This window comes from Filicampus tigris, chromosome 5 (assembly GCF_054856515.1).
Source record: "Filicampus tigris isolate MCC_2025a chromosome 5, RoL_Ftig_1.0, whole genome shotgun sequence".
NCBI lineage: Eukaryota > Metazoa > Chordata > Actinopteri > Syngnathiformes > Syngnathidae > Filicampus > Filicampus tigris.
In genome coordinates this window covers 4,140,683-4,280,556 of record NC_141221.1, presented here as the reverse complement: position 1 = coordinate 4,280,556, position 139,874 = coordinate 4,140,683, and the positions used below count along the sequence as shown (strand labels likewise).

At 41.7% G+C, this 139,874-nt stretch overlaps 10 protein-coding genes, 2 long non-coding RNA genes and 1 other non-coding gene across 20 annotated transcripts in view; 6 read left to right on the top strand and 7 right to left on the bottom strand.

Moving 5' to 3' along the window:
• The window catches only part of dimt1l (DIM1 dimethyladenosine transferase 1-like (S. cerevisiae)), a 3,880-nt gene extending 2,819 nt beyond the window's left edge, over positions 1–1,061 (bottom strand). The window contains exon 1 of the mRNA XM_086029719.1: positions 853–1,061. Coding sequence (XP_085885845.1) covers positions 853–910 — 58 coding nt within the window. The 5' untranslated portion in view covers positions 911–1,061. The remainder of the gene's footprint in view (positions 1–852) is intronic.
• A 35-nt stretch (positions 1,062–1,096) lies between these two features.
• Positions 1,097–4,404, bottom strand: cenph (centromere protein H). 3 transcript variants are annotated; one of them, XM_086029721.1, is made up of 11 exons: positions 3,990–4,404; positions 3,457–3,481; positions 2,786–2,893; positions 2,656–2,711; positions 2,531–2,576; positions 2,388–2,456; positions 1,942–1,998; positions 1,793–1,856; positions 1,581–1,632; positions 1,347–1,507; positions 1,097–1,256 (listed from the first exon to the last, which is right to left on the bottom strand). In XM_086029721.1, the coding sequence occupies exons 3-11, from the start codon at positions 2,881–2,883 to the stop codon at positions 1,164–1,166; spliced, it is 696 nt and encodes a 231-aa protein (XP_085885847.1). In that variant the 5' UTR covers positions 2,884–2,893; positions 3,457–3,481; positions 3,990–4,404; the 3' UTR covers positions 1,097–1,163. The 3 variants fall into 3 exon arrangements, with proteins under 3 accessions (XP_085885847.1, XP_085885846.1, XP_085885848.1); XM_086029720.1 differs by having other exon boundaries at positions 3,457–3,482; positions 4,030–4,404; XM_086029722.1 differs by lacking the exon at positions 3,990–4,404 and adding an exon at positions 3,652–3,969.
• A 623-nt stretch (positions 4,405–5,027) lies between these two features.
• Positions 5,028–19,748, top strand: LOC147146970 (junction-mediating and -regulatory protein-like). The gene is made up of 10 exons (XM_086029712.1): positions 5,028–6,354; positions 8,824–8,997; positions 10,867–11,017; positions 12,976–13,145; positions 13,214–13,379; positions 14,785–14,954; positions 15,073–15,156; positions 15,237–15,329; positions 15,403–15,940; positions 16,220–19,748. Exons 1-10 carry the CDS (start codon positions 5,551–5,553, stop codon positions 16,531–16,533), a joined length of 2,664 nt encoding a protein of 887 aa, XP_085885838.1. The 5' UTR covers positions 5,028–5,550; the 3' UTR covers positions 16,534–19,748.
• trnaq-cug (transfer RNA glutamine (anticodon CUG)) lies at positions 10,054–10,125 on the bottom strand. The gene has a single exon. It is a non-coding gene; the product is annotated as a tRNA-Gln (tRNA).
• Positions 19,749–25,435: 5,687 nt separating the features above from the next.
• On the bottom strand, positions 25,436–52,771 carry homer1b (homer scaffold protein 1b). Of its 2 annotated transcripts, XM_086031669.1 has the most exons (9): positions 52,449–52,771; positions 44,147–44,303; positions 40,096–40,227; positions 37,035–37,127; positions 33,429–33,577; positions 27,185–27,341; positions 26,873–26,983; positions 26,720–26,800; positions 25,436–26,647 (listed from the first exon to the last, which is right to left on the bottom strand). In XM_086031669.1, exons 1-9 carry the CDS (start codon positions 52,451–52,453, stop codon positions 26,456–26,458), a joined length of 1,077 nt encoding a protein of 358 aa, XP_085887795.1. In that variant the 5' UTR covers positions 52,454–52,771; the 3' UTR covers positions 25,436–26,455. The 2 variants fall into 2 exon arrangements, with proteins under 2 accessions (XP_085887795.1, XP_085887793.1); XM_086031667.1 differs by lacking the exon at positions 52,449–52,771 and having other exon boundaries at positions 44,147–44,518.
• On the top strand, positions 29,916–31,000 carry LOC147146969 (uncharacterized). Its single transcript, XR_015086934.1, has 2 exons — positions 29,916–30,076; positions 30,494–31,000. It is a non-coding gene; the product is annotated as an uncharacterized LOC147146969 (long non-coding RNA).
• Positions 52,772–56,058: 3,287 nt separating the features above from the next.
• LOC147146967 (uncharacterized) lies at positions 56,059–60,281 on the top strand. The gene is made up of 2 exons (XR_015086839.1): positions 56,059–56,489; positions 57,988–60,281. It is a non-coding gene; the product is annotated as an uncharacterized LOC147146967 (long non-coding RNA).
• Positions 60,282–61,319: 1,038 nt separating this feature from the next.
• tent2 (terminal nucleotidyltransferase 2) lies at positions 61,320–70,379 on the top strand. Of its 2 annotated transcripts, XM_086031840.1 has the most exons (15): positions 61,320–61,410; positions 61,749–61,874; positions 62,545–62,634; positions 62,712–62,952; positions 63,027–63,138; positions 63,204–63,292; positions 63,377–63,434; positions 65,203–65,269; positions 65,359–65,435; positions 65,522–65,650; positions 65,739–65,782; positions 66,411–66,547; positions 69,259–69,350; positions 69,765–69,844; positions 69,937–70,379. In XM_086031840.1, exons 2-15 carry the CDS (start codon positions 61,777–61,779, stop codon positions 70,021–70,023), a joined length of 1,401 nt encoding a protein of 466 aa, XP_085887966.1. In that variant the 5' UTR covers positions 61,320–61,410; positions 61,749–61,776; the 3' UTR covers positions 70,024–70,379. The 2 variants fall into 2 exon arrangements, 1 of the variants encoding a protein (XP_085887966.1); XR_015086957.1 differs by lacking the exons at positions 69,259–69,350; positions 69,765–69,844; positions 69,937–70,379 and adding exons at positions 66,846–66,943; positions 67,283–67,936.
• Positions 70,380–70,868: 489 nt separating this feature from the next.
• On the top strand, positions 70,869–83,220 carry cmya5 (cardiomyopathy associated 5). The gene is made up of 14 exons (XM_086030746.1): positions 70,869–71,185; positions 71,708–72,335; positions 72,447–75,014; positions 76,695–76,790; positions 76,986–77,204; positions 77,302–77,324; positions 78,324–78,448; positions 78,532–78,666; positions 80,040–80,186; positions 80,257–80,404; positions 80,987–81,120; positions 81,644–81,761; positions 82,312–82,488; positions 82,568–83,220. The coding sequence occupies exons 1-14, from the start codon at positions 71,067–71,069 to the stop codon at positions 82,815–82,817; spliced, it is 4,887 nt and encodes a 1,628-aa protein (XP_085886872.1). The 5' UTR covers positions 70,869–71,066; the 3' UTR covers positions 82,818–83,220.
• Positions 83,221–83,973: 753 nt separating this feature from the next.
• Positions 83,974–89,584, bottom strand: mtx3 (metaxin 3). Of its 2 annotated transcripts, XM_086032149.1 has the most exons (9): positions 89,470–89,584; positions 87,818–87,887; positions 87,653–87,729; positions 87,496–87,588; positions 87,236–87,418; positions 87,064–87,140; positions 85,817–85,974; positions 85,505–85,593; positions 83,974–85,337 (listed from the first exon to the last, which is right to left on the bottom strand). In XM_086032149.1, exons 1-9 carry the CDS (start codon positions 89,548–89,550, stop codon positions 85,242–85,244), a joined length of 924 nt encoding a protein of 307 aa, XP_085888275.1. In that variant the 5' UTR covers positions 89,551–89,584; the 3' UTR covers positions 83,974–85,241. The 2 variants fall into 2 exon arrangements, with proteins under 2 accessions (XP_085888275.1, XP_085888276.1); XM_086032150.1 differs by lacking the exon at positions 85,505–85,593.
• A 912-nt stretch (positions 89,585–90,496) lies between these two features.
• thbs4a (thrombospondin 4a) lies at positions 90,497–112,965 on the top strand. Its single transcript, XM_086030640.1, has 23 exons — positions 90,497–90,606; positions 101,703–101,900; positions 101,979–102,214; positions 102,294–102,396; positions 103,450–103,541; positions 104,133–104,184; positions 104,460–104,650; positions 104,720–104,857; positions 105,771–105,851; positions 105,947–106,099; positions 106,232–106,336; positions 107,028–107,135; positions 107,231–107,390; positions 108,764–108,882; positions 108,977–109,029; positions 109,800–109,884; positions 110,566–110,662; positions 110,749–110,927; positions 111,897–111,945; positions 112,024–112,220; positions 112,294–112,466; positions 112,534–112,673; positions 112,741–112,965. Exons 1-23 carry the CDS (start codon positions 90,528–90,530, stop codon positions 112,788–112,790), a joined length of 2,838 nt encoding a protein of 945 aa, XP_085886766.1. The 5' UTR covers positions 90,497–90,527; the 3' UTR covers positions 112,791–112,965.
• A 401-nt stretch (positions 112,966–113,366) lies between these two features.
• Positions 113,367–129,414, bottom strand: serinc5 (serine incorporator 5). Of its 3 annotated transcripts, none has more exons than XM_086030642.1 (12): positions 129,014–129,414; positions 121,207–121,371; positions 119,719–119,897; positions 118,333–118,415; positions 117,846–117,939; positions 117,246–117,457; positions 116,568–116,660; positions 115,954–116,080; positions 115,746–115,815; positions 115,560–115,596; positions 114,842–114,983; positions 113,367–114,681 (listed from the first exon to the last, which is right to left on the bottom strand). In XM_086030642.1, exons 1-12 carry the CDS (start codon positions 129,206–129,208, stop codon positions 114,537–114,539), a joined length of 1,542 nt encoding a protein of 513 aa, XP_085886768.1. In that variant the 5' UTR covers positions 129,209–129,414; the 3' UTR covers positions 113,367–114,536. The 3 variants fall into 3 exon arrangements, with proteins under 3 accessions (XP_085886768.1, XP_085886767.1, XP_085886769.1); XM_086030641.1 differs by having other exon boundaries at positions 114,842–114,986; positions 129,014–129,412; XM_086030643.1 differs by lacking the exon at positions 129,014–129,414 and adding an exon at positions 127,928–128,127 and having other exon boundaries at positions 114,842–114,986.
• An 873-nt stretch (positions 129,415–130,287) lies between these two features.
• On the bottom strand, positions 130,288–136,500 carry cdk7 (cyclin-dependent kinase 7). Its single transcript, XM_086031884.1, has 12 exons — positions 136,379–136,500; positions 135,277–135,336; positions 135,111–135,144; positions 134,956–135,023; positions 134,803–134,871; positions 133,915–134,025; positions 133,580–133,698; positions 132,741–132,840; positions 132,577–132,663; positions 132,356–132,505; positions 132,117–132,255; positions 130,288–130,985 (listed from the first exon to the last, which is right to left on the bottom strand). The coding sequence occupies exons 1-12, from the start codon at positions 136,442–136,444 to the stop codon at positions 130,960–130,962; spliced, it is 1,029 nt and encodes a 342-aa protein (XP_085888010.1). The 5' UTR covers positions 136,445–136,500; the 3' UTR covers positions 130,288–130,959.
• Positions 136,501–139,874: the final 3,374 nt, after the last annotated feature.

Genomic DNA, 139,874 nt, shown 5'->3' with positions numbered 1-139,874 from the left:
CTCTTTTGTACAGTCGTGTAACAATGTCATGCTTAGTTACCACTGCATTTACTGTTTTTAATTGAATTGCCTTAAATTTGAGCCTAGATGTCTTTTCCATACAAATATTTAGTGTAATTTAGGTTTGTCACTATATTTTTAGAATTTATTATTCTATCGATTAATCCATCAATTAATTGAATAAAATTGTATTTGGCATTAAAGTGTATTGTAAAACATTTTTTTTCTGTTTATGAACCAATTGTTGCTTATTTAGTAATGTTTAGTCATGAAAAAAAAAACACAAACAACTGAGCAATATCACAGGAGAGGGATTTTTGTTGTGCTCACCAGCATTATTAAAACTAATCCAGTTACTGGTTTGGTCATTGTTTTCCAAAGTAAAAGCAGATGTTTGCAAATGTGTTACTTTGATAAAATAAATGATACCGTAATCAGTCTGCTTTCATGAAGGACTACAGAAATCAGAGAACTACTGTTATGTCTCCAAGCGATTACTTATTAATATTGTTGATTAATCTGACATGATGTAGCTACATGTTTTCAAAGGGTACAATATTGTTCTAATCAATTATTATTGTTCTTACGTTCTATAAAATTGAGACCCGGGTGACAACAGTTGAGTATCACTGTTTATAATTACATTGTTTTTATAAGGGGCGGGGGTGAATATTTCCAACACAACAGTCTACTGAAGTGGTGTCACTTCATCACTCGCACAAAGCCTACGATGAATGCTGAATTATACTTTAAATTAGTCAATTTAAACAATTTGTCCACGATCGTCCCCTTAGCATTATCACTAGCATTACGAAACACGCCAACGCGAACTTCTCACATGAGGAACCATACCTTGGTTTTTAACTTCTTGGTGCTGCCTGCTTTTCTTCTCTGCTTTGACTTTCGGCATTTTGCTGAGTTTGTAGACACTACTGCTGCAGAACGCACAAATGTAAATATTCCCAAATGATTTAGTAAACACGTGTGAAGAACACACGCTCTTCTTCGCTTGCGTCGGCTCAGGTTCTTTCAGACGTGAGTCAGCCCCTGGTGGCTATACTCGGTACGACAACCACAATAACAACAGCCATGTAGATATATTTTGGTATATTTAATCTTGAGAACAAAACAGACACGTATACACAATAGACAAGTGGGTTCCTTTAGTCGGAGATGGGAAATTCCTCCAGAGTCAGGGCTATGTCTCGCAGTTGTGGATCCTCCATCCAATTGATTCTATACGCTAACAAAAGCCCCTGCGCATGAGGAAAAAAAAATGCTTATCAGACAAACTTAAAATAAGTTCACAGAAATTTAGTATTGCAGTAATTATATATATTTTTTACCCTTAATACATTCTGTGCCATGATGACCATCTTTTTTAATTCTTCCAGGTTTGTGCGGCCTTTCTCCAAGACAGCTGTGTACTTTTCCGCTTCCGGGTGCACTTTCTTTACCTTCAAGTCTTCAATCTCTTTCATTTTCTCAAGCGTGAGACGCTTCACCTCTAAACACGACACAAACATTTGAACAAAACTGTTTTGTGAAGACAATGTTTGTTGTAAATCAGATTTACTAACCAAGCCTGTTTTTCTGGAGTTCTGTGATTTCATCTTGAAGAGCTCTTGATTCCTTTAAGTACAAGAAGGAAAAATGAGAAAACATCTATTGTTATATATATATAAAAAAAAAAAATCAGAATCCAGGCTTTAGCATCAAGAAATCTTCCCATTCATAAAGCACCTTATTCTACTTTAGATGACAAAAAAAAAACAAGCTGAAAGTTGTTTACCTGCTGAACTGTTTTTATGTGCGAGCAAAGCATCATGCAGCGATCATTGATGGCTTTCAGCGCACTGAAAACAACACAACAGTGTATCAAGATGGCAAATCTTTTTCCTTTTCATAAAATAATTCAACTTTATACTTCTGTTAACTTACTCAGTCTCTGAATTATTTTCTTTCATCTTTTCTCGAATGGCATGCCACATCTGCATTCTAAAACACAGGTCAAGTCGGTGATTTGTTCAGCCGTTTGTTAGGTCAAGCTGCACAAGATAATGGCATCCAGTACAAATGACTTGGTTTGGATTAACACGGTCTCATCTAGATTAATTTCGATTGGATAAAACTGTACACGTATGATTCAACTGAAATGTATTGCATGTAAGTTCAAATGCACTTAAATAAATCTTTCAAGACAGTTCTTATAAATTAACTGTATCTTCTTTCAATCACCCTGTTGTTATTATTTCATTTCATCACATTTGTATAATCTGTGCACTTTGTACTTATTTTGCCATTTTATTCATTTAAAGTCAAACCGCCCTGTACCATGTCATTTACGACAATAATTGAGATATTGTTAGACGATATTAACGGTTTACCTGTGCAAAGCCAGTGTGCTGCTAAAATGAAGCGCCTTGATTCTTTCCAGCTCGCTGACATTGCTTGCCCTGTAAAGACAAACATCTTAATATGCATCTGTAATTTGACAATCAGACGACTGGATCACAAATCAAGCACTCACAAGCGTCCCTCTGCTTCAGCCGTAGAGCACGATCTCAGATTTTTGCCTACAGGAGAAGAGATGATGGACTACAGTTGTTCTCAGGAGAGGAATGTGTCAAAAAGGTCTGAAAATGACAGCTGTACCTCTATTAAGTTGCACTTCCATCTCAAAGCACTGGTTAAACAGCTGCTCTTTTATTCTGAAAGACGCTACAGTAAATACAATAGTAAAATATGACAGAGGATACTTGTTATGATCATGATAGAAGCGCACTTCAGAATGTCTGGTGAGGTGTCTGATAGGCCGTTGGATCCATCATTTAGGGGCAGGTCGTCTTGGTTGAGGTTTCCCGTATCGTCAGATGACTCCATTATGCCACAGCTTGGCAGGAACAAATACAAATACAAATACTTTTATTTACAGACATCCATTATTCACTTTTTTCCCCCAGATTGAGAATTCCTTCTTTGATATGAGTACCTTTGAGCCCAGCAGGGATTTTCAACTGGTGGATGCCCAAAAGTGGGTCACAGACAGTTGGTAAAAAAAAAAAAAATGCAGGGGATTCTCAATTTATGTCACTAACGACATTTGTCACTTTGAGCTTACGAATGGTGCAAGAATGGAGCTCACCGTCGAGATAATGTTTTACATTGAATTGTTTTATTTATTTTTTTCATGGCCTTTTTCAAAGCAATATTTACTGTAATTATACAACAGCATGTTTTCACAGTATAGTACAGTACAGTACAGAACTTCTGTTTTTTTTACAAATCTTTAATTGGCCTCGCCTATTGAACTTCGCTGTGCTTAACTCGTATAAAAAGTGGTTTGCGACTCAGCGATGACAGTTGAGAAAGACTGTTTCGGAGAATAAACACCTTAAAGCTTGAAATTAATACTGAAACTGTGTAGTTGAATGAAGAAGATAAAATGAAACTTACCTTGGTAAATGGAGTCCAACCAAACCTAAAAAAAAAATCAAGATGCTACAACCAACACAAACTAATAAACAGCGTTACATTACAGGAAACAATCAATTGTACGTTTTATGCTATGGTCTATTTTCAATCGCTAGCCAGTTAAAGTCGATCCCCACAAAAACAAATATTCGCGTACGTTAGTCACATCGAACATACCCGCCCGGAAGTGACATCATATATTCGTCATCACCGCCAAACAATGCCTTGTTTGAGTTGTAAAAGCCGAGCTTGCTGCCACCTGGCGTCTCGAAATAATAATTACGGACTGAACTGATTGAAGTCAACGGAAATGCGCGAGCGGCCATCTTGTGTTGCCACACGCCTAACATGCCAACTCGAATACCGTACAGTGCTTGATTAGTCCATTGCACCGCGGCGTTTCCACGTTGCTTTGTGTTTCCACAGCGAAAATGCCACAAAGTGTGGCGCACGGTTGTACCAAGTCTGGGAGAAGCTCGACATGCACATTTAATCTGTAATGCGATTATAAATGCTTCTTTTTCGAGTGTTTCGTATGCCAGCAATGGTCTGAACCAGGGTCCGTCGATGTCCTTTTCCTTGGGGTCACGGTTAGCCTTTTTCGGTGGTCTTTGAGCGGTTTCAGAATGAGTTAATTAACGAATCCTGACGTCATAATCAAACTCCAAACAATCCCCTCCATGAAATTAACTTCATAAAAAATGTCCTTGGCGACTGCAAAAGGTAGAGTAACCCAGCTGTAGTTTTTCTTTACTTTTACTTGTTGTTTACAGTAACACATACACGTCTTTACTTCGACTGCAAAGGGTTAGGTCAATAAGCGCACTAAATTGAAAGGAAGGCTGTCAGGCTTTGACGACGCTGAAGTTGTTTGGCTCTCGTCGCGCTTCCTTTTCAGTTCTGCTTTCCACCTGAAAAGACCGCAATTGCGCTTTCTGACCTGGAGATGGCAATGTTTTCCACAGTTTTGCATGGGTAAAGGACGCCGGTTGTCCCATTTCGACAAAAGAAGATAGATTTCACGCCGCCACCAGCTCTCCGACGCGACTAGAGATTGTATAAATTGTCTATAAAATTGTTATAAGTGCACCTCTGCATATCATTGTACCCTTATTAACACTAAAGAAACAAAGAAGAAATAAAACGAGATAAATTTACAACAAGGAATAATTGAATAGTTTTTTTTAATGCTAATTATCCCTGCGCACATTCTGACAATGAGAGCGCCACTGCCACCTACTATAGTGGCTGTGCAATTACACTTTTTTCTAGTACAGTATAGTAAAGAAAAAATAAAATGTCACACATGATTTAGCTTCATTAGACATAAGCAAATAAAATGCAGTTTTTTAATATTGCAAAAACTGTATTAAGAAAATACTAGAAATCATAAGAAATGCAAATGATAACAATTAATTTGCACGGTGGCAGCGAGTGTTTACCAAATGATATTTTAGGATGCATCCAAAAATTACTGCCAATATAATTATTGAATAGGAACAATTACATCCCCTCCACTAGGTGAAAAAAACTAATTCCAACAAATAAGCTAAAAGGCAAACTTATCTTGACGCATGTTCCACTTGCCCTATTTCCCACGTTTCCCACCGTCTTTGAAGGCATCATCATTTTATATCTGTGGTCTAGTGGTCAGCTGACATGTACTGTATAGGTAAACATGTCAACGTTATGGGCTCTAGGGCAACGCTAACCTCGGTAGACTGCGGCACTGGAGAGACTCTTTTTGCCTGGCGTCATTCCTTGGCGTTTTAAGGATGTATGGTGAGCACTTTTGCATCAATTTAAGGTGGGAAGGCTGAGGAACTCTGCTTTAAAGGCGGTCCGCGGTGCGCACTTGCGTGAGATGCTTCACTGCAATGCTAATGATGAAGCTAACGGACACCGGCTGCTTGACATCCAAGTGGATGGAAATGACACCGTACTATTCCCAAAACAAACGCCTAAGCGACGGATAGTCGGACGAGCTAGTCAGTTGTTGGTAAATGGTTATGACTCCGCCAGAGCCGCGGTGATGCCTTCATGCGCATAGCGGTGTAGTTTCGTTACTTTGCAGGGATGTCATTCACAATGGAGGATAATTTTGAGTCGGGCTGGGTTGCCGTTCGCCCAAATGCCTTCGAGGAGAAAGAGAAGCACAAATTCGTCTTTATCGTAGCCTGGAACGAAGTGGAAGGCAAATTTGCCATAACATGTCACAACAGGACGGCGCAAAGGAGAAGCTTCGGCGCCAGCAGCAGAGACCCTCCATCGGAGGATGGAGACAAAACAAGATGGCCCGGAAACCCCGCCGGGGAAAAAGTGTCCAGGAACCCGGGCTCAGCAGCAAGGGAGGCTGCGGCAAAAGGCCTTAAAAGCAATCTTCCTGGTTCCAAACTAAGCCCTGTTAAGATTAAAACTGTGATCAACTATGTGTCATCTCACGTCAGTTGTGATGCAGAGTCACAGCGAGAGGAGCAGCTGCCCCCTGTGGACACATTGGACCTGGAGGATGTTCTGAGCCGAGAGGACTGCAGCTGGGCAGGCCTCTTTTCCTTCCAGGACCTACGGGCGGTCCATCAGCAGCTGTGCTCGGTCAACTCCAAACTGGAGCCCTGCCTTCCCGTCTTTCCGGAAGAACCGAGCGGGATGTGGACGGTGCTGTTTGGACCGGCTGAGGTCTCTGAGACTGAGATGGATGAGCTCTGTTCTAAGTTGCAGCTCTACCTCGGCCACGCGCTTGATATATGCGGCTGGAAGATCCTCTCACAGGTTCTGTTCACAGAGAATGATGACCCAGATGAATACTACGAGAGCCTGAGCGAGCTGAGGCAGTGTGGCTACGAGGAGGCGCTTCTCCGTGAAAGTAAACACCTGCAAGAGGTGAGAGTGAGCTTCTTTTCACTCTTTCTCACGTTTCCATAGGTGCACATCTGGACAACTTTGGCGACCAGGCCAACCAAGACTTATTGTGTGCTGTCATATCGGTGATCAGGAAGTTGGGCTGAAACGATTGCATGTAGCGCAACAGACCATCAGTAATCGCTAACACAAGCTGTTGATGTTAACTAGTTTAATATAACCTATCATTACTAGTTAGAACATATTGGAATAAAAGAAAATAAAAGACACAGCCGCTGTTGCACTTTAAATCCCCTTACTGAACAAGTGTTGACAAAATAAATGTGTCTGCGCAGGCATTTAACATGCACACTGCTTAACGGTTAGCCACTTAACAGCTAGCTGCTATTTAACCCTTTCATGCAAAGCGGTCACTACAGTGGACAGCTATGTAAAAGTTGCTTTCGCCTATATTAATTAATCTAAAAACTGTATTTATATTTTAAATAATAACATTAAATCATAATTAATGCATGAAAGGGTTAAGATCACAACAGCCAACTTAACACTGTTATCTGCTGGCACCCACATCACTCACCAGGCCAGGCCCTAAATTTTATAGCCTCACACACTCACGTGAGGATGGTGACCTCAAGTGAACCACCTCCTTCTTTACTGAATTTTTTAATCAGAGATGCAAGGTAACTTTTCTAGGTGCTTTTTTTTTTGCGCTTATTCCAAATCTAGCACATCAGGTTTTCATAATAATAATATAACAATAATATAATAATGTATAGTATAGTAATATATTTAGTTATATTTATGAATTAAGGGTCAGGTTCAGCAACAGGTGGAATTTTTTTCTGAAACGTCATAGTTATAAATTACATGAATGTTAAAATCCGTATTGCGCAAAATCAATTTCCATTCGAATGGTGAAAAATTCTGCCATATGCAGGAAGTGGGTATTTGATCTACATTGATTGTTGGGCCTTGGCGGAGGTCTGTGCTCATTCTAGTTATTTCCGTAATGGGATTTGCTTGCTTCTGTCTGCCCACAATGGCACAGTGTAACTACCCGCACCCATCCATTTTCTATACCGCTTATCCTCATTAGTGTCACGGGTGAACTACAGCCTATACCAGATGAGATCAGATGGTCAGCTGCCAAGTACATGGCACATAAAGATACACAAACATTCACACTCAGACCTTTGCCCAACACGTTAACTCGGCCCTTAGATTTAATGGGCAAGAACGATTTATTAACTGCTGGTTATTCAAACAGATTGTCTATTAATACTCATTGTGAGATGGTCGATGTATATACTCAGCCGAATGCACTTTGAAACAACACAAGAAGCCCTCTGAATAAGCCAGTCAGAGGCAGTATCAGTGGATGAATTAGCCCTTAATAAAATCACATACTAACTTCTCACCGTTATAAAGTCAAATATGTCTAAAACAACAGGATATGCTCGCAACAACTGTCATTTCAAAGACAAAAAAATGGATGTGAAAAAAGATCGCTCCATCCAACTTCTATACCGCTTTTCATCAATGAGGAAAGGCGGTAGCAGTAGCAGTTCGCTTATTGGTGAGCGTCGGGGATAAGAGCCCTTTTAAAAAAAAAAAAAGCAGCTTTGACAATCTCGAAATTGCGTCATCTGAGATTGCGATTTCGCTCCCAAAACGATAAATCGTTCAGCCCTTGCAGGTGAACTGAAGCCCAGCTGACTTTGGGTGAGACGCCAATCAGTTCAAGGGCACATAAAGAGACAGACAACCATTCACACTCGTACCTATAACACGGGTTCTGTATTTGTTTTGCGGATGCGTCAAGTTCAAACACCCAGAAAAATTCTCACAAGCACAGGAGATTAGAACATGAACCCAAGACTTTGACCGTGAAGCACATGTGCTAACCTCTATTCCACCATGACGTTTCAGCTACATCATATCATTTGAAATTAAATATTTTTTTGCACCTTCTGTACAATTATACATTGTTATTATCTGCTTTCCAAACTGTGGCAGTCAAACCAGTCCAGAAAATGACACATACTATACTCTTCACGCGCACACGCGCTGTCCTATCGATCCCCTACGATGGTTGACTTATTTCAGGGCTGCATTCAGCCTGTTCAGTCTGGCAACCAAAAGTGTGACTATTGATCTTATTCTGAGCAGTAGATCACATTCAGCTGTGAGTGCCCTTTATTGTGCTGCCAGTATTTACAGTTACACAAAGCATCCTTCCTTTTAGCCAGTGGAGTGTGCGTTTCTATTGATGGATGAATAATGCAGTATTCTTTTTCACTATGCCTTTTGTGTGCTTTAACGTTATGCCAGCTTGTGACCTGACTGACTTTCCGGATTTAACAGGCACACTGTCAAATCTTTTCGGAAAGTCCCACCAAGAGTGGAAGCTCATATAGCGGAAATAATTCGACCATTTTGCATATGTTTTATCCCATCTTTGAATGGGTTTTCTTTCCTATGTGTGAGCAGCTTCTGGACAAACACAGGAGCATGGATAGCATGGTTGACTTGTTGGAGCTTTATGAGGAGGAAGACCAGGCCTACGGATGCTTGCTGGAGGCCTCCACGCAACTGTACCAGTACCTGCTGCAGCCATTCCGAGACATGAGGGAGCTAGCCATGCTGCGGCGACAGCAGATCAAGGTAACACACTTAAGCGAGCCAGGCAAGTGTTTCTACGTAACCAGCGGCATCAAAAGCATAAAAGAGGCGACTCACATCCAATAAATGCTTAACCAACACGTGTGCTGAGCTGCTCACTTCAGTGTGTTTTGAATGTGACGCACCATGTAGAGCAAATATCATTTCCCCGACACGTTTGAAAGAATATACAGGAAGAAAAGCTGCTGACTGGAAGCAAGATTGAAAGGCCCCGTTCAGTTCATATGGCGCTAACGGCACATTTATTTTTAGCTCGTCACTTCTTAATCACGGCTCTGTGCAAAGATGCAATAGATATGCGGCCGACACTTTATTAGGTGCACCAAAACTCTTTAATCGGATCCAGATCTCATATTGCTTGATAATTGTACCACATTAACATTGGAGCTGACTACCTTTGCTTGAAGGACTATGGAGAAAATTAATCAATTGATTGGTATTTGTTTTAAGTATTATTTTAATTGAAACCATTTATATCTGAATCATTATCCAATTCTATAGACGGCAAACTCATTAGGACCGAATCAACAGCGCCTGTGCTGGGTGAAGTAGTTTCACACATCAGTCAATTTTGACTCAAGTGCTTGAAGAAAGAAAATATGCCTATTATTATTATTATTGTTATTATTATTAACAATTGACACACCCCAACTGTCAGCACAATTCCTAGCCATGAATGATTTGATTTGAACGTCCCTTCCTACTTTATAACCCCAACAGCTATTAAAACGAATGCCTGTCTGGCGTTGTCAATCAACTGAGCAGAGTTAGTTTTACAAAAGGAATCGTTTTGCTCGAGCTCTTGTATGTCATCATGTTATGCAGGTGTACCTAATGATGTTTTTAAAGAGCACTTGAATGTAGAAGTGGGTTGTGAGTGGCGGTCAGTGGCTCTCCAATTACCTGCCGCCTCAGAGACGCATAAATAAATTAAGGTTTGTGTGCTCCTATAGGATTACTCTGCTCACATTCATTTCATTTTCATAAGTTACTGTATGAAAAACCTTGAAAATGGCCACCCCAAAAAAAAAAAATCCTAGGTTCCACCGAGATTTGAACTCGGATCGCTGGATTCAGAGTCCAGAGTGCTAACCATTACACCATGGAACCAACTGTGCAGTTGAAGTGGCAGGTCACTGTATTCAAAGATGTTCATGTTGCAAAGGTCGGAAAAAAAAAAAAATATTCTGCTCAGTATTGTGGGAATAAATTGCATAACCTGGCCAGCTGTCTAAGGACAAAAGGTAGACCACACCCTGGACTGGTAATCAGTTAACCTCATTTGAGAGACAAGATAGCTATTCATTCTCACATTCATACTAACACTGAGTAGAAGCTGAATCAAGATTACCGTTACACCACGAGTAACTTAAAATGTATCATTTATAATTCATTTAAAGGCCCTGTAAGTAGTAGAAAAAAAAACCATTTGTTTATTTGAATGAATGAATATAGTTTGACTGGTCATGCCACTTGTACATATTAAAATTAGAGTTTGTTCTGGCACCCAAAATCGCCGTTCCCTAATCGTGTTGACTTTGTTTTGGCAGTTGGCAAATTCTTTTGATGCACTGACTAAATGTGACACGCATGCTGGACTGTTATACTACTATTGCCTCAGCTGAGTTAAGTAGGATCAGTGAGGGATGTCACACTATCATTCAGCATTTACAGTTTTTGCTCCATGCAGTTAATCCTATTTAAATGTACCGGTATTTATTTTCAGTGGACTCCCCTTTTCACTTTAAAAAAAAAAAAAAAAAACCTGTACTTCTAGTAACCTTAACCCTTTTGGTTTATTAGTGTTGGTGTGTATTTGATAATGCACCAAGCTTAACCCTCTCTCACCAGATCTCCATGGAGAATGACTACTTGGGCCCAAGGCGCATTTATGCCCTCCAGCAGGAGGACTCTGATTGGCAGAGGAAAGCTCAAGAAGCTGTCCTTATTATCCAGGAATTCACTGTAAAATACTTTGAGACAACAGCTAGAGCACAGAAAGGTAATGTAACACTACTGCTGACGTCAAGTCGTCAGAGCAGCGGAACAACTGAATTACACGCACACGCAAGGTCTTTATAGTTAATGAGACCCAAAAAAATACTTACAATTAAAATTGAAAAGAAAGTTCACATTTACCAAATAAAACAAAAACGAAACTGATTTTAAAACACACGAAATGTAACTGAAACAACATTTTATGCTTACAAAACTAACACCAAAAAAAAAATCTATAAAATGATAGCGAAACTGAGGTTTGTTTTTGTCTTGGTCACTGGATTTAACATGACCATTAACTTTGGAGTTCATTTTTAAATGTGTTTCTTTCAGGGGCGGAGCCAGAATGTGGCTAATGGGTGGGCGTGGAAAAATCAGGGTGGGCTTGAATATTTCTCTCACTTCGCACAATCCTCACGTCCCGACACATCGTATATTCAAATAAAATGACAAACTGAATAATATGAAGTTCGGATCTTCCTTAGACATCCACAATCATGCCATTCTTAATATTCAATCATTTCTTTTTTAAATAACACAAATAATTTCATAATTTACTAAAAATGTAAAAGCATATATTTGTTCATGAATCTGACTGGGTGGGCAGTCTGTCAATGTGGGTGGGCCTGGGTGTGACTCCGCCCCTGGCTTATTTTGGTATTAGCATGGCAGTTAGCCGGAATAAGGAAGGTCAAACAGATGGCTGTGAGTTATGGTCGTTTTACGGTTTGGCGCCTAGAAGCAGCGTCATCTAGCGGCAGCCAAAATAAAAAAAGCGGTGGCTTGTAGTGTTAGTGTCTCAACTGGAATTTAAGCCACAAATCCACTAGAGAACTTAGCGACTTGGCAAACAAGGGAAGCAAAGTGAGACCATCCTAGCTTTATTGAAGACATTAGAGTTGTGATGCATCGAACTTGACTACTATACTTATTGTACAGGTACTTCAAGGTTTGTGGGCTGTTAAACAGTATGTGTATTTGAATTGTGGATGGATGTTTTTAAAATGTTTAGAAAATAAACATTTCTGTTGAGTTTTTACCACACAATACTTAGTGTAATGTTTTTTTTTTTAATCTCACACTCAAGAAATACACAAAATGTCAAATAAATAAATGATACTAAGAAAAATTAAGCGTTTTTGAAAACAAAAAAATAAAAATAATAACAACTAACAAACCCACTTTGAATACTAGTGAATACTAACATAATAAACAAAACAAAAAACGTGGGTCCCGGTGCGAGATCTTAGTCCGCCTATATTTTTAAGTTTCCCGTCTATCGTTTATCGCCTACAAAATGGGCGTCCGTCCGTCACAGGGGGAATGCTCAGCTCGGTTGTGCATGTTAGGAGGGAGGGGGGCGGGTCTTCTTTTTATGTTGTATTTTGGATGTTTTTATTGCAGAGCACTTTGCGTTGCATTTTTGTGTATGGGAAGTGCTGTATGAATAAAATTTGATTGATTGATTGATTGATAGCCCTCACACACACTTGCTCTTTGATTGACCCCTGCGTGTTTTCAACCACCAATGTGTAGTAATGAGGTAGTGCAGACAGCAGCCATGTTTTGACAGGGCTCAGCTGGAAACAAGGCCACCCAATTGATCACAAAGCAGATCGTTCGGGGATAGCTTCACAATGTCACCCTCCCCCTCGGATTGGTCAATTTATTACTCTACTGAGAAGATTATTATGTCAGCATGTTTTGCTTGTGTGTGTGGAGAAAAAAAAATCCCATTCAACGCTCTCAGATGCAAGATAAAAAGATGCTGGTGTTACACCCGATCTGAATTTTAACCAGCGTCAACCACCAACTGAAAAAAAAAAACACAGTAAAATGACCACTAGATGTCTCACTCTCGTCCTTAGCCAAATCTTATTATTATTTAATCGTATTTGTTGCTTAAAATCACTGCTAACTATTGGAGTTTGACCTTTTTTCTATTTGTTCGTACGATTACAGGAGTTTATGAGCGTATGAAGGTGGACCAGCGCAAGTTTGGTAAGGCCTCATGGACAGCGGCGGTGGAGCGCATGGAGAGAATCCGCTACTCTGTCGCCAAGGAAACCCTGCAGCTGCAAAGAGCCCGGGAGATTAGCCTGGAGCAGAGGAAACACACCCTTCGAGAGGAGGTATGCAAGGGCGCAAACATGATGTCCATAACATTTGGCCATGCATGAATCCAAGCTCCTCCCCTCAGATGCAGAGCCTGTGCAGCAGTGAGGATGCGATGACCCTGTTGGACCACATGGAGTCACAGTACTATGAGCTCCAGCTCCAACTGTACGACATCCAGGCCGAGATCCTTCAGTGTGAGGAGCTGCTTCTCACTGCTCAGCTCGACAGCATTCGAAGACAGATGACAGGTATGGCTTCGTTCCAATAGGTACGGCTGCTTTGGTGCAAAACCTGTTGTAATATGTGATATTATACATTTAGCACATAATCACAATATTCAGATCAGTTTTGGTTCTCATTGTCAGACAGACAGGTTTATACAAACCAATGCTCATGTAAAGATTATATTTCAAGGAATGATTGCTCCATACAATATTGCTAGCCTTAAAGCAGCACTGGGCAAGAAATCGACCTTAATAAAAAAATTTCTCAACTCTTCGGATGAAACATTGATTTAGAAGTAGTTGAATGGGACTTGGGGGTGTCTGTATCATTTTTACTGGCATTAAGCAACTTTGAGGAGGATGGGATCAACACTGGCACACAAAAAAAATACAAATGTCCTGAATTGCTTTACGGCATACTCACTTCCTCCTTTCGCTATAAGGACGGAAGTCGATTCGAACATCTGCGCTCTATTACTTGTGTCATGGCAGAAGCCCCAATACAAACAAAGAAACTAAAGTATTGTTTGAACAAAATCAGATTCATCACCTCATCGCTATTCGTCTTTCACACAGCCACTGAAAAAATAGAAATGCAATTCAGTCCAACTTGCAGGCCAGCAAGAGCTCAGGATTTCACGACACTACACGCTGGCGCCCATGGGAAATGGAGAAATGTGGTTGACTTTTGTCAAAACACTACCGCTTTTGTCCACATGGCGCCGCCATAATCAACAAAAACTGACATGACACAGTGTTGCTTTAACTTTGTATATATTATTTTTAATGTATTTCGAAAAAGTGCATGTTCTTGTTTCAGTAAATTACATGTGTAGATTTGGTACGTCGTGTTATAATTAGCATTAGCTGTACTTTTTCATAAAATACCGGTTTAAGGTATTGAGATTCCGTGATTTTGTTGATTTAAAAATATTCCAAACAATGTACAACGATGATGAAATATCTTACCAATAAATATTTTAAAAACTTTAAAAAGCAACTAAAGTTTAAAAGCAACAGAAGTCTTGAAAATACTTTACCAATATTTAGAACTAAAGCAATGGAATGATAAAGGATAGTAGTGAAAGGTATAAAGTTATGGAACAACCTCAACAAAGAAACAAAAGAGTCAAGGTCAATTAATGTCTTTAAAATATATCATTAAATCAAGGAATAATGAAACATAAATTTAAGATGGTTAAAAAAATAATTTAGAGACTTTTGGAAATGTATTTCCATAGAGATTCTATAGGAGAAATTTGAATGTGAAATGTAAATATTTTCCTGTAAAAAGGGCTATGAAATGTAATATTTACGCTTTACTCTCGTTTGATTATTTTTCTTTAATTGAATGAAATAATTTCAACAAATAGAGACAAAATAAAAACAATATCCTACAATGTGCCATTTGTGTATTGTGTATTTGCAGAGCACCAGAATGAAGTTGTGTACTATGACACTTTTGAAAGCGCTGATGATATAACAGAGGAGGACACTGCTGAGAAGGAAGGACTGCGCCGGCTTCAGGTCAGCGCGCGACAACTGGAAGCGCGAAGGGGACGCATCAGCGCCAAGCGCTCCTATCTGAAGAGCAAGCGGGTGTGTACATTTGCATTTTTGAGTTCCTTTTGGGCAGTCCATAACATACTATATTTTGAGATTTGGGGTGAAATGTACCTGTACGGTGCCGAATAAGTGTCCTCTCGTCCGTCTGCAGGAGATCTGCATATCGAACCACTTTAAGAAGCAGCAGCTGCGTCAAAGCACACAGAAGGACTCCGTATCTCAACAGAACTTACAGGTAGATGCTTCTTTACCTTTGAACTGCTTGCTTAAATGCATGACGCATATCTGTGTATTGCTTTACGCTGGATTTTACAGCCGAAATACGATGAGGAGGAAGATGAGAGAAACAATAGCAGAGTACGTCAAGAGAGACAGAGGACTCTTGATAGACTTCGCACCTTCAAGCAGGTACACCCGATGCCGTGAGCTGGAATCGTACCTCCTTTTTTCCCCAGCTTGATCTTCATGTCTGTGTGTCCAGCGCTACCCGGGCCAGGTGATTCTCAAGTCGGCGCGTTTGCGTGCGGCCCACGGCAGAAGGAGGGAGCGCGGCAGGATCATGCAAACGGACGGCGAGGGTGGAAGGGAGGAGCGTTCCGACGCACGAGGTGCGGACAAGCGGCCGCTGCGCCTCAGCACCAGCGTGCAGACAGACCCCGGCTCCACGCTCACCACCCAGCCCGTCACAGGCCCGGCGGCAGCGCAGTCGCTTCCTCCATTGCCCGTGCCCGCTCCCGCGGATTCCTTCTGCTCTCCTTGCTCCCTGTCGTCGCTGCTGGCTTCCCCGGCCTCACCTCCGCCTCCGCCGCCTCCTCTGCCACTCCTGCCAATACGAGAACAGGTGTCCCCCTCTGAGAGCCCGGGCGGGCAAGCGCAGAAGGCCGGGGAGCACAGTGCGTCAGAGCGCCCTCACTCGCCACTTGGCCCCTTCCATCCACGCTTCTTTGACAGCAGCCAGCTGGTGAGCGCACGCAAAAAGCTGAGGAAGACTCCAGGCTTTGAGGCCCATAGCAGACGAGGTACTGCGACCATATTTGGTGTTCACTCCACTTCTTAATATCACCACTATCTCAATTCTCTATATTTTTTTTCTTTTCTTACCCATAGATGATTAACTCATTAACTGCCAGACATTTTCAGACCCTTTGTTACCCTAACGTTTGAAAAAAAATGTGAAAAAAATATCAATCAATTCCTGGAATTGAATGGCGGGACTGTGAAAAGACATATAAGAACGTTTTTGGCAGTGAATGAGTTAAAGGAATTCAGCCCGTCTTTTCCTGACTTTCTCTACGCAGGTAGCTCCCCCATGGACGAAGTACTGGCCTCCCTGAAGAGAGGCAGCTTCCACCTGAAGAAGGTCGACCAGCGGGCCATCCCTCCCGCTGCCCAGAGTGACGACGACGATTCCAACAGCATCTTAGCTCAGATCCGCAAGGGTGTCAAACTGAGACAAGTCCCGCCTCAAGAAAGGAAAGGCCAGGAGGATACCGCCGCCTCCAGAGACCCTCTGACCAGAAGCATCTATGAGGCGCTTCGACGAATAAAGGAGGCCTCGCCGGAATCTGACTCTGATGACGACGGCCTTGGTGGGCCGGACTGGGAAAGCTAGGCTTTGAGACTCAAAACGCAACTAACTAAACACTGCTGTACCCTATTGGGATAGCATTTGACCCTGTACCCAAAAGCACTACACCACACTACACACTTATGGCGCTTTTCCATTAGCCCGGTTCCACACTTTGCTTGGACCCAAGTGATCGCTTTTCCATTTGACTTTTTGGGGGCCTGAAGCGGTGCGGTGACAATCGAACCGCTTTTCAGACCCATCTCGGAGGTGGTTCTAAAACGGCACCCATCCGGGGCCATGTCGTCACTGTCATCTGATTGGCCGAAATGGCTCGGATTCAGAAAACAGGTCAGCCGCGATTGATCGTTGGGAGCAGTTGTGATGTCATTTTCGGTCTACAGAAGACAAAATGGCCGCCCCCAGAGATGGCTAAAAACGAGTGCATTTTGCTGCTTAACTTATATTCCACGAACGCAAAATGAATCAGAATGCCGTGTTTCAACTAGTGGACCTGCTGGGAACATATTCTTGAAAAAAATATGTTTGGGTTGACTTCCGCTTTAAGTCTTAATATTAAGTATTTTATGTTAGAATCAAATTACCTAAATGAATCCTTTTTTCCCCAGGTTCAATAGTAAAAAATAATTATAATCAATCATTATATATCGATATTGACCAATATGACTTTTCAGCCATATCGCCCACACACGCCCATTTCCTGGTTTTAGATGAGCGAAACAGAGCCGCCCACTGGCCGGCGCCAAAGTCATAAAAATGCAATAGTATATACAAGAAACGGTGTTTTTTTTATAACAAGGCTGAACCATATTTCCAATTTCATATGTACAAATAGATGATTTTTTTATTTATGATTAATGGTGAATATCCGCATTCACTTGAACGAGAGGTCTCCAGCAGCAGAGCGGTGCCTCACCACTCTCCCGGCACAACGATCGTGGCGGCCGCCGGAGGGCTTCGGACGCCGCCAAATAAGGCAACGACAAGCCGTTGACCTCTGACAGGCCGAGTTCTGAATCCAGAATGAATTAGCTCTGGCAATGTCGCTCGCAAAATCATCATCACACTATTGCATCCACGGTACATATAAAATTGTAAATATGGTTCAATGCTGATGTAAAACGCAAAATGTGTGTACTGTACTGTACTGTATGTATTGTATTTTTCACTTGATGGCGGCCAGACGGCGGGCGGCTGTGTCTCACTTGTCTTAAACCCGGAAATTGATTTCTTATCCGCGAGACGTGAATGCTTCCGTGCATTTGATGAGCTGTACTTTTACACGTCGCCGCATCACGCAACGGCAATTCAAAAAACAATAACCGTGACTCGCCACTTACCCCCATCCCACCCTGCGCCTCTTGTAATGGAAAAGCAATGGAGGCCGTGCCGGTGGTGCCGGGCCAAGCTGACTGGTGTGCTGCGGGGCTGTTTGGGGCTAATGGAAAAGCGGCAATAGTGACAACAACACAAAGCGGGGAATGGGTCGTACTACAAATCACCAAATATAGATCACCCTGTTCATTTTTTTATTCACATTTTCCACGCTTCTTACACTTATTGTTCTGTGTACTGTCACACTGAAATGATGCCATATTTTTAGTTATTCACTCGTGGTTTGTAGCCATGTTTTATCCACCCACCGCACTGACCCTTAATATGGAATGAAAACCTCAAGCAGAATTCTGCCTTGCCACTAGAACAAAAAAATGTTCATGGGCACGTTTTGTAAATTGGGGTCATATGGATTATAAGAATACAAATCCCTCTGAGATCTAAAATGGGATCACATAGCCAACCATTGCTATGAGAGGTTACCATTGTCACCATCTTGAAAATGTTCTGTCTTGCGTACGTACGATGGGCGGGCGCTGCACGTGGGTGTCGCATGCAAATGATGTCGTGCAGGCAATATAGTAGCGGCACGCCGCTTGTCGAATGTGACATTGAACATAGGCAGTAAATCCTTTAGTATGTCACTCCAGAATCATCCCCCTCCCCCCCCCTGTCCTCGTCTGGCTTCATCACCCCCATGTTCCTCATCCAGCGAGGATGACCATCTGCTTCACTGCAGCATGTCGCATGATAGAGACCCTGGCGTTTCAATTTGTGGGTTAGTGCCACACGGACGGAGCAAAACGGGTTGCGCGAAGGCTTTGAAATGAACAGTAGGAGATTCCCGAGCTTTGACTACAATGTGGGAGGCTCTCCATCACTCGCTGGTGACTGGTGCTCACCTTCTCTCCTTGCTTCTTTCTCCACACACACGCGCTTGAGTAGGCACGCGCGCTCAAGTTGGAAGTCAGTTACTCGCACGGCAAGTTGTGAGCCAACGTGTGCAGAAATAGGAGTTGGCCGCGTTATGTAACTAGTTTGCTCAGAAGTGGCAGCTATATGTACAAAGACTGTGACGACATTATATGGACAAAGGTATTGGGGCACCTACTTGTTAAACCTTTCGGCATCACAGAATAGAGGCCATCTTTTCAGCTGTAACAGCCGAGGAGACTTTAGAGCCTGGGATTTATTTATTTATTTTTTTGCCCACTAACATTTGTGAGGTCAATGGTCCAGTTTTCCCAAAGTCTTCATGTCATGCTGGAACGGAAAAGGACCCTCCCCGAACAGTCCCACAAAGTTGGAAGCATATAATTATCATAAATATGTTGGGAAACTGAAGCCATACGCCTCATCCAGCCATTCACTTTCTATATTGTTTTGTCCCATTAGGGGTGTGCTGGGTTAGCTGGAACCCATCCCAGCTGTCTTTGAGCGCCCTACTGGACTGGTTATCAGTCAATCGCACAGCACATTTTGACAAGAAAAAACAAAAAAACATTCACACTCGTACTTCCCACGAGGATACCACGCTGGCCGACATACACTTTATCAATACTTGAACAGCTGTACTGTATGCATATGACTGGCTTGGAGCAAGATGACAGGAACAGATCACTTGACAATCACATTGAAAGACACAAGCATTCTAACCATCAGCAGTCTTCGATTAGCCTAACGCACTCGTGAAAAATGAATTTGACTTTGTGTCTCCCGCATTAAAGTTGTGCAGAAAGGATCCCCATCGGAGGTAATCAGGGCTCAGCTAGTCGTTACAAAACTTCTTTTTAGCACTTTAGCGTGTTGATTTAATGTATGTGTACAGTAAGTTAAGTGAGTTTCAAAGCCCTGATTATAGAGCAGTTAACTTAAACAGGAAGTCAACGCAAACATTTTTTTTTTTCAAGAATATGTTTTATGCAAGCCGACTGGTTGAAGCAGGGCATTGTGATAAATATTGCGTTTGTGCAATAAGTGTTAAATCACTTGATTTTAGCCATCTCCGGGGGCGGCCATTTTGTCTTCTGTCGACTGAAAATGACATCACAACTGCTCACAATGACCAATCACGGCTCAGATTCAGAAAACAGGTCAGCTGTGATTGGTCGTTGTGAGCAGTTGTGATGTCATTTTCAGTCGACAGAAGGCAAAATGGCCGCCCCCGGAGATGGCTAAAAACGAGTGTATTTTGCTGCTTAACTTATATTCCACAAACACAAAATTAATCAGAGTGCCGTGTTTCAACTAGTGGGCCTGCTGGCATATATTTTTCAAGAACATATTCTTGAAAAAAAATATGTTTGGGTTGACCTCCGCTTTACTATTGATCAATTGCTAAAAATGTGGCTACTAACTGAGTAGAGTGACGACAGCATGCCCTCTCAATGTTCTTCCTCATGAGAGCTTGTTGCTTATCGCCCATGCCCAGATCACCGATATACTTTCTCATTCTAAAGCTGTTTAAAGTCCTAACAAAAGTTGACACGGTCAGAATGGCAGAGAGCGGGTTTTCTGTCAACGTCAGAACAATATCTAATGCATGACGTCAAACTGCTTATGGAATCTTAACGCTAATGTACAAGCAGGATTCCATAACTTCATGTCGCATACTGTAAAACTGACCCGGATCACCAATTGTATTGTGAATGAAAAGAAACCTACATGTGCAGTTCGGCTTGTGAAGCACTTTTTCCCCTACTCTTTATCAATGTAACTTCTTTATCAATGTAATCTAACTTCAGCTAACTTTATTTACTTAGCATGTCATCGCCTCCTTTGTCCTTTCTCTTCCTCACCCTTTACAGCCAAATGTGAATTTTTTTTTATGTCGACTCGTGTGGCCTGAATATATGTCCCCCGTCTGAGATGCGTTATACCAATTTAAAGAAAAGCACTCAAAACATGAATAATCACCTGACACAGCACCATTTAAATGCTTTGACATATTGCCCCAAATCCTCCTTTTCTGCTGTTAAACTTACAAATCATTTTGTTTGTTTGATGGATTGTTTTTACAACCGTGTCCTGCATTTCAATAAAACCTTGCAATGCAAAATACATTCAGAATGCCTGTTTGACTGATTCTTCTTTTGGATTCTTCGGTTTGATTGATGCGTTTTGGAATACAAATCATTTCATGTTAGTCCACAGAGGTGCATTCTTCAGTTTCTTCCAAATCTTCACGATTTTTATTAAAGCGGAAGTCAACCCAAACATATTTTTGGCCCACTAGTTGAAACACGGCATTCTGATTCATTTTGCGTTTGTGGAATATAAGTTAAGCAGCAAAATGCACTCGTTTTTAGCCATCTCCGGAGGCGGCCATTTTGTGTTCTGTTGACTGAAAATGACAACGAATGAAAACGACCAATCACGGCTGACTGGTTTTCTGAATCTGAGCCGTGATTGGTCGATGTGAGCAGTTGTGATGTCATTTTCAGTCAACAGAAGACAAAATGGTTGCCCCCGGGGATGCCTAAAAACGAGTGGATTAACACTTATTCCACAAACGCAATATTTATCAGAATGACCCGTTTCAACTAGTGGGACTTCTGCTTTAACTCTTATTCCACAAATGTAATATTAATCAGAATGCTGTGTTTGGACTAGTGGGCCTGCATAGAACATAATACTGTAAAGAACATTTTTGGGTTGTGCTTTAAGAATAGGTCTGACCAGTCTAGAAACATCAGTATCCTGAGGTACGTCTTTAATATCATGAGTTCAAAATTACTTTAAATAGTCAAAAATATTGCCAGTCTTCTCATACCTCTAAATACAATAATGTTACCTACAATAAATACCATACATTACAAAACAAGAAAACAAAAAAAGCTTCTTATATCCACTACTGTACAAAGGCATTCGTCAGCAATTCAGAATGTTATATTAAGGTGTTCTACCTCAAAAGTTATCAATTGGGTAATGGTCTGCCTTATTCCGGTGTATTAAACTGTGCAACTAACTACTTTAAGTCGAGAATTAGCGTGTGAAAGTCCAATCTAGATGCATCCCGTGGTTAAAAAGTGCGGTCACACAGTGGAAACAAGGTGCTCAATTAATAATGTGAGTTAGAACCGTAGAAGTTGCAGCATCTTGCGTGAGGTTTAAAAAAAAAAAAAAAAATTGGGAGACAAAGGCAAAGATTTCCAGAAGAAGCCGTGGATTAATCATAATAATCAACCTGGTATATATAAGAGTATTGCACTGCTATGCATTTTCAGTTTCGATATAGACAAGAGGTTGCCATCGTTTGCTTACAAAGTCGACTCTACAGTAACACTTTTCCATGGGTTAATACACAACAATAAGTCACTGCAGGGTCTTCCATTCATTTACATGAGTACAAAGTTGTCGTATATGCTTCTCTAATTATATCACTACTATATCCAGTAGAAAAAAAAAAAAAAAAGTTCTGTGTTCACCCAGCGAAAGGCTGTGGCCAGTTTCACTGAGGGTGGAAAGTCACTTCACACACAATAAGTGGATAGAACACTCGAGAAGCCCTTCGTGATGCACCGCTTTGACCGGCAGGGCTGCCACACAGGTTAGCGGTCAACAGCAGTTCACTTCCTGTTGGTCGGGGGGGGGAGATCAGCTGCGTTGATGTGTGTGCAGTCCACTTGAAGAAAAAGTACCTGATAGAATGACATAAAAGTGTTGTACAGAGCCTGTCTGGTATTGCTCAGTGTGTGTGTGTGTGTGAGCATGTGCAAGACCGTCCAGGTCCCCAAAACGCCCTCTCTCAATGCACAAGCACACACATCGTATGTACAAATATTCGGTATGTCCGCTGGCGTGTGCCCGGAAGGCACACTTTTAAGCTGAAGGTCATAAGCTCCACACACACACGCCACACTGAGTTTGGCAGGAAGACAGCTCAGTTGCCTGCGATGGTGGAAACAGTCTGGATGCGAGTCACTCTCGTGCCCCATCCGACCCGGTCACGCGGCCTTCCGAAATTTTCCGTTTTGGCATAACAACACCGGTGGAAGGTTTACATCTTCGATCAAGCAGTGGGGATTTTACATGAAGGGCAAGTGGGGCAGTGCCTAACCAGATACAGCAGATGGCACTGAGGTGAAAGAAGCTGCATGAGACACTTACAAAGTAATGATTCAATAATGACATTTATGTATACAGCGGTGCGTTGACTCACAAGTTAACAAATGAAACTTTGAAGTCAAGGTACCACCGCATACTGTAAATAAATATATTTTTTCAAGCCTAACTTCCTAAATTTTGAGTCGCTGCTGATTCTCCAGGTCCTTTTCTGCTGCGTGGCGCATCAGAGGCCTCGTTCGCCTAGATGCCACAGTGGGTGATTCTTTTTTTTTTGGGGTGAATTCTGATTGACGAATCGTTACACAACCCCAGAATCCCAGCTGTCCTCTTGATCCATGTACACGTGGTTGTCTGAGGAAGATCTGAACTTCATATTATTCAGTTTCTCATTTTATTTGAATATACAATGTGTCGGCACAGGAGGATTGTGCTCAGTGAGAAAAATATTCAGGCCCACCCTGATTTTTTCAGGCCCACCCATTAGCCACGTTCTGGCTCTGCCACTGAATTGACGCCCCCTAAAAAGGTTTAAAATTACTTGCAGATGGCACAAGATGGCAGAAAAGTACTACAGGAAGCGCCTCAACTCACTTCAACATAGTTCCTTGGCACCAAGATGGTGCCAAAACAATATTTATTATATATATTAAATATATTAGACAGGGCTGTGGCCTGAGCAAAAACACTGTGAATAAGTGAGTTTATCAGCAAATAATTCTGGAGTGATTTAAAAAAATCAACAAATAGATGAAAACTGCGAGTCGAAAATTCAAACAAGCAGGGGAACACTTTTTTACAAGGGTTTCTGCGATTAGACAAAGAGGAATATGGCAATGCCGATGAACTAAAAAGGAACTATTAAAGGGACGCCAAGCCAAACATTTTTTTCCAGAATATGTTCTATGCAGGCCCACTAGTCTAAACATAGCATTCTGAATAATATTGGGTTGTGGAAAATGAGGAATCCACCCGTTTTCAGCTAGCTCAGGGAGCGGCCATTTTGTCACTTCTGTCATCTGAAGATGACATAGATGTTTCTCAGGGCTCAGATAATGACCAATCATAGCTCAACTTCAGAAAACAGGTGAGCCGTGATTGGTCACCTCCTGAGGTGGCTTGTGGGTGCATTTTGCTGCTTAACACTTATTCCACAAACGCAATATGAATCAGGATGCCGTATTTCAACTAGTGGGACTGCATAAATCATATTCTGAAAAAAAAAAAATCTTTGGGGTGACTTCCTCTTTAAAAACTGACAATTATCGGTACCTAAGCTAAAATGTTAACCAAAACAATGTGTGAGTTGTATTTAAGTATGAATTTTGTGTTATATTTTAATGGGGAAAAATTAATTTGAATTAGTGGACCCTACTGATGGACGAGGAGTTTTCTTGGGATGTGGTCCATCTACTGTAAAAGGTAAAGGCCCCGCCGATTTTTTTTGTCTCATATAAAAGGCCACTGCTATCATTTAGGATAAAGAAATATCGGTGGTGGATCAACTTATTGTAAAGCAGTTTGGTGCCAGGCTGACAACTCTGCGTGTCCAGACTTGTGAGTATCTGCGATGTTCTTTTGTATTTTCGTGGAATGTCTTCCTTGAATTCTCTGGTACTGTGACACATAGTTGCCTCTCTGTACAGTTGAGTCACTTTGAATCAGCGTAGCATGTGGACACTGTTTGAGGAGACCTGGCAGCTTTGACAACATTTTTTGAGCGTCTTAACAGAAATTATTTCCACATGACTTTCCACGCTTGTCCGGGGCGAATGAAGAGGGCGACGGCGCTGCTGCAAGCTGTGATGCGGTTGTAGTTCTTGGGGTCAAACAACAGATGGCACTGAGGCACAGTTGTTAAGTGGGCGTGTGGGCGTGAGCGTGTGGGCGTGAGCGTGAGCGTGTGGGCGTGAGCGTGTGGGCGTGTGGGACTGGCTTGGGGTTTGCAAAACGATCACTTCAAAAAGAAGCCATTGAAAATCTGTGTATCATTTGTTCTTTCCATTTTCAATTGGCAGTCGAAAATCATCAAATTAAACGGTGACGGATTATTTTGTTTATTTGTTTTTCACACACACAAAAGAGGTTTTTCAGAATTTAATTTGGGTTTTATTAATTGGTCATGTTTGGTCGGTGTCTCTTTTGGTAGTTGGCTGAGGTGGGCATTCCTTCAGTATTGACTGAAGATCCGTCAGTCAGTCACTAGCGGATGCCCGTTGTGCTGGTGAATGACGAATGACGGGAAACTTAACGTGGAAGTCAAACCAAAGATATTTTTTTCAAGAATATGTTCAATGCAAGCCCACTTGTTGAAACAAGGCATTCTGATAAATATTGCGTTTATGGAATAAGAATGACTCCACTCGTTTTTAGCCATCCCCGGAGGCGGCCATTTTGTCACTTCTGTCGACTGAAAATGACATCACAACTACTCAGGGCTCAGGTAACGACCAATCACGGCACAGTTTTAGAAAACAGGCGACCTGTGATTGGTCGTTACCTGAGCCCTGAGTAGTTGTGATGTCATTTTCAGTCGACAGAAATGACAAAATGGCCGCCCCCTGAGATAAATAAAAAGAGGTGGATTTTGCTGCTTAACTCATTTTCCTCAAACGTAATATTGATCAGAATGCCGTGTTTCAACTAGTGGGCCTGCTGGGAACATATTCTTGAAAAAAAAATACATTTGGGTTGATTTCTCCCTTTAAAAAAGCTGACGGACTTAGCACCGACGGGAGCTGGTCTTCGTCCGTCACTGGAAGGGGCACTAACCTCTCGGTCCCACAGACCGCAATGACCCATATTGTTTTTATTTCACCAGTCACCACGCTGTGTGTGTGTTTCTGCCATTTAAAAAAAAAAAAAAAAACTTTATTTGGTGGTGAGTCTCCTGTACTGAGCCTGCATGTGACGTAGTAAACTAGTAAATAATACATTCTCGACGCCAATTGGCTGTTGCCCAATGCGAAGCTGCCAAGAAGAAGAAGAAGATCTGATGGTCTTGAAATAGTGGCGACAAGTTCTAATTCACCAATGATGGAATCCCGGTTACACTAACGATGACGTAGTGTCGGACTGACCAATTAGAGATGTGGTCAGCTTGAAATAATGATGGACTGACGATTACAGACGGGTGGCCCGGCCGCTAGCGAATGACGAAACGTCAAAATTTGCTGACGCACCCGCCTCTGGTAATTGTACACTGTATTACGTTTGGAAACAAATACAGTATTAGAAAAGTTGTCACCAACAACATTTTTCACACTGACCAGCAGATGCCGACAGAGTGGACCTGCCCATGACAAATTCCAGTTATCCCCAATCAAAAAATATTGGCCATATTTTTGATTTGCGTAACAGAACATGGAAAGAATGAATGATACGCATCTTCAATGAGGCAAAGATGAGTCTCCTCATCCAAGCTGCAAGGGGGAAGACCGCAATCTGATTTTCAGGCCTCTCAACTTCATGGTGGCCGCGGTGCATGAGGAAGGTCGTGTGAATGGTCGTATGGCTCTGTAATGAAGACGTGTGGCAGCTCCTTTTCTTAGCTGGCCTCCTCTATGAGTCGGGCCAGTGTGTCTCTGAGCTCGGTCAGCTCAAAGATCTTGCCGTCCAGCAGCTCCAGCAGCGTTCGCAGGCTCTTCCTGAAATTCTCCTGCTCCTCCTGAGTCTCCTCCAGCCGCTGCTCGGCCCCCGCCAGCTGCTGCTCCAGCACCCGACTGCGGAGCTCCGTCTCCTTTTGGGGCAGAAGCAAATGGCACATGTGGCACGTGACGAGCGTGAATAATTCGGAGCGACGAGGGCTCACCTCGAGTTTCTGGGAGAGGGTGTCTTTCTGCTCCATGAGGTCATTCATGTTTTCCAATTCTTCTTTTAGCTTTTCCATTTCCTGGAAAACAGCAACATACATTAAAATGGTCTAAATCAGGAGTGTCAAGTGCTCTTTTGGGCAAAAACTTGCCTCTTCTTTGTCCCTCAGGGTTGCCTCCAGTTCCTCTATGGTTTGGTTGAGTTCCGTCTTCTGAGATTTGATGGCCGGGCTTTGGTTGCTCTGGCATTCGAGCTCTGTCACCTAAAAGGACAAAGTTGAGGAGTCAGGTCCATGGAGGGACATGGGCTCAATGAAATCGATCATGACCACAACCAGCCGCTCTTTGCGTCCCCCTCCCACATGTTGAGCGCTTCATTTTGCACCAAATGTATAAAAGAATTAGTTCGCTGTGCTTGAATTGTTGCATTCCTGTGGCCCCCAAACCCCCCCCCCCCCGCTTACTCGTTTGTGTAGTCTCTCGGCCTCCTCCTGGTAGGCAGCCAGTTGTTGTTTCCACTGTTTGACGTTGGCAGTCGACTCCAGCAGCGCCGCTGTTAGCTTGGCATTGTTCCCCTTTAGTGCCTCCAACTCGGCTTCCCAGTGTTTTGTCATCGCTGGGCTGCGGGGCACAATCGTGCGCGATGATCAGACACTGACTTCAACGCACCGGACAGTCAATAGCAAGCGCTACTATTTAACATCACACAGTCAAAGCTTGCAGGGGGTGTAATCTAGCGGATTTGCAGCAATCCACTTATCTATACACCAAATTTCTTCCATTCTATTGTCCATCTGCCGTCCGTTAATCCGTCCACCAGCTCGCCATACATCCACTTATCTACATCCATCAATCATACATACATCCTCCCACAGTGATCCGTCCATCAATTTAACCTACAGACCCATCTATTGCATCAGCCAAATTCTCTTCATTTAACTGTTTTAATCATACATTCATCCATCTACGTACAACTCAATTAGCCGTCGTTCGTCCGATCCGATCCAATCATCATAACCATGCATTCACCCATTCACTTACTTTTCCATCAACATTCACTTCTCCATCCATCCTGACAAAGACTGCAGTAGACACCAGACGTGGGAGTGAGTCACATACAGTATGTGCAAGTCGCAAGTAAGTCTCGAGTCGTAACCGTCAAGTCCCAAGCGAGTCCCAAGTCGCTGTGAAAAAAAAAAAATCAAGTCAAGTCGAGTCGAGTCGCCCTCCAAATTTCTGGTCTCCCTGGTCTTCGTGCATCTACCCGGAACGTTTGAGGGGGCGTGCTGTGCAGACGAACGCTGATTGGTTGGTTGAACTCGGGAGTGGGTTGTTTTGGTCGCGCGCAACTGCAACCGCCATTGAGCGACTCAGCGTTAGCGCGAGTGTAGCAGGTTTCAGTTTCACTGGCGTCAGAATTGAAGGAGGGGAAAAATTGGATCGGTGGACGGATGATGAGTCCCTCCTAAACATTTACGGGGACGAGGACATCCAACGAAACTTTGAATCGGCCACGAGGAATGATAAAGTTCATCAACTTATCGCGACGAAAGCTACCTGAGCTGAATATCAACTAGCGTCTAGACCGCTGCCACCATGTTTCATTCTGTTCTGTCTCATATACAGAATGGACGGTTAGAGCTTTTACATTTGCTCACTTACTTTTATTTCAACGGTGTGTCTCACATACGCTGTGCTTACACCTGCCTTGAGCGTGGTGCTCTATAGCGCTCTATGCTAGCAACATGCCAGTGTGTCTTATGTTTTGATGAATAGAATCTACTAACGGAGACGCCACAGTCAAAACGAACGGTTCCGACTGTTTTCACAAACAAGCCCACCCCTAGTAATGTTACTTATCCGTACCTAAATGTTCAGAATAACATTTTTTACCGGTCCCAAACTAGTGTTCATATCGCTAGCTAAACGACGGTTGGTTTAACTCTCTGTGGGTGCTGTAATAATGACGAACGAAATTGCTGTCGTTCTTGCGTCTTCATCCTGTGAGGTGCAAACCATATGTTTTTCCATCCTATTTTTGTCAACGTCACGGCCAAAATAATCCATTCATTCAAATTCAGTCATCCTCGGAGTTGTTCCGACGCTGTGGGTGTTTACGCTGCCAAATCACACTAGCAAGTGACGCTGACCGGGTTGCCAGGTTGGCGTGAATGAACAAAAAAAAAAACGATTTTTTTCTTTCTTTCTTGCTTTCCTTCCTAAAAAGGCAAACTGTGTTCAAATGCAAATTTAAAACTATAAACAGGATGACTTGTCAAGTCATGAGGTCTAAATCAAGTCGAGTCACTTAGATACCAAATCCCAAATCAAGTCAAATCATTCCTGTGTTTTTGGCAAGTAACTCACAAGTCCTAGAAATAGCAACTCGAGTCAAGTGATATGACTCGAGTCTCCCGTTTCTGCTAGACACCAAGACCGTACGCCATCTTCCTATCGAGTAGCTATCTGACAAATCGACTGTAATCTGAGATTATATCCCCAGACAGTCTGTGGCCTAATCTGATCCAGCTCCATGAGAAGATGAGAAGTACGACCAGGGAAGAAAGTGAATACGTGAATGAGCTTTATGACAGAGAGGTCCGCGTGAGAAGGAAAAGGATTTAAGGGCCACAAAAATGAAAAGCTCCGAGTTGGGCTTTGATTTAAATAATAACACTTTAACTCCACTTGACACTTGATCTGTTTTTGGAACTACATTCACTGTGGATATGATCACTGCCTGTCTTTCAAAAAGTAGTTGTTGGGTACCAACAGCGATGAGTCAGGTGACTTTGAAAAGGTCGGGTCTGTATATGCCCAATTCATGTTCAATTTCTTTTCTGTTCAACCAGCTCGTCATCACAAACACACACACTCGTATATATGAATATGCCGAAATCCACTATTTCCAATAATACCCACTCCGTGAGCAGTGAAGGAGAAAAATCCCTGATCTAATTCACTCAACACTCCTACGGCGCCTTCACTTCTTACACAACAGCCGCCCCCTCTTGGAGTGCAAGCGTGTCTGCGTGTGCGTGTGTGACGCATAGGAGGGAGACGACACGCCATCCTACACATGTGAACCGACAGACACACACACACACACACACACACACACACACACGCGCGCGCGCATGCTGCCACCAAGGCACGTCAATGTATAAACCCCACACAGGCGCTCGGTGAGCAGGAGAGCAGGCGAGACGTCAAGAAGTGAAGATGGAGACGGACGGAGAAGGCAAAAGCCAGCGACGGAGAAATCAGTGGAGAAATGTGGCAGTGATCATCAATAAATGAGTCTGACTGGAGGCTAATTTGGGCTCAGGACAACGTGGGAGGTGCGTGCATGGACGGTAAGTTAACTGTTGAGCGACATGTTGCTTCGCATTTGTTGTATTGTGCTACTTGCACTGATCAATTATTCAGTTGTGTTATTTTCTGTTTGTGCGTAACAAATCACATCTTCAAAGTAGCGGGGTTGAGGAACTGAATGCAAAAGTTTTAAGAGTTGGCTGTCCAACTTTTTGTGAACTGTTCTGCATGTAGTTGAAAGTAATGTAGGATTTCTTTTTAATCATCAGTTTGAACTTTTTGCATGGTTTGTACCCGCTGCTGCAATTCCATAACTCCCGAATAAACAATTACAGTGTCTTGGTGCTTTACTCCTCCCCAATAAATAGAAATGCCCTCGAAGGATCGACTAAATGTCTGTGATTCCGGATTTTTTTTTCTTTTTTTTCTTCTACATCACACGTGCCCTGACGTTGCAGCATCGTCAGGTTATTTCGTCCCCCTCACTGAGCACCTTCAAGAAGCAGTTTCCATGGCAGCAGCGGAGGAAGGCGCTCACAGCGCCGTGACGTTTGGCAAACGCAACGCCCCCGTTCACTCAAGACCACCGCAGGGAAAAAAAATATAAAAATGAAATAAAACTCCCCGCAGCCCTCTGACACATCAAGTGGTATAAAAGCTGTCTGTCATCCTCCGCTTGCTGCCTCTGCCCCGAGCACCCACACACAAGGGCCTACGCTCGCAAAAATCATTTGATTACACATAGTAGGCTGAGCACACACAAGCACAAAACGAGTGGCAGTTTACGCACGGAAGTTCAAAAAAAGTAAAACCCTCCAAGTGTGCGATTTGTCTCTTTTAGCTATCAATTAAACGGTGACTCTACATAAGCAACAAGGGGTCTTTCTTTCTATGTATATTCTATTTAACACATAGCAGCAATTCAATTACAAAATGTGTAGAAATAAAATATTCTTACAGTAAAATCTTTATTGTGTTTTTTTTTATAGTTCTTTACTTAGTGTGTCCTGTTATTGACCAAAGTTTGTGCAATGGATGCCAGTTTTTTTTTTTTTTTGTTAGATTTAAACCTTGTGACCTTTGCCAAGCAAAAGGAGGTTGTGACAAGAAAAAAACTAACACAATTTGAGTTATAGTGAATTCAATTTTTATATAGTCAATTGGTATCGTTAATGGTTTAGTATTGGCTATTAATGAAGAAAAAATATTATTAAAAAAAAAGTCCTGAATTATTGCAACCCTTTCTCAATGCCATCCCTCCAATTCCAGTACTGCTTATACTCATTAGTGTGGCAGGTGGGCTAGATCTTATTCCAGTTATCTTTTGGGCAAGAGGCAGAGTACACCCTGGACTGATCACCAACCAATCGCAGAGCACATACAGTATATAGACAAACCATTCACACTCACGTTCACACAAATACACAATTTAGAGTCGTCAGTTAACCGACCATCCGTGGTTCAAAATGAATAGTTGATTGGAATGCTCTAGATTATGCTACAAGTCACTAAGATCTTTTAAAATACTTGCTATATAAATTATTTTCAAACGGTATATAATGAAAAGAGTTTTTCTCTTTAATATTTAACACCTTCATTGAATCTTCCTGCTGTCAAAATAAACCAAATTAAAAAATAATAATAAATTACAATGTTGACCATATATGAGTAATTCTGGGCCCAACTAGCAAAAACGTGTGTTTCCTCTGCCATTCACACTAAAGCACATCCCACAGTAATAAATTATACTGTGTAGCCTGTGAAAGTGGTTGCTGGGCCACCAATATTTTATCTAAAATGCTCCTGGCATACTGAAAAAAAAGAATCTGTTGGATTTGCATTTAGAAAAAAAACGTTTCACCAAGATGAATATTCCACAAAATAAAATCATATACAGGTGGGTGAAACATGATTTGAATGCATGCAATCAATGTCCATACTTTTTTTTTTTTTTAAGTAAATCCAACAGTATTTTCAGCGTCACATAGTAACGACAACGACAAGGGTAGAACTCAGCAGCTGCCCTCTTTGCATATGCCTCTAAAATGAGAAAGGACAGAGGTTTGCTTGTTATGTCCATGCAGCGCTTGCAATGGCGAATTCCTGAGTGGAGTCCGTCTCCCACGCGCACAGCATTAACGCACACACACACACACACACAGACACGCACACGCACGCACACCTCACTACAGCCGCCCTCACTGCACACAGCTTCTCTGGAGCCATAAAGAATTCATGATGGAACACTGGGAATTCCAAAGCATTCACGCTTAAGAATTTAAACCCATTCGGAGACATGTGGCTAAATCCCCACCAAAGGCCTCCGACATGGATTTTCATTTGAAACGAATGAATGATAATACATTACGAGATTGATGCCTTTAATTCAGACGACTGATGAAAATTGAAAAGATAGTTACAAGATTACAGAGAAGTGGGAGAAAATGATACATTCCTCAGAACAGAGCAGCTCAGTTTTGGAAGCTTGAATTTATTAGAAGTGTTTTAGTGTGTGTGAGGGGGTGAGTGAATGCGTGTGTGAGAGAGAGGAGAGAGAGAGAGAGAGGGAGAGAGAGAGAGAGAGAGAGAGAGAGAGAGAGAGAGTGAGAGAGAGACGGTTTTTTTTCACCACCCACTCCATACATGATTTTGGATAAGTCTCATAAAACAAATCATCAACACCTTTTTGGACATAAACCTCATGATTGCACCTCAATCAAATATTTGAGATCTGATTTCAGAAAAGTGCTTATGGAGTAGGAGGGGATATAATCCACTGCTAAGAGGAACAATATAACAGTAACATGCACTGTGGAATACACACATCATTAGATTGCAGTTGCATGTAAAAATAATGCATTGAAGTTGGCTAACATACTAAGAAATACAAGTTTATCAACAAGCATGTTTTAATGTGACCAAAAATGATTTGTGAGAACCACTTTAGAGTCTTATTGGTCCAACAGCGTCAAGTTCAATCAAAACACCAAAATATCACCATGTTCAAGTCATGGAATGCATATTTATAAGCTTTTATCCTGATCTTTTTTTTTGTTTTGTTTTGTTTTTACTTGAATATTTATTGTATTGTGTACAGCAGTAGTCAGCCTTGTAATGACAGCCCTATCAGAAAGAGCAGACCCGACAAGTCTTAAACTGCTCCCTAGAGGGGAAAGACATGAGAAAGCAGTGATGAATAGAGGGAGAACAGCAACAACTTGCTGACATGGCAACAACTAACAAAAAAAAAAAAAACATTTATTGGCTCACACAAGCAATAAAAAAAAAAAAAAAAAAAAGTGGCGTGCACATTGTGTGCTTCAAAGTGACAAGACAGGAAGTAGGGCGCCTGATTCTGGTGTAACACGGCGGACGCTAGCGTGGGCGACGTACCTATGAGCGAAGGCCAGCGCATTTTGTGACGGTTCTGGTCTGGAGTCCGAGTTGGGCGTCGTGTCACAGATTTCATCTGTTCCATTGATGTTTTCCATGGGCGGAGTCACGGGGGTCAAAGGTGACGAGAGCTCCCCAGCTGGAGACTCCTTCAGGTGAAAGAAAAGTTTACAGCTTTAGTCTTTTTTTTTTCTTTTTTCCTTCACTCTGCAAGTCAGTGTTGGAGGAGCAAAAATGTAACATTTTTATTTTTCTCCGCCCGTGACTCAGAAGCTAGGCCAGGCAAGATCTGATCTGCCACTTTCAACGGTTGGATTACACTGCCTGAATCACTCTCGTGCCAAATCCAAAAGGTAAGCAAAATATTGATTAAATGTTAGCATACTTGACTGATTGCTCGGTGAAGTTTTGTTCAAAACAGCCCATTTTTTGGGAGTTGTTTTGTACAAAACTACTCATTTGTTTTTACAGAAAACAACCCAGAAAGTTAAGTCAAATTGACCCAAGTAGTAGATCGGTCCATTTTTTTTTTTACCCCAAATGGTGTTATTTTTAACCCAACTAATTTTAGAGTGTATACTTTCTGTCACCAAATTGCAGGTGCGCCGGGGATGTGTCGTAGAAAACGGCCTCGGCCCAGCGGAATGCCCAACGAGGCGTAGCGCGGTCTGCCAAATCCCTAAACCCGGGAAACTAGACTCGACCCGGCACGAAAATGAAGATACGGTAGTTTTCACGCTGAGCGCACGTGCAACTGTCCACGAAAATAGGGCCCTAAGTGTATACATTGAACTGTATTTAATGTTTAAATGCTCAACATAATTGGACTAGGTCAAGAACACCCACTTGTCTGTCACGCGCTCCAATACTTTTGCTTAGATGGAAAATGGGTGGGTTCAAACTAAAGGTGCAATCTTCTAAGTTGCGTATCAGATCCAGATGTTAGTACCTGAAAACAAAAGCTGAACTTCTGATCGTTTGTATCATATTCTTCCTTTGAAGACAAACCCAAATATTTTCAGTGTGAAAAAAAGAATGCGCCTCACTGTTCGGCTCACTGTCGCGATACTTTTGAAAGGGAGCGCATACACAATTCATGGCTACATTTCATCAAGGCTTTGCGCAACAACAGAAAAATCTAGAACAACAAACCCAATCTCCAGGGTCTTTTATTATAGGAGATGGAAAAGGGGAGAACCTCATAAATGAATCATCGTTCCCATATACATAAATAGTTCACTGGGGAAATGATGGAGGTGTGTTTGTACGCGCTTGCTCGGGTGCCTCGAACACTGATGAACTCTTTATGAGCACTTGCACGCGCTGATAGGTCGTTAAGTAGCTCATTTTAACGCTGGGAAAATTGAACAAGTGCAGCTTATCTTTATGTCCCATACAAGCAGAGAGAAATCATTTAAATGTTCCACATACATGAAACAAAGCCATTAGGACTTACGGCTGGGTGCACGGTGCGCTAACACAATGGCCTCGCTTGTGCATCCCTAATGGACAAGAAGGAAGTCAGAGATAAGAGACAGATTACGTCTCATGTTACACTTCCCGCTTCTCATTCAGATTGGTCAAGTCCGATTGGGATTTGGCTTAATGGGAGAAGCATGTCGCACTCGGCTTTATATTCCCCCCATCCTCTTCTTTTTTTTTTTTTTTTAAGGAGCAATTCCTCGAATTGGGGCTTTATTATCAACTTTTCATAAAGGGAGACTTCCTCTAGATTCACCACGAGAATGTGATGGTGGTGTGATGAGTGTCTAGCGTCCGTAATGAAGCGTCATAAGGTCCTGTGAACAGCGTTTAAACTACAGCATATATTTCTCCATTAAAACACACTCATTTCCACCCACAAACTTCTATTATGTAATATTCAATCGAAACTCCTCACATGCAGGCTACTTGTCATCCACAAGAGCTTTGTTTATTTCAGTTCATGAATATAAAGTTGCCCATTACACTGAGTTAAGAAGAGCTAAATACTCCCGGGGGACAATAGTGTTCGGGAAGTACTGTAAAAAGGCCAGCGAGCATCTTCAGCAACATCAAAATGGATGCAACACATTCATTAGAAGGCACAGGGGCCGTCCATCTCGCCGTTTTTACGGCTTTTTCTGTTCAGGGTGGCGGGTGAGCTGGAGCCTATCACGGCTTACTTTGGGCGAGGGGCGGGGTACACCCTGGACTGGTCGCCACTCAAACGCATCCGGGCACATATACAAACAGGTCAGACGACCGTTGCAACTCCCGTTCACACCTGTGGGCGATCAATCAACCTAACTTGCATGTTGTTGGAATGTGGGAGGAAGTCAGAGAACCCAAAGAAAGCCCACGCGAGCTCTGGGAAAACACGCAAACTCCACACAAAAATATCAGACCCAAGCTTTGAACCCGGAACCTTTAAATGTGAGGTAGATATATGCTCGCCACGTACTCTTCAATCTCTCATAATAGATTAGAAATAAACTGATGTACTTCTGGAGGACAACATTAAGGGCTCTGTTTTCATGAGCGGTGTAAATCCCGAAGATGAGCGCAGGCCGGCGGATCTGCAAGAGGGAGGGCTGCGCTTCCATGGGAGTGGTCACAGCTTCACTTCAATCATGGGCAATCAAAGTGGATAATTTCATTCCTCTCAAATGCAGCACACTAGTCAGTCGTGTCACCCACTAAAGTCTTGAAAATGGCGGAAGCACATCATCGCTGTGAAGTGGGCACTTGGAGACCACCCCCCACCTCTGATCGTTCACATCTGTGGCACCAAGTGGGATGATTTAAATGATATCATACAACAATTCTGAGGGTTTGATGCCCACTGCTCACATATTCATGACGTAAATACGCCGCATTAGTCCGGGCTGTCTACCCTTCAACAATGTTAGATGTCATGTGAGTACACACATAAAGACAATTGGGCTGTTTTTTTCCCAATTTTTACCTTTCCTGACCAGGAACGTCTGCCTGAGATGTGTTAAGAATGGATTTATCCCAATAATACTTATGACTATCTTAAATATTAAACATATTAAATATTTCCGACCAAAACCTTTATGTGTGAGAAAGCCGAAGTCTCAAAAATCTGGGCGCAATCGAAACATGTAGATTCACAAATGGGGTGTAAGGCGGTCTCCAATTGCCCACGTTCAAATGCGCCGCCAACCACATCATCCGCAAAGGGAGATCTTGCAGTTGCTGTATAAATGATCAAACTCATCTCTCGAAGCCCAGTGAGTCAATTCGCTTCCAGTGCCCTGCCCGTTTTATTGGGAACGAGGGGACCGCCACTTTGATTGGCCGGGAGTTGACTACTTGACATCTCACAACGGCGCAAACGCCCCCTCACGGACAATTCTATCTGTGCAAAGTCTAGGAAAACATCACGAGAAAGAAAGTTGTACCCATGCACGCAGTTAAAATATGTGAAAGTATATGCATGAAAAAAGTCATGATCAACATACATTATTTATAGGAATGATATCACAGTATAATAAACCTGGATGTTGTTATTCATCCGTCTGTTTTCTCTAGCGCGTTATATACTTGAGTACAAAGGAGGATGTTTTGTGGTTCTTATGAGCGTGTGCTGACTTAGCATACCTGTGAGGGCGAGGTGGCCATTTCCATCTTCTCTTGACTTTTCTCTTTAGCAAGCCGCGCTGCTTCTTTATATTCTGCAAACTTCTCTGCAAACTGGACATACCACAGAACATAGAACAAAAGGCCAGTCAAATTTCAAAATATGATGGTGCAGTCATCCACGTAGCCAACTTACACACACACACACACATATAAAGTATGAGATCAGCGTGTAATAGGTCAGCCATTCATAAAGCCAGGTCTAGCATAGGCGGAAACTGTCGTTGCTAATAATGTTCTGCAACTGAGTTTAAAAAGATTGCCCTCGCTGATAACATGACCCCAGAAACATGAGATAGGTCACTAGGTCACTGTAGTCAACATTTTTGTCAAATGACAAGCACACATTCACAACACAAAGCAGGCTGACATTGTTATCATCAAGGAGGTTATGTTTCCAATGTTACTTTTTGTGATAGTACACTCTAAAAAGCAGTTTGGTAAAAAAAAATGGACCTACACTAATTGGATCAAATCTACCCATTTTGGGGTTGTTTTTGCAGAGAACAACCCAAGAAGTTGGGTCAAATTGACCCAAGTAGTGGATCGGTCCATTTTCTAACCCTAAATTGTGTTCTTTTTAGTGCTGTCAAACGATTAAAATTTTGTAACTAATTAATCGCAACATTTTCCATAATTAATCGCCATTAATCGTGTTTTTCAACTACAATTTTTTACAAAGCTTGGAACCGATATTTACTTGAGTCAAATCTTGGAATAAATATGGAAAAAAAAATTAAATCTATGTTTTGATTCAAAGACTGTTCTAATATCTTTCTTTGATCCTTGAATACGATTCTTTTCCTGTAAAATACAACTGTTGAACGATACACCAAAGACGTACAACTAATAGGGTATTTGAATTTGGCTTTGCAAAGTGCGCAAATTATTTTGGATTTCTCCAACGAGCCATCGAGCAACTTTTTAAAGTAAAACTAAGTAAAAGCCCATCTTTGTGACATTGACTCGACTCTTAAGTTTGGCTGCAAAGTGAGCGGGGATCAGCTGCCACAGGAAATAATTAAACTGAGTTAACTGAGTTAATTTTTTTTAATGCGTTATGATATTTAAATTAGAAATTTAAAACTTTGACAGCCCTAGTTATTTTTAAACCAAGTGTTTTTAGAGTGTATGGGCATAAGAAGAACTCGGGATAAAATTCTAGGATTATTTTCACTTTTGTTAACACTTTTTCCTCCAATTCTCTGTGAATAATGAATGCATCGTAATGATAAATTTACTTTTCCTATAATCACAACTTGTCATTGACTTGAACTACAGGCCTGTTTTAGTCAGAAGCAGAAGAATCCAGCAAGCCTATGAAGTGCTCAGCCGAAGAAATGACGGACAGTGGTGTACAGTATAAACATTAGCCAGTAGCTACTGTGACGTGTAAACTTACAACGGATTTTTCAGAGGTTCCCATTTAAATTCAAGTCTCCAGTGGAGTAGAGGAGTGTCTGGTTTAAAACTGTAACTGACACTTCTGCTGGAGGTGCTCAAGTCTGCCATTCGTAGAAAGGCAGCCAGTAACTCAATAGCATTCCACTTTGGTGCAATAGGATAGCTCTGTTCTCACAAAAGCAAATGCAATAGTTGTCGGTGTGCGATGTGGACACATATGATTGATGTGAGGTATCAGAAGATGTACAGATCAGTGGAAAAGCTATCTTTATCTTTTTCACAGCGGACATTTTGAAATACAGCAGTAAACCAACAAGTAATGGGACGCACACATACACAATAGCAATGGCATAAATTAGGTTTCCATTCCATGTAGGTTTTAGAGAATCAAATTTATGCGATTGTTTTTGGGGTGCTTTTGCCTTGATTTTATATTTTTCCTCGATTCTGTTTTAGATCATGGTCAACTTTGGAGCTTCTAAAGTTGAAATCCTCTTTACCCCTAACAGATTATGTATCATTATACTATTATATTATTTCCAGTGTTCCAATGTTTTTTTTTTTTTTTTTTTAATCAGATCCAACTGATTGTGTACTACCTTAGAAAATAATTAGGAATACAACGCAGTGTATTGTGAAGTGAAAATGGTAAAAGTCACGTGAAACTAAATGTTGGTTGGGTAACTCCAGGTGTAAAAAAAAAAAAAGTTGAAGCGCCAATGATTATTGTCTAAGTTGATCATTCTATGAAGTCTAATAGCAGCCGCATGAACCTAAAAGTAGTCATTTATTGCTAAGATATAAACAGCTTTATTCTCTCTCTTATTTCATTGCGATCGGGCTGTGCGTCTGGTGTAAGGGGTGTGTCGCACGACACACCCATTGTATTTGAAAAGAATAGACTTGTCAAATACAGGGAGAATTATCAATTACTGCTTTACAGAGGAAGAAAACCGAGCGTAAATACTCTCCTGCAGTAAATGTCCACCTTACATTAAAATTGAGGGCCTGGCAGCTGACCAAATCACATCAGCATGTATAAAATCATGCTCTCGCATTTACGAGTGAACCATTGGATATAAATAACTTAAAGGAAATAGATGAAGGGATTTAGGGGTATTATTAAGAGCAGCTATTGAGGGAAGGCCACCGTAGTAGTACCTGATATTAATATCCAACATATACCGTGAAACAGGAAATGTCCTCGATATCATAAGCACCTTTATCTTCGCTCGGCTTGCCTGACACATAGGATGCGGCCGTACTGTTGGGTTTGCTTATGGTTCTAGTGTGTCGGAGCTTAATCATACCGCAGAGGAGACAAACCACCACCTACACACACGCACACGCATCAGCAGATATTTCACACAAATTCCGTGTCGAAAAAACATCATTAATGCAGACTGAATGTAGAATGCCAAACAGATTCGGAGAGAAAAAAAAAAAACAAAAAAAAAACTATGGCAACTAGAAAGTAGAACCTGTGGAAATGCCATCCTCTCTCAGGGACTGGTGGGTGGAGGAGAAAAGAAAATCCAGAGTGTGTTTGCGAGCGTGCGTCCGTGTGTTTGTGGGAGAGGGAAAAAGAGAGAGTGTGTGTGTTTGTTGGGGGTGCTACCTTGGACAGATGATGTTCAGTGGAGAATCCCAGGCCGTAGACAGTGTTAGCTCGACTGTCCGCCCACTGGCCAAACTTCTGCGAGGTCTTTGTGAACGTCATGTTGGGACTGATGGTGCTGTTAATTATTGCCTGCGGCACAGAGGGAACCCACTTAATAAATTCTAAATGAACTTACTACGGTGTGTTTAATGCATGCGTGTGCATGTGTGGGTCAGATGCAGAGGAAGCAATTTCAGAGGATTTCTCATTTGATTATAGGGACACCTGCACAAAATAAAGCCATCAAATAAGAGTTTTATCAAAAAGTAAAACTTTTCAAAGACAATAATGATACTGCCGTAGAGGAGGTAATTGTACACATTATTATCTTTATTACTGCGGTTCTACCTCATGTGTTTCTAATATTCTGGTTTCCTGATTCATCTTCAGAAGTTCATTTTTATTGCAGGCCATATTGTAGTTGAGGTTTCCCGCAGAGGGCCATTATGAATGTGAAACATTGTAACTGTAAAATCACCACATCGTATTTTTACATGTCGTCACTGTTGGGCAGAAGCCTCACAGGTATAAGTATGGTCAATTTAATCCATTTTTATAAGTAATAACGGTCAGTCACATGTTCTGTTAATTTTTATAGTTCTAATTAATAACCAATCTAAACACTTCAAGTGTCTTGAGAAATGTTGTAAAACTTTTTGACTCTGCAGAGGTTTTGTGGCATTATGTCGCCTCAACATTACAGGTTGTGATGTTTTGTGGACAAAAACATGTCGAACTACACTAAAAAAAACAACGGTTGGATTTACTCAATTATATTTAGTCAGGTGGTTGGACAAAGTATAATCATCTGAATCCAGATACTGGTACATTTTTTTAAGTAGACTATACATCTACTTAAAAATTGTATCTGGATCCAGATTTTATTAGGTTAGGGTTAGGGTTAGGGTTAGGGTTCGGGGTTAGGGTTAGGGTTAGGGTTATATTTTCTGCAATCACCTGATGAAATATGATTGGGTAAATTCAACCATCACTTTTTTCAGCCATACATTTAATTAAAGCCTGTTAAAAATCGATAGTTGTGATGCTTCATTGCAGATGGTTGTGCAGATTCATTTTCCCCAATTGCAATGTCTCGTGTATTTTAGATGTTTTTTAATTGTATCACTTTGCACCTCACTCATCTTTTCACCTTTTAAAATAGTGTTTGGGGAAGATGACCTAACCACTTTTGTTAGCTGTTGTTGAAGCTTTTTCTCTTGTCGGGAGCTCGGCACAAATGCAGACTATGGCTTGGCTAGAAGCGATAAAGTCTAAAACACTAACCAATGACCGTGTATTAAATATGCTTGAGTTTTAGCAAATCCCATTGAACATGATGTGTTGTGTTGACGTTGGTGCACGACATAAGGTGTAACACTAACTAATGATGCAGTGTTTAGTTAGTCAAACATAATGACATTTTGGGGGATTTCCTGTTGATGGTTAACTATTTTTTATGAAAATGTTTCTTCAACTATTGCTCAATTCATTTTATAATATATTTGTTGACAAAAACAAAAAAAAAGCTTGCAATGGTTGAATGTTATTTCATATTTGTAGTTTTGGCACGAATTTTTAGCAAAAACCATGAGGTGAAAATCATGAGCACATGATTTTCTTTAGCCAGCCACATCAAATAATGTAGCAGGTGTGTTCACTGTCCACTTACAGTACGGGCATTTACTGGATTGGTCAAAAGAAATCTTACGTACGTGTTCCTAATATTGGTTACAAAATTAAGATGGAAGAGAAAGACAAAATATTAGAAACCCCAAACAAAGCGCAATTCAAGTAAGTGTTGCAGCTGGTAAGCAGCAGTGAACGCATCATGTTGCCTTCAACCAGTGAGTCAACTTTGCCACTTAGATGTTGTCAAGTGCAACAAAAAAAAACAAATCATGAAACAACACTTAACTATCACCATAACGGAATCAAGCAGTGGAAAGTGATAAATATCTATCTAGCTATAAATATCCCCAGACGTCGCTGAGAACGCGAGACAGTGTTGAAAGGTCATGAATTATTTAGAGACTTTAAACAGTACATTTCGGTCAGTTAATGAGAATTGTTGACAGCGAAAAAAAAAAAAAAAAAAAAAAAATCATTTTAGTCTTCCATACTGTAATCCAACATCTCTAAAGAAGAGTTAATTAACAGCTGATCAATCACAGTGGTGATGTTGTGGAACATTCTGATTAACTGACATCAATAAGTCTCTGGGTTATGTTCAGCATGCATGTGTGTTACATAATCAATTCATTTGATCGGGTTAATGTGATGTGAGGTGCTGGACAAAATGATGACGTTGCGTTACCATCATCGCAGCATGTTCGCTGTGGCTTTTCTTATTTATTATAAACCTCCCGCTCAGCTCGATCAAAAACATGATCCATGGAAGTAAAATGTACATATGGACTCAACGTTGTCCTATCACGAGCACACCAGAGCCGCATTTTGAGTTGTCTGGAGGTTGAATTTGCATCAGACAGATTTTTCCACTTTGATTTTGAGAGCGATTATAAATTCATGTGTTAATGATTTGGGTTTCTATTGATTATTTGCACACAATCATGCTCTCAAGATATTCAATCATTTAGTCACTAAAAAATTTCAACTGGAATATTTCATTGTTTCGAGATATAGGAATTTGTGCATAGCTGTCAGTGTTCCTCTCGGGTTTTTTTTTTGTCATCAAATGTCGCTCAGTGATTTCGTTCCACAATCAGGATTTGGACAAGACATATGGACAATTTCTAGAGTGCAAAAATTTGGGGAAGATCATTTTCTTTGGGATGAAAGTGACAGTTATTTGACCTTGATGCACATTGTGCATTCCCTATGGGTTACTATTAAAGACACTGTAAAGCGTACATCTGCTCTTAAGTGTCCCAATTAAAACCTCATCACTGTATTATTGGCTTCACTATTGTGATTGCTCAATATTACCACGAAATTCAATTTGTTCTTTTTCTTAAAGGTTTTATTTTGAGATCTGACACTATATACAATCATAAAATCTCACTTGGTAACATTTTAAAGACTTTTGAAAGACAGATGTAAGGCACTTTAATGTCAATAATTTAAATATTCAGGGATTCGGTGCCTTTTAAGACCTTTTAAAGATTTGCTGGAACCTTTTTAAAATTAAATATTGGGATGTGTAGGCATTAAGGGGAGGTCAACCCAAACATATTTTTTCCCAGAATATGTTCTTTGTATGTCCACTGGTTGAAACAAGGCATTTTGATTAATATTATGATTGTGAAATATGAGTTCATCAAAGTTGCTCAGGGCTCAGGTAACGACCAATCACAGCTCACCTGTTTTCTGAAGCTGAGCTATGATTGGTTGTTATCCAAGCCCTGAGCAACTGTGATGTCATTTTCAGTCGACAGAAGTGACAAAATGGCCGCCCCCCGAGAGCTGTGACTGGTCGTTACCTGAGCCCTGAGCAACTTTGATGTCATGTTCACTTGACAGAAGTGACAAAATGGCCGCCCCCTGCGATAGCTAAAAACAGGTGGATTTCTTATATTCCACAAACACAATAGTAATCAGAATGCCTTGTTTCAACTAGTGAGCCTGCATATTCTGGAAAAAAATATGTTTGTGTTGTCTTCCCTTTTAAAAGTTAGCATTCGTTTTGAAGATTTAAAGCCTCATTCTGTATAGTTGCCATTTTTTAACCATTCAAATTTGGCAGGTTTGTTAACAACAATCTTCTCTGCTGGTTGTCATACTGACTCTGTATATCCCAAGCAGACAGACTTGCAGATACAGCACATGTGCAAATAGTATTTATATGCAGACACAAACACACACACACACACACGTTGAAACATGAGCTTCAAGTCTTGTGACAGTATGCTTTCACAGTGCTGAGCATTTTAAGAGCAGAAGCACCTCCTGCAAGGTTGTGTGGAAGGAGGACATCTTGATGAAAGCAAGTCAGTGATCAGCAGTTGAAGAAAGTGTCAAATACATGCTGCGGGAGAAGACTTGGGCTCACCTTGGTACCATCCAGGCTGATGATGCGGTAGACATTGCGCGTGCTGTCGTAGAAGTAGGACACGGTGACGGCGTGCTTGCTGGTGGGCAGCCAGTTCTTCTTGGTGTTGGGGTCAATTTGGAAGACGTGGGCCCGCGTGCTGTAAATGGGCTGTTCCCTGAAGGGGACGAAAAAGAAGTTATGAACTTCTTTGCGCCGCAGTACCAACGTCTCTCCAAAGCCAACGCCGGCGCCGAAACTCCTGCCGTCCACCGGAGAACCGGATCGCCCGGGCAGCCGAATAACAAGCTCGCCATCCTCCATCGTTAGGAAAAAATCAACTTTAAAGCAAAACAACTATGAATGCGCATCGTCCGGTATGTGCAGGTGCATTCTTGACTATAAATGAGCGGTCAAAGTCGGGGGTAGTTCTGCCATCATCACAACCAGCCAACTGCACCATACACTCACGGAGTGTTTGCCCTGTTTTGCAGTCAGCGGCGTCTCTCTATGCGCCGATATGGGAATGTCTGCAGCACGGAGCGAGGGTCACACGGGGGAGAAAAGAGAGCGTTTAGGGCTAAATATAGACAGTAGGCCACGCTTTACTGCCAGAGGCACACCCCACTGGACACCACTTTCCACATGGACTAACTTTTCTGCATGTGTGTGTATATAGAAACAGACCCTGTGGAACACTCTCAAAGGAAAAAGCACACCTGTCAAAGCAACACATCCTAATAGTTTGGTTAATTAATCAGAAGATTCAGACTGGCTTCATATTTATCCAACTTATATCTAAAATATATTTTAAAATACTTGTATTTTGAGAATAAGCGCATTTGTTGAATACAAAACATTAGAGAAAGTCTTCGCTGAGGAGTGGCGGTTGTTAGCGGAGGAAGACATACTTTGCAATGGACAACACTTCCTAATACGTTTTTCAATATTTACAGTTCAATGCATGCACATGTGTGGAGTTTGCATGTTCTCCCCGTGCCTGCGTGGGTTTTCTCCGGGCACTCCGGTTTCCTCCCACATTCCAAAAACATGCATGGTAAGTTGATTGGATACTCTAAATTGCCCCTAGGTGTGATTGTGAGTGCGGATGTTTGTCTCTGTGTGCCCTGCGATTGGCTGGCAACCAGTTCAGGGTGTCCCCCGCCTACTGCCCAAAGACAGCTGGGATAGGCTCCAGCACGCCCCGCGACCCTTGTGAGGAGAAGCGGTACAGATAATGGATGGATGGATGGATGCATGCACATCTGTCTCGTCGTCTTCCGGTACTTTGGCTTCACAGTTCCCAAATAATTTTTTTTTTTTTTTAAGACTCTGAATTGACCCTAGGAGCCCTATTTTCATGACCGGCGTAAATCTAGTGCAACGCGCAGTCTAAAACCAGAGCTGCAGGCGTTCTGTCTATCTGGTCGGACCGTTTATCTGTCACTGACAGACGCCCGTTTTTGCTGATGGTTGACGAACGACGGATAAAAAATTCAAATGGACGGATTAAGCATAGACGGAAACCCCTTTATTTAGTCCGCCATCCGTCTGCAGTCCATCATTAGTCTATTTATTGCGGCGAGCGTGGGGAAGAAAATAGTGAGTTGTTGTTGCTTGGGGGACAGATTTGAATGAGGGACCAGGCTGGGAAGAGGCTTCCAAAGTTTTATTTCTTTTGGTATTCTTCAGCGCTTGCTGGACATGTATGTCTTAGTTGCCGGTACACTGAGTCTACCCTGCCCTATACTGCAACGTGGATAGGCCCAGTAATTTTTTACGTATTTGGAACGATGTGCAGGACAAACATAGTCCCTCAATAATATCAAAATTTTGAGTGAGTTGATTTATGTGCAAACATTTACAAAACGAGTCATTTTATCATTTGTCACAGTCAAATGGTAATTAAATGGCAAGAGAGCGCTTTGCATGGGGGGGGATTACAGTATGTGGTTATTTTGTTGTTTGCTTCAAAGCCTTTGTTGGTGGGTTAGGATAGTGCATCATTTATAGATGCATTGAAAATGTATTATTATGTATTTTCGTTCTATCTGGTTAGGAAGTGCACAGTCCTATGCGGGACCCCCAGAGGTGCTGATGAAAAACTGGGGCCCCCTCTACGTCATTTAAATTGCCCATCCCCTGCTCTAGATTATACCTAAAGGACAGAAGCAGACCCATGTATGTACGGAACCATATTCCCTCATATTTATAAAGTGTTGCTGGTGGATTTATACCAGTGTAGCTTATATACGCGTGATCAAAGCTCTATGATGGGTTCAGCTGACATGACTTAATTCCTTACTGACCTTTGTGTGATGCCCAAAGAAGACTCTGGATTGACCCCTGCCGGTGGAGCACCACAGGGTTTTTGGACTCTCCAATTTATTCATCTGTCTCCTATGTATGTGTTGCTTCATTGTTTTTTTTTTGTTTTTTTTTTAACCACTGACATTGTGTCGACTTTTCGGGTTGAATCTACATTTATTACACACTGCTGCGCGCACACGCACGTACGCAACCAGCCAAAGCAGAGGGTGCAGGGGGAGATATTCTGAGCTGGCAGTGCTGGCAGAGCGGGGAGATAGAGAAGTGCTTACACTGCACTGAGGGGGTGATGGGGGACATCAAAGGCTCGGTGTATAAATGAATATTAAAATTCATCAGCAGTACCCCTCCTGTGTGTGATTAGCCCAGACTTGGAAAGACAGAACAACACAGAAACAGAGGGAAGTTAGTCGGGAGGAGCGTGATGGGGGGGGGGGGGGAATGGGGAGCGTATAGGAAGTGCGAGAGTGAATTTGGGCTGATTACTGCTCCTCCACAAAGCTGCTTGTGGAGTGCAAATTATCATAATCATGGACAGCAGTGCAAGTGGCGGAACTGTGAGTCATTGCAACTGTGCACACATCACACAAGCACAGCCTGTCTGTGTGATCTGTGCAATAGCTCCTTGGCAACTGGCGTCCTATCGCATTGCATAATTCGGCAAAGCTGCGGCTAATTTGGCATCGCTTGTCGCTCACTTGTGTGCGCATCAAACACTACAACATTCCCGAGCTTTGATTCGCACATGAATGCAATCGACCGGTTGGCAAAAAAAAAAAAAAGGACTACCTCCTCCTACGTTCAAACGATGGATTGATTTGTATAACATTTTTTTTTTTCCTTTTTTTTTTCCCACATTTAGCGCAAAAAAAAAAAAAATCTTCACGTGTCCTTTTGAATTAAACCGTTTTCCATTCATTTTAATCAGCAGCCTAATTACCTAATAGTTATTTCCTGGAGGTCTGTTGCAATCACAACTGACCTCATTTGGACTCATAATGACCTTTGGCGGGCGTCAGTAGCAAAATATACTCATCAGACACTTCATCGGGTACAGGCTAACCAGATCCAATACAAGCGATGCATAAAATGAAGGCTCAGTTCCCACCGGAATTACCAGAGACATCTTTTTTCAAATATGTGTTTATTATTGTGGTTGTAGTTTTCAATAGTGTAGAACTACAAAGCATCATGTGAGAGGTGTTTTTAATGTTTTGCTCTTCTCGTGTATAGATGCATTCATCAAAATAATAGATTTAGTATACAAGAAGAGGAAGTGGGAGGAGAGCGGTTGGCGTGACATAAGAGCAGGTGATGCTACGAGACTGTTAAAGGCAGTGTGCTGAAGGGAGGGAAAAAAGGATGACGTGATGAATGCAAAGGAGTAAGAGCAAATGATGCGGTCATTTTTGAGAAACGAAGGATTCCATAAACAGCTAGCGTACACTTACTGGCCACAACAATAAGCACATTTGCATTGAGATTCAATACAACAGAAAAGACTGTATAAAACTTTAGATTGAAATGAATGAACATGAACGACAGTGAAAACTGCAGTTCATCTTCTGCACCTCTATTGCAGATTTACTCAGAGTATGAGCATTCATCCTATGAACATTTTGGACATATCTCCATACCTCTGTGTTAGTTAGAGCATTTTCAAATATGGTACTTATGTAAGTGTGAATTTTAAAACACTGAAAGATATTTTGCTGATTTCTGGAGAAAATAGTACATTGTTTTTCAAAATTGTTCAGTCCTCTAACAGATGAAGTACTTCTTTTTTTTGGTTGGGACCTTAATGCGGAAGTCAACCCAAGCATATTTTTTTCAAGAATATGTTCTATGCAAGCCCACTGAAACAAAGCATTCGGATAAGTATTGCGTTTGTGGAATAAGAGTTAATCCACCCGATTTTAGCCATCTCCGGGGGCGGCCATTTTGTCACTTCTATCGACTGAAACTGACATCAGGGTTTAGGTAACGACCAATCACGGCTCAGCTTTAGAAAACAGGCGAGCTGTTACCTGAGCCCTGGGTAGTTGTGATGTCATTTTCAGTCGACAGAAATGACAAAATGGCCGCCCCCCTGAGATGGCTAAAAACGGGTGGATTTTGCTGCTTAACTCATATTCCGCAAACGCAATTTTAATCAGAATGCCGTGTTTCAACTAGTGGGCCATATTCTTGAAAAAAAAAAAAAGTTTGGGTTGACTTCCACTTTAAGGAGAGAGTTGCCTATGAGGCATGACAGAAAGACAGTAAGACACACGCACACGCATGCACACACACCTCGACAGTTGTAGCGAGAGTGACAGGTGTTTTCTCTATGATGCACTGCAGGGGCTTGTTGCACAGCTGTGAATAACTTCCTTTTGTGGAACCAAACTGCTTTCACGTGGGTCACTCCATCATGCAAAAGGCTGCATGCTATTTTTTTCTACTTCAGTGTGCCCCCTTTAACTATACAGCTGCCCCTATTTCTGAAGAGGAAAAAACAAGCATTACATAATAGTGGTCCACCCCAGGAGCGCTCATATTCCTTCGACACCTTAACCCTCACCCAGCACCCAAGAGACTTTGCTTCTTTGGCGGGCCTTTTTTTTTTTTTTTTAATCTTAATTATTAATTCCACAGAGAAACGCTTTAAAGAGAGTTGAGCTCACATTAGGCAGACTGGGGTTATTAATGAGTGCGCTTCAAGTTACTCTATGAAATGCGCTGTATAAATAAAATTGTATTGTATTGTATTTACTAAAAGAGCCTTAGATGACCTGTGCTGTACTGTGAACAGAGCGAGGGAGAAAGGGAGAGAGAGAGAGAGAGAGAGAGAAAGGGGAGAGAGAGAGAGAGAGAGAGAGAGAGAGAGAGAGAAAGAAAGAGAGAGAGGGAGAGAGAGATACAGAAAGTTCTGAAAACAGGAGATGACATTCAGGATTTAGTCGTTCTTCTGGAAAGCAACAAATATTGTCCGCCAGAGGTCACTTATTGCCCCTTTAAGGTACATGAGGGAAACTCCTCAACGCGGTGCCTTTTGCAAGATATTGTACTTGTGCTTGGCTTTGCAGTAAAAAAAAAAAAAGATTTAAAATAAAAAACTAGTGGCTCACGCTAGTGGTACGCGAACAAATCACTGCCCAACACAGTTCAGTTGTATTTAACTTTTTGGGTAAATTATATTTTCATGTAATCTTTCAAGACTGTCATGTAAGTACAATTTATATTTATTTGTATTTTACTTGGATGTTCAAAATTATGCCCTGCGATTGGCTGGAAACCAATTCAGGGTGTACCACACTTACTGCTCAAAGACAGCTTGGATGAGCGGTTTGGATAAAGGATGGGTGGGTGTTCAAATTAAAGTATTTGACTAGAATATTAAATGCACTTTTTAGGAATAAAAAGATTCCCGAAAGGCGATCCAATTCAAGGCTGGTCGAACATGCAACCGTTACAAGCAGCTTGTGATTGATCGAAAATGTTTGTCATGTTAAATTTACTCATGTTAAATTTACTCCAAAGTGTGTCACAAAAGCAAAAAAAAAAAGTGACAGAGATTTCAATTTACAAGTACTGTAGAATGCGCACACACACACACACACTACTAAATGCTACTAAATAGCATGCAAATAGTTTGTAAAGTATGTTACACTGATGATTCATTTTAAACACATTATTTTGCCATCAAAACACATTTCCATTGCTGTTGTTGGTATTGCACGTTTCAGATGTTTGAGGCATCACTAAAGAAAAACATTTTTTTGCATCAAAGTAACTGTTGTGTATAAAATATACATTTTCACAAGATACTGTATATTCGATAGCTTCTGTTTACACAGTAATACTTTTAAAAGACAGTATTCTGTGTGCCTTGAAACATCAGTCAGAATGTTCTAAATTGGCTGGCACTCAACAGGTTCTCTTTTTTTTTTTAAATGTCTGGCAGCGAAAGAGTTAATAAACAAAGTAGGAGGCAGCTGTGTATGGCAGGTTCATTGCTGACTAAATTGTCCAGAGGTGTGAATCTGATTGTGAATGATTGGCTGTCTATTCATGCGCTGTGATTGGCTAGTCCAGTCATGCTGCCCTAATGAGGACAAGCACTGTTAAAAGAAAAAAAAAAAAAAAATGGATGCATGGTAGGAGTTTTGCTGATGCTGCTAACGTCAATACTTACATGTTGTCATGACAACAAACCGTTTTTGCCATTGGTTGACATGTAAGCGTTGATGTTAACAGCCCAACAGCAAACTGTAATATCCTTGGCCTTGAACCAGGAGGTTGAAAAGCAAAATACGATTCTAATTGTGGGTCGGAGGGACTCGGAACGACACCTTTGGACACCTTCAACCCGTCTGCGCAGGTATATACCGACACGTGAGGCCTCGCCGCGCTCTCGATCGCGTTGTGGATCAACTGACTCGCTGAGTCAGTTGCATAAGAATAACTTAGTCACCAGCGTGGCAGAGCTCGGCGAGAGCTGCCGCTAGGTGGGAGACGCTTGGATGGATGGATGATGTGCTGCCCACACTGTGGGAGGTGTGAACGCGCGCCGTCGAAGCCTTCTGTGCATTATGGCTAATGCAGGAGTTTTTGGCTGAAATCGCACCATGCCTTGCACCATATTATCAACCTCCTGGCGGGTCATTAATCCCACTAAACTGTGGGAGACATCTGTTAATGAAAGCAAGGCCTGGTGGGGGTTAGGGACCACTGGGCTCAAGATGGGGCGGGTGGGAGGCAATGAAAATGAGCGCTGTTGCACACCAAGCAGGTACATCTCGCTGGTGGGCGCATGTTGTGGGAGATATTTAAGGTCGGCTACCATGGAGACAGGATGCCACTCTCAGTCACAGAAAATAGTGTTCAGCAATTGTTGCCACTCCGATTCAGGCACGTCAAGACCCGGAACAGGATGTACAGAGCGTCGCAGCAAAAGATGTTGGGGAAGAAATCATGTTGTTACTTATGCCCGTGTTCAAAACTTACATAACGGTCTATAATGTAGGCTGGGAGCACACAGCGTGATGGCAAGGCACCATTGTTACCTCCGCCAAGGAGTTTTTACGTTTGCGCGCGCAGACTACACTTTTTGGATGATTGCAACACTTGCCATTAACAACAATGATGACATGAAATTCATTATGTTTTTAAAACAAAAGGGTGGTGTTGATATTTGGCATCATATCAAATATTATTGAAGATTGAAGTTGAATGAGATGTGCCGTTTGCAAACAAAAGCTGTAATAGTAAAATACATTTCATCCAGATTGCTCGTTTGGCAGTAGTTCACCCCAACTACAGGTTTAGACAATTTTACAGTTGTACTGAATGTAAGATTAAGCCTTGGCAGATGGCTCTCTATGCACTTAAACACCCATGTATGTTTTTTCCAAGTGTACACTTACCAGCCATGACATGAAAATTTTAACAACCTAATTTAGCTACATGGCTCGAAATATATTCAGAAAACCTCTTATTCGGATGCAGTGTATGTAGTTCTACACCCCTGCAAACGATAACCACAAAGCGTCTCTAAACCAAATACCTATTGAACAGTTCCAATCAAAACCAAGCACTGAATACTTGTTTCAGCTTTGTATTGGATCTCAATGCAATGGGTAAGTTGTCAATGTCACAATCTCATTTAAATGGGATATAATCGGGGGAAACAACTTTTGGGCTTCCGTTTTGTCTTACGTTGACGAACAAACTCTCAATCAGGATCCTCAAAGTTATGTAATGAATGCAACTTTCCATGTTGGGGCCTCAAGTCTGTCTTACTAACAGACCTAATTAAAAGGAATAACATTCATTTGGACAGCAATTTATGATCAACCACACTACACTCTTACAATTACCTGAAGGTGAAGGTTTTAACATTGTTTTTTTGTTTTTTTTCTAATATACGACGCATCCATTGCCTTGAGTCTTTGCTGTGTTTTGCATGTCCATAAAGGGTAGTGTGAGCCAAGCTGTGATAACAATCACTTACCCCATTGTTGAGGATGAAACGCAAGGCGACACCTCTGGTAACAAGAAGCAAGCTCCCTCGGATAAGACGCTGCGTATATATATATATATGGTGGTGTTGTGTCCACACTGCAGCCTCCCCGGCTAGATCACCGTCGGTTGCGTCTGCAGGAATGTGATGACAAGTGATCCATCCCCCGCGGCTGGATGTCACTGCGCCGACCCACGCAGAAACGTCGCCGTGCACATGGCTCCGAATCCGAGGCTCGTCCTCCCTCCCTCCCGGGCCGGCGCTGGAGCTTGAGCTGGAGATCCGACGAGGTGCCGCGAGGCTGGGGCGTTAATGACACGATTCCGAGCTGGAGGAGGAAGAGGACGAGGCAGAGGAGGCAGAGGAGGCAGAGGAGGGTGGAGAAGCCCCGCTGCGTGGACTGGGAAAGACAAACCATAGGCAGTTGATAACACACAGCAGCATCACAGTGTCCACCCGCCTCCTTCTCCCTTCTTACCATTGGCTCACAGGCTACACCCCCACGTTTCTATGAGTGCATCATTTCTGCGCTGCTCTTGTGCGCCTAACTGCAGTCGATGTATTTTATTGATCGTGACAATGCGTGGATAAAAAAAAAACGTTACGTGTGTAAGTAAGTCGTACAGGTTTGACTGGGTTTCCACATCTGGGAGCGAATAATGATGATGCATCGTCCGCCTTGCTCCCACGGAGCCGCGTGTCACTATCCAACTTAGCACGTCACCGCACCGTCCTCCGCAGTGACGTCACTTGGTTCTCAAGAGACTCGTTTCTTTTTTGAGGCATTTGTTGACCACGTTTCTTGGCAAGTGTGGCTGCACCGGACACACAATCACAAACACCTGCACTATATAAGATTTCCAGTGGAGATCAAATACTTCGTTATTCTACTCAAGTATGTTTCGGGTAGACTACTTGACTCGGGTATTTGTTTCTCTGCCAACTTTTGACTTTTACGCCTACATTTTACTCCTCATTTTGTCGGCTTGTTACGTGTTTCAACCTCTGCAGATGATGCGACAAAAAAGGTAATAAACATAGAAAGGTTACGTCAACCGCAGTTAGATTTGGACGATAGAGATGGGGGTCTCGAAAAAACAATGACACGGAGTAACCGCAATAGGGGAGCATTAAAGAAACACTGTGTCATATGTCAGTTTTTGTTGATTATGGCGGCGCCACGTGGACAAAAGCGGTAGTGTTTTGACAAAAGTCAACCACATTTCCCATGTGCGCCAGCGCGTAGAGTCGTGAAATCATGAGCTCTCGCTGGTCTACAAGTTGGACTGAATTGCATTTCTATTTCCACTGGCTGTGTGAAAGATGAATAGCGATGAGGTAATGAATCTAATTTTGTTCAAAAAATACTTTTTTTTGTTTGTTTCTAATGAGGCTTCTGCCATGACACAAGCAATTGCGCGTAGATGTTCGAATCGACTTCCATCCTTATAGTGAAAGGAGTAAGTGAGTATGCTCTAAAGCAATTCAGGGCATTTGTATTTTTTTTTGTGTGTGTGCCAGGGTTGCTCCCATCCTCCTCAAAGTTGCTTAATGCCAGTAAAAAAAATACAGACCCCCTCCAGGGCATGACAAAGTCCTATTCAACTACTTGTAAGTCAATGATTCATCAAAAGAGTTGTGAACATTTTTTATTAAGGTCAATTTTTTTGCCCAGTGCTGCTTTAACCACTACAGCAACAGATTTAGAGAAGCAAGATATTACACATCCGTAGCATTATTTAAAGGTGCCATGCCAAATTTTGTACTTTAATAATCTTTTACATCCTTTTATCTGGTTTACAAGATGATTTGTTTTGGAAATAAACAGGATGCCCTTTTTCAAGCTATTCTCATTGGTAAAAAAAAAAAGAACTGTCCGTTTTCTCATCATTTTCAATATGTACATAAGCTGTGCTCCGATTGGGTCTGTATATTGTCTTTAATTTGATATACAAACAGTTTTCCTCTGATTGGTGTTGCAGATGTGGGGTTTTGTACCGCCTCTCTTCATTGTGTTGGCTCTGTCAGAATTCAACGGGCCAGATCAGAATTGTGCTGTGTCTGGCACGTTTCATTGAAGATGGCAACCTAAGCTTTCACAAACACGCTGCAAAACATTTTCAGGTTTTAAGCGACACAGCCACTGATACACACAGGTCGCAGACCCTCATGGGTTTGGTCGCGGGTTGTTGAAAACAATCATTTATTTTTGTGTTATGTAACATTCGTATTTCAATTGAAGTAAGAGCAGTGTCAAAATTCAAAAACAAGTTTTATATTATGCACAAATACCAAGTTTGCATGGATTAAAATGAGTTGTGTATTAGTAGGGGGAGTCTTCCGGGTGGGCGTCTTCCCCAGGCCGTGGGGTAAAATGCTTTTAAAGATTTTATATTGTGGTTTTTGGTTTATAAAAAAAAAAAAAAACTTACACTCCAAGTGTGTTTAATGAGGCATACTGTACTGCTGAATGATGCACGTATGTTGACATTAAAATTATTTATATTTTCAAATAAAATTTAAAAAAATCTTAAGGGGGAATTCTTATCCTGCTTTTCCCTAATTTGTGAGTAAAAGGTTAAGATGCGGTTCATGTGAATGGTACAAGCTGTTGTGTTTGAAATGGATATGGGTTGTTGTTGAGGTGTTATGATATTAAGTTTCCTATAGAGGGCGCCTTAGGTCAAGGTAAAAAGGGTTCATGAACGGGACAGTGTACCGCTATTGAATGGGGGTTTGAGCCAAACAAATACCGTACAGTACATATATAGGAGTCGTGTGTCGCTGTCTTCCACTATTTCACAACAACAACACTATAGTATAATTTGAGGGGGAAAGATTCACATTAAATCGAGGCTAAAAAAATGCCGTTTATACTTCATAAACACACACTGAAAAGCAAAACTAGCATGAATGGGTCCCTATAAGCTTCGCTGGCCTAACCTTGATTAGAAATTGAGTGCAACTCTGTGCACACAACACATGCATGCATTATTACACTATAATAATGCACAGTAGGGGGCGATCGAGTGATAATAATTTCTGATGATTTAATTACAACAATATCATTATTAATATACATTAATCATAAGTTTATATTCTTTTGTTCGTTCTTACTGACTTGTGATTACTGACTCGGCCATGAACGTGGCTGGCAGTCCGTTCATTTAAAGTCCCTCCCCTGCCTGACGCTGGCTGCTGATTGGTCGTTCGCGAAGATTCAAGGGTGAGTGACAGACGAGCATTTTCGATTAAAAATGCGTTGTAACTGAATTTTAATAAACAATATTAAAAAAAACAACAACAACAACAACAAACAAAATACATTTAAAGTGACCACAGGGCAATGGCACTCATCTTTAACCAAACACAGTAAATGAAAGACTCCCCGCTCCCTCCTCCGGTCAGCCCCCTCTGCCTCTTCCACGTGTTTTTAAACTTTATTAGTTGAATAAAAAAAAATTAACGGTAAAATACAATGCTGGTGGGCCTTTACCGGGGCTGCACAGATTTGCGATGAAGCTTGAGGACCCCTCGCCCCGGGGTATTAGCGCCGTGCCTACTGACTACAGACCCTGCATTTCCGTTTCCGGTCCCAGCAGATACGCGCTTGACTGAGCTCATATGGGACTTGCCGAGTTCACGAGATCGTAGTTTGCGTTCGTGATATTGCGAAACGCTTTATGGCTCGATCGCTGCCCTGGAGGTTGAACAGCAGAATGGCTTCCACCAGCATCAAACTCACTACGGTGCAAGGGTGGATTTGGGAATTGGATCCCAACAGACAGTGGTTGTGCTATGACACGTCTGGTAGAATGGTGCGGGAAGTACATTGCTCTTTATGTAGAAAGCATGAAATGCAGTTACGATCCCTGCGCAACTATAGCGCTAATTACGCCAAGGGAGTCCGCGGTTCTGCGCTCAAGAGAGATGGACTTCGGAAACATGCATCCAGCGAGCAGCACATCAAAGCACATAGCATAGAATACCCCGTCAACGACACCTGCACACAGCTTCAATCCACCACTGTCGGTAAGTTAACTTTGGAAGATGGTTTTGGATTGTTTCACTAGCAGTCGTCGATCGATAATGCCGTAGTAGAAACTGTTATTACGTTCAATCTCAACATTATATTGTCGTTTATTTTTGTTTAAATTGAATGAAGGAAAATTGATTGGATTTTTTTTGTTGTATTTTTTTTCCTGCTAAAATAACAACAGACCATGTATACATATATTCTGTTTGAAGTTGGCCTACCATGACAATATTTTATTGCGTTAATTTATTTCTACAGCCTTTCATGTTATTTTTGTTGGAATTTATAAAAGGGACAGTGTGTAAAGAATAGAGTCACTGATAGTGTAGTGGTGCACGCGCCCGAGTTGTGTGCGGGCAGTGTGGGATCGATTCCCGCTCAGGGATGGTTACTGTGTGTGTGTGTGCCCTGTTAATAGGGTTGCTTCAGGAAGGGCATCCGGCGTAAAGTGCTTTGCCAAATCGATGATGCGAATCGAGCGTGCACTTGATTCGCTGTGGCGACCCCTGAGGGGACAAGCTGAAAGGATAACAACAACAGTGTGTAAAAAATGTTGCTTTTTCATTGTTCATTGTTAAAAAAAAAATCAATTTCAGTAATATGCATAAAAAACATTCTATCACATCAACTGAGATAGGCCTATATATTTTTTATGTAATTGTAGGTGAAGTAATCGCTAATTATATTACATAGGGCGCGCCTCCCCTCAGAGGCTGCCATGTTTCGCCGCCATCTTTCTGCTCCGGATACCAGAAAGAGACAAACTTAGCGAACGGAGTTCTTCAACATCATGACTACAGCAAAGGCACTGCATTTACTTCGTCACTTGAGGGAATACTAGAAGTCGTTTGTGATGACATTTTGCTTGCACCTCTGCTGAAGAAATTGGTGGTAGGCTTGCAAAGTTTGGTCTCTCTGACGCACCGTAGTGAACGTACTTCAAAATGCACGTGCTTCGACCTTAGGTCGTTGCATTCTATGTGTTCACCACTAGATGGCACTAAATTCTTCACACTTTACCTTTAAATGTATTCAAATAACTAGAGCAGAAAATAGACCTGTTTCAAATTTTGCAGTAAATCAAACAAGAATACAACCAGACTGCCCATCCAGTGAGATTCATGAAAAGTATATATATATACTTTAAAATTTTTAGTAAATTATGAAATTATTTTAGAATTGGTGTTTTGTTGTTTTTTATTTTATTGAATATTAAGAATGGCATAATTGTGGTTGTCTAAGGGAGATCTGAACTTTGTCATTTTATTTGAATATACGCTGTGTCGGGATAGGAGCATTGTGCTCAGTGAGAGAAATATTCAGGCCCACCCTGATTTTTCCAGGTCCACCCATTAGCCACGTTCTGGCTCCACCCCCTGAATACAACAACAAAATGTTCCTGCAAGAGGAGATTTTAATATCATGTATAAATTGCTTCCAATGAATGTCATTTGCTTTAGTGCTAATTTCTGTTTTGTGTTTTTGTAATTTCAGAAAAAGGAGATAATGGACATAATGGAGTTAATGCAGATAATGGAGATGGGGATGATGTTGGTCGGAAAGAAGTTGCAAAGCTGATAGACATTGCCTACCAGGTAGCCAAGAAAGGCATCCCCTTTGCACGGTTTGAGGACATCATTGAACTTGAAGCCAGACATGGAGTTGATCTTGGAAAGAGATACCACAATTATGAAATGTGTCATGAACTTGTGTTGTGTATCAATGAGACAATGGTTGAGGACTTGAAAATAACTTTGGAAAAATCTGAATTTTTCTCTGTTCTCAGTGACGGAAGTCCAGACAGTGGTGTAGTGGAGAAGGAACTTATGTATGTTCTGTTTGTTAACAGCAGTGGTTATATTGAGTGTAGGCTTCTTAGACTGAAGAATGTTTTAGATGGCACCGCCCATGGTCTCAAATCACTGATTGAGCAAAGTGTCAGAGAGATGGGTGTTTCAGATTTGTCCAGTCATTTGGTAGGATTGGGATCAGATGGTGCAGCTGGGAATATAGGCTACAAGAAGGATTTGGTCAGACTTTTGAGAAAGGATAATGTACCTTGGCTCATAGGTACCCATTGCTTGAATCATCGGCTGGAACTTGCCATTAAAAAGGCTTTTGAGAAGACGTATATGGATGATGTGTCGGACACATTCATGTGCCTGTACTCCTTGTTCCAGGACAGCCCTAAGAGGTTGCGTCACTTGAGAACAATAGCTAAGCTTATGGACGAGAGAGTAAGAAAACCACTGAAATGTCATGGCACTAGATGGGTCCAGCATAAACTCCAAGCCTGCCAAGCTCTACTGCAGTCTTACGCCATCATGGTTACCCACATCTCATCAATGGCAACTGATCCTGCCCAGGATACTGGCAAGGCAAAAGACATCTTGAAACAACTGCTTTCTTGTAAATTCGTACTGCATGTCCTCTTCTTCTCCAAACTGTTGGAGCCAATTAGTAGAGTAGGTCTTGCCTGGCAGTCTAATACTGTCAACCTTCCGTCCGCCCTCAGTGTTCTCCAGCATTTGCAAGAGCTCTTGGAATCAGGGTCAACCTCCTTCATGGGTGAAGATCTTTCCAAGCTAATAAAGAAGTGTGAAGACTACGGCCCCACAGTCTTGGTTAACCCAGAATCAAGAGTGGTATTTCATGGTCATGAACTACAACAGGTCAACAGTGGTTTAGAATATTTTCAGAATCATGTTGAGAAATATGTGAGTGATGTTGAAAAGTGCATTTCTGATCGTTTTTCTGATCTTGATACTGGTCTCCTGAAGTGTTCAAAGTTGCTGGACACACGTCTATGGCCGATGTCAGAGGACTCCTTCACTCTCTCCTTTGGGAATGATGACATTAAGCAAGCTGTTACGTATTTCCATGAACTTATACTGAAGCATATCAGTCCTAATGGCAAGCCCGTCCAATCTTTTTCACAGACGTTTGAATCCGAGTCTGAGGCTGCTATTGTCCATCAGTCCAAGAGGCTGAAGTCATCCAGTTCTACTGAAAGTCTTGTTATTTTGGTCCTAGACATTGATTCAGAAGTTGATATTGGGTTGCATCAGCAACCTCAATCCATGAAAACGGAAGATGATCAGGGCTCTCAGTCCGACTTGGATATATTGATATCAGGCACATTGATTGAATGGGGTGAATTCAAGTGTCATGTTTTGAAGAACATGGGCCATTTTGTCAAATCGCCTGAAGACGTTTGGAGTCGACTGCATGCAATGTATGATGTAACCTATCCCAGGTTGAAACTTGTCATTCAGTGTCTCAGGGTACTACCCCTCTCTAATGCCATAGTTGAGAGGTGTTTCTCAACAGTGAACAAAACGAAGACTGACTGGAGAGCATCTCTTGGTGAACTATCCCTCGAATCCTTGGTGAGGATCAAAAAGGAAGGACCACCTCTTGCTAAGTTTGAAAACCAAGAGGCTGTCAAGATGTTTTTCTCAACCCCAAGAAGGTCTAATGGTGACAAAAAATGTTCATTTGTAGAATGGTAACCAGTCGCAGAGGTGTAGTATTATTAGTGGTGAAACAAGTATACTGTTACTTCTCTGTAATATATAATGCTAATTTAATTTATTTTTTTTATCTATTTTTGTCTTACTGTCCCAAGTGTTGTTAACTAGAACACGTGAGGTAAATGTGGACATGAGTCAGTTTAATATTCATTGTGGACATGAGTCAGTTTAATATTCATTATGGCTCCTATTTTCGAGTTGCTTGTTCTCTATGGCAAACAATGTTGATAAATAAAAACAAATACTTGTGACAAATGAATGTTTTGTTTCTTTTTATGTGAACTAAATCACAGGGACCTAAAGCAAAGGAGGGGTTTATCCTGGTTTTGACCAGGCCTAAAGGCCTGGCAGGTGGTCTATGCCCATCGTGGACCCCACAAAACCACTGCTATTCCCTCCCTTGCTTTAGGGCCCTGTCTGATGACCCTTCAAAAATGTATCCTTAAAAGGAGAACGTGGCTCCTCAAAATAAGTCATTGATTATAGCTCCTCTAAGAAAGTTATTTCAAGACTTATGCTGCAACACAAATTTGTGACAGTTTTCAATATTTTACCCAACTGAAGTGACATCAACACTTGTTACTCGTCTAGTAATTTGACAGAAAATTTATAGATGGTCTTTCACAACAGTATTAGGAGAGATCAGTGGGGTTTCCTGCTTGACCTTTGCTCCAACGCCACTCACTTGACAGGTTTGCAGTGCTTCTCAGAGGGATGTGTATAATTGCATGTAATTAAACTGCACTTTTTACTGCTAAAAGTCACTTGTTACACACTGCTGAAAATATGGTGGGAAAATTCAACAATGTGTCAGTGATGTGGATTGCTATGTGTGGCTGAAAATTCTGCTTCTGATTGTGGCTTGTTTGGGTGGCCAAAATCAGTATTTCAAAACAATGTTTTTGTCAGTCTACAAGTTTTTTATTTTATTTTATTTTGTTTGATGCAGTTTCTGGTTCTCCCAGATCCATATCATGTAACATTCAGCCTCAAATCAGTCTGATCACAGTGTTGTTGTTGTTGGGTTTTATTTTCCCTTTCAAGTGCATTTTTCGTGATTATTCACGTTGTCCGTTGGGAAATATTTAAAGTCATTTTGTGACTTCTGATATTTTGCCAGGAATTGGTTTATTTCATTAAGTTCATTAGTGCTCTGTGGTTCTGTAAATTAAGACTATCTTGCTGGCCATTCATTAAACATAATTTGGCTGCTATTGCAACGAAGAAAGAAAGTGTTTAGTTTAGTTTAACATAATTAGACGCAATCCAAGTGACATTTTTCGTAGCGACGTCGAAAAGTCGCTACGTTCCCTTTAAATTAAATGTGCTTACGTCACGATAACGCGAGATGAAACGAGCAGGAAGTGGTTTACGTTTGGAAATGGTAAGTGTGTAAGATATGTAATTTTGAATTCAATTTTAAAATAAGCGGTTTATTTGTAGGGTAACACGCTTATGGTTCTTATGCCTGAGTGGGCGACCGAGGAGTCACCGGACAGAAGTTTTAATTATTAATATTTTATTATGTTGAAGCTGTAGTTGGTAGCAGCTAGCTTACTACTGCCTTTCAGCAGGATTTCGAGTTCTGGTTATTTGGAAGCGTCATGTGTAATTTCCATCAGCTTTACAATTCACTAGTGACCTCTTTGTTATCATAACAGTTACTGTACTGTTTTCATGTACTGCTCCTTTACCTCTTGTTTCATGTATTTTCGATATCAGTGGTGCTAACGTTGAGGCTTCGCGAGGCATGTTCCCAAAGATCGCATCCACGAGGAGGCGGCCAGCCCGCAGGCCAAGGCCCCCATCCATGGATCCACACTTTAACCACCATGGAGCAGTCGACAGGTGAGCCTGACTGGGTCACAGTTTAGGAGTTGGATTGTGGGAACATGGGATATATTTTTTGCTACTGTTACACAGGTTCATGGCCAGCTCCACGACTCACAAAAAGTTAGGGATATTAAGCTTTTGGCTGAAATTTCGGGTTGAATCTGAAATGTTCGTTAATATCTTTACAGGCATATCTATGTTGACCTCTTTGAAACGTGGAAATGTCCATGCTCAATGTTTTGGTACTTTTTGCACAACTGGATTTATTAGAGTTGCATGGCACAGTTAAGAACTGGTTTATTAAAAAAGAAAGAAAAAGTAAAAACTTTGCGTTGGTCATTGACCTATATTATATATAAAACAGTGGGAAAAAAAATTGATTTTGATTTCATGGGACCTTTAAGCTCAATGGCAATTTCCCGATGAAAACATCCAGTTTTTACTGTTGATTAGGTGTCATCTTGGTCTCGTGATGAAAATGTGAACAGCTTGGTGAAGAGAGATGTTTAAATCAAACAAGGAAATTTATGAAGCAAACATGTGTCATGAATTTTGTTGCCCTTTAATTTGCATTCAGAAGTCTAGAGAATGTCAAGTTCACCTGAAAAGATTTGGTTGGTTTTTTTCCACTCCCTGTGAAAAAAAAATTGTTGAATTGCTGAACATATAGTATGTGTTTTAACAGCTCTGATGTCCCTGCACATGACAATTTGCCTTCTTATGAGTGGAACCCTTGCCCATTGCCCCCTCCTCACGCCACGAGTGAGTGGCGCAAGTATGTCAACTTATTTAAAAGATTCTTAGTGACAATTGTAGGCGTTTGGCTTTTAACATCTCACATGCTTTTTACAGGAGGAAACATGGGGACTGCGGCTCCCCAGTTGTCAAGCGCCGGCGCGGCGACGACTCATCCCTCCCCCCTTCAGGACAACCTCTCATTCGGCACCCTCCTCCCTCTTTTAATCCTGACCAATCATTGGCAGGCTCCTCAACATCATCCGCTGGTTTTGATCAACCTCATTCCCATGTGCACCCTCACGTGCCTGCGATCCCGCGTAGCTTCATGAACCCACAAGTCCATGACAACGACAGGGTACCATAAAATAACGCTGTATATTATCACGCCGCGTGTGTTTTCATGTTGTCTGCCTGTTATTGTGCCCTCAGCTAAGCTTTCAGGTGGCCAAGATGTTCGAGATGTGCCAGCAGCAGCCTTCGGATTTGTGTCGGAAAGAAACGTGCAGAAGTTTGCTGCAGCAAGACATGCGTGTCTCCAGAAGTGCGTATTAATGACTCTTTGACTCTGTTATCTTTTCATCATCACTGCTATGTTTTCCCTCACAGTGGGGCGGCTGTATATGACGGGATCCACCATGAGTGGATTAGCCTGCCGGAGCAGTGATGCCGATTTGTGTTATGTCCTCCATGAAAGTGTAATTGTTTCTTTCTTTCTCTGCCTTTTGCCGTTTGTGCCATCACAGATTTGCTCTCATAATTACATTTCTTTCCTGTTTCAGAAAAAAGCAGATCCAATTGCTGTACTCTCTTCCCTCCAAAGGATTATGAGGTCAATGAGTGAGTACAAAAATGCAGATATTAACCCATTAAGCCCTGAAGCACCTAACTAAACATCTATCTAAAGCCTAAGGTCAACTTTGGAATGAACCCCTAAAAACTGAAGTTTTCCTGGAAATTCAACACCTACAAAATAATTGATATTGCAGCCCCTGTAGCAGATAGAAACATAATTCCAAAAGAATTTTGGAGCTTGGACATGGAAATGGCTTTCACTCAGGCCTGAGTTTATTTACTGTTTCCCTCAAAAATGTAAAAATAACGTGGAAGAGATGCACGATTTTTAATAAAGTGCGGTAATTACCATCCTCTATTTTGTTACACAGCCCTTGATATCGTCATTGTCTCCAAACATATATCTTAACCATATATCACCTTCGACTCGTTCCATTGGTTCATAGTCCACAATGCGTCGTCTTTTTCACTGCCGTCACTTATTTCAGACCTCTCGCGGTCGTCTGCCATTACCGCCCGAAAAAATCCCGCACATTCTCAGATTCTCATTTCATTGGCTGAGAGACTGAGAATTTGGTTAAAAAAAGAAAATGACGTATACGCTCTCCCGGCTCTAAAGATAGAAAGACGCAACAGCGCTCCCGGCTTTAGTGGTAGAAACGTAGTTATGCACTCCCGGCCATAATGGGTTAACAGAACCATCCAACTCATTAAATACCAATTAAATTATAATTCATTTATTCATCGTTTAATCAATGGGTGTTAGTAACCTAGAATGAAGTAGTCTGGCCATAATGGAGAGAAAAAAAGTATAATTGCAAAAACAGATGAATTGACCGTGGAGACAAACAAGAACCCTTGCATGGAAGTCAGGCATGTGAGCCATTCGCTGACAGCTGTGCAATGTGGGCAGACTTTTTATATCGGCATATACTGTAGGTAATTTCCACTAAATTATATTTCCTTTAATATGAAATTAATGGCAATTTTCTTATCCTTTCTCTGTTTACTTAGAAGTCGTATTTTATGTGGAACTTTAAAATGAATAAAATATTAACGCAAAATCCACAAATATCCAGTTGCCAAATACCATTCAAAATATCTGATGTTCTCCCAGTGTTCAAGTAATGCAATAAAGTACAAAAAAGTGCTTCAAGTAACATTCAAATATGCCTGTCATTTAACCAGTAAAAGTTCTAAATTAGCCTGCTCATTCTGAAGGCCCTCCCTTACCAAGATGGTTTTGTTTTGGTCTGAACACGAGGGGCACCCTGTAAAATGAGTACATGCGTGATGTACAGAGATGTGAATAGATGAAGGGATTAGTCGTGTGGATTTCACGTAAACATATGGCGGCCATGTTAGCTCTTTGCTGAGCTGTAAATTAAGTCAACAAGAAATTATGCAAAAGTGCTTATTCTTAATACTACACTGACCCTATCTGAGCGTTGGGAACAGGTGGCACTGTTGGCAGCAGTCGGCATGACCCAACCAAACTGTGACAACTCTTAGCGGTGGATCATAAAGTTTGCCCGTCAATGAACAACCCAGCTAGCGTCAAGACCTAATGTGAAACCGGTAGTCACTATCAATCTATATAAACTAGCCACGCGGTAAACCCTAAACATTTGTCAAAAACACTTGTACCATGATCAAACAAACCCATCACTGCATGTCCCAAATACTTCTAAGTTGATATTTTTTCAACATTTAATATACTTCACAACTTCCCACACCACAAGGTGGTGCTATTTCAGAAGTGAGATCAAATGGTTTTGAAGAAAGGACTTTTTTGTGCTTTATTTCTTGCTAGATTTAGTGGAGCGTCTGCGGCTGATCAGAGCCAAAGTGCCAATCCTCAGGTTCCAGGAGAAAGGCAGGTAAGGTAGGAGCAACACCTGTCATTGACTGTGGATTTCACGTGGTGCTACAAGCTAAGATTGAGCCTTGTGTGTTGTTCTCTCGTAAGCAATCTGATGTTTGACCTGAACGTCAACAACATAGTGGGCATCCGAAACACATTCCTCCTGAAGAGTTATGCTTATGGTAATGGTTCTCTCAATTCAGAAGTCGCTTCCCTTAGTTAGAGGAAGGCTAAATGTTTCTGGTCATGTGACCCTCTGTATGTCAAGCTGAGCCCAGGATACGACCCCTCATCCTTGTTATCAAGAAGTGGGCACGGCACCATGAAATCAACGATGCCAGTCAAGGAACGCTAAGCAGCTACACGTTGGCGCTGATGGTGCTGCACTACCTCCAGAGTCAGTACACACACACACGCACACGCACGGTCCACCCATTCGAATCCTCATTCCAGGCGACTTTACAATTTCTTATTTGCCATTTCAGCCCTCGAAAAACCAGTGCTTCCTTCGCTGCAGATGGACTTTCCAGTAAGTCTCCCCACTTTTTGGCAGCGCAGTCTTGTATAGTTTAACTGTTAAGTTGCATACATTCACAAAACTCCAATCTGAAGAATCCAATATGCTTCAGAATTAATTCAAATAATCACCTTTTAGTGATTTACTTTGTTTTAGGGGACATTTGCAAAGTACAAATAGTTGGGTCTCTGGAGAGTCTGCCACTCTTAAAGTGTGAAATTAAACAAGTGTTAACTGTATTTTAATGGCAGTCGCTATGCTATCAATGTCACTGTCATAGATGAGTGAAGATGCATTGTGGTGATTGGTAATGGCCCACCTTCCATGCCTATACTATGAGCCAGTATATCATGACAAGAAATATGCTGTAAAAATGTCTACTTCTTGACCCTTTGGGTATTTATTTTACCAGAGAATGCCCCAGTCATGTAAAGACGCCTGAATCGATTAAAACGTTCTGGGGAAAAAAAAAGTCTTCTTTACTAAATGTCTTCTTTACTAAATGTTTAAAAATGCATGTGCTGTACAATTTATAAAAAAAAAAAAAAAATGCCTGTGTTGACAGGGCCAAAATAGTCATATCATTGTATATTATGATTGTAAATATGTTGTCTTGATTTTTTTTTTCCTTTGGTTTTAGGAGTGTTTTGATCCCTCTTTGGAGATTGACATGATCCCTGAGGGAGCAAAAAACATCCCACGCTACAACTCACAAAACCACTCGTCTCTGGGAACGCTGCTTCTGGGGTTTCTCAGATATTATGCGACAGAATTCAGGTGTTCAACATAACACGATTAAGGTTGCACAATTCCAGGAATTTTCAAAGTTGGAAACTTTCCATGGGAATTTATAGGAATAAAAATTAAAAAAAAAAGAAATGTACAAAATTCAAGATTTTCCCTCAACAACGAAGTTCAATGTAGTTGGGTAAAATATATCGTAGCTCAATCTTGGCTAAAACAACCAGATTTAATGCAAGTACACTCCTCAATCACATGCACACAACACTGCTTACTGCAGGGCTATAGAGGCCACGCCCCTTACATGCATTGCACTCCTCCATCACATACACAGATGATTGCTTCAACCGTGGAGGCGACACTTTTGAGCCAAAGCACAAGACTATTGAAGCCAGACAGCAGAACCTGTGGAGTATATAAACTCAAGTACCGGTATGTTTTTTTTTTTTTAATATGGAGTGTTACATCAATAATGGTATTACTGTTTAACTTGTAATAATTAAATGTATTCGTACAATAGCTAGCTAGCTAGGTGCTAAATGTAAGCTATTTTTCATTTCCTTGAGCATTAAAGAGGCTACGTTATAGCTACCTCAAATGTAATGCTGTTTCTTCTGACTCCTGCAAGATGGTTTTCTGTGACCATACAAGAATTTATAAGTCAATTGTAAAATATTTTGAAGACCCATTCCATTTGTTTAGCCAACTATTTCTGTTTATGCTGTTGCACTAGTGTTTTTAACAAGCTTTTTTTCTCATTTTAATCTACAGAAAAATGCCACGTGTGCCCTGTGATGTATGGAAGGATTTCACACAAGCTAATGCTGAAAGAAAGTCTTTTTTTTTTATTGTGGAATGATGGGAAAAATGCTATAAAAATGCACTAGCATTTTGCAAAGTGCCCCAAAAAAAATCCTCAAGGCTCAAACTATTCAGTAGACAAGAGTTCCACTCAAGGGAAAAATTTTTCTGCTGTATCATAGTCAGAAACACTCTCATCAGCTCTTGGTCCTTCTGGTGTCTGAGGATTTTTGATTTGATGGATGATCATAGCCAAAGAAATGCTCATGCAGTCTCTGCAATTGGCTCACCCTTTATGCTGCCATCCAGTGTGTACTGGAAGAGAGTGAGACCTTTGAATATTTTCCAGCCAGCATGAGGCAGATAGAGGGTACTGACCGCGAAGAAGAAATCCACATGGTGCTGCCCACTTCTCTTCTATTCAAAGCAGAAGAAACTGTTGTGGTCAAGTCATTGGCGGAGCACCGCGAATTCTGCGTGAAGACAGTGCATGCTTAAAATTTGGAATGGGGCTTTTTTTTTATTTTTATTTATTTTTTTTAAAGTATTTGCTTGGATGTAGTTTGCTTTTGTTCATTAAAATAAGTCTTCATTGTTCAAAAATGAAAACTACAGTTGAAATGGCATGTTTGTATTCGCCTTATTTTACATGGATGTTTGCTATATTTCCAATTAATTCCCATAGAAAGTTTCCAATTTAGAATATTTCCAAAATCCCCCCGTTTAACTTCTCATGGAAAAATTCCAGAAATTTTCCACCCCTTTGAAACCCTAAACATAACACATTACATCGTTGATGCTTGTGCATCACAAGCTTCTGTTTTGCTTTTCCCTGCCTGTTGTGAATTCCAGTTCCCTTGCCAACCCGCCTCTCTTTCTCCCTCTGCCTCTGTCGTCCTTCCTCTTCGCTGCTCTCGTGTTTCTGCTTGAGTGCCAGGGGCAGGTGTGACCTTTTGGCTTTACGCAGCACTAGCCTGACATCGTATGGTGTGGGCTGTTCGTAAGGCACATTGTAGACGTGCCCAAGCCTCGTTTGACTTGATTTGGGTTGAATATAAGATGTGTTGACGGTGTAGACCACCCAAACACATTTCCTTTATATGTTGAGGAGTTCTTGTTTGCACAATACTGCTGTGTCCTGGCCTTCACTTTAATAGACCCTGTGCTATGATTTAATTGCCAGGTGCGTTGTCCACCTGATTTCAAGTGCCAACTCTTCCTCCTGACGAAAGAAATAACAGGGACTGTGTTTGTTTTTTATTTTTACTATATGACTTATAGATGCCACCATTTGTTGTACCAGAAGTCATTTCCACAAAATGCAGTACACCATGTACTGAGCATATATATGCCATATGGCATTAGGTCAGGAGCAGTCTGGAGGATTACAACAAGTAATCGAAAACGAAAATGGGAATAAGTATCGTGGAAACCACACAGGTTTTATATATATATATTTTTTTTTTTTTAGAGCTAAAAGGACTTCTCTTGAATGCCTTTACCTTTGCCCGGTGCCCTTGCGTGAATAAACACCCTTGTGTTATGAAATGGGCTATATAAATAAAATTGTATTGGATTGGTCACTAATTGCAGAAATAGTATGCCAAATACATACTAATTATATTATACTATTGGTATTGTTGTTGTTTTTTTCCCCCCCGTACTTTTCCAATACACTATTGTCATGGGCAAAGGCCGTTAGAGAAGTTTTTCATGCTTAACGATGATTCATCATCATTCACTGATGTCAGTGTAGAAAATAAACATTCTTGTCACCAATGTTTTCTTATTGTCAATAATATAAAGAAATGTTGATCCATGAAATGTCTGAAGTGCTTTGCATATGACATGTCATTTCTAACTCTAAACCAAAATCTCCCCCTAAAACATTGAGAATATTGCTTCCAATTGCAACTGTTTAATGTTTGAACTTTTCTGTAATGCAGCTGGAAGAAGAACGTGATTTCTGTTCGAGATGGCAAAGCTTTGCCCAGGCACAATCATCCAAAGTGGAAAGACAAACTGATATGTGTGGAAGGTAAGCATGTCATCAATGGTACCACCGCAATGCATTTATGGGAAAACAATTCTCATAATAATGTCATTTTTTCTGAAAATCTATGGAAAAATAATTTCAAAATGTAGCCATCCACAGGGGATTAGAGTATTTAGGTGTACAGTACAATTCCGTGCACTGCTGAGTGTCATTCTGTTTCTGCAATGCATATTTTGGAATTGTCTCCAGACCGTCTAGTTACCTTAAAGTAATGAGGAAAGTCCAAATGTCAATGAAAATAATTGGTCGAAATGTACAACTTTTGTGTATTATTGTTGGTTCAAGGCTTCAGTCATCAATCTAATGAGGGTCACTTTACAAAAAAAACAACACTTCTCACTGTTCTCAATGCAAATATTTCTGGATGCGACTTTATTTCCTGGTATTCTCTTTCAGAGCCGTTTGAGAGGAAAAATGTTGCACGGGCAGTCCACATGCATGCCAAATTTGATTACATTAAATCTCAATTTTTTGAGGTATGCAGGATCTTTTTTTTAAAGATATTTTTTTATTTTAATTCAACAGTAATCATTGTTCCTCATTTTCCATGTGTCATCTGTTTGCGCAGTCATGGCTAATGCTACGGAGAGAGATGGACCTAAACTCCATTCTTCCTGTACAAGAGATCATTGATGAGGAAACATCCTGGAAATAAGGAGTCTTTCACTCGCCTTTCCCAAGGCGACACTGCTTCCCTATTACACAAAATATCCCTGTCCGCTGCAGCTTTATCCGATTTGCTTATACTTGTTATAAAGACTTTAGTGTGATTTTTGTATTCCTCTTGTCACATACCCAAGTGTCAATCTTTTGTATTCTTTTTTTTATTTTAAGAAATTAAATCTAGAGAGTCCATAAAGTGACGGAAGAAAAAAAAACAGTTCCTTCTAAAAAAAAAAAAAAAAAAACATTGGTATGCAAATTTGTGCAAGGGACCACAAAGGTTTTTTTTTTGTTGCTGTTTTTTCTTCCATGCCACCACGTGGGCTCTGAATAAATCATCTATATGAATTTATTGTCAAGTATGCTGCATTTTCAACTGATAAATGGCAACAGGTCTCTAACCCACTGCTCTACAAAGATCCAATCTAGATTGGAAATGGTCAAATTAACCTGATTTGATTTGCAGCATCCAACTGTATCCCCCCTACACACACAGAATTTGTTTAAATCAAATGAGACAAAGGTGTTTTATAGATCAAGCAGTTTTGTGAAGCTTTCAAACTCTTAAGGGGGAACATGACAAGTGTGTGTATGAGTGGCCCTCTTAAGCATTGCCAAGAACAGCAGGGGAGACGAGGGAGTACTGTTTCAGCACATGGCCTATATTTAACTTAGCAAAGGGGATTTTGATCTTAAAGTTGCATGACTCCCATTGCAAAACATCAGTACAGATTGATGTCCAAGGGTATGTTTGCCTACATAACCAATAACATTTTGTAAGAATGTAGTTCACGCATTCAAATCTTTGCACCTGACTCGATACCCAGTGAGATTGAGTGCTTTCCTTCCACATGCAATCTCTGCACACACCTCTTCATTCCCCACTGAGTCTATTTCCGTCCCGAGCTGAGTCAGATGGACCCCTCCCAACTTAGAATGACACGAACGGAACAAACCGACGCTCCTGGACTCAAGAGTAGATGAAAACAACAAGAAGCTCTTAAAGGGGGAAAAAAATACACTGAAGTACAAGGAATGATGGAGGAATGTGAAAGTTTGGACTCTGAGATGACGGAGCTGAAGGAGTTCCAGTTTGAGGCTTCAGATGTCATCAGCCACGACGATGAGGATGAGGTGGAGGAGTTACAAAACAGGTGCTTACACTCAACTAGATCGAATACAAACATGAATAACCTATAGATGAAATTTGCAAATTACTTGGTGACTAATTGTGTGCTGTTTGATTTTTTTTCACAATTTCCTTATTGTTAAAATTCAGTGGCTGGAGAGCATTATCCAGGTTGCATGAGGCGGAACTCCCGGTATTTAAGTAGTAAAATAAAATCTATTGTCCAGCTATAATATGAGCATGCAAGGAATGTATGCACTGATGGCAGCCCCACTCTGCCAATGCATTCTTACATTTATGCTTTTCATGCCGGGTGCTACACATATCCTTGCTCGCACTAAAGAAACCGATGTCGTTTTCGAAGACCTTCTCCTCTGACATGAATGATGTTTTGGAGTCGTTGAACATTTTATTCGGAACTTTTTCATTGCATCACTCTCAGTGGTCAGGGGTGGTCTTTTGGCAAATGTTGCTAAACCGAGTTTTACCTCTTCCATTGCACAGCACAAACATCTCCTCTCAAAAGCTACTACTTTTCCCTTTCCAGTCTACGGGAGGTTGTCCAGGACCAGTCTGTCAAACCCAGACTCCAGTGCCTGATGGTGGATCCATCATTCTCCATGGTGACTGTCCAGAGCGAGGACAGTGGTATTGTTTGGGAGACGGCCTCCAGTCGCTGTTCTACTCCTTGGGCCTCTGAGAGCAGCTCCATCTCTGAAGCCTGCGGCATGGAAGGGTCTGGAACCGCCGGGAAAGTTACCATCATCTTTGATGAGGACAAAGTAGTCCGTAGAAGAACAAGGTCGGGGAGGAGCAGCAGATTGAGGGACAGGCTAAACAGATCAAGGTCAGCCTCAGCTCTGGGAGTGGAGAGACCCGAGATGGCAGAGGTGTCGCTACCAAATGTCAAAGAGCAGCAGAACGGAACAGAGACACATTTGGAAGAATACAAAAACAAAGATCAGCAGTTGTTTAGTTTGATTTCAGAGGGGTATGAGATTCTTAATATCAGGGTACCATCCAAACTCCCCACAGTGGATGAAGAAGAGAGCACAGAACTAAAGGACAACTTGTCTTATCTTGACCGAACCTCTAAGATCAGATCTCGAATTCACCTCGAGACCGCACAGGGCCATGGCTCGCCGCAGGATGTGGAAATGCTAGAATGCAATAAGGTATTTATCAACACATATGATAATTACACTTTTTCATTTGTCCAGTTAAATTTTTATTTTTGGTGGTTCTTATCCTCTGAATTAATTTAATGATTTGTGATCAATCAACAGCCCTCAAAGGATGACACTGGGCCTTCAGTGGACACTGAAGTGAGACACACATCCATTCAGGAAGATGGCTCCAAAGTCATTGACTACTTTGAGAAGTTTACCCTGGTGGATGAGGTGGTTCCTGGACAAAAAGCTCACGACCTTCAAAAGGAGGTGGAAGAACCTGCGAAGGAATGCAAAGTGGAATTGATGCCTGCAAAGTTAGTCAAAGACAGCCCGTCAGAGTCAGAGGACTCGTTTGTCTTTGTGACAGACATTGAGATGGTTGGGGAACACCTGGATGAGGTCTTCTATGGAGAAAGCGCTCCTGTAAATGCAATTCAGCAAAAAGTGGACGAGGGGGTAGAAAAATCAAGACTGAGAAGAGAGAGCCAGAGATCCGTGAAAGAGAGCGGCTCAGTATTGTTCGGAAGTGAAGAAACCACCCTCACACCTATTTATATCTCCCCTGGACCTCCTAAGATCATTGACCCCATTCTGCTGGAAGAACCCACCGCTATGTCCTTCATGTACTCTGATCTGTATGAGGATGCTGTTGGTGAGAGGAGAAAAAGCGACGAGGAATACTCAGAGGCAGAGAGTGTGACATCTGAAAAATCATTCAAGAAATGTTTGTCGGATTCAGAGGAGGCAGACGGGTACCTGGAAAAGTTCATTTTGAAAGATGACACCCCCACAGTGGACCTTCCAGTTGACTCGGTGGAGGACAAGAAGGAAAAGAGGATGTTGTGGTCACAGAGTAAGTTTGAAATGACGGGATGTCTAACGAGAGCTGTGGAAGAGGAAGAAGACGACATCAGGACGGGGGACACAAAACAGGCAGTTAACACCAAAGTAGTAGAAGATTCAGCCACATCAAATTCTGAAGTGCAAGTTCCAGAAATGGAAAGAGTAGCGTTGTACCACTCTGAGGATAGTGAAGAGCGGGCTGTTACTGTGGATTCAATTCATGAGGACAGACCGCAGAAGGAAACGGTGCAATCTCAAGATGGAACTCCTGAGGGCTTTGCTGACGGACCTCAAACGTTTAACAGCTTAAAAGTAGAGGCAACAGATGAGCGCCAAACAAATGAACAAGTTAATTATCAAAGTATGAGTACAACCCAAGAGCAAACACATTCAGTGCAGGAAAAAGAACGTGAGCCACCTACTATTGCTGAGGTTCCTCAAACTAACATCAACCGTCAACAACAAGACACAGTAAGGGAAGCCCGTGAGAAGCCCGCAGCTGAGACTAAGATAGTGGCAGCTGTTGATCAGGACATCCAGGACGAGATCCCGGCAATAGAGGGAGAGAAGAAATGTTCGGTTGAAATTGAGACACAAGAAGAGAAGTTGCCATGTAAGAAAGGGGAGCTTGATCGTGAACAACCAGCAGCGGTTGAGATCTTCACTGACTGTGAGCCCGTGGTGCACGCAGTTGTGAAGGTCACCGAGAAGACAGCTGATGAAAAAGTGACGCAGACTAAGGTTCAGATTGATCTTCAGGAGGTAACAAGTATTCCTGAAACAGAAACCAGAGTGGATGTGTTGCCGCACAATGTTGCCGTAGATGAGTCGGCACATTTTGTACCCGATCAGGAGTTGGAGGTAAAGACCAAAATAGAAGAACAAGAGACAGATTCAGGTCAGACACAGCAGGAAATGATTGAACATACGATCCAGACACCTTCAAAAGGCAACAAGGCTGACAGCCAAAAGACTGAAATGGACGATAACTTGATTGTCTTTGTCCCCAAAGGCCAAGCTGTGGAGATGGACATAAACATGAGTCCATGCTCAGAGAAGATTACAAAAAGTAATACAGTGACTCTATCTGATCTCGACACCGAATATGAACATCTCACTACATCTGATCCTGACACCATGGAAACAATACCGACGCCTCAGCTGGAAGAAGAACCAGTTGGACATTTGGAAAAGTTGAACAGCATGCACACACCTGCCCCTTCAGTGGAAAAGGCAGGGACGGAAGAGACAAGGACAGAGAGCGACAAAGATGAAGGCCTTTTCTCACCTCTGAGGAGCTTTTCCCCACAGGACGATTTATCTCTGCCGCATGAGGAGGACCTGCAACCAGATACTGCAGATGAACAAGAAAAGAGAGAAATTGTCCCAGAAAGTGACCATATGAATGCCTACACAGGCCTGGAGATCGGTCCTTACAGAGAGACCGAGGAGGGAAAGAAAGCTCAACATCCGCCACCTGAAGATGTTCCCGAGGTGGCAAGTGATGATTACGAGATGATTGATGAACGGGACACCAGAGAGCTAGTAGAACCTGAAGTACGGGGAGATGTGGAGGAACCAGTACCAGTGTCTGTTGGGAAGACTGAGGTGGAGGAAGAGAAGAGGGATGTGTTTGGAGACAAAGATCTCATTGAGGCTGATTATGACATTATTGATGCTGAGGAGCAGCGGCAGGCCCAATTGGCTGCTGAGCTTCAGGGGATGGATTGGTTCTGTCTCACGTGTCAATGTTTGCTGTCTAAGGACGACTGTGATTCTGGGGACCATGATGATGGCCACCAGGTGCTTGAAGTGGACCAAGCCTTTGAGGACATCCGGGTAAGAAATCGTGGATAAAGTGCATGTAATCATTTGACAATTTTTAGGCAATTTTACTGTTGCTTTGTCGGGATTCCCTAATGATGAGTGTGCTCGTCCAGAATACCTCACTGTATTGATCAAAGTGTTGGGTAACATGGCATCACACATACCGTAAGTGAAAAGGGAAGAAAATATGGAGCTGCCCCCACTTTGAGAGCGTCCACTTTTTGGGCAAGACTTTGTACAATGTGTTGTTTGTGTTTGTGAGAATGCTGTCCGTTCATCTGGACACAATTTCTGTTCTGGTTATTCCAAATGTGGTTGATGGGGTTTGCTGCCAGGACTCTCAAGTTCTTGCTTGCCAAACTCATTCGAGCATGCCTTTATGGACACTGGAACAGAAAAGGGTGTGTGTTCCTCAAACTATTCTCACAAAATTAGAAGCCTAAATGTTTTGGTAGTAATGTTAAGTTTCGGGGGATCGATGAAGAGGTTTAGTCCCTGATTGACATATAATAAAAATACAGTAGACCTTAGTAGATATACTGTATTTATTAACTGTATATCAAAGGTTGACCATTACCAACTATGATTACTACATCATCCACGTAGTGTGTATATACCTACAAGAAAAAAAAAATACTATTACTGTTGTGTCTTTCACAACTTAATAACAGAGAGATTTCGTTTTCACAACAGAAATCACAAGGCGAATAACTACGCCTGGAAAAGTAGGTCCAAATACTACAATTACCAACACCACAATGTGACTATATTTAATTGAAATGTTCTGTTTTATGCTAATGGTGAGCTACATTTTGCTGTCTGATCTTGTTTGATACCATCATTACAATACAATGCTACCTGAAACAATGATACACTACCCTATTTTAAGCGATGTGATCCAATGCAAAGATGCACTATGCTACAGATTTCTATACTATACTGTACCATGTGTCACTACGCTACAGTGTCCTGTGCTGTGGTAGTCAATGACTTAGCAAAATGATGCTATGCTATACAATGATGCACTTAGCAACAGTATGCTATGCCATTTACACTCACGGCTCTCTTGTGCTTAGCTCGAAAGCAAACATTAAATAGCCATACATTTACAAGTGTCTGATTTTGTAGTTTATGTATAATGGGGATTAGCGAAACATTTGTCTTTCAGAGTTATGTTTTTTACTGAAAATCCTCATTTTCAGTAGCCACAAACATGAGCGGGTAGATAGACTGCCCTCGACATTATGATACGATGTGCATTCTTACTGCATAAAGGTTCATTTGTCCTTGTGTTGACTATTTGGGGTCATGGTGACATGAAGTTCTTAAGTGCGTTGTGAACTTTTCCACCCATGCAGGCAGCTGGCAGAATGCACGCATTCACATTGAACTGTTGTGATGTAATACTCTGCTTTGATCGCTGGCAAAGTGACGCCATCAAGTGGGCACCGATATGTGATCTGTTGACACGGGCGGGGCCAACAGACGGTCAAACGGTGTTTTTAATAGTGTCTTTTTACCTCCAATGACTCAATCAGTATGACATCTGCACATCCACTAACAACCAAGGGACTTTTTCTTGGCCAAATAACCGTGGAAAGAAAGCCATTTCCATATGCATGGAAATGAATGACTGAACATAAGTGTGACTCAAAGTGTGACTACGTGTTGAATGTCTGCCATATGTAACAGGAGCGACTGAGCGACTGGATCTCCGAGCTGCAGGGGAGGTCTGAGAACATCGAGGACCTGGTGTCTGAGCTGGAATTGGCCTACCACTCTGTGGAGGTATATACAGTATGTGAATATACTGCATGCCATCAGTGGGCAAAGTATGGCGTCCACAATAGGGGCCGCTTTGTTCTCTAATCCAGACCACCGTCCTGTCTGTGGCACGAGTTTAGCCAGCTCGGTTCGGTTAGAATAATGGTGTTTGCCGCTCGTGAGCTCGTATTGGCACGTGTGCGCTGCTCTGTCATCCAGCACCAGTGCGTTGAGAGCGAGGCAGCGATGCAGGCACAGAATGACGAGACGATGGCGTTGGTAATGGAGCAGTACAACGACATGTCCGTCAACATGGAGGAGGAGAAGAAGGCCAAGCTGGAGCAACTCTACGACCAGATTGTCTGCTTCCAGGAGAGCATCGACTCGGCCAAGGCCACCTTGGAGACCACGGCCAGAGAAGCTGAGACGGACGCTCGGGTAGATCCTCCGAAGGCTTCCGACTTTATCACTATTTACTTGCAATTTCCTATATTACTGATGTTTTCAACGTATCATCCATGTGTTTTCCCTTCAGACCCCCGAGGACATTCATGCAAGGTAGTATTCCTTCAATGTGATGCATATAGGAGTGTATTGTCCTCGAAAACACACTTGGCTGGCCACAATATTAGGGACATCGGCATAACATAAGAGCCAATGTAAGAGCTCAACTATCAAGTGCTCTTATCTCCAACACATCATCGGATAATCATTTTGCCCAATATATAAGCAAATGCATCTCGATAAAATATAGAATCCTGTGGATTTATATCAGGTGTTCAATTTCAAAAAGTGAAACAAGTATTCTTTAGATTCATTAAAACACTCAGTGAAATGATTACTTTTTTTTATCATGTTGATAACACTGGTCAACGGTAAATTTTAATCAGAGATAGCTTAATGTGTCCCTAAACATAGTTTGAATGCTGATTTAAAAAATAAATGGCTTTCCTTTTTTTTCCCTAGCATATCAGGTTTTGGAGATATTTTCAATTTTTTGTTTTTTAAGTTTGACCTGTAAAAGCTTGCCGAATACGGATTTGATCATGCTTTTGTAATTTATATTTATGACGTTTCAGGAAAAAAAAAATTAGAGCAGATCAGTGCATAAAAAATAAGTTTACTCGCCTTGCTGATATAAAATTGTGCTGACCATTTTAATTGTACTGTAGTTCATAGCTAATGAAAGCACAATTCACAATCTGAAGAAATTAGATTACATGTACATACAAAATGAAATTATTTTTTGAAATAAAAATAAATTAAAATAAAAAAACAAATAAATTAGGTATTAATTGGCCTTCTGAAAAGTATTTCCCATGTTTAATAATTTCACTTGAATTAAACTTCAAAAGTGAATGAACCTTTCTATGTTATTCTAATTTAGACGCACAAATGTGTCAGTAACATCGAATATTTGAAACACGCAGTATGATTCAATAAAGTTCTTAACCACACCACAACGTCAACCACAATAATAAAAACGTGCACAGATATAGTCTAGATCTTATTGTTCATTTCTCATTCAAGAAAAAGATCCAATTGTTGTGTGGTCAGGCTTAAGACAGCTTTGGAATCGACCATGTCCCTGGAATTGGGCTCCAAGGGATTGCTGGTGTTCGAGGATTACGCCAAAGGCAACGCCTCCAGCCCCCATCTTGCCCAACGAAAGGGAATTCCAGGTGTGCAGATGCATGTTGCGCACTGCACTGAGTCAACTTGGGTGGCGCCAGTGATTTTTTTTGTGTCCTGCTGTGCGCCACAGTCCCTCAGAGGCCCACGCTGGAGCGCCAGGAGGCAGGATCGGCTACCAGTGCCAGTGTCACCGTTTACTGGAGGGTCAACCCCGGGGACATCATTGACTGCTTCCAGGTCTACTGCATGGAGGAGCCACAAGGAGGTAGATATTATATGGAGCCACTTTGCTCAACTGGCCGCCCATTATTGTACACTAATGGAATATACAGTACGAGTACAGTACATTTGTACATTTGTTGACATTGCGCTATGAAAGGCCCTCTTGTAAGGCAGTGTCCTCACAAACTGGCATTTTAAACACAATTCGCTATTTCTAATGAAGTTTGGCGAAATCTTCATTGCAAACCAAACTGCACTGTAAAAAACAAACAAACTACAAAACAAGGACATTACTACTGTAAGAGATCTGCAAAGAGTTTAGGTGAAAACCTCATTAAGGGTAAATACTGATTCTATCCATAATTCTGTATTTAGTGTAGTCCACTTGGGGGTCCCGCATTATTGTGTTTGTCACAGTTCAACATGGGCCAAAAATGACATCTCTTTCTTATTTATGTATGTGTTTATTTGCAAAATACCATATCAATATGATCATATGACCCCAAAACAGGAAATGATTGTATGGGTGAGATGAGATCAAAAATCTCACTTTATCCTGTATTGTATTGCGCATACTGTACATATTACAAAAATAAATGATATGCCTTGTTGGTATACAATGAAAGTAAAGGAATTAAGAATTATATTAAACTTGGTTCATCAGATCTGTCCTGAGTTTCAATTTGAATTTGACTGAGATGTATGCAGCGTCATTCAAAAGAAACACTTTTATTTGATCTTGCCGCAGGCGGATCCATGAATATTGGCAAGTGGACACAAATGTCATCTTTTTGCTTCTAAACACCATCACAATGACTGTGAAATGAAATGAACAAGATGTGCTTTAACTGCGGACTTTCATCTTTAATGTGAGGGTATTTATAACCCAGTGCAGGTGAATGGTGGAGAAATTGCGGTACGACACTTTGCATATCTCCCACTTTTTAATGAAAAGTAATGGGACTAATAAACAATATAAAGCAAACTTTGACTTTTAAATTCTTGGTTGCAAAAAGATTTCTTTTTACCCCTGGTGTTTTTTTGTTTTTTTTCCCTTGCCCCCCGCCCTGTGGGGTTAAAATCGGTCCGTCGTTAATATCAGTCAAGTGTGGGCCTGTGAAGCCCTTTGAGACTCTTTTGTGATCAATACATTTCGTTTGACACGATCATATCGTCAGTTACAGCCTGTAAGTGTGGAAGGCATAAGCATCCCCGGATGCTGGATTTCATCCCTGGTGATGCTCTGCTAGGCCCTGACTTCTTCAGGGGCCATTTCCCCTTCAGTTTTTCTTCAGTTACGATATACGTACATACTGTATGTATCATTAGTTGGAGGAGGCCCAGAATAAAATACATGATGGTTGTCTCCAAGCATGCGGTTCTAGTACAATATAACTGGAGTTGTGTTGTCCACAGCTGTGTCCGAGGAGTACCGCGTGACCGTGAAGGAGAGTTATTGCGTCCTGGAAGAGCTGGAGCCTGATAAGTCTTACAAAGTGTGGGTGATGGCCGTCAACTACACAGGCTGCTCCCTGCCCAGCGAGAGGCTCGTCTTCACCACTGGTCGGTGCGCACCTTGACGCAATAAGTTGGCTCCGAAGCGGACCTTAAATATGAGGAGGACTTTTTACAGCTCCGTCAGTGCCAGTGATGGATAGCGAGCGCTGCACCGTCACGTGGGACTCGGCCACGCTTAGATGGAGCCCAGCAAAACAGAGTCGTGGACAGAGTTACATCCTGGAATACTGCCGCCAGTACGAGCTGGAAGGAGACGGGCTTAGGTGGGCCGTGTTAAAGATTTCAGACCAGATATTTACCAAATGACAAAGTCTTTAAGAGGGAGTCAACCCAAATCTCTTCTGGGGGGGGGGGGGGGGTCGTCCATTTTGTCTTCTGTCGACCGAAAATGACATCACAACTGCTCACAACGACCAATCACGACTGACCTGTTTTCTGAATCTGAGCCGTGACAGAAGACAAAATGGCCGCCCCCGGAGATGGCTAAAAACAAGTGGATTAACACTTATTCCACAAACGCAATATTTATCAGAATGCCTTGTTTCAACTCGCGGGCTTGCCTAGAACATATTCTTGGAAAAAAAAAAAAATGTTTGCGTTGACTTCCACTTTGAGACCCCATCATGATTTCATTTGTTGAGCAATATCTTCCCAAAATGGAATGAAACTCTTAATCAATATAATTGCTTATGGCTCTCTCTCTGCCGCTTTTGTCAAAAAGAGTGCTGCGAAAAGGTCAATAAAAGCGACAAAGCTTGTGGCGGCCGAAGGTTTTTTTGCACAGTACTGTTAAGTGTATGCGTGCACATACTCTTATTCATATTGTGTCTTTGCTCTTCTTCTAGATCAATCGCGGGTATAAAAAGCTGCGAACAAGGAGTTCTGCTGCAGCCCAATGAGAATTATCTGTTTTACATCAAAGCGGTGAATGAAGCTGGAGCCAGTGAACAAAGCGAGGCTGCTCTCATTTCAACCAAAGGTTCCAAAACATGTCCTTGTACTTTGCACATGTGGCACATTGCACTAGGTCTGAACAATTTTGAAAAATGATCTGATTATGATCCCCCGCTTCCCCAACACCCTCAATATATACAAGAACTCTGGGCAAAATTTCAGGGGTCACGTTTGATTTTTAAAACGGACAGCCAAGTTGTTCGTAGTTGTGGTTAAAAAAAAAAAATATATTTTTGTTATTATTTATATTTGAATGTTTGAAATGAACCAATTTAAAACACATCTGAATAGATTTATGTCACCAATTTTAGGAAAGAAAATGCTGAATGAATGCAACGAATATTAGAGGACTTTTAATTACAAGAACAATAATAATTACAAATCAGATTTGTATAAGCGCTTTCCATCCATTATGGATTAAAGAACATAGGGGGAGGCCCGTATATGACCATATGGTACTTTCCATTAGCCCTGTGCAAGTGTACCTAAAGAGGTGTCCTAACAGTGTATTTCATTTTTTTTAAATGTAACTATTTGACTGTTTTCAGGAACTAGGTTTCACCTGCTGAAAGCTTCGTCTCATCCTGCTCTGGAGCTGTCAGAAGACCAAACCACAGTTTACCTCTCCCATGATGCTCATAAACACCTATCATCCACAGAAAAACAGTAAGTATTGCATTTATGTTGAAGTTTAAAGTAAAAAAGGTGTTAAATTTGGACTTCAACCTACTGTATGTTTTTCTGAAAAGATGCTCAAAATTGTCCTACACAAACCATCATGTCTTATACAAGACAAAAGCACATTTCGTTAGGCTTTATCTCAGTCACCATCTTAAAGATTAACAGCATGAGCATGTTACGCTTTTACAGTTGTTTTTTTTTCCCTCCAGTGATGGAAATGGTAAAGTATGACAACCAAAGAAATGAACTCATCTGAATGCTCAGCACAATATGAGCTAAATAATTAACCGAATCTCAATTCCATACACAATTCATCATTTATTGACAAAATAACTCAATCAAAAAAGGCCCCAAAGGAAGGCCAATAAAGACATGTTTGCATGTGTTTGGTGTTGAAAATATCAGTAACCTCTGACCACATTCTTCCCTGAAGAGTCGAAGCTTTCACTTTGCCATCGTTTTCTTCTGTTTTCACTTCCTGCCCGTTTGTCCATATAGACAACATCCATGCATGCGTTGTATTTTCTATTTTCAGGGCCCCATCCATCCTAGGTGAGCTATTACCAGCGAGGGGCCAACACTACTGGGAGACCTCGGTGTCAGGATGTGCATCTTACAGGCTTGGAGTAGCGTATAGCTTAGCTCGAAGAAAGTGCTCACTGGGGGAAAACAAGCTTTCATGGTGTTTACAGTGCATCCCGTCACCATCTGGGTAGGTTGGAATTCCAACATCTGTCCTTATTGTAGACCGAAATTGTCTTAAGAGTCTGTTCGTGGTTGGGTTCGTGTAGTTGCAGGTACCAGATGCTCCACGGCGCCACTCAGTCCAGCGTCTTTGTGATAGACTCGCCCGAGCGGGTGGGCACGCTCCTGGACTATCAGCGGGGTCGATTGCACTTCTACAATGCCCTAACGGGCCAGTCGTTGGGGTCTTTCAAGCACAACTTTACCGGGCCGTGCCACCCTGTTCTGGCTCTGGACACGCCGGGTCGACTGGAGGTGGCTATGGCGCCGGAGGTGCCAGAGTTTGCCCATGGTTGAAGGGGTTGTTGATCACGATGACGTTCGCTGTCGTGCTGTTAAAGTCAAAATGCCGTACACTCGCGGGACTTGGTTGAATCCATCCTCCTTGTAAAAATGTTATAAAATTGTAAATATGAAATATCTAGATGACAAATTAAGCAGGATATGAGAAGCAACTGGACTGAGATGACGTTGTTTTCTTGTTTGCTGTAAACTTTAAACAGCATGTAAGTTTTGTACTGTTTTTTTTAAATTGTCCATTTTCCTCCAACTTCATGACAAACCTTAACTTCTAATGTTAGAAAACGATTCATTTAAATCCTCTTTTCGTCCTAGTTCAATCTACCAATTAATTGTACTGCAGCACTTTGTTTCTTAATGTGAATATGCCTGTTTTTGTATGAAGATTTTTGTAAACAGACGCGATTGTGTGTGTTTTTGTTTCTGTGTTGTTTCCATTCTCTTTTCTTTCTTTATTGGAAACAGATATTGTTGAGACGAATGAACATGATTATTTTTTTCTATTTGCTCAGCTTGAGTTTTGATTCAGTCCACATTACCAAGTTTCATCAGTAGATGGCCCCAGTATATACAGTAGTGGAATTTTAGTGCCTATCAATACTAGATTAATTCTGCTTTGTCATGCAAAGCAGCCACGTCCCCTTGCGCTACTCAGCTATACGTATGGCACCAAAACAAGGCTGACGTCAGTAAACTCAAAAGGGATCCCACCATAGGCCATTTGGATACCTCAAATATAATTTGACAAGTAGCATTTAACGTGCTTGGTTGTAATTGGCGGGAGCAGGGAACATACACTTCTTGTTGTTTTGGGTAATGCTTTGTTCACACACTCGCTAAATAAGCAAGCCAAGACTCGGCGGGAGTCTCTCATGTCCGCAATAACCGGAACACTGTCTGATGTTGGCCTGGCATCATTTCCTCTCAATTAGTCTCGCTTGTTTTCCATAGCCAAAGGCCATGCGCAAACAAAGCGCATTCTATGCTCCAAACAAGTAAACAGACTAGCTCACTATCAAAGGTACGTCGAGCCAAAGCTAACCATGGTTTAATCTGGCCACCACTCCGTTGGAAGCAGATCTTAGTTTGTAATGAGTGAAATCAAAGTTTGCCATGCAAAACAGGAAGTGATTATATTTTTTAAAAAAAAACACATTGTTATTGTTCTTTATTCATCTTTCATTTGAAGCTGTTACCCTTCGCTCAAAGTGCATTAGCAAAAATTGCAGATGTCATTTTGGACCAACGAAAATGAAGGAAACAATGAAGGCACGCGAGCAAGTGTAAGAGTACAATGGTGATCATTTTTCTAATTGTTAAATATCGATACACAAAGGCTGAAACACAGACGATGGTACCGCATGAATTTGATAATGCAATCCAATGCTCTCGATAAACATTACAAAAATAAAGACAAGGAGAAAAACACAATTCAAAGGCAACCAACAATTGACACATTTAAAATTTGGATTTGAGCTCAAAAAGAATGTCAGTTACATAATGCAGGAACAGCGATGATTGACATCAAAACATGTAGCACAAATGTTAGCGCCACTGCTTCACAGCAAGAAGGTCCCTGGTTAGATTCCAGCATGGACACTCTTAACTGACTTTTGTGTCCTTTCAGTGCGGAGTTTTGTCTTCTGGCCCGGACACAAGGATGGGTTCAATGCACAAAACACGCTTCCCCGTATGTATAATGTACAACAAATAAAGTACCTATACACGTAGACAGGTTTTGGATCATCATACTAGGCAAAAAGTATGGATGAAACCCACACGGCACCTCCGTCCCATCCATGTTACAGTAGTAGGTTTATACAGCGTCTAAGGCCTTTTCATCCCCACAGTGAACCAAGCAAACAAGCGGCCGAGCCCTGTACGAGCAAATTGCATTCGTTTCATTTTTACCTTCTATTTACAATTGTACAAGCATCACAAAATTGGTTTGCATGCATAAAGGACAGGAAATGTCCCCTGCCCCCCAGACACCCCCCGGTCGAAAAGCCTTCGTGAAATGACAGTTGTAGGGTCAAACAAATTCATTCCATTTCCCTTATGGAAAAATAAAATGCAAAAGCAGCACCACTTAAACTGCAGGACTTTTTCTTTTCCTTTTGCCTTTCATTTTCACGTTGCATTTTTTCCCATGTAGTGCCAGTTCATTATTCCATTCCATTATTAACCTCCATCATGCGTGCAGTTTTTTTTTTTTTTTTAAGACCTGATGTCAGACTTTCTTCTCTTTCTCATTAACATCGTTGAAAGACATTATCACTGCTAGCAAATTGGCTTTTTCGTTTTTTATAGACGCGGTCAGTTTACACCGTGGTTAACTTTGACGACGGTCAGTAAGTCTCATCTACAATGTGGTCTTCCCTCCGTCCATAAGGCAGGATCATGGGCAAGGTGGGGGAGGGGTTAGGCAGGTGATGAGCTCTTTTCCATGACCGGACTGGGTTTGGGGTGCGGCCGGTGAGGTTTGTGCTGAGGGCTGCTGCGAAGGTTGTCATCCATCTGGGAGCAAAAACGCAATATGCGGACATTTTCATGCTCCAACTCCTGCACTGGATATCACTCGATTACGGTACTAAGGTGTACCTAATGTTGTTGCCGGTGTGCATCTTTAAAGTGCTGTGACAATTGACAGCCATGCAAAGAAGAGAAAAGAAAAGCAGAAGCACCTTTTCTATCAAGTTGGACTCTTTGTTTACAAGCTGAGTTAGTTTTTGGAGGTTGGCATCCATTGTTTCCTCAACAAATGGGGGAAGACCTGGAAAAAAAAGGGACACCCGTGGAAAAAGAACAGAGCTGGACAAGCTTTAGTGGAACAGGAAAAAAAAAAAGAGTTAACCCCGAAAAAGCCATCACGCACGAAGTAAAATAAATGAGTCAGAAATGGCCGAGGATGTTAGTTGTTCCGTGCTTAAAAGATATATTTGTACTTGTTGATACTGAGTGGGACTTTTTCTCTCGTGTCTGTGTGCTCAACTTACACGGGTGGGGAGAGCTGAAGTAGTCTGCCAGAATGTTGTCGCAGAAGTGTGTGAGGTTGTCCAGCTTTCTGAGGTGGCTCTGCAGGGGGCTGTTAGGGAGGTGCGCCTTGTGGAGAGGAGCCACAAACCCAAACACGAAAGCATCCAGGCTGGTGGGCCTAAAAATCACAAGTTACAAATACACTCATGTGCATTGCAGAAAAGTGAGAAACTCCATTTTACTACAAACCAAACCGTCCAGCAGCGTCAATACGGTTTGCCATGACATACAAAAAATAATCAAAATAAAATAAAAAAAATCAAACAGTAGTAGGGGTTTGCGAACGGTCTTGTCTGACTCTTTAAAAAATGAAAGTCTGCCCTCTAGTGGACATCCACTTCACTGACGAGGGGGAAAAATAACACTGAAAGCTATGATCCCCAAGTGAAAGACGTTGGTCCTCCTAAAATAACATTGCCTTATTTTGCAATGATTATTTTTATTGCGAAATAACGCAATAAAATGTGAAAACGTGCAACAAAACCCAATATTATTGCATTATTACGCAATCTTAAATATTCTCGTGATGTCCCCTGGCTTGCTCCGCGTTATCATCGTCATCATCATCTTCTTCATCTTCACATCGGACAGTAGTTGCTGGCAGCTAACAAGCTGTCTTAACAGATGAAAACAATTCAATCCGCTCATGATACTCCCAGCCGGTAAGTGGATGTGCATAGGAAATTAGCCAGATAATGAGCTTGAAATAATGTCATGCACATTTTTTTTTTTTTTTTGGGCGGACTGACGGAATGTAAAGACGAAAGCGCTTTAATAAAAGGATGAGGACGGACGGGGTCGGAGGATGATAATTTTTAGGAATATGGACGCGGATGGAGGACGGACCGGCAAAAAAGGGTCAAATGCCCAGCTCTGCCTATCGTGATACGTTGAGTGTGATACGATTCAAAGATGGTTTGATTTTCACTTGGAATAATTTGATTCGGTGCGATGCACTTGGGATTACGATTAGATTCGATCTGCTCACCCAAGTTCACCTCCAAGTTGCCCTCTTGGAGGTGCAGCTCATGAACGAGCCTAAACTCCCGCGGATCCCGCCACGTCTGATCCGGACAAACCCATACCCTCTTTTGAGCTGCTGCTCGGCTCTTGCCTTCCTCGCTTTTTTATTAAAAGCGGAGCTACGGCTTTGAAACTGTGACGGATGCATTGTGTTGTTGAAGCTGCATCCTACTTTTATACGTACAAGTTGCCAAAGAAGTAGTTTGCTGCTCCCAGCCTGTAGGAGAGAAGATTCAGGCACTCCTTGGCGTCACTGTACAGCTGACAGTGAGAAAAGAACAGTGACGACAAGACCAATGTATTAATTTATTGACTGATTGATTGATTTTTAGCCAATTTTAGCCACCTGTGTTTACCTTTCCTTCCACCTCGGTGAGTCTGCATAACGGCGCCTCCCCTTTGGTCAGCAGGATGCGGGAGCGGACACTGTTGGCATGACGACTGGGCACGAGGAAATTAAGGGGGAACGGCGAACGGGAGGCGAACCACGGCCGTGTCAGATTAGCGTAGTTGTCTGCATCCAACCAGAAAGTGTGCAACTATGATGTGAAGGGCAAAGAATCAGTCGTCACATTATACTTTGATCAGTGAATGGATTTCTGAGGGGTCTTGATACCAATGCAGGTTGCAGTTTCTCCTCGAGGAGAGCAATGTATGCCATGGTGTCAGCTCCTTGCCGGGCGCTCAGCTCGTAGTCTGCATTAAACCTCTGGAAACAACACAAAGGGGGTCAGGTTCACATAGTTTAGCACGCACAAGGCATACACTAATACCTGCTTTCTCAGGAAGTTGAGAATCTGTGAGGGTTCTTTCACTGAAGTGTCACCACACACCAGCTCGGGCACTGTTGCTGTTAAAACGAGGGGCAGGGGGGGGAGATATCTGGCACTTTTCAAACCTTCAACACAAACCCTGGTAATAATTCTGCCTCTACCCACCTGTCAGAGTTTTCCAAGTCCAGTCTATTGGAGAAATGTTCACTTTGGCCCCAGAAAACTTGGCATATGCCTGAAAGAAAAAAACAACAACGGCTGAGTTAACAAAGATGGTGGGACAAGTCAGCCACGCAAGAACTGGGCAAAGATTTTGGCTAAAGCCCCCACATACGTTTCTATGACGATAAAGGGGGCATTTGTCAATCTTATCATCAGGACTCAAGATGGTGATCCTTTGCAAATTTCTCATGACCATGACTACATGAACACCAGCTTTTCTGCATTCATTTTGGCAGCAGAAAGACTCCATAACACTTTGCTTGTTAGCCACATGTGCACATGTAACCAATAGTTAAATCAAATAGTTAAATACTTCTTTAAAATACTACAGTACCTTTATTTGTTTATTTATTTATTTATTTATTTATTTGTTTGTTTCTTCATACGCAGATTCAGTTCTGCCCAAGACTCCATCTTATTAAAATATCCTTGTTTGATTGGAATTTAATGATTATCACGAAAAGAGCGTTAACGTATGGTACTAGCAATTTAATAAGGCAACTTTCAGCAGACATAATGCAACAAATGAATGTAATACGGTAAACTGGAGTGAAATCAGCAAACATCAGTTCGAACTACACTAATCAGTCTGTTTAATCTGCTGATTTTTATGCATGTTATGGTAGAGCATAACGTTTAATTATTACACTAATTACATCCATCCATCCATCCATTATCTGTACCGCTTCTCCTCACAAGGGTCGCGGGGCGTGCTGGAGCCTATCCCAGCTGTCTTTGGGCAGTAGGCGGGGGACACCCTGAACTGGTTGCCAGCCAATCGCAGGGCACACAGAGACAAACATCCGCACTCACAATCACACCTAGGGGCAATTTAGAGTATCCAATCAACTTACCATGCATGTTTTTGGAATGTGGGAGGAAACCGGAGTGCCCGGAGAAAACCCACGCAGGCACGGGGAGAACATGCAAACTCCACACAGGGAGGCCGGAGCCGGGATCGAACCCGCGACCTCTGAACTGTGAGGCGGACGTGCTAACCAGTCGACCACCGTGCCGCCCACTAATTACATCAATACGTTAAAATTTAAATAAATAAATATTATATGCTTATATAAATTCGTATAGCATTAATATCACAGGTCTAAATGCTGGCTAAAATCCGAGAAGAACTAGTTGTGGCAAATATGTGAAGGCGGGCAGGAAGGAGTCACCTTGTTGAGAAAAGACCTCATTTACAACAAGTCAACTACAACAGGAAAGGTGCTTAACAGGTTTACATTACATTTAAGTCTACTGTTGATCGCAAACAAACACTGACAGATGTAACTTTTACCAATTTTACTCTGTACTGACCTTGAAGAAACACATTTTGTTCGACATGACTGACAAACGGCCACAAAGCTCAACGAAGAATAATAACATTCACTCATATTAACATGTTCCATTTGTGCATACTTGTCATGACTTGTTTATTAACAACGCTCTGGTCTATGCCGCAGATAACAAGCGCAGCGGACCGACCAGGTTAGCATAGAAGCTAACCGGAGAGGAGGCAGCAAAGGAGCAAAATAGGGCAACGGGGGAAAAGTGACGCACGTAACGACCTTGTTCATGCAAACAAATGTGAAAGTTACCAGGACGACGAGCGACTCGTTGTGGACCGACGGTAGACCCCAGTCGCCCCCCCAGCATCGCAGCTCCATGGCAGCTGCCATGTTTGCTCCGAGGAAGGAGGTCGCTGACGTCACGTTGGAGCCATAACGTCAGCGCTAGCCTGGCTGACGTCACTTTCCTGTAACCACCTATCCAGATGTGGAACGCTCTCTTTCACCACATTATTTTTTTTCCTGACGACTTAATATTAGAATTCTACAGAAATCTGTACTTTCTTCACTTTGAATCAAGTGCCTCTTATTATTTGTATGCAGCCAGCTGGGCAAAAATTGATGGAATATACCGCACTGTTTTTGCTAAATACAGATGTTCAACACCTGAATATGAATTTATGCACACTGGATCGCGATAATTTATCAGACACAAATTTTGAAAACAATTTTAAAATTAGCCCATTTAATTTTTTTTAAGATACCACAACGCGGTTGTCAGAAGTGTCAACTGATATTTTCCGATGAGTACCAGACATCAGCTGCAATAACAACGTTTGCAGGATTAAAAATTCATTCAGTTTCTTGACAAAACTGAGCCAGAGGATTACAGCTGTTGCTATTCCAAAGCCCCACATAAAATCCAAATAATTTATTTCATTCAAATGTGTCCCATGCTCAAAATTTCTACTTCCATTTAAAAACGACATTACCGAAAAAAAACTATATCCATAATAAACACATACATAGCAGACCTAAACCCATATACTGTAATTCAATAAACATACTTGCCACACAATGCATTCAGGTTACCCTCATTTTCTAATTCACTCTACCTTTCACTTCCCGCTTTATCTTTTACATTATTTTCTTCCTTTCTTTTTTTATTGGTGCATGAGTTGCTGCCACTTTTTTTGCAACATATGAGGGCGGGTACTCCCCTCTGCTTTTAAAGCTGCGCCTGTGGCCAAATAGCCACCTCACCTCTGCTGAGAATTTGCCTCAACATCTGGGTGCTCGACTCTTGTCCAGCACAGGCGATTCAAACTTTTCAGTTCCAAGAGCAGATCCTCTTCTGACTGGAGACCATGATTGTGTGGCCTGGAGCCTTGGCTCTGTCTCTGGTGCTACATCAGCTGTTGATCACTGCTACAGCGCAAGGCATTGGTGAGTTCTGGCTACCTCACTCTCTTTTCGAAAACAACAACTGCAGGATTGTTGTTTTGATGCATTTTAACCCTACAGAGGGTGGCCCTTTCTTGGTGTAAGGAACCCTAGTTGGTGCATGCCTCACTATTATTATTATGATGATATATGATATGAAGTATGTAAACAATGGAATGGTATGGTTTCAATTTGTTATGTTTTGGAAAAAAAAACCTTTGTCTTTTAGAGGACTTTGATGGGCTGAAATTGTGAATTTTCAAGTGATCAAACAAGCCCACTGAAAGGTTTAATTTCAACCAAACTTTAGGAGGGGTAGGTCATACCCGAAAAGGGTAACCGTTATGCTTTTGTGTTGACCAGGATCAATTATTAGTACATAAAATATTTTAATAGGATGCGAACCTTTCACTGAATGCTCCAAAATCCTGTTTTGATGATTGCTGCTTTAAATGGGAAGTCAATCCCCCAATTTTTTTTACAAGAATTCGTTCTATGCGCCGCCACGAGTCAAAACACGGCATTCTGATTAATGTTGCATTTGTGGAATGAGTCAAGCAGTAAAATTCACACGTTTTTGTCCATGCAAGGGGGCGGCCATTTTGCCACTTGCTGTCCACTGAAAATGACATCACAGTTGCTCAGGGCTCAGGTAACGACCAATCACGGCTCACCTGTTTGGTAAAGCTGAGTCATGATTGGTAGTTACCTGAGCCCTGAGTAGTTGTGATGTCATTTTCAGGCAACATAAGGTGGCAAAATGGCCGCCCCCTGAGATGGACAAAAATGGGTGGATTTTACTGTTACATAACATTGTAAAGATTTTTGGAGGATTGACTTCCCCTTTAAGTTGTTTTTAGAAGCTTTTGAGGTTGGAGAAGTAACGTTGAATAGGAGAGACTTGATTGGTAAAGCAGCTCTTACCTTGCATCTGAAAAAGTGCCTGTGCAAAAAAAAAAAAAAAAAACTGATTTGCCTGGAAACAAGACTGCATTTTTTCCACATCATTTTCCTGTCACTTCATGTTATTCTCGAGTTGCGCAAATGGCTGCATGCATGTGAATGTGAAACGAGTGGGTTGGCTCCAGTGGAAAGAGTGTGCGCCGCTGCTTCGGCAGCTCCTGTCCGTCACTCTATAAAAGACAGCAGGCCACAAACACAAGCGGTTGCTCACACATTCACGTAGGTCGCATGCACAAACGTGGGCACCCTGTCACACTTCATAAAGTCAGTCCATAGTACACTGGCAACTAGCATCATTTGGATGTAGACCTTCCACGAGGAAAAAAAAAAAATCTTTCTAGGAAGCCAAATTTAGGGAAAAGTAAGCCTGGAGGACAGAGTAGGGCATGCAATTAAAAATGAGAATTAATCTTTTTTTTTTTTTTATTATTATTTGTTGAATATTTAAAATGCACAATCGCCCACACCATTGGTCTGTCCCATCCCTCCACTTAAAAAATCAAACGTGGTCCTTCAACACAAAGGTTTGCCCATCCCTGCCACACAGTCGCACAAAATTTGGTGTTCAAAACTCATTCTTGCAAGATATTTTTCGGAGACACTGATTACGGGAATAAAAATGCTGTAAGACATTAGTATTGTGCAAGCCTACTCAGCATATTTCACAACAGCTCATTATGTATCAAAGGATTCTCTCGGCGTATACTTTGTATTTTCTTGGCTTTTTGTGGTTTTGTGAAATCCTTCCAAAGGGTGTGTTGTAAATGTAGACTCACATGGGTCAGGGTTTCAAAGTAGGGTTAGGGTTTCCAACTAGGGTCTCCAACTATAATTAGGGTTTCAAACTAGGGTTAGGGTTACCAACTAGGGTTTAAAACAAGGGTTAGGGTTTCAAACTAGGGTTAGGGTTTCCAACTAGGGTTTCAAACTAGGGTTAGGGTTTCAACGTAGGGTTTAAAACTAGGGTTAGGGTTTCATACTAGGGTTAGGGTTGCCAATTAGGGTTTCAAACTAGGGTTAGGGTTACCAACTAGGGTTTCAAACTAGGGTTAGGGTTTCAAGCTAGGGTTTCAAACTAGGGTTAGGGTTACCAACTAGGGTTTTAAACAAGGGTTAGGGTTTCAAACTAGGGTTAGGGTTTCCAATTAGGGTTTCAAAGTCGGTTTAGAGTTTCCAACTAGGGTTTCAAACTAGGGTTAGGGTTACCAACTAGGATTTTAAACAAGGGTTAGGGTTTCAAACTAGGGTTAGGGTTTCCAACTAGGGTTTCAAACTAGGGTTAGGGTTTCAACGTAGGGTTTAAAACTAGGGTTAGGGTTTCATACTAGGGTTAGGGTTGCCAACTAGGGTTTCAAACTAGGGTTAGGGTTACCAACTAGGGTTTCAAACTAGGGTTAGGGTTTCAAGCTAGGGTTTCAAACTAGGGTTAGGGTTATCAACTAGGGTTTTAAACAAGGGTTAGGGTTTCAAACTAGGGTTTCAAACTAGGGTTAGGGTTTCCAACTAGGGTTTCAAACTAGGGTTAGGGTTTCAACGTACGGTTTAAAACTAGTGTTAGGGTTTCATACTAGGGTTAGGGTTGCCAACTAGGGTTTCAAACTAGGGTTAGGGTTACCAACTAGGGTTTCAAACTAGGGTTAGGGTTTCAAGCTAGGGTTTCAAACTAGGGTTAGGGTTACCAACTAGGGTTTTAAACAAGGGTTAGGGTTTCAAACTAGGGTTTCAAACTAGGGTTAGGGTTTCCAACTAGGGTTTCAAACTAGGGTTAGGGTTTCAACGTACGGTTTAAAACTAGGGTTAGGGTTTCATACTAGGGTTAGGGTTGCCAACTAGGGTTTCAAACTAGGGTTAGGGTTACCAACTAGGGTTTCAAACTAGGTTTAGGGTTTCAAGCTAGCGTTTCAAACTAGGGTTAGGGTTACCGACTAGGGTTTTAAACAAGGGTTAGGGTTTCAAACTAGGGTTAGGGTTTCCAATTAGGGTTTCAAACTAGGGTTAGGGTTTCAAGCTAGGGTTTCAAACTAGGGTTAGGGTTACCAACTAGGGTTTTAAACAAGGGTTAGGGTTTCAAACTAGGGTTTCAAACTAGGGTTAGGGTTACCAACTAGGGTTTTAAACAAGGGTTAGGGTTTCAAACTAGGGTTTCAAACTAGGGTTAGGGTTTCAAGCTAGGGTTTCAAACTAGGGTTAGGGTTTCCAACTAGGGTTTCAAACTAGGGTTAGGGTTTCAACGTAGGGTTTAAAACTAGGGTTAGGGTTTCATACTAGGGTTAGGGTTGCCAACTAGGGTTTCAAACTAGGGTTAGGGTTACCAACTAGGGTTTCAAACTAGGGTTAGGGTTACCGACTAGGGTTTTAAACAAGGGTTAGGGTTTCAAACTAGGGTTAGGGTTTCCAATTAGGGTTTCAAACTAGGGTTAGGGTTTCAAGCTAGGGTTTCAAACTAGGGTTAGGGTTACCAACTAGGGTTTTAAACAAGGGTTAGGGTTTCAAACTAGGGTTTCAAACTAGGGTTAGGGTTACCAACTAGGGTTTTAAACAAGGGTTAGGGTTTCAAACTAGGGTTTCAAACTAGGGTTAGGGTTTCAAGCTAGGGTTTCAAACTAGGGTTAGGGTTTCCAACTAGGGTTTCAAACTAGGGTTAGGGTTTCAACGTACGGTTTAAAACTAGGGTTAGGGTTTCATACTAGGGTTAGGGTTGCCAACTAGGGTTTCAAACTAGGGTTAGGGTTACCAACTAGGGTTTCAAACTAGGGTTAGGGTTACCGACTAGGGTTTTAAACAAGGGTTAGGGTTTCAAACTAGGGTTAGGGTTTCCAATTAGGGTTTCAAACTAGGGTTAGGGTTTCAAGCTAGGGTTTCAAACTAGGGTTAGGGTTACCAACTAGGGTTTTAAACAAGGGTTAGGGTTTCAAACTAGGGTTTCAAACTAGGGTTAGGGTTACCAACTAGGGTTTTAAACAAGGGTTAGGGTTTCAAACTAGGGTTTCAAACTAGGGTTAGGGTTTCAAGCTAGGGTTTCAAACTAGGGTTAGGGTTTCCAACTAGGGTTTCAAACTAGGGTTAGGGTTTCAACGTAGGGTTTAAAACTAGGGTTAGGGTTTCATACTAGGGTTAGGGTTGCCAACTAGGGTTTCAAACTAGGGTTAGGGTTACCAACTAGGGTTTCAAACTAGGGTTAGGGTTTCAAGCTAGGGTTTCAAACTAGGGTTAGGGTTACCAACTAGGGTTTTAAACAAGGGTTAGGGTTTCAAACTAGGGTTTCAAACTAGGGTTAGGGTTTCCAACTAGGGTTTCAAACTAGGGTTAGGGTTTCAACGTACGGTTTAAAACTAGGGTTAGGGTTTCATACTAGGGTTAGGGTTGCCAACTAGGGTTTCAAACTAGGGTTAGGGTTACCAACTAGGGTTTCAAACTAGGGTTAGGGTTTCAAGATAGCGTTTCAAACTAGGGTTAGGGTTACCGACTAGGGTTTTAAACAAGGGTTAGGGTTTCAAACTAGGGTTAGGGTTTCCAATTAGGGTTTCAAACTAGGGTTAGGGTTTCAAGCTAGGGTTTCAAACTAGGGTTAGGGTTACCAACTAGGGTTTTAAACAAGGGTTAGGGTTTCAAACTAGGGTTTCAAACTAGGGTTAGGGTAACCAACTAGGGTTTTAAACAAGGGTTAGGGTTTCAAACTAGGGTTTCAAACTAGGGTTAGGGTTACCAACTAGGGTTTTAAACAAGGGTTAGGGTTTCAAACTAGGGTTTCAAACCAGGGTTAGGGTTTCAAGCTAGGGTTTCAAACTAGGGTTAGGGTTTCCAACTAGGGTTTCAAACTAGGGTTAGGGTTTCAACGTAGGGTTTAAAACTAGGGTTAGGGTTTCATACTAGGGTTAGGGTTGCCAATTAGGGTTTCAAACTAGGGTTAGGGTTACCAACTAGGGTTTCAAACTAGGGTTAGAGTTTCAAGCTAGGGTTTCAAACTAGTGTTAGGGTTACCAACTAGGGTTTTAAACAAGGGTAAGGGTTTCAAACTAGGGTTAGGGTTTCCAACTAGGGTTTCAAACTAGGGTTAGGGTTTCAACGTAGGGTTTAAAACTAGGGTTAGGGTTTCATACTAGGGTTAGGGTTGCCAACTAGGGTTTCAAACTAGGGTTAGGGTTACCAACTAGGGTTTCAAACTAGGGTTAGGGTTTCAAGCTAGTGTTTCAAACTAGGGTTAGGGTTACCGACTAGGGTTTTAAACAAGGGTTAGGGTTTCAAACTAGGGTTAGGGTTTCCAATTAGGGTTTCAAACTAGGGTTAGGGTTTCAAGCTAGGGTTTCAAACTAGGGTTAGGGTTACCAACTAGGGTTTTAAACAAGGGTTAGGGTTTCAAACTAGGGTTAGGGTTTCCAACTAGGGTTTCAAACTAGGGTTAGGGTTTCAACGTAGGGTTTAAAACTAGGGTTAGGGTTTCATACTAGGGTTAGGGTTGCCAATTAGGGTTTCAAACTAGGGTTAGGGTTACCAACTAGGGTTTCAAACTAGGGTTAGGGTTTCAAGCTAGGGTTTCAAACTAGGGTTAGGGTTACCAACTAGGGTTTTAAACAAGGGTTAGGGTTTCAAACTAGGGTTAGGGTTTCCAATTAGGGTTTCAAAGTCGGTTTAGAGTTTCCAACTAGGGTTTCAAACTAGGGTTAGGGTTACCAACTAGGATTTTAAACAAGGGTTAGGGTTTCAAACTAGGGTTAGGGTTTCCAACTAGGGTTTCAAACTAGGGTTAGGGTTTCAACGTAGGGTTTAAAACTAGGGTTAGGGTTTCATACTAGGGTTAGGGTTGCCAACTAGGGTTTCAAACTAGGGTTAGGGTTACCAACTAGGGTTTCAAACTAGGGTTAGGGTTTCAAGCTAGGGTTTCAAACTAGGGTTAGGGTTACCAACTAGGGTTTCAAACTAGGGTTAGGGTTTCAAGCTAGGGTTTCAAACTAGGGTTAGGGTTATCAACTAGGGTTTTAAACAAGGGTTAGGGTTTCAAACTAGGGTTTCAAACTAGGGTTAGGGTTTCCAACTAGGGTTTCAAACTAGGGTTAGGGTTTCAACGTACGGTTTAAAACTAGTGTTAGGGTTTCATACTAGGGTTAGGGTTGCCAACTAGGGTTTCAAACTAGGGTTAGGGTTACCAACTAGGGTTTCAAACTAGGGTTAGGGTTTCAAGCTAGGGTTTCAAACTAGGGTTAGGGTTACCAACTAGGGTTTTAAACAAGGGTTAGGGTTTCAAACTAGGGTTTCAAACTAGGGTTAGGGTTTCCAACTAGGGTTTCAAACTAGGGTTAGGGTTTCAACGTACGGTTTAAAACTAGGGTTAGGGTTTCATACTAGGGTTAGGGTTGCCAACTAGGGTTTCAAACTAGGGTTAGGGTTACCAACTAGGGTTTCAAACTAGGGTTAGGGTTTCAAGATAGCGTTTCAAACTAGGGTTAGGGTTACCGACTAGGGTTTTAAACAAGGGTTAGGGTTTCAAACTAGGGTTAGGGTTTCCAATTAGGGTTTCAAACTAGGGTTAGGGTTTCAAGCTAGGGTTTCAAACTAGGGTTAGGGTTACCAACTAGGGTTTTAAACAAGGGTTAGGGTTTCAAACTAGGGTTTCAAACTAGGGTTAGGGTTACCAACTAGGGTTTTAAACAAGGGTTAGGGTTTCAAACTAGGGTTTCAAACTAGGGTTAGGGTTACCAACTAGGGTTTTAAACAAGGGTTAGGGTTTCAAACTAGGGTTTCAAACCAGGGTTAGGGTTTCAAGCTAGGGTTTCAAACTAGGGTTAGGGTTTCCAACTAGGGTTTCAAACTAGGGTTAGGGTTTCAACGTAGGGTTTAAAACTAGGGTTAGGGTTTCATACTAGGGTTAGGGTTGCCAATTAGGGTTTCAAACTAGGGTTAGGGTTACCAACTAGGGTTTCAAACTAGGGTTAGGGTTTCAAGCTAGGGTTTCAAACTAGGGTTAGGGTTACCAACTAGGGTTTTAAACAAGGGTAAGGGTTTCAAACTAGGGTTAGGGTTTCCAACTAGGGTTTCAAACTAGGGTTAGAGTTTCAACGTAGGGTTTAAAACTAGGGTTAGGGTTTCATACTAGGGTTAGGGTTGCCAACTAGGGTTTCAAACTAGGGTTAGGGTTACCAACTAGGGTTTCAAACTAGGGTTAGGGTTACCAACTAGGGTTTCAAACTAGGGTTAGGGTTTCAAGCTAGTGTTTCAAACTAGGGTTAGGGTTACCGACTAGGGTTTTAAACAAGGGTTAGGGTTTCAAACTAGGGTTAGGGTTTCCAATTAGGGTTTCAAACTAGGGTTAGGGTTTCAAGCTAGGGTTTCAAACTAGGGTTAGGGTTACCAACTAGGGTTTTAAACAAGGGTTAGGGTTTCAAACTAGGGTTTCAAACTAGGGTTAGGGTTTCAAGCTAGGGTTTCAAACCAGGGTTAGGGTTTCCAACTAGGGTTTAAAACTAGGGTTAGGGTTTCAACGTAGGGTTTAAAACTAGGGTTAGGGTTTCATACTAGGGTTAGGGTTGCCAACTAGGGTTTCAAACTAGGGTTAGGGTTACCAACTAGGGTTTCAAACTAGGGTTAGGGTTTCAAGCTAGCGTTTCAAACTAGGGTTAGGGTTACCAACTAGGGTTTTAAACAAGGGTTAGGGTTTCAAACTAGGGTTAGGGTTTCCAATTAGGGTTTAAAACTAGGGTTAGGGTTTCAAGCTAGGGTTTCAAACTAGGGTTAGGGTTACCAACTAGGGTTTTAAACAAGGGTTAGGGTTTCAAACTAGGGTTAGGGTTTCCAACTAGGGTTTCAAACTAGGGTTAGGGTTTCAATGTAGGGTTTAAAACTAGGTTAAGGGTTTCATACTAGGGTTAGGGTTGCCAACTAGGGTTTCAAACTAGGGTTAGGGTTATCAACTAGGGTTTTAAACAAGGGTTAGGGTTTCAAACTAGGGTTTCAAACTAGGGTTAGGGTTTCCAACTAGGGTTTCAAACTAGGGTTAGGGTTTCAACGTACGGTTTAAAACTAGGGTTAGGGTTTCATACTAGGGTTAGGGTTGCCAACTAGGGTTTCAAACTAGGGTTAGGGTTACCAACTAGGGTTTCAAACTAGGGTTAGGGTTTCAAGCTAGCGTTTCAAACTAGGGTTAGGGTTACCGACTAGGGTTTTAAACAAGGGTTAGGGTTTCAAACTAGGGTTAGGGTTTCCAATTAGGGTTTCAAACTAGGGTTAGGGATTCAAGCTAGGGTTTCAAACTAGGGTTAGGGTTACCAACTAGGGTTTTAAACAAGGGTTAGGGTTTCAAACTAGGGTTTCAAACTAGAGTTAGGGTTACCAACTAGGGTTTTAAACAAGGGTTAGGGTTTCAAACTAGGGTTTCAAACTAGGGTTAGGGTTTCAAGCTAGGGTTTCAAACTAGGGTTAGGGTTTCAAGCTAGGGTTTCAAACTAGGGTTAGGGTTTCCAACTAGGGTTTCAAACTAGGGTTAGGGTTTCAACGTAGGGTTTAAAACTAGGGTTAGGGTTTCATACTAGGGTTAGGGTTGCCAACTAGGGTTTCAAACTAGGGTTAGGGTTACCAACTAGGGTTTTAAACAAGGGTTAGCGTTTCAAACTAGGGTTTCAAACCAGGGTTAGGGTTTCAAGCTAGGGTTTCAAACTAGGGTTAGGGTTTCCAACTAGGGTTTCAAACTAGGGTTAGGGTTTCAACGTAGGGTTTAAAACTAGGGTTAGGGTTTCATACTAGGGTTAGGGTTGCCAACTAGGGTTTCAAACTAGGGTTAGGGTTACCAACTAGGGTTTCAAACTAGGGTTAGGGTTTCAAGCTAGTGTTTCAAACTAGGGTTAGGGTTACCCACTAGGGTTTTAAACAAGGGTTAGGGTTTCAAACTAGGGTTAGGGTTTCCAATTAGGGTTTCAAACTAGGGTTAGGGTTTCAAGCTAGGGTTTCAAACTAGGGTTAGGGTTTCAAGCTAGGGTTTCAAACCAGGGTTAGGGTTTCCAACTAGGGTTTCAAACTAGGGTTAGGGTTTCAACGTAGGGTTTAAAACTAGGGTTAGGGTTTCATACTAGGGTTAGGGTTGCCAACTAGCGTTTCAAACTAGGGTTAGGGTTACCAACTAGGGTTTCAAACTAGGGTTAGGGTTTCAAGCTAGCGTTTCAAACTAGGGTTAGGGTTACCAACTAGTGTTTTAAACAAGGGTTAGGGTTTCAAACTAGGGTTAGGGTTTCCATTTAGGGTTTAAAACTAGGGTTAGGGTTTCAAGCTAGGGTTTCAAACTAGGGTTAGGGTTACCAACTAGGGTTTTAAACAAGGGTTAGGGTTTCAAACTAGGGTTAGGGTTTCCAATTAGGGTTTAAAACTAGGGTTAGGGTTTCAAGCTAGGGTTTCAAACTAGGGTTAGGGTTACCAACTAGGGTTTTAAACAAGGGTTAGGGTTTCAAACTAGGGTTAGGGTTTTCAACTAGGGTTTCAAACTAGGGTTAGGGTTTCAACATAGGGTTTAAAACTAGGGTTAGGGTTTCATACTAGGGTTAGGGTTGCCAGCTAGGGTTTCAAACTAGGGCTAGGGTTACCATCTAGGGTTTTAAACAAGGGTTAGGGTTTCAAACTAGGGTTAGGGTTTCCAACTAAGGTTTCAAACTAGGGCTAGGGTTTCAACGTAGGGTTTAAAACTAGGGTTAGGGTTTCATACTAGGGTTAGGGTTGCCAACTAGGGTTTTAAACTAGGGTTAGGGTTACCAACTAGGGTATAAAACTAGGGTTAGGGTTTCAAGCTAGGGTTTCAAACTAGGGTTAGGGTTACCAACTAGGGTTTTAAACAAGGGTTAGGGTTTCAAACTAGGGTTAAGGTTTCCAATTAGGGTTTCAAAGTCGGTTTAGAGTTTCCAACTAGGGTTTCAAAGTAGGTTTAGGGCTTCCAACTAGTGTTTCAAACTAGGGTTAGGGTTTCAAAGTAGGGTTAGGGTTTCCAACTAGGGTTACAAACTTGGGTTAGGGTTTCCAACTAGGGTTTTAAACTAGGTTTAAGGTTTCAACGTATGATTTCAAAGTTGGGTTAGGGTTGTCACCTAGAGTTTCAAACTAGGGTTAGGCTTACCAACTAGGGTTTCAAACTAGATTTAGGGTTTGCAACTAGGGTTTCAAACTAGAGTTAGGGTTTCAAATTAGGGTTTCAAAGTAGGGATAGGGTTTCAAACTAGGGTTTCAAACTAGGGTTAGGGTTACCAACTAGGGTTTCAAACTTGGAGGTTTTCAAACTTGGTGGTTTCTCCCTTCAGTCTCCTGTTCAGGAGGTGAAATGCATACTCTATTAGGTGCTAGTGTTGTTTTGGATCATTGTCTTGTTGCATGATGAAGCTTCTTCGGATTCATTTGGATGTATTTTTCTTGAAATTGCCAGACGAAAATGATTTTGGAGACCTTAGAATTCATTCTGCTGATACCATACGAGTTACATCGTCAGTAAAGAATATAGTGAGCCCGTTCCAGAAGCAGCCATTCAAGCCCATGCCATGACATTACCTCCACCATGCTTCACAGATGAGCCTCTGTGTTTTGGATCATAAGCAGATACTTTCTTTCTCCATATTTTGGCCTTTCCATCACTTTGGTAGAGGTTAATGCTGGTCTCATTACTCCGTACACCTTTTGCGTCTCATCGCTCTGCTTCTTTGCAAAATCCCTTCCAATTGTTTTTACTGATGACTGATTTGAATCTTGTGGCATGGCCTGTATATATCTTCTGTCCAAGTCTTCTTCAAACAGTGAAACCCAAAGCCAAAGACAGGCACTATCTAATATTAAAACAACTAGAAACACCAACTAGTCACATGTTTTTATACTAGTATGGTTCTACTATACTGCCAACCCAATACAATGCAATACATATTTAACATCTGTACATCTGTACAGCCGTCTCTGGGAGTGAATGAGAATATAGAAATGTTTCTTTCTGTACATTTTATAAAGTGGTTATGATGGTGACCATTTGAGATCAAACCGAATGATTTCTATTTCCGTTATGTCCAAAGGGGAAAAAAATGTGACCAAGTCCCGCAAGTTGGCCAACATCGTGAAATGGATCATGTTGGCCCTTTAGAGGTTCCTCTTATTTTAGTTTGAACAGGTTGGCTTTTCTATTTTAGTGTATGACCTTCTGGTGTCGCCAGACTGCCTGCCAGACTTGCTCCAAGGAAGCTTAAAGAATAAAGGGCGGGATGAGGCCTTCTTGCTGTCCTCCTTCAAACTCCAAACCAAGGCCCCCACATCCCTTTACAGCATCATTAACCCCAAGGACAACAGCAAGTACCTGGAGCTCAATGTGCAGGCCAAACTGAGCAAAGGTGAGAGAGAATCATGCGCTGACTTCATCTCCAGCAGCTGACACCGATGCTCTCTTCCAACATGCTCTCCGCCTCAAGTCACCCTGCGCTACCAGAAGACCGATGGCCGATACGGCACAACCAGTTTTAACCACGCTTCCCTGGCCGACGGCAATGACCACCATGTGCTGCTGCATGCCAGCGGTCTGCAACGCGGCCCCCCTCGCCTCAACATCTATGTGGACTGCAGGCTGGCGCACACTCTGGATGACCTGCCAGCTGCATTTGGCTCCATCCCTCGCGGACGGAACTCAGTCGCACTTAGGATGCTCCAGGTACAAGAAATGAACATTTACATTCATTGCATATTAAGCGGTGTCATTTACTTGTCTTTGTTTTATATTTGTGATGAAGGGCGGCATGTCCGACATGAAACTGGTGCTTGACGACACCATAGACAATGTGGCAACGCTGCAGGACTGCAGCCTGGATCAGAGCGAACCTCTGAAGCTGCTGAGTGAGAGAACTATGACACGCTGAAAACCTTTTAAACTTTAGACCTAATGTTACGTGTGGCCACCCTGGTGTTGTAGTGGTCAGCGTGTCTGCCAAACAATCCTGACGTTTGGGGTTCCAATCCGGCAGCCGCTTGTTTTGCCATGCCCAGTTTGTGGTGCACATTTGTGCCCAATGAAAACAATGACAATGAAAACAACAAACTTGTTTACAATTTAAATTGTAAACAAGAGTATGGTTGCTAAGGAATTTACTCCAAAAGAGCACTGTAAGTATCATGAGACAAGTCTATTCATTGGAATCACTCCTCGTATGATATGTAAAATAAATTGTAATATGCAACATCTATTACAGGTTTTTGCAATAAAAAGGCTTGTGAGTTTGTAACTAGACGTCCTACCAAATATAATGAACGATTATTGGATCAAAGAAATACAATATGCTACTGACTTTTCTTCAGTGTCATGAATAAATCAATTTGACATTAAAGTAGAAATCAACCCAAACAGTTTTTTTCAAGAATATGTTCTATGCAGGCCCACTAGTTGAAACATTGCATTTTGATTAATAATGCGTTCATGGAATATGAGTTAAGCAGCAAAATCCACCCCTTTTTAGCCATCTCAGGGGGCGGCCATTTTGTCACTTCTGTCGACTGAAGATGACATCACAACTACTCACAACGACCGGCCACGGCTCAGCTTCAGAAAACAGGTCAGCCGTGATTGGTCGTTACCTGAGCCCAGCGCAACTGTGATGTCATTTTCAGTCGACAGAAGTGACAAAATGGCCACCCCCACAGATGGCTAAAAACGGGCGGATTAACTCTTATTCCACAAACGCAATATTTATCAGAATACCTTGTTTCAACGAGTGGGCTTGCATAGAACAATATTCTTGAAAAAATATGTTTGGGTTGACTTCCACCTTAAGATAATTCTTACATTCTTAAAGGGTAATACCATGTAGTCATTTATCTTGTATTGTATTATGTATACAGAGGTAGTGTGACATATAGTTCAAAGTACAACAATGTGGCCGTCTTTGCTCTCAGGTTTCCAGGCAGGCACAAGCATTCAGGAGCAGACCACCATGCAGGAATTAAGGAGCATCCTGGCTGAGATGAAGGAGATGCTCAATCAGCAGGTAACTTGTTTGCGCATGCGTCTGACAAAGAAAATCTTGTATTAAAAAAAAATCAGGTACATTGTCGTATTTCAAAATTGAGCTGAAGTACCCGGTCAAATGATATAGACAGAAGATGATGGATGAGAGGCGAAAGCTAACGATTTGAGATGAACAACAAGCAATCAAGTTCTTGACAAGGTGACGATGGGTTGATACATACGCATTCAGATCCGTGTGTGTTCTGAGACTTCCTGATGCAAGGTGAAGAATGAAACCTGAGTTGCAATTACGTTTACGTAATATGATTTTACTTCTGGGCAAGATCGGTTTTGCAATAAAATGAATTCTCGTAAAAAGTGACCAGCTGGGTTTCTGGAACTGTTTTGTCTTCAAGGGATTGTGAAACCACTGATGCAAATGTTAAAACAATTCAAATCAGATATTCAAAGGACACTTTTAAGATTATACAGTACACCAGGTAATACTCGCCTGAAGCTCAGACCGACATATGTAAACGAGAGGAGGAAGTTGCAGAAGCTTGTCCCACTGACATATATCGTGTTATTCTAAACAGAAACAATTTTTGTTTTCCCTACATTTCTGTCCAAGATAAAAGAGACCAATTTTCTGAGGAACACCATCTCTGAGTGTCTTCCTTGTGGTAAGTATAATGGAAACACTGAACTGCCTTTTTTTTTTCCTCACTCTATCTGGACAAATATTTTGGTCCACAGAGCTCACTGAATCCAAGCCTTGACTGGTTATTTTCCTCCTAAAAGATTTTGGACCGTACTCTGCTTCCAACAATTTGGAGAATGCCCTTTTTTCTCACACTGCACATGGAACGCTCTATAAGAACGGTCTCAGTCTTTGATGAGGGAAAACATGTCGTCAACCCCACTCACTGCTTTTGGACAAATACTGTATTGTCTGCAGGTCCCGACGGAAGGCCAACCAACCCGGGATCACCTCCAGGCCCAGGCCAGTACCAAATGCCTCCTGCCTGTCCGCCTGGAACGTGTTTCCGACAGGACATGTGCATTCCCTCTTCAACCGGAGGGTACCAGTGCGCTCCCTGTCCTGATGGGTATACGGGGGACGGGGTTCACTGCGCTGACATCGACGAGGTACTGAACTGTGCTCAAAATGGCGAAAAGACAACGTGACACTAATTAGTTGTTGTTGTTGTGTTTTAGTGCCAGTTCAATCCGTGTTTTCCTGGCGTAAGGTGTGAGAACACAGCGCCTGGGTACCGATGTGGCAAATGTCCTTCGGGATATGATGGACCGGAAATAAACGGAGTTGGGGTATCCTATGCTCAGTCTAACAAGCAGGTATTGGCCTTCATTGTTGGGATGGAATGAATTACAAATACTTTGCGTCACTGTACTTAAAAAGGAAGTCAACCCAAACGTATTTTTGTCAGAAATATGTTCTATGCAAGACCACTAGTTGAGAACACGGCATGCTGATTAATATTGCGCTTGGAATATGACTTAAGCAGCAATTTCCATCCCTTTTTAGCCATCTCTGGGGGCGGCCATTTTGTCACTTCTGTCGACTGAATATGCCATCACAATTGGCTCAGGGCTCAGGTAACTACCAATCACGGCTGACCTGTTTTCCGAAGCAGAGCCGTGATTGGTCGTTACCTGAGCCCTGAGCAATTGTGATGTCATTTACAGTCGGCAGAAGTGACAAAATGGCCGCCCCTGAGATGGCTAAAAACGAGTGGATTTTGCTGCTTAACTCATATTCCACAAACGCAATATTGATCACAATACCGTGTTTCAACTAGTGGGCCTGCATAGAACATATTCTTGAAAAGAATGTGTTTGGGTTGATTTCCTCTTTAAGTAGATATGTCAGGTATCTGTACTTGTACTTCAGTATTTATTTTTTCAAAGGCTACTTTTATGCCCTACATTTGAAAATCTACCCCTCACTTTGTCAAAATAGGCTCATTCCTTTTTTCAACCACCGAGAATGACGGCACAGTGTAAAAAAGACTTAACAGAGACTCTCTGCGCTTTGCTTTCTAGCCACGTGTAAATATCAAACCATAGTGAAGTATTATTATATTAACACCTTTTATACATATAGTGTATTTGTACGGCCTGGTAACTCCACACCAGCTGGTCAGGCCTCACTTACACTTCAAACCTGCCAACGTTTTTATTTCTTTGTGAAATTTTTGAATGGCTGTTATACCGTAACTGCAACTTTCCGGCACCATGTTTCTTCAAGGTGTGTGAGGATATAGATGAGTGCCTGAGCCCGCCTGGCTACGGAGGCTGTACTGCCAACTCCCACTGCTACAACACTGTAGTAAGACCATGAAATAAGATCAAAGGGACAACTGCGGCATTATTCCCAAAAGCTCCGAAGCCACCTGTCTGGTGACCGTGCAATGTTCTCTCCAGGGCTCCTTCCGCTGTGGAGACTGTAAAAATGGCTTCACGGGTGACCAGGCGAGCGGCTGCCAGGGCACCAGACTCTGTCCCAATGGGCAGCCCAACCCGTGTGACGCCAATGCCGAGTGTGTTGTGCAGAGAGACGGCAGTATTAGCTGTGCGGTGAGATCAACAAATTACCTCATGCCCGTCCCCTGAATTATGGTTGTGAGATTGTATTGTATTTGTGAAACTTTGACACTGCTCCAAAAAAAAAACCCCAACAACATCCATCCTTGTGTTTGTTTATGTTAGTGTGGTGTTGGTTGGGCAGGCAATGGCTATAAATGCGGAAAGGACACCGATATTGATGCATACCCTGACAATTTTCTTGACTGCCAAGGAAACAACTGTAATAAGGTTAGGCATACATCTCTCTTACTCTTGCTCTTCTAATTTACCTTTCTAGTCCAATCTACTTATCAAAATCCCTACATCCCTCCCTCACCTACATTTCACTACAGCACTGCAGCACTGTCACTTAGAGTATTTTTTCCTCTGTACTATGTACAGGCCGAAATGAGTGTTCCCCATATTTTTTATGTAGATGTAGGTTGGTGTGTATACACATGTGTATATACACATGTTACTGCGTATATCTACATAGGTTTGATTCTAAATGTTTGCCGTCAATGTTATACATTAATGGCCACATTATGCCGCCGCCCCTGTGTGACCTATATCTTTGCTACTGTAACAACGAAAATTTCCCCACTGTGGGATCAATAAAGGCATTCTTATCTTATCTTATCTTATCTTATCACCTCCAACCCACCTATACCTTATTTTCCTACCTACCGAGTGCACGTAATCTATCACAATAATAATAATGATATTAATAATAATAATATTATTAAGACTACTACTACTACTACTACTACTACTACTACTACTACTGCTACTACTACTACTACTACTACTACTACTCATAATAATAATAATAATAATAATGATAATAATAATAATAATAATAATAATAATAATAATAATAATAATAATAATAATAATAATAATAATAATAATAATTTGTGTGCTTCAATGTTGTTTCCAGGACAACTGTGTGTTTGTTCCAAATTCGGGCCAGGAGGATGCCGACAGAGACGGGATGGGTGACGCCTGTGACGAGGACGCAGACAGCGATGGCATCAGTAACATAGACGTACTGTAGCTAATGGATTGCTACTTGCAAATATTTCCACATATTCCTGGGTGATTTGGGAAGCTATAATACAACGGCGCGTATGAACATCTCAGGACAACTGCTGGCTGGTTCCAAATGTGGACCAGACGAACAGCGATAAGGATCTCCATGGCGACGCCTGCGACAACTGCAGAACAGTGGAGAATCCATCCCAGAAAGATACAGACAGAGATGGACTGGGAGATGAGTGTGATGACGACATGGACGGGGACAGTAAGTTTGTGCTCTTAGTGTCAATGTGTCAACATCGCTCCATGCTGCCGAATTACACTTGTCAATTCATGCGATGAATAACTTTTCAGAACATTCGAGTATGAATCGCTAAACCGCAGAATAGCGCTGTTCGCTAATGCTAATACTGCCGATCTGTTAGTCTTTGCACTTTTAATCTGTGTGCTTTTGTGTAGTCTAACCATACTTTGGAAATGGGAGCTCTGCTTACAGCCTAGTCGTCAAGTCATGGGCAGAGAAACTCATTGTTGAGCTGGTATTATATGCAAATTATCAGCATTGCCACGCCACAGTTTGGCAAAATTCAGAACGTCTCGCTGACAGGAACATTTTCGAAAAGTGGCAGCTCACAAAAGATTTACTTAGTTGTGTAGTTTCACGCTCGGTGGGTGGGCCGGCACTTCAGAACCCCATCTATTTATTTACAGGCACTCAAAAGTAAATGTTCCCCATAAGTGTCTATAATTACAGGGTGTCATTTATGTAAATGTCATGGAGTGGCTGAAGTCAAAGTTTGAATGTTTCAGTAAGTGGGTTATAACTGTTTTTATTGCATCAAATGACATTTAAAAGAACCAAATGTCCGCTTGAGTCATTAAAAGGCACTCTGTGAGTTACCTAAACCACCCCGGTCCTGTTTTTAATTTATACTCTAATTTCTACAGTTAGCTTAACTACCACATGCTAAAGTAGAAAAACAAATATGTCAGGTGAGGATAGACGTGACTCACACTCCTTATCCTGGTCTGGTAATTTTAGTGGTCTCTCTCCGGCCTGGCAAAGTGTTATCTGTTTAACGTCCTCATGTTCTTTTCTCTGCCTGTTTGCAATTCCCAACTCCTCTTGTTAGGTCATCTCCTGTACATTCAAGTTAATAGCTAAGGCGTCACCAGTTCTGCTGAAAACTGTGAAATGTTCAAATGTTCCAAGTGTAATTGCAGGAGTTTTCACAGGCTTCCCTCCCACTCTTCCCTTAAATGTTGAATTTCCTCATGTTTTCCACTGGAGACGTCAAGTCCTTGTGTGTAGCATTGTTTCCCGGACATATTGGGTACTGGTGACTGCTCAACAATTATTCATCACAGCTGAGCTCCAACACCCTAATGGTTAGATCTGAGGTTGGATTGATTGTAATAATGCTTGGTCACGTCTGTTTCGTCCCAAAAATATTTTCCGTGCAGGCGTCTGCCAAGCATTGAGGGGCTCTGGAAACTATTTGACCCTTGTCTTAAAAACACACGGACATTTGGCCATCTGCTTGTCTGTGTAGAGTTGAGGACTCACGCTGTCATGATTCAGTCCACACTTTCACACACCTCACAGCCATAAAGAAACAAATGTGTTTTGTCTATCAGATTTGAAGAACGATGTGGACAATTGCCCACATGTGGCTAACCCGGACCAGAACGACAAAGATAATGACGGCGTGGGAGATGCTTGTGACAGCTGTCCTGATATGGCCAACCCTAACCAGGTAGCTAAACCAACAACACCCGCCGACCCCCCCCAAAAACATTGACCAGAATCTTTAAAATGCTGACAAATGTTTTTGTTTTTCCCGATTGCAGTCAGACTCAGACGATGACCTTGTGGGAGATACCTGTGATGACAACATTGACACGTAGGCACATCAGCTCTTTAACTGTGCACTTAAATCCCAAAATTCAGGCGAAATTTTGCATGAGTTGATATTTATGCTTTGAATGGGAATGGGAATCTTCTGACGGCAGATTTCACAAGAAAGTGTCAAAGGCCTTATGAGACTGTGTGATAGCAATTCATTACAGTATAATGCTAGCAATTGTTTTTAGTTTTTTTAAAATTTGAAAATTAGTAATACAGTATCTCTGTATTGGTGTTAAAGTAACTCTTTCCACAGTGTTAAAAAAAATCAGTGTTAAAATAACTCAAAACCGAGTACATATTTTACACTGGCTAACAGGGCACAGTGTTAATACAATTTAACACCACATGTTAAATAACTCTGGAGAGAGTAAATAGAGAGAGTGGTGTTGATTATTTAGTCTATAGAGTAAATATGAAACAACTCTGTCTATAGGCATAATTTTTCCACTTGGTTCATCTTCAGATGCCTATTCACCACATAAACTTCACTTTAACTCTAAATATGGTCAAGTTAAATAATTTGGGGCTTCATCTTGGATGTCTGGAAACATTCTAAGCTTTACCAAAGTATTCAAAGCTTTTCCATGACTGAATGAGAATTTGTCTTTACAAATATGTTTTTTGTTTAACAATTTTTTTGTGAATAGTTCTTTATTCGAGTCCTTTTATGGAATAACAGTGTTGATGTTGTATGGAATTAAAAGCAATTTTGCGAATGATTGCTATCGAATGAAAAGCATCTCCGAATTTTGTTTTGTTGTTCAGTGATGGAGACGGCCATCAGAACAATAAAGACAACTGTCCCAATGTCATCAACTCCTCTCAGTTGGACACAGACAAGGATGGCATGGTGGCAAACTTGTCATTTGTCTTCATTTCAGTCTGATTATAAATCAGATGCACAAATGAACCACTGAGAACATCAGTGGGCTAACTCCATTTTTGTGCAGCATTGAATAGAGAAAAGGCATCTTTCAGATGCATACGGGACTAAATTCAAATTTTGAGACATAGGAGGACATCTTTAATTACACTCTGTCAGTACATTTCCTGGTTCGAAATTAAGTTGTGCTTTTAGTTTAGCTGCCACTGCATCAGCATGTTAGAATATGTAAATGTTGTAGCTATATGAAATATTGGAAGTTGTCTGGCCCGCAATTGCACCAAGGGTTTTTTTTTTGGGGGGGGGGGTTTGTTATAACACAATCCCTTCTTTTCTTTCAAGGAACCTAGATGATACTAACCAGGAACTAAACTATTAAATTGCCCATGATGACAGTGCCTCAATTGTGGCAATTGCAAGCAATATGATTTAACATGAATGAATGAAATGGCAATCCTGAACAAAATGACAATTTCTGTAAAAACAAGTTTCCAGAAATAATAATTTATCCACCTGCCCAGCTGTTACTGTAGCCATAAAACTCTGACTCACTCTCCTGCAAAATGACAGAAATGGAGTTATCCCATTCTAGTTCTCTGGGGCTGATGCGTTAAAGGTCTCACTCTAAAATTCCCACATCATTGTCAGGGAGATGAATGTGATGACGACGACGACAATGACGGCGTCAAGGACGATGAGGACAACTGTAGATTGGTAGCCAACCCAGACCAAAAAGACTCAGATAGTGAGTATATTGACATTTTAGTGACACTGTCCTTGGAGTGTGTGAAAAGGGCGCTTCGTACCGACCGGCGTGTGTTTGCGTTTCAGGCGACAACGTGGGGGACGCGTGTCACGGCGATTTTGACAAAGATAATATTATTGACGTCGTCGACCACTGTCCAGAGAATGCTGAGGTCACCCTGACGGATTTCAGAGCCTATCAAACCGTAGTCCTGGATCCAGAAGGGGACTCGCAGATTGATCCCAATTGGGTGGTTCTTAACCAGGTGACCACGTAGCATTGCTCCAGATACTGTCTGTCAAAAAAAAGACTAGGCACATAAAAAACACGGACAAAATTATTGCGACATAACTCTAAACCAGTGGCTATTAGTGGGGATCGTGTGACCCCCAGCTTCCAAAAGCATTCACGTTAGGTTAAAGACTCTAAATTTCCCAATGTGTGAATGTGATAAGTGGTTCGGATGATGGATGGGTTGGAGACCAAAAAACTGAAACAAAAAGTGTATTAATCGTCCAATCACATTGCTCTGGTGTCATTCTAAATGCTGCTCCCAGACATAAGGAGCAGATTTATATGCTATCTGTCTTTCTTTGGCACTCTAACAAAGCATTCCCTCATAAATTCTGAAGGGAGTTTAATGTTAACATTACATAAGAATGTATTACATAAAACACGGGGGATCTTTAATCTGGGTCTTGAGGATCCACAAAAGAATTTGTAAAAAAAAAAAAAAAAAAAAAAAAAATTATAAAGTCCATACGTACTGGACATAAGTTGCACAGTGGCCAATAAAACAATCATAATAAACTAATTACAGTACTGTAATTCTCCCTCTTTTTAGAACAAAACCATATTTTTACTGGAGGGATATCCAATTTCTGTTAGGATTTTCGAGAGATTAATGGTGCACTGCCTTTTCCAGAAAACCCGGTGTAATAATATTACGTGACTGAATTTGTATTTTCTAAATTCACTTGCTAAAATATGACTTTCTTGAAACTTTGACTTTAACTAATCATATCTTGGAAAAATATGACTCGAAACAAAAAGCGTCAACTTTTAATTCCAATGGATTTTAGTGACACACATGATAGTTATGTTTAAGTAGCATTTGCATTATGAGGGGTTCCTGTGAAAAATGTCACCCCTTGTAAGGTGTCCCTGAACCCCAATATTTTGAAAACACCCGATGTAAGACTACTGCGAATTCATTCTGATTTACTTGCACAAGGGGATGGAGATTGTCCAGACTATGAACTCTGACCCCGGCCTGGCTGTGGGTGAGTGGCGCTTCCCTCACGTTTCTCCTCTGCTTGAGTGATCTTCTCTTCCTAAATGCTTGCCTCTCTGCTGTCCAGGCTACACGGCATTCAATGGTGTGGACTTTGAGGGAACGTTCCACGTCAACACCGTGACGGACGACGACTACGCCGGCTTCATCTTCGGTTACCAGGACTCCTCTTCCTTCTACGTGGTCATGTGGAAGCAGACGGAGCAGACCTACTGGCAGGCTGCGCCCTTCCGAGCCGTGGCCGAGCCGGGAATACAACTGAAGGTGCGTTCTTGCTGTCTTCACCGATCTGGCTATTTCTTTCCCACTTGGTATTCTGTGTCTCCCTCCCCATCAGGCGGTGAAATCCAAAACTGGACCTGGTGAGTATCTGAGGAACTCACTGTGGCACACCGGAGATACTCCAGAGCAAGTTCGTCTCCTTTGGAAAGATCCCAGGAATGTGGGCTGGAAGGACAAGGTGTCCTACCGCTGGTTTCTCCAGCACAGACCTCAAGTCGGATACATCAGGTACACACGCGCATACTTTTATACCATCGCAGCACAAACCAACCCGTCTCCCGTCTTTTTAAACCAGGGCTCGCTTCTTCGAGGGTTCGGACCTGGTGGCGGACACGGGTGTGATCCTTGACACCAGCATGAGAGGAGGCCGGCTGGGTGTTTTCTGCTTCTCCCAGGAGAACATCATCTGGTCCAATCTGAAGTACAGATGCAATGGTGAGTGTTACTAGTGCAGTCACAGGAAGTGCAAGTTGTTTACAACAATGTCCCCCTTTTCCTGCAGATACCATCCCCGATGACTATGTGCAGTTCAGCGCCCAAAACCTCAATTGAAGAACGCGATAGATCATAAAATCTCACTTGGGGCCATGATAATACGTTTTACCCGAGCTAATGGACGTGTGTATCGGCAGGTATTGAATGTGTTTGCAATATCCAGTGCAGCGCTTATCATCTGAATGTTATATGCTATTAATGGTGTTTTAATAAAATAAGAACTCAATTTCAATTACCCAAGACATTTAATGAAATTGTTCATGAAGCAGTTCATCACTGGCCAGAAGAAGAAGAATTTGTGTAAAAATCACACTATGCTGAAAATGGAGCACGGAGCTGTCACTTTAAGATTAAGGCCTTCGTCTAAACCCCCACCCCCACCCCCACCCCAGCCTATTTAAGCCACTGTAAGTGACGGATCGTGGGACCTTCTGGTCACAGGCCACATTCTCAAGACACTCATCGTTGGAAGTCATCCAACCATTGTGTTTGAGTCGAAGTTCCATTGCATTTGTGTACATTATTCTGTCCAACAGGAAGGACTTGAAGAGGATGAATGTCGCCGATTCGTTTGTTCCTTTAAACCAATACGTTCATGAATTCCAATACATTTTCACCAAAAGCAACAAAGGGTGTGAGGGCTGAAAAAAATGTTCGCTTTAATGAATGTGTCCACAATACAATGTATGCAAAAACGTACATAAATTACTACAAATTATTTGTTAGGAAAACAATTGGGTTTATTGGTGGTGTGTAAGAAACAATTTACTGTTAATAAGCATTTCTGTAACTTTACCATGTACTCAACATCCAGTGTTGCGTAATTTAAGAGCATGTTTTCGTTTGGTTTTTAGTGTAGGGTGATGCATAAAAATAGACAAAAGCTGATTTGTCTTCAATGTGCTGGAAACACAAAACCATCAGCAAGTTAATATATTTTCCATGTAGAGTTCAGTAGTTGTTTTCCAATCATCTAACTTTGGCAAACAGGTACATGCTTATATTGTTAAATAAGAAAGTGACAAAATAAGAAAGGGAGTTGATTAGTCTACACAACAATGATGAGCAGTTCAATACATTGTATACATGGTTTGTTTTTTTTCCACCCAAAAACATTTTGCTCAAAGTGAGCACTGAGATTGAAAAAAACCCCTAAAACAACAAGCATCTTTTTTGCTCGCATAAAAAAAAAAAATCTACAAAAGGGCACACAATATAACAAAGCATTCTTGGATATAAGCCTGAGAGATGAATTTTTAAAATGTAACTCAGTTTTTACACGTTCCCTCACAAAGGGACTCAATATAAACATACAAACCAAAATAATTTCAGTCTAACAAAGCACACACTAAACAGATTGGCCAGATTATTTTGCTTCAAATTTATGATACAACAAATACAAGACTCACACAGGGGAAAACGTCCAAATGTAGTATAAAGTCAGAAATGGTGCGGGAATTTAAAGTGTGCACATGGACCACAACTAATAGAATTTGCTTTTCAACAAGATTGTAGTACAAAACGTCCAGAAACAGGAATTGTAAAGAAAAAAAAAAAAGTAACAAAAACACCATCAAGGTATCAACGGCATGACACAAAAATGTGCACATTTTGTAATAAAAGGAATCAGATGTTCCTCCAGTTCCAAAACTGAAGATAGTAGAGGACAGTGGTTAAAGATAGGTGTGTGTGGGGGGGGGGGGGGGGGGTAATCACTGGTCCCTTGGCTCAGCTTCAAAGCTACATGGCGACATTTGAACACCGGAAGTCACCTGACCAGAGTGTGAGTGTGGTGTCTGCGTCCTAGGCCTCAAAGCGCTTGGGGCAGATGATGGGAGCAATGAGAGTGCCCATGTAGAGCAGGAGACAGACCCACGAGGAGGAGATCTTGATCCAGAACACTGACCAACTCCCATCCAACAGCTTCTCAATCCTGTAGTTGTCGTAGCTGAAAAGGACACATCAATTTTTTGAATGAACGCCTGTACTTAGAAGCTGGAATAGAAAGGAAATAGAGGTTGGTGAGCATTTAAAGCAGTAAGACCCGCAGGCCACGTCCACCCTGCTCCATTCAAACAGAGTAAATAAGAGCAAGCATGGTGACTTACTGGAACCAGTTGGTTATGGTCATCATGACATAAAGGGAACCCAGGAAGAAGACAAAGTGGAAACATTTGTAGCTGTAGTTGGTGGCCTCGCTCTCATCATACACCACGTTTTGGCCTGCACCGGTCTTCTCATCGTCGTAGTCTTCTGGAAGTGGAACAGCTTCAGTTAGATCGATTCCCTTTTTCCAAAGAAAACATTTGGGACGGACACATTTGCAAATAATCATATCTCATCAAATTTAGGTTGTAATTTCTATGAATGTATATGTGGGTCAGAAGCTGTAAAGCTTCCATCATTTTATCTGACTCTGACCCAAAGTGCGCAATTTGATTTAAATTCAATATTGAAAAAAAAAAATCCTATTTAATGCTTTCTGAACGCTAGGTTGGATTGTTTGGCCACCCTCGCCATATGCTGCAGGGGGCGGTAGTAGCCTACAAACGGCTCCACACTTTGTCACGCCAACCTCCTAGTAACAGTGACATCATCCGCGTTTGCTGACCAATACTTTCTCACCATTCCACATCAGTGTGATGAATAACAATGAGCAGAAGCGCTGCGTGTGCGCACACCACCGCTGGGAAAATATTCACACACTCAACAGGCTGGAGGGACAAGCAAGCGTTGGTGGTGGGAGGCCAGGAGGAAATGAAAAGGTGTGAAAGGCAGGGAATGGGGGGAAAAAAAAAAAAAAAAAAAAAAAAGTGATTTTTCTACCAGTGTCATCTCCGAAGCAGAAGCAGCAACGGGCTCTCTGTGGGATAAAGACAAACAGATTAAACTCGTGTGGGGAAAATGTCTTGGAAAAAAAAAAACACAATGCCCCTCGAGTCGAACGAATTAAAGTATTTGTTTAGCTTCTGTGAATCTAATTGAAGTTGAATAAAATATTCGAAGGTTTACTTCGATCTCCGGTTCGCAGTTTCGGATCACTCGAAGCGCCGCAGATCTTCGCTTGATCGTGGAGGTCAAGCTGGTGGAGGGAGGGCGGGAAAACAGAGAGGCTGTTATTTTCCATTACAAGTCTTTTGGTTGTTTTGATCATGTGCTGTACCAGACGACTACTGACTCTAATTAGTTCCTACACAGTTATCACAGTGAGAGTTGTTACCAGGAGTAAAGGATGCAGCCAAACAGGATAACGGCTCCCAAAATTGTGACGATCTTCTTGTCACTTTCTTTCCCAGATTTGAAAGGAAAGACGCACACGGTTGTGTTCAGGCCATCTTTCTCCACCACTGCAAGTCCAAAAGGCACCAGCAGCTTTTAGTCGCAGGCGTGTCGAGCAGTATATCATGCATATGCATTAGTACAAGAATGATCAATTATTGAAAACCGAGGTTGAGGAGACTGCTACACCGTGATGGCAAAAATGTGGGGCACGCGGGGGGAGAAGCAGCTTAGTCTATTAAACACCACAAAAATCCGCTTCTTTCTTGGCAAATGTGCCTTGCTGTCCGTGGGTCAATAAAATGATTCTGTCTGCGGCTCCTAAAACCTCGTTTCCCGATTAGAACACCAGGACTCACAGTTTTCCCGTCGCAGCAAGTTAGTATGTGTGCGAGGGGCAATTGCCAGGTGTGCAGTTACGAGTCGCCGACTGGAGTTTGTTTGCGATTGTCCAGTTCAGGTGCAGCGGGCCTAACATGAACCAATGACGCCTGAGTGCTATTCTCGATTGACATGGGTTCATAATCACTGTGACTTTTATTCATTGATACTCACTTTCTGTCGGCTTGCTGGAGAAGGCTGAGAAGGTGAGGTACATGACATACACGCTGATAACTCCCGGTTGAAGCAGGCCAGATGTTGGCTGGACTGAGGGAACACAAAGGTAAAAAGAATAGTGAGATTAAACCTAAGAATCTATGAAAAAAAAAAAAAAAGATTTCCACTCTGCAAAAACAAATTGAGCAATCTTTTTAAAGGAAACATTTAAAGTGGAATTCAACGCAAACATTTTTTTTTTCAAGAATATGTTCTATGCAAGCCCACTAGTTGAAGCGAGGCATTCTGATAAATATTGCGTTTGTGGAGTAAGAGCTAATCCACTCGTTTTTAGCCATCTCTGCGGGCGGCCATTTTGTCTTCTGTCGACTAAAAATGACATCACAACCGCTCACAGCGACCAATCACGGCTGACCTGTTTTCTGAATCTGAGCCGTGATTGGTCGTTGTGAGAAGTTGTGATGTCATTTTCAGTCGACAGAAGGCAAAATGGCCGCCCCCTGAGATGGCTAAAAACGAGTGCAATTTGCCGCTTCATTTATACTCCACAAACGCAAAATTCATCAGAATGCCGTGTTTCAACTAGTTGGCCTGCTGGGAACATATTCTTTTGGCTTGACTTCCGCTTTAAAGAAGCTTTAACGTTTATTTGCATTTGTGAGTCGAGGTGCCTACGTTTCTGTATGACGGGGGAGATGGCAAGCAGAGAAATGATGAGGCAGAGGCTGCCATTGATGCCCAAGAAGATCTTGTTGAGATAACATGCCGTGGGGTGGGTGTAGTACAGGCCCATGAAGATCACAGCTCCCACCGCAATGCTGAATAGCACCAGAGTCACCAGGGCCAGCGCTGCATACCACAAGCGGTTATACTTCACTCCTGAGCTCCTGTGTACACAAGTGGATACCAGGCGAAAGGGATCAAAGGAAAAGAGGGCACAAAACAACATGAACGTGGGTAACGCAAAACGAAAATATAAAAAGGGGAAAAAGGCAGAGAAAACCAACTGGGTCCTAAAGAAATAAATCAAAGACAGAAAGGTCTGGTTGAGTTATTCCTGAAGGCGAGCCAGTGCAACACATTCATTACATTTGGGCAGCGGCGGCCGAGTGCCCAGGTCCCTCGTCCCACAACAACACAGCCACTAAAATACTCTCTCGCTCAACTTTTTTTTTAAACTCAAATAAACTCACAAAAGGAGTATGCCCCACCCTCTTGAGTTTCACACGAGCGCCATTTGCATTGACGTGGCATCGTGCGCCAAGACTGACTGACCAGTTTGTGTTCCATCTGTGGGCAAACTCCACGAGTAGCATGAGCTGGATCAGCAGGAAGAAGAAGCCGCCGGCAGCTCCAATATAGCGCCACACTGGGGAAAACATGGAAGCCAGTCTGTTAACAACAACAACAACGTTCTACCAGACAACCGACGACTCTGATTGAATGAGAAGACGACGACGTGCATTAACTGGGTTGCTTGTGAAAAGCTTGGTTAGTGTGCAACATTTCTTTTGTAAATAAACTGGAAAAATTGACGGCAGAAAAAAAAAAAAAAAATGCAGTGTTTAAAATCGTCTTGACTACATTGGAGATGCGTCCGTGCAACATGCTAAAGTAGTTCAACATTAACATACAGTAGTATCTACTGCGATAATAAGCACAGCTAAAAAGGCTACTATACATTCTTATGGTATGTATACCTTTTAAAGGTGGGCAAAGTCAAAATGAGTATCTAAAAAAAAAAAAAAAAAAAAGTATTTACCTTCCAGAAACATTTCCTCTTGTGGAATGAAAAAGCCTCCTGCACAGCTCGCCACAAGCAAAATGAACTTTGGCAACCAGAACCTGGAAAAAAAAATGACATAATATTGATAGACTGGATTTCCCACAAAATAAAAGCAATATTTCGACAGTTTCGATCAAGTTCAATTATAAGTACAACAGAGTGTTTGGCTTCTGAGACTGTAATTCTTGTAATGTCCCGTCTCGTGAGATCTTCTAATGTTTATAATGCCAAGGGTGTCAAACAAATTTTTGTCGTGGACCGCATCATAGTTATGTGACACGCCGCCAAACAAAGTAAAAATCTCAAGCAAAAACAATACACACGCGCACAGCGTGGTGATCTGTGAAATAAAAACAATACGGGGCACATGTCATTGCGCCTGTGGGACCGCAAGGTACACAACACTCTTTTATTTGTATTTTTTCCTTACTCGGCCGCGTGTCAGGAGTGCGGCACCTGCGTGTGACGTGGTACAAGTTAAGTCCGTTCTCGACGTGACTGGCACCACGTGGATCCATTAAACATGCAGTCGGGAAATAGGCGATGCCCAGCTCTGCTAATTTATAGCGATAGCACTATAGCCTGTCCTCGGCATTTTCTTCCTGCTGATGTAATCCAGACATCAACCACACGAGGCGTAGTTTTGTTAACGCTACAATTCCCAGAGCCGTCATTATGACGCTTCTCAAACTTTGGTGTGTTGTTTCTCTGTTTACATAAGATGAATGATGTTCCTGGCCTTTTGACTTTGCCTATGTGTGTGTGTGATTTCCTCCAGCCCAGTGAAGAACAGCCCGCTACAGTGGAAGTGGCAACACAGTTCCGGGTATTATTAGTTTACAGTAAAATATTGTCTGTCGGATGTGATGGGAGTCATGCCATTTTTGGCAGTACAGGCCAGAGTTAGCCAAGGAACAACAGGCTCTGTCTGAAGCCCCAGAGGAGGAAAGACGCTACTGTGTGGACCCTGGTGGTCCGCGCAGAGCAGCTCCATAACATCATTTAAATGAAAAGATACAACAGGATTTTTATAAAATACATTTACTTGCTACTCAAACAGCGAGTAATAACAATTTTAGACGATGATGACATTGACAGAGCACAAACTGTCGAAATGATCGCTCTGGAAGATCGGCTTGGTAGTTTTAGAATTCTGGTTGTCCTACTGTTAAAGAAAGGAGCAGTCCCTGTTCTTTTTGAGTGGGTTCGGGACTTAGGGTTAGCGTTACAGCGCATCAACAGAGCGCTCCGCTAAAGTCTCCCCCGCACCGAAAGTTTTTGCGCCTTATGACATCGAATGCTTAGGATGAAGGTATGGCCAGAAGCAACGTTTGCAAGTCAACTGGGGCAAAGAATTCTTACCCGTTATGTATGGCCGCCCTCCAGCCAGTACTGTTATTGACGCCTATGGTGAAGATGGAGAAGATGAAGAAGAAACAGGCCATGCCAAAGCACACCTTGTAGACGGCAGAGTAACCAACCAGGGTCTTGCAGTTCTTCCCTGCATTCATCTTCTCACACAATTCGCTGTAAAAGGGGATCTAAGTGATGACATACACACAAAGCCAAACTGGATTAGCTCACTGCTGTATTGAACCACATTGAAACCCCCCCCCCCCCGGCCGCCCACCTCCCGCCACCTCCACTCGTGTTTGTCTAGGCCTCAGCGAAAAGGACCAATAGCGTCCATTCTGAGCGTCACGCCTATTAAGGGGCAAAAGGAGTGAACAGGCAGGAACGACAACCCCTGATTTTTTTCCCGTCTAGTCTCCTTTCATGACATGAAAATGGGCGACGCAGACATGTGTGTTCTGCGAGTTGATGAGGACCGAATCGAGACGACCGAGGCTACGCGAAACACGATTGGGATTTGTTGGTGCTGCCATCATGAAACAGCCTTAACAGAAAATTCTTAATTCTCTTAGAGGAGGCTTTAAATGTTTGGGGTTGATAAAAGACTATTGTGGCCTTCGGTGTAGTGAGCCAAGATGCGCTTATCAAACGTGATAAAGAAAGACCGGAAAAATGTCAAAGCTTAAGTGCAGAAAAGAATTTAGTCAGCCACCTTGAGACACCAGCAGATTGAGTTATCAGCAAGTCAGATTGACACGCACGGTCAAAGGCCCTTTTTGGAATCCTTTGTCACATGTTGAGGAGCTCATTTGCATGTCCATTAAAAAGGGAAAGGGTTGTCTGTTTCAAACTGCGATAAATCTCAAAGCCCTCATTCGTACAATGGTTGTTCCTATAGCCAAAGACTTCCCGCTGAGTGACGTAAGTGCGTGCGTGTGTGTGTGAGGGGGAGAGGAACTCAGCAAGCGATACATGGAGGTATCAAACGGGATGTTTTGCCTGGATTGGCCTTGAGGAGGTCCTACTCTAAAAAAAAAACATGGAGCTACACAGTGGGGAGTCATTTTAATATGGCTAACTGAAAACGGCAAACAAAGAAAATAGTGTAAGGACGTTGCCCTCCTCAGCAGAAGAAATGTTCACTTGTTTCCACATGCTCAGTCAGCTCAACGTTTTCCTAAGAGTGGATACACGACACATGCACAAAAAGTTACGAGACAACACCTATGGAACAACCACGAGAAGAAAATTCAACTGTCCACTAGGTGTTGAAATCATGCCGAATCTGGGCATGTGAAGCTCTTAAATAATTCAAGTTCGTTAATGAATTGAGTTCATAAATAAGAGGCCCGACCGAGACTTGTTTCCATCTTGAATATGTGCCTTGAATTCTGTGTGGAACAACAACACATTATACAGCATTCTCTTTCAGTGAGTGCATTTTTTTCGGGGCTTTCCTTAAATGTCGGTGTGTTGTGTGCAATTGTGCATACTTACATTTTTCATCTCTTCCTCAACTGTGGGGGACATCATGATGACACAGACGACGGTGACCAAAAGAAAGAAGAGCGTATACATGATTCTGGTGGCGGTGGACTGCTTGATTTTCGGGCAGCAGTTACAGCAGCACGAGCAGGCCGCTGAGCCACAGCAGCAGGCCAGCTGCATTGTGGAGGGAAGAAGAGAAGACGAAGAGACGGGACAGATTAGACATTAGCATACTCTCGTAAAGACTGACAAAAAACCTCTTATGTCTCAATGTGGCGACGACCAATCACAGCTCACCCTCTTTTCCGAAGCTGAGCCATGATTGGTCGTTATCAGAGCCCCCGAGCAACTTGGATGTCACTTTCAGTTGACAGGAGTGACAAAATGGCCGCCCCGGCTGAGCTAGCTGAGATCGGGTGGATTTTGCTTCTTAACTCATATTCAACTCAAGGCAATATTAATCAGAATGACGTGTTTCAACCAGTGGGCCTGCAAACAAAACATGTTTGGGTTGACTTCCCCTTCAAGACGATGAATTCGGCCGCATGTTTCAAGCCAAAAGAGACGAAAAGATGTTTAATGAGTCGGCGTTGAGCCGCCTCCTCGTATTGCTATTGCAATTTTTACGGGAAAAAAAAAAAAAAATCGCAATTTCCATAATTATTCAACCCCAATTTCTAATATGTCCTGTGGGTAAACCAGTCTGCAAAATAGTCTTATACAAGGGATTGTAATAGTACTGTAATATAATCTAATTGATGTCAACTGCCATGTAGTTTTAATGTGAGGTAAGACTGATGTAGATCTCTTGAGATTAGGAAACGTGGTTGAGTCTGTTGTCCTTTTTGAAAGATACAATAATTTCTAAATGTGACAAAGAGCGAGTTTTTGTCGCTCACAATGATTATGACCTACATATTCAAGCTACTCATTTGACTGTCTTGTGGCATTTAAATAGAAACTTTAGCAGGTGCGGTTCAGACCGCAGGGTTGGCAAGTCTTGGCAAAGTTCCTGGCTCGATCCTCGGCTCCTCCCAAAGGCCGTGTCAACACACTTGAGCTCCCGTGGCCAGCATTTTCCTCCATGCTGCCTAACAAGATAATGCTTTCGCACCCACGTCCTGCTCAAAGGGTGATTAATTAGGCATTACAGAGTGAAATTAACCGGGAAACAAATGGGCATTTCACAGAGAGGGTGTTTGGATTTCATTAGTTTAGGGGGTGTTCCACCAGTGAACTCCGCACTGTGTGTGGGCAAATGACAGACTCTGCCAAGAGTGAGCGAGGGAGAGGGGCAGAACCAGAAGAGGCTGTCTATAGAAATTCTCTTAAGACACCCATACAAAAAGGAGAATCCATGGTAACCAACGCTGGCCTTATCCACTTCATGGCCTCTTTTCAACTGCCTGTCTGCCCGGCAAGCATATCGACAGGTGGTCAGCGTGTCTATGACATATGTCCCTATTTCCATGTCCATCGCAACCCCCCTGCTTGCTTGTCATGTCGCTCTGGCCGTCCCACAAAAAGATCTTTATCCTTCCTCAAAAAAACTCCCTCCTTGGTCCAATTGCTGTCCTCTGCAGAAAATGAGCCAAGAGCCTCACAAATGTCTCAACAGGCCGGAGCACAGTCAGTTTCCCCAAAAATGATATGTCATATTTCTTTCATTCCCCACCCAGAAGAAACTTACTGTTACCGGTTTTAGATTATTTTTTTTTTCCACTTTTCACCCAGTCTTTGTTAGATTCATCTGCCCTTTGACCCCATCTCACATTCTCTGGTGTGAACTGCACTCTTAGCAACAGAGATCCTCTTTGTAGGACACAGCAGCAAGAGGACAACAGGAAATATCTCAAAGTTAATGCGCCTAAAATTAAGAGTTTGATTACGGTCTTGAAGAGAGGATCATCACCATCTGGCACTGGTCAAGGCTTAAAATGTAGACAAAACCTCTATCCAATATCTGAGCAGAGCTGTCTTGCAGGGCACTTAGGATAATTACCATCCCTTCTATATATATATATATATATATATATATATATATATATACCTTCGTGGAATATGAGTTAAGCAGCAAAATCTACCCGTTTTTAGCAATTTCAGGGGGCGGTCGTTTTGTCATTTCTGTCGACTGAAAATGACAGCTCAGATCTTCGGGGCTCAGATAACGACCAATCATGGCTCAGCTTCAGAAAATCGCTGAGTCGTGATTGGTCGTTACCTGAGCGGTCATTTTCAGTCGTCAGAAGTGACAAAATGGCCGCCCCTAGAGATGGCTAAAAACTGGATTAACTTTTATTTCACAAACGCAATATTTATCTGATTGCCTTGTTTCAACTAGTGGACCTGCATAGAACATATTCTGGAAAAAAATATGTTTGGGTTGACCCGGTAGTACAATCTGGCCACCCTCAAAAATAGATCACTGTCCATAGCATGGAGAGACAAAAAATAAGGGAGATTTGCCATCCTGCTTATATTCACCATCACCACAAATTGTATCATCAAAAAGAAAGAGCACATCTGATCATGTGTTTACATGCCAATTCATGTATCTTAAATAGTATGCAATGCACTTTCCTATTCTGTCTTTCATACATGATTTAGTAATAAAAGAGAAGTTAAGGATTTCGCTTTAAGATCATAATGATAGTGAAGTAACGCTGACTAGGTTGAATCACAAGACAGAAACAGTTCAGACGAAACTCTCGACACTCCCCGCTGTCTCAAATTACAGCAGAGGAGCGAGGAGAAACGTTTGAGGGGAAGGAAGAAAAGGGGACGACGTCAACGACAATAGAAAAAGATTCATGGCATGGCCTCCCTCCCTCTGTGAGAGCTACACTGGGTCACCTTACACTGTGACACCACCATTGTTTCTATGTCTAGGCAGCTGTGTACACACAACAAAAATGTATCTGTCCTCTGTTTTCTATGCAAACCAAGTCTTTGCTTCTTCCTTGGCAAACACAGCCCATAGCTACAAGTAAAGTACAAATATGTGTGTGTAGGGGGTTGACAAACAGCAGAGGCTCACTAAAGGAAATAGAAATGAATCAACCTCACACAGCCAAAGTCAAACATGTAACATGGTAACTGCTTAGCCATTCACGTGAAAAATTAAGTTAATCACTCCAACTTGTTAAAACGATAACACATCAATGTTTCCATGATTTGTTATTTTTTTTACAGTGTAAAACAAAAACATCCAACTTCTACTGGAGAGCAAAAAACAAAACAAAAAACCAAAAAAAAAAAAAAAGAATCGTTAGGAATCGGAATCGAATCGAGGAACCGTAATCGCCCAAATTTAAATGATGCCCAACCATTTAGGTGATTAACTTGTGCAGGTGAGTTGGAATTTATGTTAACGATTCTTAAATTGTAGAATCTATGCTATCCATTTTACACCGGACTCTCTTGTTATGCCTAAATAACACGGTCAGCACAGAGCGAATGAGTGATAGAGGGGACTGGAGCCAAACTGTTAACTTGGGGTGATAATTTTACAAGTCCAGTGCCTTTTACAGCTTATCAACAGACTTTGCGGATCAGCTGTCACGCTTGTGGTACTACAGCAGCTGTGCTGTTCACTTGGCAACAAGATAACCATTAGTTAAAAAAAAAGAAGAAGGAATGGAAACCAAGAAAAATGGTTTGCTTTGAAGCTGAAATATAATGTGTATTTTTACAGTTACTTCATTTCCTTATCGTCGCTGTCATGTGAAAAACACTTATCTCCATTTTTTTTTTTCATTTTCCTATTTTTACATGGATCATGTTTCCGCGTTACAGACGTCGCATTAAAGTGAAAATTTAAAAACTTTCCAAAATTGGAGATAAGTGTTTTTCACAGGACAGCGACGTTATGCTTTGTAGAGCAGTGGGTACAGGCCCCAAGGACCACATGAAAGCTCACCAGTGAAGGGACATTGTGATTTCTTAGAAATATTGTGGCCATTTGAAAATGGAAACGCTTGCAGAGATGAACAGAAACAAAGTGTCGCATTCTAATGTCCATTTTTGTCTTACTTTAAATCATTATTGACAATTACTGTAAGTCATCATTATCATTAACATGACCAGTATCATCACATATTTGAATATCATTTACTCGTGATAACGTACAGTAAATAAAGAAATGTGAACAAAAAATTGTCTTTTCAGAAGTGTGTATCCAACTGGTAGCCCGGCACAATAATCAATACCAAAGAAGTGGCTTTCAGATTCCTCTCTGTCGTCGTGTAGTGTGCCAGAGAGTCATGTAGCCTAGCTGTGCAGCTTACATCCTTCCACATGGTTTGATTGCTGTCGTACAGTCACAGCCAAAACTCACAGCTCTTTGGACCAAACTCAACATTGGGCGGAAGCCTACCCCCTACCTCACTGCAATATGGTGGACATCTCCTGTCTCACTGAGATGTTATGAGTGACTTGCTCCCCCACTATGACCACTCCTATTTCCAAACCAAACAACGCTCAGTATTTTTTCATTTCCATTTGCGGGCCTAGGAGGAAATAAACAGACCGCATTCTAATTCGGGCTCCTTGAAACCGCAATGGGCACACATTTTACACACAAAAAATAGACAAAATGCCTGTCTAGGATAAAGACTAGAAAATGACCAGGACCGCTACAAAATGCACCCTCTCCTTTTTTCTTGTAGCCCCTTCTTTTTCCACATCTCCCTGTCACTGAAGCAAGCACGAAAAACAGAACAGAGTTTTTCTGAGATGTGCTTGTGTAATTAAATTCCTGAGCAGAGCAACTCAGCGGTGAGGCAGTGGGCAAAATCTCTCTACTGGGGTGAGGGTTGATCAGCATTGTGTGCGTGTGATTGTGTACATTTCAGTAAATTCACGTTCAAGTTTTCATTACAAGCAGAGGATGAATCTTTCAAAAATGCGACAGTGTAGCAAGCAGGATTGTGATTACAGCGCCTTTTAAATGCTTTGAGAAGATACTATGACAACATTTCAACATCTTGGCTTCAGGAAAAGCAGCATGTGGAATGACAGACAAAAACAGCATCTGGTTAACGTGGCATCTTATAGAGCAGATGTGAATCCCACAGAACGAAGCATGCAGCTTTTAATTTCAGCGACATGATTTACACTGTTGTGCCGCCGCACTACATCTATCCATTTTCTATACTGCTTATCCTCGTTAGGGTTGCGGGTAAACTGGCGCCTATCCTAGCTGACTTTGTTTTTCGCAAGACGCGTAGAGACAAACCACTATCACGCTCACATTCACACCAGTGAATTTGAGAGCGTTCAAATAACCTATCCTGCATGTTTTGGGGAGTTTTTTGGGGGGGTGTTCAAAGGTGGCAGCTTTGAGTTGGTAGCCTGCCACAAATGTTTCAATTTAATTTGTATTTTTCTATATTTTTTGTTCTTTATATATGCAATGTCAATGCAATGCAACGTTAATGCAATGTCTGTAACACGGATTCACCATTCACGTAAAAATACGAAAATTGAAAAAAATAGACAAGTGTTTTCCACAGGACAGTGACAATATGTAGGAATGGAGAAAACGATTTTGAAGGTTTACGTTCGTATTATTGTGAATGTTTTATTTCATGTGTTCAGTGCTTTCTTACAGCTGCAGCCGTTGTGAAAGCGCTGTATAAATAAAGTTGAGTTCAGTTTTTGGAATGTTCGAGAAGGCCAGAGTACCCACTACCCTGAGATAAGCCCAATAGATAACATAAAATTGCACATACGGAGGCTGAATCCGAGATTTGAACACAAACCTCAGAACTATTAGGCAAACGTGCTATCCATCGTTTCACTGTGCTACAAATATTGTACAAAGGAATAGAAGTTGCGTGACATGCAAGTACTTTGAGGCAATGCTATGACATCTCCACATAATTGAGTTTCTGCTTATAATATAGGGTAAATGCAGAAAAAGCTTGGATGGATTACCTTGAACTATGGAAATGAAAAACATAATATCCAATGAAGTACATATACTAATTATGAATATTACCAAGAATGGTTTGAAAAGCAAGGTGAGCATAATAACAATACTATGGGTTCAGCGTTATCTAATTCAGCATTTTATCATTTAAACCCCACCAATGTAAATGAAGGAACTGGATGAGTAGATGATGAAAATGATAACATTTAAAAATACAAAGCAAACACTGCCACGTGTTTTAAGCAAAGTGCAAAAGTTGCTGGTGCAGAAACTACAGACTGGAAACTGGTACATATGTTGCTGTGCGGACAGCAAAAATGTCAGCGGCTGCAAAAGTTGAACTGGAGTACAGTATTAGCAAAACGCAGAATGCAAACCATGGGAAATCATCTTTAGTCTGATACAGCGGTGAAGACACGTCGACCGGAAAAACGCAGCAATTTCCTCTGTTGATTTGTCATCAGCTCAGACGGCCAATGACGACATGTTTTTAATAGCAGTCCCTGCTAACTGATGTTTAGCTAGCTCACTTAAGCGCTGCTGCTTTGTTGCCCATCAGTATCGCAATAAAACCCCGTCAACAATGAGTGACGGAAATTTTGCGTTTTTATAAGATTAATTATTAACAGTAACTGACAATTTTCACCCCCCCCTAATAAAATGCTAATTGATCGAAGACCTCGGCTCTGTAAATGGGAACATCAGGCGGAAACCACAAAGGAACGCTCGCCGCTCGTGTCAAACTACACCAAGAGGAACCATCAAAAACGACAGTGGGATAAACGCGTTCGTCCTCACCTGCGAGATACAACACGGAGTGCACATCTTATGGAGACGCGACAACCAGCTTCAGAGAAAGGAATGGGAACACATGAAAACGCCACAAAAAAAAAACGCGATGGAAGAGATGACTGTTGTCCTTCTGCACAGCCCCGAGCTCCCATACGCCCGCCTCTCCTCTCCTTTCCTCTCCTATACTATACCGCCACTGTACTACTGTAACCTCCTTCTCTCATTTCCCCACAAACACACTCTTCTCTTCCCTGTGGTCGAGAGTCGACACTGCACATCAGGGCGGTAAAATGCACCGCGGTTACTGTACTTTACAGCGTACAATACATAATTTAGTATAAGATACGAGATCACGAATTTACGGTAACATATGTTTCAGGCGGGGACGCAGTTGGGATTTTTGAACGGACGGGGATGAGGTTTGTGAAAATATTACAAAGACACACATTACACGTGGGTTTCACATCAAAAGATGAATATGAGACAAAAATAAAGACATCCAGATTTTGCTTCATGGTATACACCAAGCCACCCACTGTTCTTTCACTGCGGTCAAGCTATCACGCTTTTGTTTTTCCGTGGTCAAACTAACTCCGCTCCTACATTTTTGAGTGCGCGCGTATTCTAAACCTTGCGGTAAATGCTTTCCCGCATGTCACAACTGTCTGCACAAAATTCAGTACAGTACTGTATATAATTCATAACTTCCCTCACGTTTAAACGGCCATAAAAAAAACATTCGTCCAATAAGTAGAAAATCATTCCACTGGATTCTTGTTCCTGGAGAGGAATACTATCATCGTGTGAAGTTTGGACACATGGTACAGTTTTTTTTTTTTTAAGAGAGGCAAAGTCTGCACAAAATACAGTACATACAGTACATTAATCATCATTTCCCTCACTTTTGAAAAAAGTCTTAACAGAATCCTCATTTGAACTGCCCAAAGTTAACTCGCCATAATCGCTGCAATGCTGGCAGTAGTCTGTGGACCAATGGCTTTGCAGGTCGCATTCACTTAGGGTAGGAATTGGTGTTTTCCATACACCATTGGTAAATTAGGATGCTTGTGGTGCTGTTTTCCATTGACTCACCTTATTGACTGCTGTTGCTGGTGAATGACATGATAGGGCGCCGAGTGCAGGAACTTGCTGGCCATCTTGACTAACAGACCTGGGCTGTAGGTTTAGTGACTCTGGAGGGTTCTGGTAGCCCTGGAGGTGAGCTGGTAGCTGCCGTGACCGCCTTGATTCTTTGCTTGCAGTGAGTGACGTTCTCACCGTGTCCATTTTGCTGATATGGATGAAATACGGGTAATCCAGCTCGTAGGAGAGCTTGTACTGTGTATGATTTTAGGGAGATTTGCAGAACAACTCATCCACACAGGCACTGCAATCAGAGAGCTTGGCCGGACATCAGAGGAGAATCTGTCTTTAAATGCTAACCTACAAATAGAGCTTCACAGACACAAGAGCTTTGATCAAAAAGAACAAAACAAAGTACCGGTAATAAGTGCTGTGATGAACTCATCTTCTCCAAGGACCTTTAGCTGCCCATCCTTGTGCATGACATAAACTACACAAACCCAACACCAAATGATGCCCCCACTCCCTGTACTTCAGTTCAATTTTTACAAAAGGTGAATTATGAAATTTTGGTCACTTTGTCCTGCGTTGTAAATCTCTTAAATTTATCCGACACCTTAATCTAGCCTTCTAATATGTACCTCCAAAGATTTGAAATATTGTGTAGCATCATGTAAAAAGTATGAATTTGAGAAAATTCTCTTATTTCCTTAGGTAGGACAAATCCTTAAAACCCTTGAGATTATCCAACAAGTGAAGCATGTCAGCACATTTACTAGTAACATTTTTCAATGTTAAATATAGTTTACCTTTTCAGCAACTTTTTATATATATTGTGTACCTCCTCTAATTGATCAGAGTTTTGATGTTATAAAATGGGAAATGATGAAGCCAAAATTTACTAACAAATGTAGTTATGATAAACCAATTCTTACAAAACTAGGGCTGATTTTATTCATGTTATAAATCTCCATTCAATATGATCCATTTCGATACATCGGTAGTTTGAATTTTGTTTGTAACATAACATCGTGTAATTTATGATCTCGGGTTTTGTACAGGTGTGATACTAATTTGGCCACCCTGTCCACGTCTGCTGTTGGTCACTGCGTTCCAAGGAATGCTCAGGGTGTTTGTGTGAATGCTCACACACATGGAAAACTAGCATGAACATCGGTTATCACATGTTATCCCACCTAGTGCAATAAACGGTCATGAACTAATGAGGTAGTAATTTTACTATTACCATTCATTTCATGTATCATTCCAGAGAAATCAGCTCATGTATTTGCACCATTTATTGGTTTTATATACAAAAAAATAATAATACATCGTTAAATATGGACAAAAGTAGTGAGACATACTTCCTGATCAATGACCCAATCAGAGCTTGGGCAACACTGCTTAGTTCACCCTGAATAACAATTCCTCATGTTACATACACATGATTCTGTTCTTCCATCTGTGCGGTGACACTTTGGGGAAGGCCCTTCCAGCACGACTGAGTCCCAGTGCACAAGCATGGCCGACACACGTGTGGTCAGATGAGTTTGGTGCACAAGAACTTGACTGTCCCAAACACCTTTGGGATGAAATACGAAAAGATAATACGAGCTGTGTCCCTCTTATACGACATCAGTGACCTTACAGATGTTTTAGTCATTATTATTTTGGGGTGAATCGGTGGTTCTTGAGGGTGTAATGGCTAGATACCGACACTTTTGTCCATATTGTCAAAACAGACGATCCTTGGCTTGCTAGTGCGGCCCTTCTCTTTTTCTGTCACAGATGGATGAACAGCCCAAATCCAGCAGGTTGTTGGCTGGAGTTCAGACATCACAGAAGTGCTTGTTGACCACAGGTTGTACTGTTCATCCCCTGCTGGACTGCAGGATTCAGTAGTACCTTTGACATTACAGCACACATCAGTCCTGCGCCATGCCATGCACATCTGATTAGAATATCAACTTCTTCACGGTATCTGAAAGTCAAAGACAGAACATTCATAGAATAAGCACATTAAGAACTAACATCAGAAAATAACGATACACAAACACACTACAAACTTGTAATGTACATTTTACACACCCAGAAAGTCTATTTGTGTCTTTAAATGCTCTCTCTGTAATATGCTTGCAGCTTCAACTATAGGGAATAGTCAACCCAGATATTTTCCAAACCACAGGAGCACAGGAAGAGACGGAAAAGCTTTGAACCTCCCACGAACACCAAAGTAAAATATGCCCTACCACAATCCACTTAAACAGCAGAAACGTGTGTGTTTGCGTCCACTGCATAAAGAATCGGGGAGCCAACACCCTTTGGAATTGCTACTTTCAATGAAGCGATTTATATGCCTGGTATAAATAGCCACTGCTGAAAGGGTCCTCTAGGTTACAGATTATATGTGACCTGGGTGTGAGTATGATGGTGTGAAATTAGTGTTGTCAAGCGATTACATTTTTTAAAACTAATCAATCACAAAATTTTCCATAATTGATTGCGATTAATCATATTTTTCAACTACAATTTTTTTACGATGCCTGGAACCGATATTTCCTTTAGTAAAATTGTGGAATTAATGTGGAAAAAAAGTAAAAGTATAATTTGATTCAAAGGCTGTCCTAATAGCTTTCTTTGATCCTTGAATATGAGTCTTTTCCTGTAAAATACATCTGTTGAATGATACACCAAAGACGTACAACTAATATGGTATTAAAATTTAGCTTAGCAAAGTGCGCAAATTATTTTGGAATTCTCCAATGAATTCTCCAGTCGTGCAACTTTTTAAAGTAAAACTACCTAAAAGTCCGTCATTGTGACAGTAACTCTCCTCTATGTTTGGCTGCAAAGTGAGCAGAGGTCAGCTGCCACAGGAAGTAAATAAAACTGAGTTAACAGAGTTAATTTTTTTTAACGCCTTATAAAATTTTAATTAATCTCCATAGTCAACGCTTTAACTTTGACAGCCCTGTGAAACATACAATCTTAAACCTCTTGCTGCCCATAAATGAAAGTGCTGTTTTACTGAAGCCAAATCATCATGGCAGCGGTTGGGTTATAGGTAGAAGTGTCAGATAAGATTCGGTTTTTTTTTTTTTTTTTTCATTACTTGTTTCCCGGCCTTCTATTTTTCTCTTGAGCCCGGCTGTTTCCTTCTCTCGCAGGACTTCAGCTGGGCAGTTGGGTCGGGGAAGTTGGGGGCCAGGTGTGGGACCAGGCCGATTGCTGAAGTACTTCATCTTCAGAGCCTGTTATGTATCAAGATTACAGTGTCAGTGTTAAAAAAAATCTGCAAAGCACTTGGAAAACTAAAGACGTACTCTTGAAGACATCAGTTTCTAAGATCACCTGTGTGGCTGTGGTCCTAGTTGAGGGGTTAAATGTGAAGAGGCCATGAAGCAACTCCAGTAAGTCATCTGTAGCTGCACTAAATATGTGCTCAAGAGGTGTGCCAGGAAAGATTTTGAATGGCATATAGTCTGGTAGACTGCTTACTCCCTGTAAAGTGAAACAAATGATATAACGGCAGGAAAAAGAAAAAGGACCAAATGAGGAAAACAAATGCGTACCGGCCATGTCTCTTCTGTAGGCGTCCCGAGAGCCTCGAAAATCTTGGTCAACTGGTCGAGGTCAGAGTCTCCAACAAGAAATGGTATCTATATTAAAAAGAACACTTAAAAGCATTCGTTCAGCGAAAATGTTTTACATGCTTTTTCATAAAATATTTGGGTACCCGAAGGAGTAACTCTGCCAGGATGCATCCCACCGCCCACATGTCAACACCGACTCCATACATTCGGGCGCCGAACAGGAGCTCGGGAGAGCGGTACCACCTAGGAAAGTAAAGTAGAACACTCTTGGTCACTTCATTAGGTACACCTCAACAATGTAGCATGAACCATCAAGCCATTTTCTATACCACTTATCCTCATTAGGGTCGCGGCTGAGTAGGAGCCTTTCAACCTATTCACATACATATTTATAACCAAGCACAATTTATAGGCAATTTATCTAACAATCATGTTATGGGAAAGTGCGAGAAAACAGGAACAAACCCCACACAATAGATGGGAATTATTTTTATCCTGAATGTCAGGTTTTATTTTAACGTGTCTATTATTGTGGCTGCAGTTTGGAGTTTTATTGAACTTTGAATCATGCTACGGATGTATTTTCAATAATGTACCCTACCATGTAAAAAAGTACAGTATATCCTTAAAAATACAGTGACTCTCTATTATGTTAAAGTGGGAGTGATAATTCATTCCAAACCAAAAATATTTGGCAATATGAAAAATAGGGCAGGGAGAAAATAGATTCTGGTGAATTCTTTTGTTCAAGTGTTCAATCCGCCACAATTGCTAAATATAAACTTTGAAGATGGGGTACCGCCTGGCATTTGGTATACATTGTAAAGCGGGAAAAAAAAAATCTATTTGTGCCTCACTCCCGCCAATTCAAAGCATTCTATTTATTTTCCTTTTTCTGTCAATCATGGGTTTTTATAATTGTCATCACGCTTCTCCTCCTTGCCCCCGCCCGCTTTAGTTTACATACAACAGCAGCACAGACCTGGTCACAACTTGATGAGTGTAGACCCTATTGGGACTGCCGAAGGCTTTGGCCAAACCAAAATCAGCCAACTTCAACACTCCGTTACCATCAAGCAGCAGATTATTGGGCTTCAAATCCTGGAAATTCAAAACAGCAAATGTCAAGTATAATCTGTATGACTCTGTTCCTCCCTAACATACGTTGGCCTTCTCTTGACCATCTGTCATTGTGACTACAACCAGGCAGAGGTTCTGTCTGCATTACAACCTTAAATGGTCTATGAGATTTTCCATTGGAGCAACATTAGAAACAACTCTGTGGACATGTGTATACATGGTATATTTTGTCTTTACCCTGTGTAAGACCCAGTGTTGATGCATGTACTCTAATCCCTGCAAAGTCATGAGGATGTAGGCTTTGATGTGGGCTGGAGTCAGCACCAGGCTGGTGTCCTTGATGATCACCTTTGAAAAACAAAGAGAGAGAAAAATAGACCATACAGTAAATGCAACTAGATAGCTGTGATGATTTACAATCTATAAATGAGGATGATGTCAAAGACGCCGCGTGGCTAGAGTCGGATAACAGATCTCACTCTGAAGTGCTGTTTGTTCCACCTACAGTGTGGTTACCTACAGGCAATGAATACAACCCTCCGTCTTTTACATGCCTAGGAATAAGCTTTTAGCACCGGCCTTGAGTGCAGCATCATATGTCATCGAAGCTGCTAATGGCACCGATTGACTGTTGGCGCCAAGAGTGGAAAGTTATTGATTTTTTTTTTTAAAGCACTATAATCTTGGTCATGATTTATGAGTGGCGTGCATTTATCAAGGGCAGTGTATGCTAAATGTACAGGGACAACATATTGTATAAAAAAAAATACTCAGTTACTTTGATGGTTGCATTGCTTTTATTATTATTCCATTGTTTTTTTGTCAATCGCGTGACTCTCTCACTTTATCTGTGACTTGCGGCATCGGAAGCCAAGATGTCATTCATAAATAAATAAATAAATACCTAATGAAAGCACATTTGGGAAGGTGAATGGTTCATGTTTGGATTTAATAAATGATATAAAAATGAACGGCATTATAACGACAGATTGAAGATAATGGTGACTTTAACTAGGAGATAATACCAGTGCTAATGACAGGCAGATTTAAATGTGATGGATGAGTTACAGCAGATAAACGTGATGTATCAAAACATATATCATTCAAGGATAGACAAAGTTTTACCTCCAAGTCAGTTTCCATGAAATCAAAAACCAGACTGATGTTTGATTTGTGTCCAAATGCATCCAGCAGCTAAAACACAAAGGTTATAAAGCTCTATAAACCAATTCTTAACGTGTGGTAACACATGAGTAATATAAATAAAAACATATCTACCCCAATAATATTTGGATGATGGAGCTCTTGCAGTAGTTTGATCTCCCGTAGGGCAGTCCTGTTGATGCCTATAAACATAAATAGGCATTGATGCTTTTATAGAGTTGCTATGGCATATATATTGTACACGATCTGCCAGATGACTCAAAACTCACCATCTTTAGCTTCAGTTCTGTGGCCAACCTTAATCTAAGATAGGTGGTTGGGGTGGGGGTGGGGGGTGAGGGTGGTTGCGGAGTGGGAGGGTGTTCAATAAGAATTTAATATACATGCAGCAAAACATCCCAAAGCAACTGATAATGCAAGATCGCAAGCTTTTACCTTTTTAATGGCTACTATAGTGTCAGTTGTTTTGTCTCTGGCTTTGTACACTGTGGCGAACTAGAGAACAGAGATAGATGGATGGATGGATAAGTTTAATAATACCGAGGGCAATTTATTATACTCACTATAATCCCTCAAGGTAAAATTGTACTCATTCGCTGCTGTGTTGTACAACACACAGTGCTGAACTAGAACACATTCATATTTTGACAGCTATGACTTTCATACACAGTCGACTCCCATTCACATATTCACAGATTTTTTTTCTTCAGTATTGCTTAATAGATTTGTCTCCCCATGCCCCCGTTTTTCACGGAAAACATATTGTGAGTGTTTATACGCATTTTTTTATATACTTTCTGGGATTTGTAAAGAATGATTACATTTTCCCAATGCATGTCAGTGTGCGTTCACGGATTTTCGCTATTCGCGGGCCGGTCCGGTCTCTATTGCCCACGAATAACGGGGGACGACTCTATCGCATTTCACAGATACTACACACATACCCCCTATGGACTGCAACAAATCAATCTTATTGGATATAGTGATACGTTCCGGCAAAGCAATTACATTATATCCCCGTGCCAGAGCCCCAGAAATGGATAATCTCGCATGTGGTTTAGTCAACGGCGAAACTATTGATAATATATATATTTCGGAAACAATAAGAGCGTTGTGTGGGGTCGAGCTCACCCCGTGAAAACTGAACATGTGAACTTTGATTGAGTTAGAGAAGTGGCGATACTTAACGTAGTCATAATAAGAGCAGTAATAACACACCAAAGGACTTTGATTGAGTTTGAGAAGCGACGATGCTTCACGTAATCATGAAAAGAGGAGTAATAATACACCAATCGACGTAAAAATGAGCATTGGTGGAAAGGGAGGGCCCCACTGACATAATTTCAAACACACTCTTGATGGAAAAAAATCATCAATGAGTCCTAGTGTGCGTCGCAGATGCTTTGTTGACATTAACAACCGGGTTGCTAGCATGCAACTAGCTTTGTTCCATGCAAGCAGAAAGACAGAGCCTGGAACAGAAACAAACTTTAAGGGTGAGAGAAATAAAACACAGACAACGATCGAGACCGCTCACCTGGCCCTCTCCGAGGAAATCCAACTTTTCGTATCGCTTGGCTCTGGACTTTACATCAAACGCCATCACGGTTAAATGCTACTCATAGTTCCCGAAGTGTCAACTTCCGCTCTGTTAAAGGCCCATAAGTTGTGTTTCCGGGTAAAAAAAAAAAAGTCTTATTTGGTGCAGCACCGCCATCTACTGGCTTGTCATGTCAACGCGTGAGGGTGACGTGAATTGCAACTGTGTTTAAACCACAGTTACTGATTTCGCCGAGAACCCACAACCACCCCCACCCCCGGACAAACACACACATTAAATGTTTAATTTCCTGTTGTCTTTGCTCCGGTGGTGATTATTTCTAACCTCAACAGGCGCTGGTAACTATATGTTTGTCGCAACTATTGTTTTGTACTGTATTATTGCTTATGAATAGGACGTAGTCGCACTGCACTTTTTCCAGCTTCTTTTCTTCTTCTCCTCCTCCTCATCCTCCTCCTCGTCCTTCTTAGTAGTAGTAGTAGTAGTAGTAGTAGTAGTAGTAGTAGTAGTAGTAGTAGTAGTAGTAGTAGTAGTAGCAGTAGTAGTATTAGTAGTAGTGTAAGACTTAATCTAAAAATGCATTTCACTGTTGTACTTGAGTATACTCTTTTGGAATATCGTTTGTCAGCAGTTTAGTAAAATAGACATGCATGTCCATGTATGCTGCTTGGAAAATCCTAATACTTTCCTCCTCTTGTTCAGATAGGTAAAACCACTTTAAACGAATACCTCTCTGAGAGTGTCAATCAAAACAGAACTGAAATGCAACAATTATCTCAGTGAAGGCATATCATTTTCAGTATGTACAAATCATGTATCAGATATGTGGCTAATATAAAACACCATAATGTTCCTCCCATTTTGGCTTTAAAAAAAAATCTAACATGTATTTTCCTTTAGCAGCTTGACATTGCTCTCCTGGGAGTATCTTCTGTCAGTGAGGGAGCTTTTGTGATCCATGCACCGCTGAACACATCTCTACATCCCATCTCCATACACAGTAGATGCCCTCACATCCCACAGGATTAGGCACGGTTCTTCTCTTATGACCCTCCCTGCTTCTTTCTCTCGCTCTGTCTCAGACATGCGCACACACAAACACGCACACGCGCGCACGCACACACACGCACACACACACACGGCTTTCATTTTCATGTTACATTTTACAAGAGAAGTGTGAAGGATAAGCGGGCCTAATACACCCCTCACTCTCCCCTCAGATGCAGGCACATTTTGTACGTATGCTGACAGCTCACAGACGTGACTGACAGCACCTTATGTGCTCATGCAAGCATTTCTTCTTCAGACCTTTGCAGCAGCCTTTGCTGGCATCCTATTATCAACCTCGAGAGACACTTAGGCGAGCCTTAATATGGATCATAACTGTCCCGTGGTAGACATAACTCAAAAACACTTAGATCACTGACTCTTAAAACAAATGTGACATGTTGATACCCTTGTCTAATTCAGCTATGATTTGAGCGCGTTCTTACGCTCATTCCTCTCATGTCTTTCTCTGTGACTGCAGCGCATGTGAGGAGAGGCGGCTGAGTTATAGAGGCGTAAGTGCTTCTGCTGGCGTTTATATAGTTTGTCACAGTAAATCTCATGATAGCAATGGTAACGTTATGCACACTAACTCACTCTGGTTATGTGTCACTTTAGCAGATGGTGATGCAGCTGAGCTGGTGTGTGTGTGTGTGTGTGTGTGTGTGTGTGTGTGTGTGTGCTTGCACACCGGGCAGGGGGGTGAAACCGCAAGGCTGTTTATCAAACTCGTAGGAAGTGGGTGTTGTTGAGCGAGTACTTGCCGTCGCACCACATCCTGCTTCAGGGAGGCTGAGAATGTTCACATGAGGTACTGTTGACAATGTGTACAATGTGGCCACAATACAGAGACACATGCTTGGACAAAAAAAAAAAAAAAAAATCAATCATTTAAGATCAGCTTCATCTAAGGCGGTGTTTCCCAACTTTTATTGAGGCAAGGTACATGTTTTACATTTAAAAAAAATCTCAAAGCACACCACTAAACAAAAATGGCACATAAAGTGGATACATAGCACTTATCCTAATTAGGGTCATGGGTGAGCTGTAGCGTATCCCAGCTAACTTTGGGCAAGACTTGGACTGGTCGCTTGCCCATCACACCCCATCTTTAAGCACATCTTATTTTTGTCAGGGGTCGACAAACTACATGCCGTGGGACACGTGGTCCAGGGGGTAGTTCCGTGATCAAGAGTTCTGCGGGGGCGTGCAGAGGGTGGGTTTAAAGGGGCAGTGACCCCAGGCATCCATCCACAGCACCCGCCATTGACAAAAAATCTTCCAGCCATGTCCGTCACGGATCGTACATGAAGGGGCATGTTGAAGAAACATCCTGCTGGGATTGAGGGGCATGAATTTGGGGAAATCAAGTCGAGAAATTATTCTTCGATGGCATTCAAATCGTCCCGTCGCCCCAAGCATCCACTGTGCTTTGCATGCCACTGGAGTCCTGTAATATTAGTTACAATAATATAGCAATTTTTTACCTAAAAGTTAACGATAAGAAGGATGAAATTTCATTAACGCGCCCCTTTTTTCATTGACGATAACGAGACGATGACGAGCTAAATGTGGCTCTCCGATGACTAAAATATGAGGTGACGTATATGAGTTTTCGTTAACGTGCCGGAAAGCGTGTAGTCTGTTCAAAACCTTCAAAATGCATGACATCCCTTCCTGTTGTGCATGTAATCTGTCTGTCAAAAAATATTAGCAATGCTGCTGCAACCTATCCTTGTTTGGTCACGCCCACCACCTAGCCGGCACGCACGGCGCACGCACACACCGGCACAACAAAACACGTCTGCGGTCGTCAGTCCCACACACTATTGACACGCTTTTGCTGATAGAGTCTTTAGCGTTACAGGTGACCTCAGTCGTGGCCGTCGAAATAGGGCACGAGTCATTTTAGAAAGAAGTGCTTTCCTCAAACTGAATCAAGATCGGTAGGCTACTTCTGCTAATAGCAAGCTGTTACTTAGTACTGAATACAGTTAGTATTGTTTATTTTATTTAATAATTGTTTAGTAACTTACAATTACATTAACTATAAATGATGAATTATAAATAAGCATGGATTATTTTATTAAAGTAAAATTTTCTTTCATAAATTTAGCTGTTTCCCCATCCCCCACTAAAATGTCGGCACGTGACAACAATATTGACATCTTTTTTTTCCCGTTTTTTTTAGCAAGACCAATGTCACCAAAAAGAGCTGGAATAAAGGAACAAAACGGCGTTTAAATTTAGTCAGTATATATAAGTAAGGAAGTTATGACATTTTAAACGTTTCAAAAAACAAGTAAAAATATTGTCTTGTTTGTAATTCAAAACAATGGAATGGCCTGTGAAATCTTGAGGCCTCACGGTTTTCCTTAAAGTGTGGACGGAATTAGAAAAATGACGCACCACAAGAAAATGTTTG

Bases quoted from the DNA above. Each gene is read 5' to 3' on its own strand.
- cenph (XM_086029721.1), bottom strand. From the start codon at position 2,883: ATGGAGTCATCTGACGATACGGGAAACCTCAACCAAGACGACCTGCCC. The intron at 2,577-2,655 runs GTACAGCTGTCA...CTTCTCCTGTAG, and splicing joins GGAAGTGCAACTTAATAGAG to GCAAAAATCTGAGATCGTGC. The intron at 1,257-1,346 runs GTAAAAAATATA...CCTCATGCGCAG, and splicing joins TGGCACAGAATGTATTAAGG to GGGCTTTTGTTAGCGTATAG.
- LOC147146970 (XM_086029712.1), top strand. From the start codon at position 5,551: ATGTCATTCACAATGGAGGATAATTTTGAGTCGGGCTGGGTTGCCGTT. The intron at 15,157-15,236 runs GTAGATGCTTCT...TGGATTTTACAG, and splicing joins TATCTCAACAGAACTTACAG to CCGAAATACGATGAGGAGGA. The intron at 15,941-16,219 runs GTACTGCGACCA...TTCTCTACGCAG, and splicing joins TGAGGCCCATAGCAGACGAG to GTAGCTCCCCCATGGACGAA.
- homer1b (XM_086031667.1), bottom strand. From the start codon at position 44,449: ATGGAGGATGGCGAGCTTGTTATTCGGCTGCCCGGGCGATCCGGTTCT. The intron at 40,228-44,146 runs GTGAGCCCAAGT...TCTGTGCCGCAG, and splicing joins TCAGCCTGGATGGTACCAAG to GCAATAATTAACAGCACCAT. The intron at 27,342-33,428 runs GTACGTCGCCCA...TGTGCCCCGCAG, and splicing joins GCGCTGGCCTTCGCTCATAG to CCCAGCGATGACAAAACACT.
- tent2 (XM_086031840.1), top strand. From the start codon at position 61,777: ATGTTCCCAAAGATCGCATCCACGAGGAGGCGGCCAGCCCGCAGGCCA. The intron at 61,875-62,544 runs GTGAGCCTGACT...GTGTTTTAACAG, and splicing joins CACCATGGAGCAGTCGACAG to CTCTGATGTCCCTGCACATG. The intron at 63,293-63,376 runs GTAATTGTTTCT...TTCCTGTTTCAG, and splicing joins GTTATGTCCTCCATGAAAGT to AAAAAAGCAGATCCAATTGC.
- cmya5 (XM_086030746.1), top strand. From the start codon at position 71,067: ATGATGGAGGAATGTGAAAGTTTGGACTCTGAGATGACGGAGCTGAAG. The intron at 77,325-78,323 runs GTAGTATTCCTT...TTGTGTGGTCAG, and splicing joins CCCGAGGACATTCATGCAAG to GCTTAAGACAGCTTTGGAAT. The intron at 80,405-80,986 runs GTGGGCCGTGTT...CTCTTCTTCTAG, and splicing joins CTGGAAGGAGACGGGCTTAG to ATCAATCGCGGGTATAAAAA.
- mtx3 (XM_086032149.1), bottom strand. From the start codon at position 89,550: ATGGCAGCTGCCATGGAGCTGCGATGCTGGGGGGGCGACTGGGGTCTA. The intron at 87,419-87,495 runs GTATCAAGACCC...TTCACATCATAG, and splicing joins AGAAACTGCAACCTGCATTG to TTGCACACTTTCTGGTTGGA. The intron at 85,338-85,504 runs GTGCTTCTGCTT...TTTTGCTCCCAG, and splicing joins AGTCCAACTTGATAGAAAAG to ATGGATGACAACCTTCGCAG.
- thbs4a (XM_086030640.1), top strand. From the start codon at position 90,528: ATGATTGTGTGGCCTGGAGCCTTGGCTCTGTCTCTGGTGCTACATCAG. The intron at 104,858-105,770 runs GTATTGGCCTTC...TGTTTCTTCAAG, and splicing joins ATGCTCAGTCTAACAAGCAG to GTGTGTGAGGATATAGATGA. The intron at 107,136-107,230 runs GTACTGTAGCTA...TGAACATCTCAG, and splicing joins ATGGCATCAGTAACATAGAC to GACAACTGCTGGCTGGTTCC.
- serinc5 (XM_086030641.1), bottom strand. From the start codon at position 129,208: ATGGACACGGTGAGAACGTCACTCACTGCAAGCAAAGAATCAAGGCGG. The intron at 116,661-117,245 runs GTAGGCACCTCG...GTGTTCCCTCAG, and splicing joins CTCCCCCGTCATACAGAAAC to TCCAGCCAACATCTGGCCTG. The intron at 114,682-114,841 runs GTAAGTCACCAT...TGTCCTTTTCAG, and splicing joins ACCATAACCAACTGGTTCCA to CTACGACAACTACAGGATTG.
- cdk7 (XM_086031884.1), bottom strand. From the start codon at position 136,444: ATGGCGTTTGATGTAAAGTCCAGAGCCAAGCGATACGAAAAGTTGGAT. The intron at 133,699-133,914 runs GTAAAGACAAAA...TTGAATTTCCAG, and splicing joins AACACTGGGTCTTACACAGG to GATTTGAAGCCCAATAATCT. The intron at 132,256-132,355 runs GTGATCTTAGAA...GATACATAACAG, and splicing joins CTAGGACCACAGCCACACAG to GCTCTGAAGATGAAGTACTT.